Source organism: Alosa alosa, chromosome 2, assembly GCF_017589495.1.
Source record: "Alosa alosa isolate M-15738 ecotype Scorff River chromosome 2, AALO_Geno_1.1, whole genome shotgun sequence".
NCBI classification, from domain to species: Eukaryota; Metazoa; Chordata; class Actinopteri; order Clupeiformes; family Clupeidae; genus Alosa; species Alosa alosa.
Genome location: NC_063190.1, coordinates 12,442,244 through 12,564,139, shown reverse-complemented (window position 1 = coordinate 12,564,139; position 121,896 = coordinate 12,442,244). Strand labels below are relative to the sequence as shown.

The 121,896-nt window shown below is 40.8% G+C and overlaps 8 protein-coding genes and 1 pseudogene across 11 annotated transcripts; 4 read left to right on the top strand and 5 right to left on the bottom strand.

Moving 5' to 3' along the window:
* Positions 1–269: 269 nt before the first annotated feature.
* Positions 270–10,157, bottom strand: si:ch73-261i21.5 (zona pellucida-like domain-containing protein 1). The gene is made up of 12 exons (XM_048267184.1): positions 9,993–10,157; positions 7,527–7,568; positions 6,968–7,088; positions 5,920–6,146; positions 5,069–5,253; positions 4,596–4,668; positions 4,375–4,472; positions 3,838–3,918; positions 3,538–3,709; positions 3,090–3,201; positions 2,732–2,761; positions 270–983 (listed from the first exon to the last, which is right to left on the bottom strand). The coding sequence occupies exons 1-12, from the start codon at positions 10,155–10,157 to the stop codon at positions 817–819; spliced, it is 1,473 nt and encodes a 490-aa protein (XP_048123141.1). The 3' UTR covers positions 270–816.
* Positions 10,158–12,722: 2,565 nt separating this feature from the next.
* Positions 12,723–13,461, bottom strand: LOC125291128 (histone H2B 3). The gene is given in 1 exon segment (XM_048237698.1): positions 12,723–13,461. A coding segment is annotated over 1 exon segment (387 nt). The 5' UTR covers positions 13,423–13,461; the 3' UTR covers positions 12,723–13,035.
* Positions 13,462–13,642: 181 nt separating this feature from the next.
* Positions 13,643–14,555, top strand: LOC125291127 (histone H2A). Its single transcript, XM_048237697.1, has one exon. It carries the CDS (start codon positions 13,730–13,732, stop codon positions 14,114–14,116), a length of 387 nt encoding a protein of 128 aa, XP_048093654.1. The 5' UTR covers positions 13,643–13,729; the 3' UTR covers positions 14,117–14,555.
* Positions 14,556–15,657: 1,102 nt separating this feature from the next.
* Positions 15,658–20,101, bottom strand: LOC125291152 (annotated as a pseudogene).
* An 11,148-nt stretch (positions 20,102–31,249) lies between these two features.
* Positions 31,250–36,277, top strand: LOC125290917 (cytotoxic and regulatory T-cell molecule). Its single transcript, XM_048237352.1, has 10 exons — positions 31,250–31,294; positions 32,643–32,780; positions 33,109–33,270; positions 33,393–33,509; positions 33,872–34,033; positions 34,519–34,623; positions 35,090–35,260; positions 35,377–35,520; positions 35,620–35,700; positions 35,803–36,277. Exons 2-10 carry the CDS (start codon positions 32,651–32,653, stop codon positions 36,027–36,029), a joined length of 1,299 nt encoding a protein of 432 aa, XP_048093309.1. The 5' UTR covers positions 31,250–31,294; positions 32,643–32,650; the 3' UTR covers positions 36,030–36,277.
* Positions 36,278–42,643: 6,366 nt separating this feature from the next.
* Positions 42,644–46,908, top strand: LOC125290916 (heat shock cognate 70 kDa protein). The gene is made up of 9 exons (XM_048237351.1): positions 42,644–42,781; positions 43,767–43,976; positions 44,066–44,271; positions 44,361–44,513; positions 44,648–45,203; positions 45,427–45,629; positions 45,811–46,009; positions 46,101–46,333; positions 46,487–46,908. The coding sequence occupies exons 2-9, from the start codon at positions 43,772–43,774 to the stop codon at positions 46,682–46,684; spliced, it is 1,953 nt and encodes a 650-aa protein (XP_048093308.1). The 5' UTR covers positions 42,644–42,781; positions 43,767–43,771; the 3' UTR covers positions 46,685–46,908.
* Positions 46,909–48,554: 1,646 nt separating this feature from the next.
* On the top strand, positions 48,555–70,414 carry jhy (junctional cadherin complex regulator). Of its 3 annotated transcripts, none has more exons than XM_048267941.1 (8): positions 48,555–49,075; positions 52,811–53,531; positions 58,540–58,632; positions 59,552–60,180; positions 67,114–67,375; positions 68,629–68,715; positions 69,330–69,473; positions 69,773–70,414. In XM_048267941.1, exons 1-8 carry the CDS (start codon positions 48,843–48,845, stop codon positions 69,992–69,994), a joined length of 2,391 nt encoding a protein of 796 aa, XP_048123898.1. In that variant the 5' UTR covers positions 48,555–48,842; the 3' UTR covers positions 69,995–70,414. The 3 variants fall into 3 exon arrangements, with proteins under 3 accessions (XP_048123898.1, XP_048123890.1, XP_048123907.1); XM_048267933.1 differs by having other exon boundaries at positions 58,534–58,632; positions 69,773–70,412; XM_048267950.1 differs by lacking the exon at positions 68,629–68,715 and having other exon boundaries at positions 58,534–58,632; positions 69,773–70,413.
* Positions 70,415–72,665: 2,251 nt separating this feature from the next.
* bsx (brain-specific homeobox) lies at positions 72,666–74,274 on the bottom strand. The gene is made up of 3 exons (XM_048237672.1): positions 73,867–74,274; positions 73,220–73,410; positions 72,666–73,127 (listed from the first exon to the last, which is right to left on the bottom strand). Exons 1-3 carry the CDS (start codon positions 74,117–74,119, stop codon positions 72,885–72,887), a joined length of 687 nt encoding a protein of 228 aa, XP_048093629.1. The 5' UTR covers positions 74,120–74,274; the 3' UTR covers positions 72,666–72,884.
* A 1,981-nt stretch (positions 74,275–76,255) lies between these two features.
* Positions 76,256–79,240, bottom strand: lim2.1 (lens intrinsic membrane protein 2.1). Of its 2 annotated transcripts, none has more exons than XM_048237523.1 (5): positions 79,091–79,240; positions 77,922–78,103; positions 76,949–77,098; positions 76,635–76,769; positions 76,256–76,518 (listed from the first exon to the last, which is right to left on the bottom strand). In XM_048237523.1, the coding sequence occupies exons 2-5, from the start codon at positions 78,094–78,096 to the stop codon at positions 76,457–76,459; spliced, it is 522 nt and encodes a 173-aa protein (XP_048093480.1). In that variant the 5' UTR covers positions 78,097–78,103; positions 79,091–79,240; the 3' UTR covers positions 76,256–76,456. The 2 variants fall into 2 exon arrangements, with proteins under 2 accessions (XP_048093480.1, XP_048093481.1); XM_048237524.1 differs by having other exon boundaries at positions 77,922–78,112; positions 79,091–79,230.
* Positions 79,241–121,896: the final 42,656 nt, after the last annotated feature.

The window sequence follows — 121,896 nt, the reverse complement described above, 5'->3', positions numbered from 1 at the left end:
CACACACAAACCCTAACTCGTTCATAACTTGTCCTTTTCTTCTGTTTGCATTACATGAGTATACTTCTGTGGAGGGGGAAACCATGTTCTGAATTGTTAATAAAGTTTTTTTTTTTTTTTTTTAAAGAAAAAATTGTTTTCTTGACACTCTCAAACCACTCTCGATTCCCAAGGGATGTAACTATTGTTGAAATAAACTTAATGTGTACCTTAAGCTCTAGAACCGAATCCTTACAGCAAACATGTTTAGAGTCGTAGAATAGCAAAATCAATGATTGATATTGTCTCCAAAAGTGTCTTGTGGCAAACCTGAGGCAATTACCATTATCAATTCAGAATACAAAGAAATTTTGGACAACAAAATGGTTCCCTTTATATTTTAATAAAAATAGAGAAATATGTAGAAAATAGTACTGCATACCCATACCCTCAAGCTTTTCATGTTTTTGCAATACCACATGAGCGAATAATGAATTACTCTGTGATATATGAACATTTAAAAATACTATATGAAGATTATTTCATTCCTTTAACTTGTGATCATAGATAAATAAGACATGCATTTCATACATACAAGCAGTGTATCATCCCAATAAACCTCAAGAGCGGAAGAGAAAGTGTCTATGCAGGAGAATGGCATGCATTGTATTTGATTCAGCACAGATATGCTTGTATATATTTTATTATAAATGATCGGCTAGTGGTTTTGTTCCTTGACCTTTACCAGTGTTTTAACCCATGCAGAACTGGGTCTTTGGCAGCGAGCTGGACGAAAGTTGTCGGCTGTCCAGTCAGAGTCCTGTTGTTTCTGTGGATTCAGCCCCCTATGTTGGCCCTCAGAGGCAGCAGGTCGTCCTTGGTCTTCTTAGTGAGACGGACCCAGTAGAAAACAGCTCCCAACGTGGCCATACTCATGACTGCAATCACCGCTGCTGCTACGGCTACTCCCAGTACTGGGGTCTCTTGATAGGACGGATCAGAATCTGAATATAGACACAAATAGATCACCTGCTTTCACCCATCACTCCTGCTTAGCTCCAAAACATAAATGGGTATACTAAGTGATCCAAAATCCAAAACATATCATCAAATGAGGCCATATACAGTACCCTCCAGAATTATTGGCACCTCTGCTAAAGTTGACTAAAAACCGGTATAAAAAAGAATCTGTTGGTGATTTATTGTCATCTCAGAATGAAAAAAAATAGGAAAAATACAACCTTGAAGAAAAGCAAATTTATTATTTTTTATTATTTTTAGAAAAAGGAAAATCTCATAAAGAAATAAATATTTTTTAACAAAAACACGTTGCTCATAATTATTGGCACCCCTGCTTGTAATACCTTCTTAAGCCTCTCTTTGCCAATGAAACAGCTTGTAATATTCTTCTATGACACCCCATAAAGTTGGAGAATATAAAGCAAGGGATTTAAGACCGTTCGTCTTAACAAAATCTCCCCAGATCGTCCAGATTCCTAGGTCCACACTTATGCATTATCCTCTTTGACTCACCCCACTGTTTTTCTATGGAGTTTAGATCAGGGGACTGAGATGGCAATGTCCGAAGCTTTGATTTTGTGTTCAGCAAACCATATTTGTTTTGATCTGGATGTTTGTTTTGGTTCATTGACCTGATGAATGATCCAATCATGACCAACTTTTAGAGTCTTGACAGAGATTGACAGATTTCCTTTGAAAATGTTGAGGTTTTTCTTGGTGGTTCATGATATTATGCACCTTAATTAGGTTCCCAAAGTCTTTGGGAATAAAAACAGCCCCACAATAGCACAGCCCCTCCACCATAATTCTCATTAGGCATGGGGCTCTTTTCAGTATAGTCATTCTTCTACGTATGCCAAACACACCTAAATTGTTTGTAGCCAAAGAGCGCAATTTTCATTTTATCTGACAATAGACCACACTTCCAGACAAAGTTACTGTACTACTCAGTAAATCCTGCTGTTTACATTGGTAATTAAATGACTGGATAGGCTTTTACCTGGCATGCCCTCTAAATAATCTATTAGAAGTAAGGTCACTTTTGAATACTTTTTTGGGGACTTGGTGACCCCAAGATGTTACCTTTGTCTGTAACTCTCCAACAGTGGTTATTATGGAATTTTCCATACTGTACGTGGGGGCAAGATAACCATGGGTCTTTGTCCAACCTTTTAATCATTGTTTTAACTGTAAATATAGGCATTTTCAACAAAGTACCTAGTTTTCATAGACATTCTCTGACTTACAAATGTTAACACACTTTCTTTTTATTTAAGTTTAGTGTATTATCTTGTCTTTCCGATGTTGAAAAATGACTAGAGGATTTAGCCTTTGTAGCCTAGTGAAAAAGAAAGTCATGAACTACTTCTGAAAGTTAACAGACACTCTGATTAATTCAAATAATTTGAAATTAGATAGGAAAATGCTTCTGTTTTGCTTCGGTTTTGTATATAAGATTTTTCAGAGGTGCCAATAATTGTGAGCAATGTGTTTTTGTTACTTCTTGATGAGATTTTCCTTTTTCTCAAAATAAATTTGCTTCCCTTCAAGGTTGGATTTGTTTTCATTGTGAGATTACAATAAATCACCAACAGATTATTTTTTATACCGGTTTTTAGTCAACTTTAGCAGAGGTGCCAATAATTCTCAAGGGTACTGTATGGCTTTACTGTTTGATGGTTCAATCATACAATCTTTAACTCAATACTTCATAAATGTAAATGATAAATACCTTCAGACACGTGTCCTACAGCCATTTCATCTGAAAGAGAACAAATCAAATGTTATTGTTTGCAAACACAGGTTTAGCGTACTAATGTAGATATTGTATTTATGTAAATGCTTATCAAAGCTTAAAAAGGTGTCATCAATCTGCTGTGTCTCATCTACTGCAATGTCAATACTGTAATTATTTAGGACTCTACGTTATGTAATGGTTTGATGCATGCATTTTCACTGTTAGGTGAAGCAAAATAGATTAACTATGTAACTTTACTGGCTGTTGAGACAGTTTGGTCCATGCAAGTACTATAAAAGTCAGTTCGATACTTGATACTTGATACTTATAGTTGAATAATTACCCATCTTACCAGTGTCGAGTTTAGTGATGATGGGGCCAGAGGTGACTGTGGCCGTGTCGCTCACTGAGGTGCCCTGAGCAGACATGACCTCCCTCTTCCTCCTTGAGTTGCTCGAACAGTTCTGAGAGGCGGGAGGAGACCACAGGTCATGGGCCCTGCCTGTATATCAGGGAGGCTAGGCTTTAAAGCCTTCATCCAAAACCTCAGCTTCCCATTGCTGTGTTCCTTTTATCTTAACTAGATGAGCAGGGTGCTGTATCTCTAAATAGCACAATAATAACCAAATAAAATTACAGGAACTAAATAATGGTGTATGTCCACTCATGATAAACAATTCCGACAAAATTCACAAAGCTGAAACCAATTCTAATGCTACACGTTGGGAAAAATGGGATCTCATTAATAGCAGTAGAGCCACCATATCATAAATCAGGTTCAGGTTCAGGAGTTACCATACCTGTTGCAAAGAGCTGCAGTATGTCTTCTCACAGAGCCTAGTCTCACAGTGCAGGTAGAAGGTCGAGACAGTCTTGTTCTTATGCTCCACAAAACGGAAGGCCTCGAAGGAGAACTGTGCTTTCTGCATATCACCGTTCTGTCTTATCACTGTCTGCCCATCCCGAGTACACCTACAAGCAGAGACTTAGAGACTGTAAAATATGGAATTGGCTCTAGTCACATCTTACGTCTCTCATTTAAGGCCTGCTGTTTTTATCTACAATAAAAGTAAGATTTAGGATTTCACCCAACAACTCACCCAACAAAGAGGTCATAGTAAGTGCTGTTGATTGGATAAGGGCTAGTTGTGGCATAGCATCGATCCAGCAGCACATTAAACCTAAATGAGAAGGAAAGATTGCAGTTGATCCAGTGTCATAACCTCAATGTTCCTATGCTCCAAGCAGTAGTGTGTTCACGCCCACCATCATCTTAATGGAGCAGCTAAATCCACAAGGCCAAAACTGGCATATGGAATTTCACCTTGTGATCCTATCTAAGTTTTTTGGTAGTTATGATATGTTACAATATGATATTGTGTAATTTTCATAGATATTATGGTAAAGAGTGTTATGTAATAATTTCTCAATTTTACTGATATGAAATTTTGTTGATACACAGATCCAGTATCATGTTACATATGTTGGATTCCTTCTGTGACATTTTTATATTTTAGTTGGACAAATTTGGCATCATGAAGAATCCTTCTATTAGAACCTTTGACTTGAAGAAAGTTGTCATATCTAGTAGCTATCTGTAAGATATATATCCTTAACAAAGGTGTCATATCTAGTACCTTTCAGTGAGATTTGTAGCCTGAACTTCCACAAAGATTCGTGTTTTCAGTGACAGGCCGCCGTCTGGAACCTGGAGCTGGGATGAGTATTCAGCATCCTTGGAATCATAAACAGTTAATGTGTGAGTTACTCATAAGTACTCTTCAGTATACACAGTAGGCCTATAGTATAGTATAGTATGAATAGAAGTTTTGTGTATGCATGTGATCTGTGGACCTACCCGAAACAGGCGCATGCTTAGAGTACTGATGAAACTTCCATTGTTGTCCTTGATTACCAGGCTCACGCCCGATCTGTGGTAAAAAAAATAAGCTAAAGCTAAGCTACCTTTGATTGGGCATTATATCCTGACAAGTTTATTCATTAAGTACTGAGGACTCGTGTTCATTCACTGTGATGGAGAATGGTTTTAAAGTTCATCAGTTGTTAGCCTGCTGGATATACATGATCTGAAAAGTTCTGGAAAAAAAAAGAGAACATAAGCATCTCTGCAGTGAAGTGCAAGAGTTGCATCAGTTTTTCCTCCATTTTCTGAACCTTGAGCAGAACTGATATCCACTGGGGCAACAACTGACATTTGTCACAAAAAATGGCATTTTCATTATCAATTAATCCCATACAGTTACAAATGTATTGCTTATTTTTCTTTATTAGTTCCCATAAGAGAGAGAAAATGAAGACTGACAAACTCACACACTCAATTCTGTGTTGTTCACCAGGTACTGCAATGGGTAGCGGCAAGAGAACAGATACATCATCTCTTTACGGTAGGTAATGGTGCCGGCACTGGGGTCCAGGGAGTTGACAATCCCTGAGATGTTGACAAACTGAATGTTGGAGTAATCTGAGAAGACTCCTGAACCCCGTTCTTGAGTAATCTGTGAGATAGAGAACATTTGTCAGGAACATCATCTGTCAAAAAGACATTCATGTTCTGATTTCACTGCATGCCATGCACAGTCCAGAGGAGGTAAGATACTGGGGGAGAGGTATAAGTATAAGTATATATACTCTTTTGATCCCGTGAGGGAAATTGGTCTGCATTTATCCTAATCCGTGAAACACACTCAGCACACAGTGAACACACAGTGAGGTGAAGCACACACTAATCCCGGCGCAGTGAGCTGCCTGCAACAACAGCGACACTTGGGGAGCAGTGAGGGGTTAGGTGCCTTGCTCAAGGGCACTTCAGCCGTGCCTACTGGTCAGGGTTCGAACCGGCAACCTTCCGGTTACAAGTCCGAAGCGCTAACCAGTAGGCCACGGCTGAGAGAGGGTAGAGAGAGAGGGTAGAGAGGGAGAACAAGTCAGAGGGAGGAAGGGATGGAAGGAAGGAGAGAGACAAACAGACAGTTGGAGGATGAGGGTGCGAGAAAGGGAAGGATAGATTAAAAACTAATTGGAGTGTTCCCATATGCACAAAAAAACTGTTCTGAACTCCACTGAAAGGGACCATGTGTGAAAACACTAAAAGATAATGATAATGTACCACTTCTATCCATGTTTTTACCGTGAGTCTGTACCACATCTCTTCGTGTTTTTACCGTGAGTCTGTTAGAGCACTGAGACACAGCCTGCTCGGTGATGGAGAAGTTGAACTTCAGCACAGGAGGGTCTGCATTTAGATCAGGGGTGCCATAGCAGCTGGGGTTGTTGTACTTAGCGTTGAGTGCCATCAGAGACTCGTTGTATCCTCCATAGTACACGGGACAGAGCAGGATCTGGAGTTCCATCCTCTTGGTACCACACACTACAGAGATATCAGAGTTCTCTGCAGAAAACAATAAACAAAAACAGTGGTAAATATAAACAATTCCACTAGTTAATCTCTCTGACTATTGTCAACATATGTCTAAACATTTATATTTACATGCAGTTTATAGCAAATGCATATTTATGAACAGAAATTATTAATAGCAAACACTTTATTCCAAGCAACTTTCAGTATGTAATTAAGACAGTAAAGGAAGATATGCTATTTACATATTTATCAGCATGAAACTTCCTTGGGTGTTATTGATTCCTTATCTCAAAAGTTAGATTGTCAAGAAAAAATGACATTCGTGCAACACATGCCTATAGGTTAACTAGATTTCACATACTAACTGCATACGTGTCAGGCGTTTCTAGGGCACAAGTGATCATTTATGCCCTTAAGGCAGAAACGCAGAAGACCATGGACTCATGTTGCTGGGTGGATCCAGCTGTGCTTTCTCAGGTGTGAGGCAGAAGAAAGGTGAGCTTCCTGCTCGCACTACCCTGGCTAGCGCCACCACTTCTCAATGAGACGTGGTCTGGGAACCAAACGTTCATTTTCTCGTATTTGAAAAAAATGCCCAGATCCGTTTATTGGGTGCCACGGATGTCTATCAAATGCGTCTGTGCATAGCTCATCATCGTCTTGCTTTCCCACCTGTTCTGTGATTGGTTCCCTATCTCAGGCGAAAATTTGCTCCATGGTCTCCAGGCTGCCTTAGCAGCGTGAATCAAATCGCGCGCAAGGCAGCATGGGAACACCCAGGCTATGCTCGCACAGTAGTGGGAAAGGAAAGGCACGACGGTAGTGCTGCGACAGCGAGCTCTTCCACTGACCTGGCTCTCGGAACGTGGCCTTAGAGCTGCATATGTTCTGGGCCTCTCCATGAAGGACAAGCAAGGCAAGCTGATACACAAGCAGGGACAGCCACATTGTCCTCACGCTGCAAGGGAAAACCTGCCACAGACATAATCTCACCTTGACCTCATTTCATGTGGAACTCTTAAGACACTGCTCTCAACATTTTCAAATAAGTTAGAACATGTTATAAGTGAAGTGGTCGTGATAAAGTGTCCATAATAACATGCTATTCAAATGTTCTAAATATTTTAACAACTTCAGGGCTGTTTGATTTACTACAAATAAAACTTCTTAACACATTCCTGAGGCCATAATTTGAAACAAAGCTTGTAACCCAGTAATGAACAAATTCATAAAATTAAAAAAGCGTCGAACATAGAAGTCCAGGATTGAGGTTTAAAAAGTTTCAATTCAAGAACTGTTTGACTTATTCAACTGAGTTAATGCAAATGTACCTAAACAAGTAAAGAAACAAACAAAAAAATCCCATGATATTCCTATTTTAAATTGATATATTTGACAGAAGAATTGTACCTTAGTGTGCCTTCGGCACCTGCTCCTCTTCTCTTTCTTTGCCTGATGTGGTATGAGGACCCCACCTATTTATACCGGCCTCCTTTCTAAGGACATCCGGAAACACAGTGTTACGGGAGGGTGGGGGGCTGTGCGAAGCCAAGAGAGCAACTTGAGTGGATTTATCAGAAATGGTATATGCTGCTGCAGCATCTGATATGTCTGGAAGTGACTGTTTTGCCCTTGGGTTTGGATTTAGTTGGCTGTTTCCTCCCTTCTTTTACCCAGATGTCAATATGACATCAGATCATATTATGGGCAGGCCTATGATGTTACTTTGGTTACTTTGGTAGGAAATCAGATAATTCGTCTTTGTAGATCCAGAGGCTAACAACCCGCTTTATAGAGACGTGCCACTGACATGTACCAATGCCTTAGATGACAAAAGTAAATTCTCACTTCAAATTCTCATTCTCAAGTCATTTACTGAAGTCTGTGTTTACTTGGTTAAAAAACACCTTAGGTATAGCCTACCATATTCCACATGCACACACTTTCATATTGAAAGAGAAACATATTTCAATATAGTCATGGACATTTTTATCTTTTCCCCCTTCATCACTAGACAGATCTTTATGTATCACTGTCTAATTGGTACTTGTAAGGAAACCACATAATAGGCTACTATATAATACTGGTAAAGAATCCATTGAATCTTACCAAGGGCAACTGCATTAGTGACATGAACATGAAATACTATGCCATTTATGTTCAAGCACATGTGTTATAAGCTTATCTCTAGGGCCTAGGTGTAGGATCTTCATCTGGAAAATAGATCTGTCCAACGACACTGCCGTAAGATTCCATAAGAATGGAATCACTTCTGTACCAACAGCTCTCACGTCACCACTCAAACACTGAAGACACCTCACAACATGGGCTTAAACAATAGACTGTGTCATCTCGCAAGCCCCTGCTGTACAGTTCTGTGCGGCTGTATCACACCAGTGATATTCCATCGCTCATAACTGTTCATGGTTCAGGCACGCAAGATATGGCCGTTCAGTGGGACTTGATAGCACCTGAACTTCTCATGGCTCTGTTTTTAATTTTCTTCATTAAAGGGAGAAAGAAGACTGGACTTACATGAATAAACAAATATTCATGCTGCCTTCTTGTTATCCAGATTTGATGGATAGTTAGGGCCTATTGACATAAAACAAAAAAAAATGCCCCCTGCCAGATATCAGTTTCTTGCCTCAAGGCAACAATGTGCCACAATGGTAGTAAAACGCCTAGCTTTTCTATATATGGCTGTGTTGTGAAACTGATAAAAAAAAACACAGATTAATGCAAAATTTATGGAAAAAGTTCATTTATTCATTCAGTTTATTCAGCTTTCACTAAAACAAGTGAATTCTAACTTTTATCATGTCACAGAAAACAACGACCAACTGATTGTAAGTGTGTTTGCACAAACAAGTGTGTGTATCATTTGTGGATGAGCAATATTATGCCTATTCTTATTTTTGTATGTATGTACAGGTATGATTTGTTTCAACATCTCTTTTTGAAATGCTGATATCTATTCAGTGTGGAACCGCAGAAAGCAGTTGCTTGATGCTGTGAAGCAGAGATGGACATTACATTTCTGGCACTTTACTTTCGGAGTACCGCTGCATCCTGGGATGTTTCATCGGCCTTTCTTCTCCGTCATCACCATCCAGTGGGCTGTGGCATCCAGACGTACATTGACAACAGGGATGGGTGCAGTTGGGCCTCTTTTCTTTTCTGCTTCATATTCTGCAGCAACAGAGGAACTGGCAGTTACCATTGCCATGTCCAAGAAGTGGAACATGAGGCGATGATCCCATTTCTTGGAACGGACTTTTGTTCTGTAGAGAGCTATGAGTGAATCAAGGAGGTCCACTCCACCCATGTTCTTATTGTATTCACTCACAACAGCAGGACAGGGAACTTTTTCTTGCGATCCCATCTCTGAACCTCAGTCAACGGGGATGCTCCGATGTAATTGCTCAACAGTGTAACTGAGCGGTGATCAAACCACCGCACAACATTCAGGGTGGTTTCACCAACAGCTGACTTCTGGTCACAAGACCCATGTCCTGTTTCCTTTAGTTCAGAATCCGACTCAGGTTTGCCCCAGGTAGCCTGTTGCCACAAACAGTTCCAGTGCAGGGGATTCCCTGCTCAGCGAGTGTCAGAACAAGGGGTACGCTGGTGAACCAATTGTCAAAGAAGAGCTTATAATTCTGGTGCACAGGCACAGGTTGGGCCAGGCGGAGGACCACATTCCCACTTGCTCCAATATCCCTCAGTGTAAGGGGCTGTATAACTTTCCCAGTGTACACCTCAAAGTTGTGAGGGAGACCATCAGAACCAGCTAAAACAAAAATTTTGTAGCCCCACTTCTTTGTTTTTTTTTGGCAGGTATTGCTTTAATTTACTGTTCCCTTTGAATGGCACCATCTGCTCATCCACCGCCAGCTTCTCAACCATGGGAATGGACATCAGCTTTGAGGTCAGGTGATCCACCAGTGGCCGCACCTTGTAGAGTGGGTCTTCATTTTGCCTGTTATTGTTGCTGAAATGGAGGAACTTTTTGATGATCTCCCATCTATTCAATGACATAGTGTCGACTACTTGGGACACTCTGCTCGACTTGCTCCAATACATGCGGGTGCCTGGCAATCCAAACAAGGACATATACAACACAGTGCCTAGGAACTGCTCAAGTTCAGAGGTTTTAAGGTTCAGGGGCTTATTTGGATCACATTGCATAGCGTAAAGATTGGACTGATCGACAATCACATCAAGGATGTCCTCAGAAAAGAAGACCTCAAGAGGTGACATGAGGTCATTTGGCCTTGGCAGGTTGCCTTGCCATTTTGGGTAAGCAATGGGATTGGGATTGTAGAGAGTTCTCCAATGGGGTAAGATTGGACCATCATCTTCAACAACTTCATCAGGTTGCTCTTCCTCAACCGGTGCAGGCTTAGGATCAAGGCCATCTCCTTAAATCAACAGGAAAAAGTGTCAAACCTAACTTCACTACCGACACCGCTTCAAAGCAATGAACACATATAATCCCTTTTAAATACTTACACACTCACAGATGCATGTGCAGTCGCGCACACAAACACCACATAACTCACTGACCCTTGACTGACCCCTGATCTGCTAACTGTTTCAAACCTGTTTCTGGAGTCCATTCTTCCTCACTGTCATTCTCCTAAATTTCACTGTCCTCAGGAATGACCCTAACTGCACAAGGCAGCCTTTCTCCCATAAAAAGTGTTTTGCATCCATTTCCTGTAAGTTAATTCAAGTTTCTGGTAATACATGAACAATAACAATCTTGGCTAAATTCAGAAATAGATCTATGTAAATATCTATCTGCTATATCTATCTATCTATCTGTCTGTCTATTTATTTATTTATTTATTTATTGTTGCATCTGTATATGTGAGGATATCTAAAACATGAGTTATAAAGACTAGAATTAAGAAGCACCATTTATCTTCATTTGTCTGAAAATCTATTCCCTGGCTGCATATTGTTGCCCTCAGGCAACGAAGGAAAAATAGCTGATTTAATACATTAATTTTATAAATATATGTTTTCAGACAACAAAAAATGCGTTTATACACATGCAAATATTTTTTTAATTGAAGATATTTCATATTAAACATGTTTAAATATGTTTTATATCTTACCTCTTGTCAGTGCTGCATACCATGCGGCTGCACTTCCTGGAAAGACTGTCCCACCCCCTGGTCAAGGGTCAAACCCCCTTTTCCCCATAATTTTATTGGATAGGAACATGTCTTGTGTTGATGTAATGAAAGAAATGTAAAAAAAAAATTAAAGGGCCAATGCATTCACTCAAAAAGTGGTTTGTTGCTGAGGGCAACACCATGCCATAGAGGGTTAAAACAGAGCACTGTGACATCCGTGTCTAATTTATTAAACTTTGGAACCACGACTCCATCCATAAACTTCAACCACGACTCCATTGTGAGTTTTGACAGTGATTGACAGGTGATGGCGGGTGGCATGTGACAGGTTGGGTCGAACCATCCTGGGGGGGACTCTGGGTTTTAAGGATAATGAAATTGAAAGGCCTACTGAAATATAATTTTTATCAACTTATATTTTCCTGAAATATTTATTAAATAATTGTAATTAATATTTTTGCAAAGAATTCTACTTTTTAAATCTATGTATATTTTAACCATAAGCTGTTTTTAGGGCATTTCCACTACCGTTATTCATAAGGATTTATTCTGGTCATTGAACGGTTGCGGAGCAATGTAACAGAAAAGAAAGGGTGTGTTTTTGACGCACTTTGCGTCAATCGGGTTCTAAGGGTTAAAATCTCAAAAACCCCTGGAGTGCCTTGACGTACCCCCAGGGGTACACGTACCCCCATTTGAGAACCACTGGGCTGTAGCATCAAACATTTTTACATTTTCATTTTTTTGAGGCTTAGGACCTTTCTGTAATGATATGTTGACATGAAGATAAAACTTTTGAACAAATAGAAGTGGAAGTTGGATAACTTTCCATAATTACCTCTGATTGAATATCCTATCTTTTCTCCAGATTTTCAGGTCAGATTGAATGCTGAAATGGCGCACACAATGTGAAACTTTGATACTGTTTCTGCATCCCATTGGAATGTTCCATTCGGTTTTGTTTTCATCTCCTGAGGGTAGGGAGTACTTTAATAATCTGCTTAGACATGATTAAGCCTTGTCCTGTATTGTATCTTTTAGTAACACTATCTCAAGGGCGCGGGAAGGGGGAAGGGGGATCGTCGGACATCCATTATTTTTGTTATTCAGCACCCCTTGTCAAAAATAGGTTCCCGCGCGCCTGCACTACCTTCTTTAAAAATCACAGGGAACAAGTTCTTTTTGTTAAGTACAATCGCCCTGATTTCAAAGACATCCGAGTGTAGAAACATATCCACAATCAGATCACAGGTAGCCTTTCTTTGACTCTGTATGCAGTCGACTGTAAGCCTACTAAAGAAGCAGGAAAATGCATGCGTGTTGAAGTAATGTGCATGTGTCCGCCTCATAATCGAGCTAAAAGGAAAAGGATGTAGATATGCAGATTATTCAAACGCCCACTCGGGTTGTACACAACATGATTTTTTTAATACGAATTGTTCCGATACAGTGGACGGAATATTCTGTTGCCAAGCACTCTACTGGCAGATGACACCTGTCACATTTTGCATCAAGGTAACACTGGGTTACTCTTTGAAGTGGGAGCGGCTCCTCCCAAGCGGGGCACTACAAATGATGAGACACGTACACTTCCTTTTCCCAGTGGTGTATTGGCTGAATATGATTTAACACATGCAACAGAAGCTACTGCAATTATATAACGCCTTTTGTCCATTTGTCAGGAACAGAGTAAGGCAGGTAACACCATAAATCACAAACAGCTCAAATCTTCCTGCAGAAAATAAATCTTGCGCTCCTTGTCTTTGGCCGTTTCACTTGGAGCTTGTGTACTTCGTCACGGCTTTGGTACCTTCGGAAACGGTGTGCCTGGCCAACTCCCCGGGCAGAAGCAAGCGCACAGGAGTCTGAATTTCTCTGGATGTGATTGTCGAGCGCTTGTTGTAGTGGGCAAGACGTGACGCTTCGCCAGCAATTCGCTCGAAGATGTCATTAACAAAATAATTCATTATGCCCATTGCTTTGGAGGAGATGTGTTATCCGGTATCTGGATGGACCTGCTTTAACACTTTATACACATATATTGCATAGCTCTCTTTCCTTGTTTTGCGGCGCTTCTTATCTCCCTTCTTCTGTGTCTTGGTAACGGCCTTTTTGGATCCCTTTTTGGGGGCAGGTGCGGACTTTGCTGGATCTGGCATAGCTTAACTTTGTCGTATTCAACACAAACTGAAGCTCAGTCTCTGTACATGCCACACTAAATATTTATAGCGCTATCATGTAAATGTAGCTAAACAAAACATGCTTTGCCATTGGTCATTGGTTTAACGTCATATGCGTAACATTCTATCATTGGTGAAAACTGTGCAATGCAAAATGACCAATCAGAGAAATCCTAGCGGTATATATACCAATCCCAGTTTACATCATTGTTGAATGGCTGTGGAGAGTCTGGGTGAGAATATACACTGTATGATCAAAAAATAACCGTAGATTAAAGTAACCGCAATGTCCGGGAGAGGCAAAACAGGAGGGAAAGCGCGCGCTAAGGCTAAATCACGGTCGTCAAGAGCTGGTTTACAGTTCCCTGTAGGACGAGTTCACAGACTTCTTCGCAAGGGTAACTACGCCGAACGCGTTGGCGCTGGAGCTCCAGTATATCTGGCAGCTGTACTGGAATATCTGACAGCTGAGATCCTGGAATTGGCAGGCAACGCCGCCAGAGACAACAAGAAAACAAGAATCATTCCGCGCCACCTGCAACTAGCTGTGCGCAACGACGAAGAACTTAACAAACTCCTTGGTGGTGTGACCATTGCTCAAGGAGGAGTACTGCCAAATATCCAGGCCGTGCTTTTGCCTAAGAAAACGGAGAAGCCAGCAAAAAGCAAATGATCACAAGTACCGTGGGCATGAAAGCCCAGCGCCTCTGAGAGAAGACACTAGTCATCAGTCTCTCATAAAGAACATTTCCTACAACGCTGTTATGGGTTGAAAAACGTTTTGTGTGATTTGAAAATTGTGTAAGTTCATTTTCGTTAGCTCAAACTCAGAAGTGAAATGGTAGCAGTTCTGCGGGCCCATTTGACGCACTCCATGAACAGGACCAAAGAGGTATGGAGCACAACACGACGACGAACAGCCATTTTGGACCTCTGTGGATTGTAAAATGGGATTCTTGCCCTTAACTTGTCACTACCCAGTCAGTGACCGACAGTTTGGACACAGCGTATGGCTATAAGCAGATGTCAGATAGATTTTATTTTTGCTTTATTCGTCGTGCTGAACTGTGGGGAATTGTGTTTTCAATAAATGTTTTGTTAAGGTGTTTTAAGCCCTGGCGTCTTACTGCGCTCACAAAGTAACAGCACACGATCATTTAAAACTTTTCCGCATAGACAGACAAGAAACGTCAACATAATATAGGCTACCAATGAAATGCTATGGGAATAGTCTGACACTCAGAGGACAGTTTTTGACATTGCAGGTCTGTGGAGATATGGCTGTCCGTCTCCAATATATAATAACGAGGTGACAATTTAAATAGATACGCACCAGTGTTTCCCATACATTGACTTATTTGTGGCGGCCCACCACAATATCAACATTGACCACCACACAATGATTTTCCAGGTTGTACTAAATTGTGCTTAAATCTGGTTAGCATCATAGCACGCTGCGCTAATTTGTTAAAAACTGTTGCATTCACATTAATTCTGTTAAACTGCCACCACAAATAGAATTCAATTATGTGGGAAACACTGCGCATATATTTAAACCTATACGTAGGCCTACTGTTTCAAGTTGCTATTTTCTCTCCTAGGATTAATCATATTCTGCATGTAGTTATCATAATATGGTTCGTGTAGAACTCGAGATGCAGGATATATTGGGTAAGGTTGAGACATATCAGTCAAAGGCTAGACGGTTTTAACCATTATAAGGCAATGGAAATTCATCAATCATAAAAGTTGTGACTAATCAGTAAAATCTACAGTGACTTTTCATTAATAATGAGGCAGAGCTATGACAACAATAAAAAGTTCAGTGGGCCAAAAAGACCAAAGGGAACTGGTGTGGTGTCCCTTATTGCATTACATGCACACCATAGTGTGTACCACACCAATTAATGTGCAATTGCAATATGATACATTGTGAAGTAACAGAATCTTAGCCCCATATTTTTTTAATGTCACACTATCAGTGGGTTATTACTTATCTGTTACTAATTTATTCATCTGCATTTAGTACAGATTATGTTAGCAAGGACAATGTAGAAAAAAGTGGTTGCTGTGTAAACATCTGTGGTTCTAACTGAGGCTGTTTAGAGAATAAATCTATATATTATAAAAGTATTTTGCCCAATCTAAAACAGACCTGAATGAATATCCACACTACACTTTTGTTTTGAAAAAGACAAAACAGACTCAAATCAGTGTTGTTGGGGCAGATTTTTAATTGTCTAGGACTCAGTTAGGCCCAGTGTGTGTGTACAGTATTAGTCACTTCCAACATGGCATGACCAAGTATTTATCTGACATCGGATATACTCTTAAAGTGTTTTGGGATACAGAGTATTGGCCTTTTCTGTTTAGTCAACCTCCTCAATGGTTGGTCCAGAGGATGCACCACCGCCTGGCGCAGCACCGGCTCCAGGGAAGCCACCTGGCATTCCACCGGGCATCCCTCCTGGCATCCCACCGGCACTCTGGTACAGCTTGGTGATGATGGGGTTGCACACCTTCTCCAGCTCCTGTTGTTGATGTTCGTACTCATCCCTCTCAGCAGTCTGGAAGGGTTTAAAGGTTAAAGATTAAAGTGTGCTACTTACTCTAAGCTGGATAATTGAAAACATTGAAAAAGATGACATGATAACTGTATTGCTTACCTGGTTCTTGTCAAGCCAGCTGATGACCTCATTGCACTTTTCAAGAATCTTCTGCTTGTCCTCGTCGCTGATCTTGCCCTGCAGCTTCTCATCCTCCACGGTGGACTTCATGTTGAAGGCGTACGACTCCAGGGAGTTCTTAGAGGACACCTTGTCACGCTGGACATCATCCTCAGCCTTGTATTTTTCAGCTTCCTGGACCATGCGCTCGATGTCCTCCTTGCTGAGACGACCTGATCAGATGTTGACATAGTAGGTTAATAGGAAGCCGAGGAATGGAGGTAAGGTAATTTCATGATGTAAAGAAGCACCTCAGCATTGCAGTGTGTAGTACAGCATGAAGAAAATAAAAAATCACCTTTGTCATTGGTGATGGTAATCTTGTTTTCCTTGCCAGTGCTCTTGTCAACAGCAGAGACATTCATGATGCCGTTGGCATCAATGTCAAATGTCACCTCAATCTGGGGAACACCACGGGGAGCTGGAGGGATGCCGGTCAGCTCGAACTTGCCCAGCAGGTTGTTGTCCTTGGTCATGGCACGCTCACCTTCGTATACCTGTGAAGATGACAAAGATTATTCATAAGTAGCTGACATCTTACAGTCTGACAGCTAGGTTAGCGTAATGGGTGCCAGCTGGCATTGCTCTGCATGTGGAAGGTTAGTAAACCTCACCACAGCCTCTGGTATGAATCATTGACATTAAAGAATGGCAGAACATATAACTATATTCAGCAGCCACTATTTCCACTGACCTGAATGAGCACACCAGGCTGGTTGTCGGAGTAAGTGGTGAAGGTCTGGGTCTGCTTGGTCGGAATGGTGGTGTTGCGCTTGATCAGCACAGTCATGACGCCACCAGCGGTCTCGATACCCAGAGACAGTGGAGTGACGTCCAGAAGTAGCAAGTCCTGGACATTTTCTGATTTGTCACCCGAGAGGATGGCAGCCTGGACAGCTGAAAAGGAGAGAAAGAAAATTGTTTTATCAATCTAGCCCACCACTAATGTATTAAGACAGAGCAGCAGATTCTTGCTCAGACATCCAAGGAAGGTGCTTGTGCTATCTTTGGTTTTTCAACCTCTGGTGGAAACTGCGAATGGCTGGACATCAACTTCATCACAGCGTTACTGCTACTAAACTATGCCTAATATATATAACACACTTACCAGCACCGTAAGCAACAGCCTCGTCAGGGTTGATGCTCTTGTTGAGTTCCTTGCCGTTGAAGAAATCTTGCAGAAGTTTCTGGATCTTGGGGATACGGGTGGAACCACCGACGAGGACGATGTCGTGGATTGCGGACTTGTCCATTTTGGCGTCACGGAGGGACTTTTCAACAGGGTCCAAAGTGCCACGGAAGAGGTCAGCGTTGAGCTCCTCAAAACGAGCTCTGGTGATGGAGGTGTAGAAGTCGATGCCCTCGTACAGGGAGTCGATTTCAATGCTGGCCTGAGTGCTTGATGACAGGGTGCGCTTAGCTCTCTCACAGGCGGTCTTGGAGGCGGGCGGGGCCGGCTCTCTTTGTTGTCGCTGATGTCTTTCTTGTATTTACGCTTAAACTCGGCAATGAAGTGGTTGACCATGCGGTTGTCGAAGTCCTCGCCGCCCAAGTGAGTGTCTCCAGCTGTAGATTTGACTTCAAAGATTCCGTCCTCAATGGTCAGGATGGACACGTCAAAAGTGCCACCACCAAGATCGAAGATGAGGACGTTCCTTTCAGCACCAACCTGATGCAAATTAAGAACATTTTGATCACATTATCTTCTAAAGCAATCACCTAAAAGAAACAGCTGACTAAAATAAGTGAAGATACTATAAGCCGGCATCCACTGTAGGCAATCTGCATTTCAATCAATGTAGGCATCCTCTTTTCTCTTCAATGTGTACTGCTGACACAAAGTAATTACCACAGAGGGCTGCCAGTTTCTTAGGAAATCTAATGGCTAATCTAATCAAAGTAGTTAATCCACACTGACATACAAATTATGCTTATGCAAGAGTATTTATATTCACGATAGCTATCACAATGTAATGATGGCTAACAAAGGCATTTTTCCAGTATCTCAAATTTAATTATCAGAATTGTGACAAATAAGAATTGGCAGAAATGTCACCTTCTTGTCGAGTCCATACGCAATAGCTGCAGCTGTGGGTTCATTGATGATACGGAGCACGTTGAGGCCTGAGATGGTTCCGGCATCCTTGGTAGCCTGACGCTGCGAGTCATTGAAGTAGGCTGGGACCGTAATGACAGCATTGGACACTGACTGCAAAGCAAACAAGTTTGGACAATCAGAAAAAAGACCAGGTTTGAGTGGTAGGACAGAAATACTGGTATATGTAATACAGTTGTGATGTGGTCACCTACGACTCACTTTTCCCAGGTAAGCTTCAGCAATCTCCTTCATCTTGACCAAGACCATGGAGGAGATCTCCTCAGGGTAGAAACTCTTCGTCTCACCCTTGTACTCCACCTGAACCTTGGGACGGCTGCTGTCACTGATGACGGTGAAGGGCCAGTGCTTCATGTCAGACTGGACAACTGTATCTTCAAACCTCCTGCCAATTAAACGTTTGGCATCTGAGAGAGAAAATGGACATGCAGAGAAAGAAATTAATTCATGTGAAATAGTAAGTCAATAAAAGCTTTCTTGTAGTAAGTAGAAAAAATCCTGTGACTAATGGACAATATAAAGTATAACATCACTCTTACCAAAGACTGTGTTTGTGGGGTTCATGGCCACCTGGTTCTTGGCAGCATCTCCAATGAGACGCTCCGAATCAGTGAAGGCAACATAACTGGGGGTGGTCCTGTTGCCCTGGTCGTTGGCAATGATTTCAACTTTGCCATGTTGGAAAACCCCCACACAGGAGTATGTGGTCCCAAGATCAATGCCTACTGCAGTTCCCTTGGACATGGTTTCTGTTCCAAGTAAAAAGGGAAGTCATAGGAAAGTTATAGTAATTGATAGGAATTAGACGTACATATGTAGACACTGTTTAACATATCTGTCACAACGGAAACGGACATTATAATCACATAGCATGTTTATTTTTTCTTCAACTGTCTTGTTGCAGGTCATAGCAACTTTATCCAAGCACAGCAGAAAACATACTGTCAAGTGTCCAATATTGATGTGCACACAGTTCTATTTGCTCGAGAGTGTAGCTTGCTGTTGTTTTATCAGTTTCAAATATCCTTAATTACCTTAAACTAGGTCAGTTAGCATGAAATATTAACCGAGGAATAACCAGACCTGGATAGTGCTTATTTAAGGTAATAATATATGTATCACACTGAAGCTCAAGGGGCGGTGTTAAGAGGGACAAAATATTCCTTATGCATCATTTTTTATATTTATCTCGCAGATACAGTTTAGCCTATATATTGCCCATTGGAATATAGCAATCAACACCATGGCATCAGATGTAGGTTATCGCGTGTGTTTCGAGCGATAATGCGATTTGTCAGGGATGTTCCCATGCCATCTGGAAATGAACGTCTGTACCCTCCCCCAACTGCGCTTCTGAAGGACAAAAACGCTCACTGCAGTATGGCTTGCGCTCTGCCTACATCTGAACGTCATCGGCTACCGGCACCGGCCATTTGGTTGTAGCCGACTGACTGCAGTGCTACACAGCATCTTGATAGCTTGACAGACATAACATGTCTCGGCCATTTCAAAGCCGACCCATTGCACAAATAAATTACATTCGATATCTGGTTCCAGCAAGCTATTTTCCAACGGATTCACTTAACCAAAACAAAGTAGTAAACTGTGATAATGACCCTACAAAATGACCCGACTTGTAAACTCTTCAGGGAATAATTACAGAGGCAACCTATTACTATTAGTATGCAATTATATAAAGAAAGGGCAATATGATGGTCACAAAAATGTTTTACCTGTATTTGGGATGCTGCCTCTGCTAAGAGAACCGTTCGCTGTCTCCGACACTGCAGTAGAGCGAGCGGTCGTTGAAATAGTCTCTTCCGGATCTCCGCACTCTGCTGTAAACCAATCAAATTCCTCGCTGTAAAGAAGACTCCTCTCTGCACCTGTCAGAACAAATGTACAAGCATTCGAGCATTTTCCAACGGGGTCTTTAAAATCCCACTGCACAACTAACATATATTTCGTGGTCTAATGGCAGTGAGCCCATTATGGTACGCTCTATTCTACAAATAATAATAATTTTTTAAGGGTTGGATAAAGAGGTCATGCAGAGATTACACCAAAATAGCCCAAGAATATTCTAGAAATGTCTTCCATTTAATTCCAGTTTACGCTGGGTCTTTGATCTACATAACCAGTGTGGAATAGAAAGATATTCTTGTATGTGTGACTAACTCATCAAATAGCGTTGTAGGCTTTCAATATGTTTTTCAATAATTATTGATGGCAGTAAGAATAATGACGATGATGGAAATTATTTGTGTCCAGTCGTGACAATAGGCCAATAGCAGAAGTGACACGGGATATACTCTTAAAGTGTTTTGGGATACAGAGTATTGGCCTTTTCTGTTTAGTCAACCTCCTCAATGGTTGGTCCAGAGGATGCACCACCGCCTGGCGCGGCACCGGCTCCAGGGAAGTCGCCTGGCATTCCACCGGGCATCCCTCCTGGCATTCCACCGGCACTCTGGTACAGCTTGGTGATGATGGGGTTGCACACCTTCTCCAGCTCCTGTTGTTGATGCTCGTACTCATCTTACTGTAAGTCTTACTTGTCAATGACAGTTACATCTTGGGAGGAATGAATACAATTATTTTATATTTAGTCTTTTCACAGTTTTGCTCTGATACCAGAAACATGAGAAAGAAATTGAACAGACATAAAAAAACTGCTCATTTTGAGAACTATATTTTGCATTTTGTTGTCCAGTGTGTAATGATTGATTAAAATCACACATTGATTTGACAGGATGTGTTGTCTGAAGGCAAAATTTGCTTTTGCTGCATATTTTAAGTCTTTTGAGAGAGTTACAACCTTTTGCAAGCAAAATTGTAATTTTGGCCAGAGTGCTTTTGTTCAGACATGGGTGTTAACTGTTTTGAAAACGTGATGTCAGAGCATCAAAGCGATCGAGAAAAACTGTAGTAGCAGCCTCAATATGATCGCTTTACTGGTCACCACAAGGTGGCATTATGTAGCCTGTCCTTCATGTGCGATGTGCTTACAGTTGGTCTCGATCGCTTAGTTTTTCTCGATTGCTTTGACCTGCTTAAGGAAACTGGGATCCACCTGGTCTTCATGGACACTTTCTGTGCACAGCAGAAGTCATCTCTTGCGAATGTGTTCACACATTTTCATTGGGTTCACACATTTTTCACACCCCTTTGCAAAACAGTTAACCCATTTAAGCCCAAATTTTCCCCAGACATGCAAATATGCAAATCATGTGTTATTATCAACCCTTTGAAATAATCAAGAATTATTATTTTTTTTTAAGTAGAAAATTAGCCTAGATGGAAAAAGTGGTCACAATTATGACTGGTGGGATAATATGATATTCTAAATTGAAGGTTGCTCAAATTGTTTTTTTGTTGTTGTTAAAATAAGGGTATTCTGACAGGACTTTCCACACTGATATGAACACTGAGACCAATGGCAAAATGTCAAAATATGTTAACATTGTTTATTTACCAATAGTTTCAGCTTGTTAAAATAGAACCCTGAGTGTGTATGTCTGTGTGTGCGAGTGTGTGTCTGCATGTACTGTAGGTGTGACAGTGTATATGGTGTGTGTGTGTGTATCTGCATGAGGTGTGAGAGTTAGTGTGCATATACTGTGTGCGTGTATGTATGTATGTGTGTGAGTGTGAGAGAGTGAGAGAGTATATATAACTGTGTGTGTGTGTGTGTGAGTGTGTATATCTGTGTGAGCGTGTGTGTGTGTGTCTGTTGTTTATTTACCAGAAGTTTCGGCTCGTTAAAATAGAACCCCGAGTGTGTATGTCTGTGCGTGCGAGGGTGTCTCTGCATGTAGGTGTGAGAGCTAGTGTATATGTGTGTGCATGTATGTGTGTGTATATTTATATGTGTGTGTGTGTTTTATGACCTAGGGGTAAGGCCACAACAAAAGAGGGAGTCGAGAGGTTGGATCTTTAACTAAAATATAGATTTATTAACCAAACTAACCAAATAACAAACAAACAGTGTGAGGTGGGTCAAAGTCAGTCATCAGTAATGCATGGATGTTGTGTGTTTGCAATGTGTCTGAGTGAAGTGTTGCATGTCCAAAACCCAAAGTAAGAATGGCCCCTCCTAAGGGGAGATGCAGCAGCCTTTCAACTGGAAACACCTGCCTTCAGGTGCAGCTCATCAGCTCGTTAGCTCTTGAAGCACCTGAAGACAAGCAGAGAAAACGAGTATAGGGCCTAGTGGCCCATCACACCCTCCCCCATAAAACAGAAACCATAGGTTTCTGAATCCCAATCAGGCCAAAACACATCCAATATGGAAAACATTCAATTACAATATTTAATGATTGAATTCTGACCTTAGGAATTTTCAATCATGTGCCATTGCTCAAAATACAAAGTCAGAATGAACTAGTTGCAAATCAAAAGAATGGCAGTGTTTACAACTTCAACCATCATGAGGCAAAACTAACCCCAAAAGTTTTCCCACTAATTATGTTGCCCCAAAGCTAGCTAAACTCACCAGGTCTTCATGTGGATTTGCGGCGGGTTGTTGTGCACCTTAAACCAGCGGGTTTGCAAAGAGACCTGCAATAGGCAACCCCACAAATTCCCACGGACGTGCTCCCGAGACAAATCACCCAAAGATGATGGACACGAACCGCATTGCCACAACACTACAACCCCCCTTGACGCAACCCAAAGGGGAAACGCCACTAAAGCCTAACAGGGAAAACTGAGCACTGGACATTAAAGTGGCAAACAATGTTTTTAAGCAATGGCACAAGACAAAACTACAAAGGCTAGGACCAACATAAGCCAAAAGGCCATTTACCTCTGACAAATTCAGCCAATAACAGCAAAATAAATCCAAATTATCTAACCAACCTCTCTCACCCCTCTTCAAAGAAGTGCAACGCACTCACCAAACACAGGAGATGAATCCTATTGCAGAGACAAATGTCAGCAAAACTTTGTTAATACGGTTCCAATGACCATAGACCAGCCTGTGGCAAGTCACGGAAAAACATATGTCGCACATTCTCTTAACCTCACAAACATTAACAAAGCCGACAAAATAGTAATCAAACCAATGCAACCAAATCACAAACCTCGCATTTTCAAAAATGGTACTCAAACCTTACTATGCGAGAACCTAAGACCCAAAACTCGCACTAGACTACGGCACTACACTGAACGACTAGGCGAGCAGCAGTTAAACCAAATCACACCTGCTGGCCTGCACCGAAGCAGACACCAATCAAGTGCTACGACTGCTAACCAAATTATTGCACCTACCGGCACCAAAGGACAAACTGGGATTTCTGGCGCTAGCCTACCTGATGCTCTGCACCTGAGCAGACACATCCAGGTGATCCCAACATACTATACTCCCACACAAAAAGGAACACATGCCAATTGTCCAATGAATGTGCTACATGCACCAAATGCCAGACTCTCTGGACTTCAAATTCACTCTACCCTCCTGCACCTGAGCAAGGCAAGGCAAGTGACAACCAAAGACAATTGCATGTGAACCTAAAGGGAGCAAACACAGAACAATCAAATACAAAAACGAATGTGCGACTTAAATGTAAACTAACAGAAAAAAGGTTTGTTTAGACGAGCCCCCATGTTATGACCTAGGGGTAAGGCCACAACAAAAGAGGGAGTCGAGAGGTTGGATCTTTAACTAAAATATAGATTTATTAACCAAATAACAAACAAACAGTGTGAGGTGGGTCAAAGTCAGTCATCAGTAATGCATGGATGTTGTGTGTTTGCAATGTGTCTGAGTGAAGTGTTGCATGTCCAAAACCCAAAGTAAGAATGGCCCCTCCTAAGGGGAGATGCAGCAGCCTTTTAACTGGAAACACCTGCCCTCAGGTGCAGCTCATCAGCTCGTTAGCTCTTGAAGCACCTGAAGACAAGCAGAGAAAACGAGTATAGGGCCTAGTGGCCCGTCACAGTGTGTGTACAGTATGTCTGTGTGTGTATGTGTGTGTGTGAGTGTGTGTGTGTGTGTGTGTGTGTATGTATATATATGTGTGTGTGTGTGTGTGAGAGAGAGAGAGAGAGAGTGTATATATCTGTGTGTGTGTGTGTGTGTGTGTGTGTGTGTGTGTGTGTGTGTGTGTGTGTGTGTGCGCGAGTGTGTGTATATCTGTGTGTGAGCGTGTGTGTCTGTGTGTGTGTGTGTGTATGTGTTGTTTATTTACCAGAAGTTTCAGCTCGTTAAAATAGAACCCTGAGTGTGTATGTCTGTGCGTGCGAGTGTGTCTCTGCATGTGTGTGCATGTATGTGTGTGTGTATAGTTATATGTGTGTGTGTGTGTGTACAGTATGTCTGTGTGTGTGTGAGTGTGGATATTTGTGTGTGAGCGTGTGTGTGTGTGTGTGTGTGTGTGTATATCTGTGTGTATGTGTGTGAGTGTATCCGTGTGTGAGTGTGTGTGTGTGTGAGAGAGAGTGTATATATCTGTGTGTATGTGTGTCTCTGTGTGTGTGTGTGTGTGAGAGAGAGAGAGGGGTGTGTGTATAAGTGTGAGTATGTGTATGTGTGTGTGTATATCTGTGTGTATGTAGGTGTGTTTGTGTGTGTATATCTGTGTGTAAGTGTGTGAACAACATTCTATCCCACTGGTCACTATTGTGACCGTTAACGTGTTTACTCATTCTGCAAACAGACCAAATACATTTGAATAATTACAAATGTATATATCATAACTAGACATCTTATAGACCATGTGTACAAAAAATCTTTTCCCTATGTTTATTTTAACATACTTTAAAAACCTTTTACTTGGGAGCTGTGAGGCAGTAATTCTCTTCTCAAGGTGCAACCAGGAAGTAAACAGCTCTAATCATGTGAAAATTTACTCAAAACATTTGACACTGCACACATTTCATTGAAACACTCTATTATTTCAATATTTACTGAAAGAGTATTGGGAAATTTCCCAGTACAGTTTTAGAGGCTTCTATATATATTTTTTTCGGTCACAATTGTGACCAATGGGTTGACATGGGTTAACACAGATGTCATTCAAAAACCCCAAACTGTATTGGTTTTCCCGTGCTAAACAAAAGGAAAACATCTTTTCACAGGTGATATAGATTCCTTGCATAAGTCTGAATATCTGATACACCTGTGTGCAGTTCTTCAATTAGCAGTCATTCATTATGCATAATGAGATACCATGTCTGTTCTGTGTTGCTATTTGCAAGCATGGATCTAATGCACATTTAGACAAAGTACTGTATTGCCTATTTGGTGAAGAAAACAGTACAAAAGGTGTTTACTGTAAGTCTATTTCGATGAAAAATGACAAATTGTAGTTCAATGAAATTTGTTTTGCCTAGGTGATTACTGTAGGTCTTACATGTCAATGACAGTTACATCTTGGGAGGAATGAATACATTATTTTTTATTCCGTACATTTTGTCTTTTCACAGTTTTTTCAGATACCATGCTCATTTTAGGAACTAGATTTGGCATTTTGTTGTCCAGTGTGTAATGATTGAAATCACTCAGTGATTTAATGACAGGATGTGTTGTTTGAAGGCAAGATTTTGCTGTATGTTTTAAGTGTTTGCTGCATGTTTTAAGTGAGAGTAACAAGCAAAATGTGTCATTTTGGCCAGAGTGCTTTTGTTCAGACACAGGTGTTAACTGTTTTGAGAATGTGATGTCAGAGTTGACACAAGCATCAAAATGATCGAGAAAAACTGTAATGCTTGTGACAAGTCTGACACTCTGACAAACAGTTACAGTAACACACAGGTGTAAACAGAATCACTCTGGCCAAAATGACATTTTGCTTGCAAAATACTCACTCTTAATACATTTAAAACACAGCAAAAGCAAAATTTGCCTTTAAACAACACAACTTGTAGTGAAATGTTCGCTTTGTTATCTCTTATGGATAATGAATGATTGCTGATTGAAGAATTGTGCAAAGGAGATTCACACATTGACATTACAAGTTCATAAGTTTGCAAGCAATATCTATTAGCTTTGGATAAATGTTTTCCATTTGTTACACACAGTTAATCCAATGGAGTTTGGAGTCTTTGTGAACTGTATTACAGTAAATGTTTTGAAAAATGATGTGAAACATGAGTTAAACCAATGAAAATGTGTTAAATCATTTGCAAGAGATGACTTCTGCTGTGCTAAGAAGGTGAAGCTCAAGATCAAGTGGATCAGATAACTAAATAAAACCAGATAACTGAATCATGAGTAGATTAGGCTATTTATTGTTTATTATTACACAGCTCTTCATAATGCTCCATTCACTTGAATAGGCCTTCCCAACATTCGGTGGTCTGATATTTCTCGATAACAGACCGTTGCTAAGTATAACAGACAGCTGTCAAGGAAAATGGGTTTTCTGCTTTTAATTCACATCTTTCATATCACTCCGCCAATTAGTCAGGTCCATATATAGTCACTTCTTGCATTGGAACTTCATTCAAAAGTGAAAGCAGACGGTGGATCAGCTGTGTTTGGGGTACTGTTCATCCTGTTGGGACATATTTTCTGATAATGACCGGCATTCTATATTATCCCTTACATGATGTACACTAAAGATCTAATTATGTGGTGAATGTCAGGTGATTGTTTAATTTAATTTCAATTTCACAATCATCATGGAGGATAGCCTGGTTAACACCAGACCACTTCTCAAATTTCAATTAACAGGTTTGTCTGGGTTCTCTCAGGCTATGAAGGATGTTCTGATGAAAAATCATGTCACAATTCAGCCAAGTGCAAATTGGACTATTTCAAAAAAATTATCTTCAAGATGGTCTATCGCATTATTACATTCAAAGAATCAAATGTGGTTAAAAGTAACAAGTACTTCATGCTCATATTTCAAATGTAGTGGAGTCAAAAGTACAGCATTTGCCTTTCAAATGTATGTAGTGGAGTAAATGTCACAAGTTTTCAAAAATGTTAATACTCAAGTACAGATACTAATAAAAAAAAACATTAAAGAGCAGTATTTTCAAATCTGCTATCTAAAAATAGTCATAAGCAGCTTTCAGACCTAGGTGTAAGTCCACATATTCTGTGAATGTCAAGCGGTTCGGCCGTATATCTGAACATAACCGGCTAGTTGGAATTCCGAAGTTAGCCGGCTCTTCTTAGTATTTCCGACAGACATTATGTAAATGAACTTGTGTCTGAACCAAGGAAAAAACATGCAGTGATTCTGTTCATATGAGTGTTCAACCACGTTCAACCCGTCCAACCGTGCAGAGATTCTGTTCATGAGCGTCAGTGTCGGTCACACATAGGACCGCATAATGTCAGTATGTTAGCATCATATCTGAATCACCCAAAGGGTCGGACCTCCGTTTGACAAAGCTCTGCATATACTGTGGAGGACATGTCTGAAAGCAGCTAGGTAATCACATTCTAAATCTCAAATATATGTTACCAGATTGATAAAGCATAAAAAACAGTATTTTTAACAAATTTACACTAACATTGCAAAACAAATGGTTAACTGTACCCACCGGATAAATGAAACACTCACAGGGCAAACTAAACCTGTTAGTGAGTGTTTCATTTATCAGGTGGGTACAGTTAACCATTTGTTTTGCAATGTTAGTGTAAATTTGTTGTGAGACAAAGCTTAGTGTTCATTTGCGTAAAAACTATTTATAGTGTTCCAACAGACACATAACAGATAGGCCTAGTCATGCATGGTTTCCACATCAGTTTCAGTTGCGAACATTCTTCCTATACTCATCATATGGTACAGCAAAGCTATGACCACAGATCATGATGTTCACAACACTACAGAAAGGTATGAACTGTCCAGGTTTGCAGTGTAAAGGTGAGCTTCAACAGCAAAACATACAATACAGACAAGAGCTGTCAGGTGATGGTAGTCCTTCACCCCTAACTGATCAGTAAAGGACGGAGAGAAAAAGAATCATCCATCCGGGTGCTGTTTCAGATGGAGAACATCAGGACTGACATGGTGACCCCCTACTTTTGGGCGGGAATCACATCAGCCAGCAGCAAGCGGCAGGTTTCCTATTGTTTGGCAGCGGAACGGTGGCAACGCTGGCATAACGCTAAAAAGTTTGTGTTGCTTAGGAACGAGATAAAACTTATTATGGTCTGAGCGTTGAGTTACGTTTGCGCTGCTGCTTGCCGCTGGCTGATGTGATCCCCGCCTAATAAGTTTTATCTCGTTCAACACAAACAGTTTGTCAATTGAATACGCTCGCGTTGCGCTTTGAAAGTTGAACCAAGTTCAACAATCAGCTTTTTCAACGCCAACGTTACGCCAGTGTTGCCACCGTTCCGCTGCCGAACCATAGAGAACCATAGGAAATCTGCCGCTTGCTGCTGGCTAATGTGATCCCCGCCTTGGCGGATTCCTCAAGGGAACAATGGATGGCCAGGCGGACCCAATGCATGATGGGGTCAGTTTTGTTATTGTGTTGTATTTGAAAGATATAAAATCTTTCACCTCAGAAAAATAGCATATTTAATAGTGCCTATAGTGAATATCCTTTAGCATGGCCATGAGAACATAATTTATAACTCTAGCAACTACAGCGAGGGAAACTAGATGTATCGCAAAGCGGTACAAAATATGACCGCCACTCAGTCCTACACATTCTCTCCACAAAAATAAATCACGCTTGTCAATTTGTCTCCATCTCCTACTCCATCCTACCCTGGAAATACAGAGTTCTCGCGAGAGCACAATGGAATTGTCTCTGCGAGACACTCTGGCAATGAGCAATGATGCACGTTACTTTTACCCCAACATTCCGGGGAACCAGCTAAACTGATGAAGACAGCGCTGCAACGTTGGAGGACAGTACACATTGGTCGTAGTGTTATCCGATTGCGTTGAAGTCCGAAATCATTCAGAGTAAACATGGTCTAGTGTTATCAATTGCGTGCAGTGAGATTTTTAAATGCATGCTTGTTGCCGCCCCTCGAGTTACATTGTTCGTGGCCAGACCCTTACAGTAGTCTTTCTAGATTATCAGGGTCTGGATTTTCCAGGCTAACTCCATCCCCTACTCTTGCAATTTTTGTGCATGTAAATGAGTGTGTGCACGTACGTTTGCTTTTGTATATGTGTGCTTCTCTCTCTGTGTGTGTGTGTTCGCTTGTGAGTGTGTGTCTGTGTGTGTGTCAGCTTGCCTGCATGTGTGTGTGTTTTTATGTGTGTGTGTGTGTGTGTTCGCTTGTGTGTGTGTGGGGGGATGTGTGTGTGTGTGTGTGTGTGCATGTGTGTGTGTACCTGCATATGTGTGTTTTTATGTGTGTGTGCATGCGTGGGTGTTTGTGTGCATGTGGGTGTGTTTATGTGTGAGTTTGTGCGTGCGTGCGTGTACATTTTGTGGTCATGTGTGCGTGTGCGTGTGCTTGTGTGCGTGCCTGTGCGTGTGCGCACGTGCATGTGAGTGTGTGCGTACGACGTACGTGCCTGTGTTTGTTCATGTGCGTGCGTACATGTGTGCATACATGCATGCATGTCTACTGTGTGTGTATATGAGCAACACACAGTGCGAGTTGTCAACAACAGGTACGAGGGCAGAAATCCTCCAAATGAAGCGCTGGCACAGCGCACAACACTGGACAAGCCTCAGACTACAGGGAAAACTGGCACTTCTACCATTTGCAAATCACTTCCTTTCCCTCACCATATTTTCAAACTCCACTCTTGGCGAGGATATTCTCACATTTACCACCTAAGCATGCTTTCAAGTCTTCCCAACAAGATCAAACCTGGCTACATGGTACCCATCTAACCACAAAACAGACTACATTTCTCACTCCACTAACCATGATAACGAGACCACCGCACATGTCCTGAATGGATGCAGTTTTAACAAAGGACTTTACATAGCAAGGCATGAGACTGGTGGACTAAGTGTCACGAAGCATCAAAGACGTGCAGGAGGGAACGTCAAAAATATACAAACATCACACTGTACATATGGACTGGTTCAATGATGAAAACACCAACAATATCACTTTCTGTAATATTCCAAGTACCCCAGTTACCATTATAGATGAAAATACTAAGAATGTGACTAAGAGTTGTAATGAAATGGGATGTTCTTTTGATTTGGACATGGACACTTGTTTTAACTCCAAGCTGTTGAAATATCAGCCACTTGCTGACAATATCACAAATATGGGGTTTCAATGATCAATCTTGTGTTTGGGAGTCTTGGGCATGTGCACAAACTTGTTTTACGTGGATAGCAACTGTATCATTGGAAATATGCTTACTGAAAAAAATGTTGACGCGTTCAATACTTGTTTCCCCCAGTGTACGACGCAGGCGATAAAAGTTATGTTAAAATAAGAGGAAATTGAAAACCGCTTCCTCTAATCTGAAGAAAGAGAAGGGGGCTAAGTTATACAGATCTATTGTGAACATTGTAAACAATATACTAATAATGGACTGAATAGAGGATTGTGGTAAACGTGAGTATTTAAACATTGCTTGAATATACCAAGGTTATCATCTATATATATATATATATATTATCTATCTATATTATTGGGTCAAAGGCAGATGTCCTCATAGGGCCTACTCTAAATACGATACAGATAAAGCAACCTGCAGCCCTATTTAGACCTAGACAAGCTTTAAGGGAAACAAACATAAAACAACAAAAGCGCAAACAAAAATGAACCTTGAAAAAGACACTGGATCTTTCATCACTTTGAGTGTGATAAGTGTGTAAGCCACTGTAAGGGACAACACAAAATCAGCTAAATCATCCATATTTTAAATGATTCCATTGGCAATTGGTAAAAACATGGCAGAAAAAGAAGTAAGAGTCTGTGAAGGATTCCCCACATTAAACTATATATTTAAGTGAGTGGAAAACCCTGAAGTTTTGTTGAAGTGATGTCATGGGTGTCTAGTGCAGAGCGCTACAAAAAGCCTCAGCAAGAGAGGAAGTACTCAGATCAAGGCTAACAGTATGAAGATGACACATGCAACAGATTTAAGCTTTCTTGTTTTGATACTTTGTGGTGAGTAAAATCTCTTTTCAGTAGGAATGCTTTTATGAGATCTTAAACTAGTGTGTTCTCCAATGGGCAATGATGTATATTTGAGGTAAAGAATACAACGGATGTTTTTATCCTGTTAGGGGGGGGTATTTTATTCTGTTTATGTTTGCCTTCATGCCTTTATTATCAGTTACATATTTACAAAGTTACTTCTAAATTCCTTCATCAGTCATCAATACCAAGGTACATTGAATTCATAAAAAAAAAATCTTCTGCCTCCGGTGTTCGCTGTCAGATGACTGATCTGAAAGGCATGGCAATATATTTTTCACTATTTAAATGTGTTGACTAGTTCAAAGATGACTGAAACTATTAAATAAAATCATCACAGGCCAATTAGAAAGATGACACATGTATGAAATGTCATACATGTACATTTTTAATGTCAATTATAGCTGCTTCATTTACATTATATTTAATCAGATACTTTTGTCCAACGTGATGAGTAGCATACAGACACATTTTGACCTGCATGTGTAGTGTGTGCACTCCTATGAGAATCAAACTCATGAACGTGTTAGTTCCTTATACTCTATGTTGTTCTACAAGCAAGGCCACAATAACAATGCAAGGGTATCAACAACATTATCAACAGATAACAGTACTAAATGTTTATGTCTAGTCTTTGCTATATGGTGTTCTAGCTGTCATCTCAGTTTAATGTATGCCATATAAGGCATGCTATGGGTTTATTTAACCTTTGATAGTATGCTAAATTTAAATAGCGAACATGCTCATAGTTTGAGGAGGAGTGTGAATGCAGAGGACGTGACTGCTTGAGTATGCCACCACTAGCTTTCACTTCAGGCGCTCTTTCTCACCACCACACTTCCTGTAGCAGAGACCCTGTAGTTGACTCTATTGTACAGTCTGCCTTTTTTGGTGCCGGAGGTGTTTACTGCATCGGCCAGTGGAGACTCACCTCAGAGCAACCCTCCATTTCCTGTCCCACCCCCAGTGGTGGAAATGTTGCTTGTTGAGTCAGAGATGTGAGAAGAGTGGTCGTCTCTTCCGCCATTGGTTCTTTCCAGTGCCCCCTCCTTTACCTCCCCTGACCTCAGAGTTGAAGTGAATAACTCTTCACTTGTGTTGGCCCACGTTATATCTGTGGGACCCCAGACTTTTGATGTGTGCATCTATGTCTGCCTGTATGGTTGTAAAGACTGATATCAGGATGTGCACTGTGAAGCATTTACGACCCATTTCGGCCTTTATCAAGCAAATATCATCACTGTCAAATCAACTGATGTCCTAGCATGCAGTACGTGTATCATATGTCATATTCCTCTATTTTATCCCTGTATAACAGGCATTGGAATGTCATCGGCTGTAACACATGTCACAGTGATGGAGGGCGAGAGATTAACTCTGAAATGCAGGAAGTCACCGGGCCATATGGACTGGAAAAATAAAAGAGATGAAGTTCTATTTTTCAACAATATAAAAGGTGAAATTCAAGACAAAATGTTATGTTCAATAAGAAAGACTTTACAACGTTGAATCCATAATGCTGTTGTTGCTGTTGAAGCCATGGCATGCTGTTGCGATAGCTCTTCATCTTATTTGTAGTCCTACTGCTTAACATGGTTAAAGAGACTATAGCTTAATAATGCTATCCTGAATTAAAATAGTCACAACGAAGAGAATGACTATCAGTGTGTAATTTGTAATGTTTTAATGAATTATACTGTGCCCCTCATGTCCATTCTATGTGTATAAATGTAACAGCAGTATAGGCATTGCATTTACATTGCTTCTTTTATCTGAATTTACAGCTTGCCTGGACAGCAGATATAGCATCCTCAGCTTTTCTGGTTCAGACTACACTTTAGCAGTATCACCTGTGACTTTCAAAGATGAGGGCATGTATTCATGCTACCATTACAGCAACAACTCACCAAAAGTCACAGTAAGGCGATACAATGTGACCGTTTTAGGTAAGTTATTTTGTTCAGTTAAAGCACAAAAAGTCAAGATGCCATCTTTTGTTTGTTTTATGCATGTTTTACTTTGCATTATTATGGGTTATCTGATGTTGTCTTTGTTATGAACCTATTAGGTGCGCCCAAAATAACATACACCAAGCATGGAGACAGAACTCTTGTAAAATGTTCAGCAAAAGGAAATACACCTCCTGTAGTGTCCTGGCAGATTGGCAGTGGAATTGACCTTGAAGGTGAGAGTAAATCCAGTAGTGTTCTCATTTCTGATGTTGTCTTAGCATCCATCCAATAGCCTCCATGTCTGAATACTGAAATAAGGGGTGGTAACATTTAATGAAAAGCAGTTCATTAAGGTTCACTAAAGGCTATTAATTATTAGGTAATTTTATTTTGAGCTATTTGAGCTAGCTGAAGTGAAATTGGCTGACAAAGGTCAGGGAAGGACAGTGACCAAACTCATGGTTAGCACATTGTTTTTCTTGATGGCGCCACTGAAACAGATGAGACTTCACACATGTGACTCAAGTGGGGGTGTTGTGTCAGGCATGTCATCAAAACAACTTATTTTCCCTTTTCTTATTACCCTTTCACTTAGCTCGACCACAGTACAAGAAACAAGACAAAACAGGCAAATGGACCACAGAAGATATTATAAGTATCAAAGTCCTTACGAGGGAGGAGACATTGAAATGTGTACTTCTTGACCCCACTTTGCGTAGTCCTCTTGGAGTCCGATTTGTGACCCTAGAAAACAAAGGTAAGCATTTTATTATTTTTCACACCAGTGACTTCAAACATAATACTGTCAAAAGCAACAGAACCAATATGATAAATAAAAAAGAGACAGAAACCAGAAAGGTGCTTTGACTTCTGGACAGTCACATGTCTATGAAGCTTTTGAGGATGCAATACTCCCATGGCGCCAAGCCAATTAAACATGACCAAGTCCCTCCTCTTTTTCTGTGACATGAGAAACTCATGACAGGCCTTCTCTATTTTTGGCCAGTGGGTATTTTTGTAAAAAAAAAAAAAAAAAACAGGATATGATATATGTGTGTTCTGTAATCAGAAGGCACAACATTTAATGTGGACCTTTAGGGACTTTTCCATTTGTTGACCAGAAATAGGGGGAAATAGCAATTCCCAGAAATGTATAAGCTATCCATTCTCCTCACCTCACAGACAATGTAGGCATATAACATTTTCAGAAACTATGATTTAATGACTCTTTCTCATCCACAGAATTCAAACAATATACAACACAAACAAGCACAGCCCAGACGTCAACATCAGCAACATCTCACACCACAGATTCACCACATGTATCAACATATTTCAGTATCACAGGTACAACAATTAAACATTAATTTACATTACATCATATCACTCTGTAAGTGACTACATAAATTATTAGTTCCTCAGTGGATTCATAACACAAAGCAAAGAATGTGAATGCTCTCTTGTAACTCATCAGAGAAGAAGTTATATTGTGTGGGTTGATTAGAAAGTGGGCTATGGGAATTTAGCATTTGAATGGTTTGGTTTGACCTTGTGGTTTCCAAACTGCCCGCAGAATAAATGAGGGACAGTAATGGTAGCAGGAAACTTACTGAAAGTCACATGGTCTACAACCCACACCCACCAAGACAAAGAAGTAGGCTAGTCAATACTTCATTTGTTAGAGCTCCCTCTGGTGGTGTAATTGTTACTGTTAAGAAAATGTCACTTAGCTTGAAACTGTGATGGTTTCTTTCGGTTCACCTTGAATATTTGTTGTATTTATATTTGGCCTGATGTATCTTTATTTGTTCAGGAGGGACGGACCACATGAACACCACTAGCATGGAAACAAGTCAGCACACAGATACAAACATCAATACAACTTCCACACTAGAGGGCTCCAGTTCAACACCAGTCAATACCAGCTCCACATTAGACAGCTCCACTTCTGTTACAGAAAATGTCACCAGGAATTTCACAGAAGGTACAATAAAAACCTATGAAATATTTCTGTCCATATACCACTCTCATTGAATTGCACACAAGAGATTGTAGGCCTACTGTGATAACATGTTTTTCACTCTCGCCCCTTTATCCCAGAGGTAAATGAGAAACAAGAACGACGAGAGGGAGGGAGCGCATCACTCTTCATCACTGCTGTGACAGCCCTAATTATCTGCCTGCTGATAGTTGTCACATTCTTTGTTGTCAAGTTGAGAAGAGCACACAAGAAGTGGAAATTAGGTAGGTGTCAACAATGCATCATTTAAGCATCAACACATAAAGTTGTTATATGAGAGACCTTAATTAAACCAAGTATCCTTCTGATTTCTTCCCATATAGAAAAAGAAGACTCAGATCAGTCTGTGGAGAGTGGCAAATCAAAATCAAGTGGGGAAGAGGGGAAGCCTAAAGTATCCCTTGGTAGGTTATAGTGCTATTCAAACTTCCATGTCCCATTGAAGTCTATTTTCTTTCTATTGTTCTTTAAATTGCATTTGATTAAGCCTATATCCTACTCTCTAGGTTTCCTGAAGAGCAATTTCAGAAAATATAGGTCTAGGGAGGGTGCCTTTGGTACACAAACTTCGGCTTCAACTTCAGCATCCACTCTTGCATCGAACCCAGCATCAGCTGCAGCATCCCATTCAGCATCACACACAGTAGAGGTCACTGTGGAAAATCATGCCATCAATGGCATCAAGCCAACTCAAAACCATGGAGCTGCACCAGTGAAAGAGACTGAACTGTGATGTTAAACTTATAAGCATAATAGCATTTTTTGTTGCCATTTTGTTTTGTTGTTGTCATTGGTGCTAAACCTCAGGATGTCTGTTTTTGATGGATTGTGATCATGGGTTATGTCAGTCTTGAAATATTAGCCTAAATATTTTCCCTGAAATTATGTAAATTATTATTATATGAACTGAATGCTGTGTATTCATCATATACTCCAAAGTAGCTAGTCTATATATATGCTGAATGAAAGTGTTGTCAATAAAGAGAGTTTTTTTTTCAAATAAAGTATTTTATTAATCCAGTTTCAGCACTATGATTCAATTCTAACGGTCATCACCCTTTAGAGGAGGAGGTCTATGGGTTTAAGAGATAGGATAAACTTCAACAATATAGCCAAGTGTGCTACATGGCTGAAGCCCCCCATCCAATTAGAGCAGTGGTCCCCAAACTTTTTCTTCCGAGGGCCAGCTCACTATGCCTGGCTCTAAGAGAGGGCCAGAGACTCGGAGTAGGGATCGACCGATATAGATTTTTTAGTGCAGATACCGATTTTTTTTACAGGCTGCCGATTTTCTTGAGCCGATATTTGGAGCCGATACTGCTTTTATTTTGCTCCCTCAATTTACATCATACAAATGACACATAATTACACAAATGATAACAAATGTTATAAGTCTCAATTTAAAAAAGGAACATTGAACGTATGGATGGGTGCACTGAATATGGTTAACTGTGCAAAATGCTTTCATCAACATCTTACAAGACCTTGATGATGCATTGCTTGCTGACATATTATAAGACATAATTCAGGTCATCACAAAATGTCCTTTGTCAACACATTTAAATAATTTAAGAAAACAATAAGCCTGAAAATTAGCTATTGAAATAAAGTGCTTGATTTGTAATTTAAGACTGCATGGTTTCAATTTTTCTATGTCTATATTTTTCTAAAAAAAGCGGCCAGATTTGTCAACCACAGAACATAAATCAGCAGAGGAAAATAACGTGGTGTCAAATGTTTCTGTTCTAAACGGCATCAACGTCAAAAGGTATAAAAACATATCTCTCAGTTTTAAAATCTCTCCTTCAGGTAGCGCAGCACTCTCGCTGTGATGCGTGTGTCCCACTCCCACTGAGTGAGACACACCAGACGCACACACAAACTTCTGTTTGGTAGCTGACGAACCACAATTGAACTGGATTGATAATGATAACGTTAGCAAACGGCTCTAAACAAGTAAGGCATACACGGTCTGGTACATGATAAACGTTAACACGAATTAATATTCAACTACATATAACATGTCTCTCATTATTAAAGCTCTGATATCACTGCGATGGCAACTCCACCCGCTCGAAGGGAGACGCACACACCACACGCGTCCAAAACTCAGCCAGGTGGTCGCTGAATAAAACTCCCACAAATATCTCGGAACAACGTCGACATTACTTAATCATATGATTGACCAGTGTTCGTAACAGCTACCGCTACCCCATGCATAGCCTACAACTTAGCTATTTGCAGCTCCCTACATACAATGGCACAGACCCGGCGGCAGACACAAATTCACGGACGGGCATTACACCTTTCCAGGGGGGGCACTGGAACTTAAATTGATCACGGTATAAGCTTACACTTGACAAAACATTCCAATATGAAAATGTAGATGCAATTGTAAAATGGTGCAGCTCCTTTAAGAGAGCCCTGTGCGCAGGGATGAAGAGAGAGAAAGCGAGAGGGGATATGTGTGTTAGAACTGAGATGCGTGTGGAAAAAGACGTGCTGTTCACTGGAGCTAGTCATATTCAAAATAATGCAAAAATAAATCCGCAGATAAAACCAAAATCCTCGTTCATTTGCTAACCACTTTCAGATAGAGTGTTAGGGTTAGCCCACACGAAGTGGTAGGCCTACACCGCCAGTAAACCCTACTAGGTCAGAAGAAAAAAAAAAACCGTATAACTTCTACTCAAAGGCCCTGACAGGGGTTCAGATGTTGGGCCAAGCTCCCTGTTCTCCACAGACTAGGTCAGAAAAAAGAAAAAAAAAATAAGAGGGCACTGTAAGAGGTTACATTGTGCATAGACTATCAAACAAACCCAGAAAATACTGTTTGACCCAAAATAAAGAAAGTGGCTAGCTAGGCATACTTCTACTAACTTCTACCAATGATATGAGATATAGCCTACCTGGTGTATGAAGAGTGAGCCAATAAGCTATATTTGTCATCGATGACGGTGGGGGTTAGTGCAGGGAAGTGAAGTAGGCCTACACTTCCTGTTGTATTCAGTGCAGCTTCCCCCACGCTAAACCCTCTCCATTTAGGTGATGGGCACCTGCTTACCTAATGTTCCTGATTGATTGCACCCCCCAGGAATTTGGGCTGCTCGCTCTCTCCACCACAGCTACAGGGAATTCTCGGAAGTCAACAACATTTTACCAGTTTTGTCCCTGCACCACGGGTCATTTGCTAACCTTGCTAGGTGATGAGACCCACCAGAGTTGTGACAAAACCCCTCACTATGTGCGGTTGCAGTGCAAGGCACACTTTAATAAGTGTTCAAAATCAATCTATGGGGCCTTGGGGTTGGTTGGTCAAGCAATGTAGTTGTTACCAAGATTGATTAGCTCGTACAGATTTTACCAGTTTTATTTGCTACTTCTCCTTGCTAGATTGACAAACGTATAGGCACATTTAATGATGACTTCCAGCACAGATGACTTCCAGGACGGGCCTGGCCCCCCAAAGCCCCCCCATGCCGCCGGGACTGCAATGGCAAGCAGTTTTATAGAAGAGGGGCATTCAGGGAGGGAGACACAGACACACACCACACGCGTCCAACACTCAGCCAGGTGGTCGCTGAATAAAACTCCCACAAATACCACGGAACAACGTTGGCATTACTTAATCATATGATCAGTGTTTGTAACAGCTAGCTACCGCTTGCATATGGATAGCCTAGCCTACAACTTTTTTTGCAGCTACTTAAATACAATGGCAAGCAGTTTTATAAAAGAGGCATTAAGCATTAAATAAAGTAGGCTACCTATATCATCCGCATTTTCCATTTGGACCCACAAACTTGCTTCCACCTTCAAAGTGTATGGCAATATTTCAGCTAAGTCAAACAGTTAAAAGATGCTTTGAAATGCTTTTACTGTTGTCTCGAAGAGCAGGCTTTCAGCTCTCTGCTCGTGGGGGAGGGGCAGTCTGCACGTGAATTGCAGCGTCTCCAGCAACACAGAGCTGCCTGTGGACGCCGGTATGTAAATAATGCGGGGAAAAAACTATCGGCGAACGCAGCTGCTTATCGGCAGATGCCGATACACGTAAAAAACGCAAATATCGGCTGATATATCGGCCGATCCTAACTCGGAGTATATCAGTTGTGAACAAGCAATATCTTACAAATAATTTAAAGTTCTCAAACTATGAGAGTTTTATGAAGTGCTGGCAAAAACATCTGAAACTAGATGTACCGCAGAGCGGTACAAAATATGACCAAATTTCCGTCAAGGATTCCCGGGACACTGAAAGACCGGGGTACACAAAACTTGGTGGGCATGTAACCCCACATGGATAGCATGGAACCATCGTTTTTCGTTTTGATCTATAGCCCCCCCGCTGGACTTGACCCCCCGAAAGGAGGGTAGGGCAGACACAGTTTTCTGTGAATATCTCAAGAACCGTAGGGCTTAGGAGGACCACCTTTTTTTTTGTATGTTGATCTTAAGGGGCCATGTCAACCCATTCCATAACCACTCATTTCATGTATAGCGCCACCTAGTTAAACACAAAAAAGTACAAATGAGGTGTTGTAATTGCAGGTATCTGTGACCTAACATAGTCAAAACTGCATGAAATTGGAAGTGTAGGATCATTATGACACCCTCTGAATGCACACCAAGTTTCGTGGAATTCCGTTGATGGGGGGCCACACAATAAATTCATTTATGTTACTGTACACCAACTGGCCTGTAGGTGGCCGGAGACAGTTTTCTGTGAATATCTCGTGAACCTTAAGGCCTAGGAGGACCACCTTTTTTTGGTCTTAAGGGGCCATGTCAACCCCTCCCATTACCACTTATTTCATAGCACCACCTAGTTAAAAATTAAAAAGCAAGGATTAGGTGTTTTAATCACAATATCTCTGGCTGACATGGTCAAAACTGCACGACATTGAAAGTGTAGGATCATTATGACACCCTCTGAATGCATGCCAAGTTTTGTGAACTTTCGTTCATGGGGGGCTTTCCAATAAAAGTATTTTGTACCGCTCTGCGGTACATCTAGTTTCCTAATTGCCTACCCTGCTACATCGTCGCTGACTCAAACTTCGAGACAATCATGGTGATATTTATTCATTTTGACAGATTTCGCTAATGAGCGTTGTAGGAGATATTGACGGCACAATAACTTTTACAAAAGACCAGAAAACAATGTTAAGGCATTTGTGGAGAAGAAGGATGGTTTGTGTGTTCTTCCTACACCTCACGGTAAGCTATTTTGTTGCTCTGATTGGTTAGGTCTATCCAATTGAGTGCAGAGGCATTCCCCTGTATCGGTTGAAACACGCCCCAGTATCAGGAGCAGTATCAGACTCATATTCTGACTAGAATTGATAGAATTGATTGATAGAATTGAATGGCTACGTCAGGCTACCTGAAGAGGGCATAATAGTATGCCCCCCCCCCCACACACACACATTACTACACTTAAGTGGCATTTCTTGTAGCCCTGGTCCCAGAGTTTAAGAAAAGTCATGTTAACAAAGATAAGATAAGAAATTAACTCATTCCCACTGGGCGGGAATGGTGGAAAAATATTTTAATAGACATGATATGAGATATGAGAGATGAAATTGTTGCCCATTGCTCATCCAAAAAGTGGTCAATATTGAGCAAGTTGGGTATCACACAAAGTATTTGACATGTTATATCATAATCTAAAGTTCAATTATGTGCAATATTATTATAGTAGGCTATTGAAATATTCATAGTCAGGGTTCTAAATTAACTTTTTTTGATCACCAGCCAATGTGGCTGGTAACTTTCTAAAGTTACTAGCCAATCAGAATTTCTCGCCAATTTTTTCCCGGTGAAAATAAGAGAATCATGAGATGAGTGTCACTGAATGCATTTGATCTTTATTAACATTGTTGGCATGGATACTATCTATATCTATTTCTCTGTCGATATCCTCATCCCCTGCTCCATTCCTCTTCTCGCCTCCATAAGTCTGTCCCAACCACCGCTGCATTTAGTTTAATTAAATGCAGTAGCATAGGGCCTACGTTCAAGTTGGATCTTTATAGAGAGGACCCGAAAAGTATCACCTTTATGTAACATGCTGTTGGTGCATGTTTACATTGTATACTTTATCTAACAAGAGTAAAAAACAGTTTGCAGTCCAGCTATAGGCTACCTACTATTTATTGGCTAAATTCCCTCCTCTGTCTCTACGCACAGTGCGTGATGCGTGTGGTGGTGGTGATCACTGATCAGGCAACTTTTTAAAACTGATCATTTTCGCCTATAGGCCTACAAGCTTCTAACGTTCCTCTCCCTCTTCAGCTATAGACAATATAATAAATGATCTAGCTGCTTCAGGTTTTGCGGCCTCCGAAATAGGCTAGGTAAACACAATGCGTTAATTGCGTTAATATTTCGTAACGTGTTATGTATTTGTGTTATGTACTTTATTTTTTACTTTACTGGCTAACTCCCTCCTCGTTCAGTCTATGCTCCCTGATCTGGCTCCGTTCGTTCTTCTAATTCCTTAAGTTTTCTGGTAGACGCTCCGTTCGTTTCAGTCTCTAGCGCTGGTTTTTACTCCAAACTGCGCGCAGTCAATTGGCGTATGAAACGTCATCACGTAACATTACGGCACAGTGGTCATGGGAAATGTACGAAGTACTGCCAGGGGGATATATGCATAGACAGTAAAAGAAAGGATATATGACAGAGAGCACGTAATGCCATCACCACCAGCCAAACTGGCTAGTAAATTTTTATTAACACCCGCCAAAATGAATTTTAACCCGCATTTGGCGGGTTGGCAGGGTGTTAATTTAGAACCCTGGTCATAGTGTATTCCATAGTCAATGGGCTATAGGGGTCAACCTGTACCACCCCAGTACTGAACTTAATGTTATTTTCTTGAAACCCTGGTCCCAAAGTTTGAGAAAAATCATGTTAACAAGAAATAAACTCATTCCCACTCTAATTGGTACTTTCTAACCTGTACCGAATTTAATAAAAAAAAAAACCTCTTAACTCTAGTAGTTTCAAATGCAAATGAGGTGGTATTTCTTGTAAGTTTTATACTTTGTAAACAAACAGTAGCCAGCCACCAGACAGTAAATGTTTCAATTAGGCCTATAATATTCTTCACATTATAAAATCTTAAACATTCAGCACATTTCGTCTTTTTTTGAACACCATTTAACATCATGTTTTTGACGATACTCGAATGTTTATTATTACTATTATAATTAGTAAAACTGGATGCACCAACAAACAGCTCCTGGAGGCAGGCACAAAAACAACGCCTATGCGTAAAGACATTGGACACTGTTCCGCTTGGTTCTCCTGGGTTGGACCAGAGGGCACACTCACTTGACTGGTCTAATGTGATTGGTCGAATGTCTTCTTATAAAACGTTTCCTCACCGGCATTCTTCCTCTCTCTCTCCAGGCGGGGCAGTGAAGTTTGGCAGTGACGAGGCTCCAGGATTAATTACTCAAACATCCCGTTGAAAAGAAGGTATGCTTTTTCGACGTTTCTATGTGGATTTAGCCATATGGTTGTGTTGAAGTTAGTATTAAAAAGGTTTAAGTGAAGACATTACAAAGACTCGGGAAGCCGACGTTAGATTGCTAACGTTAGCATAGTCCGATTAGCGCTAACCTTAGCCACAATAGCCAGCTAACGCTTCCTAGTCATTGTTGTGTCAATGTCGATTGCAACGTTACCCAACAGATTCATGTTTGTACATGTATTTCTGTCTGAGTCTTGTGTAATTCACAATCGTCTTGAGTTTAGAATCGGGATGGCTCTTTAGTTTGTGTCAATCGTTGAATGGTTTAACGCTAATCTCGGGATAACCTCAATTAACGTCACGATAATGGTAAAAGATGCCGGCTGCCCAGTTTAGCAGAGCGACGTTGTGACGCGCCGAATAGCCTTTTCATTCTAAGCAGGTGTTTGCTCTTATTTGCTTGGCGACAATAATGTGATTCCCTTTTGTGTGAAGTATGACTGTTTAAGTGCGTGTAACTTAAATCTTATTGTACCATTGGGTCTAATTGTATTCCTTGGTAGCGAGCCAGCTGGGTCAAGGACCACGAGGATAAAATGGCTATGGCTAACAAGCTAGCAAACGCTTTCCACGAACTAGGGGTTGGATCATTAACATTGCAGATCAATCTTATGAAACCCTAGTCGTTGTAGGGTTTTCTCTAAAGAGATGTGTTGTATATTTTAAGGCAAGGGCTGAATTTATGCACCACTCGTGATTCTTAATAGGATTCTGTTCCGAGTTCGGCATGTGCCTGTACTAAGAAAATAAGAGCGGAAGTGATTCTTAAAGGATAGAAGGTTCTCGAAACATGACGTAGGCAGGATATGTGTCACGCACGTATGTTGGGTCACCATGAATTACTTGTAGCCATTTCCTGTTATTGGTGTCATCACTTGGCCTAATTAATGCTTAAATTGTTAGATATTAAATGTCTGTCTTCTTCTGTAGGAACCATGTCTAAAGGACCAGCTGTAGGCATTGATCTTGGGACCACATACTCCTGTGTGGGGGTTTTCCAACATGGCAAAGTTGAAATCATTGCCAACGACCAGGGCAACAGGACCACCCCCAGTTATGTTGCCTTCACTGATTCGGAGCGTCTCATTGGAGATGCTGCCAAGAACCAGGTGGCCATGAACCCCACAAACACAGTCTTTGGTATGTACTTAAGATTTTCAACCTTTCACTGTGTATAAACAGCTTTTTAAAAGGATTTCTTTCCTGAACATTCTCATTTTGTGCTCTAGATGCCAAAAGACTCATTGGACGCAGATTTGATGATGGAGTTGTCCAGTCTGATATGAAACACTGGCCATTTACCGTCATCGATGATTCCACGCGCCCTAAAGTCCAGGTTGATTACAAGGGTGAAACAAAGAGCTTCTACCCAGAAGAGATCTCTTCCATGGTTCTAGTGAAAATGAAGGAAATTGCCGAAGCTTATCTTGGAAAGGTAGCGTGATTCTTGATCAGTGGATTATGGTTTTCAAAATAAACAATTTGAGTTACAAAGTTTTAACTTCTGTGTTTTTGTCATTGCAGACTGTTAGCAATGCAGTAGTCACCGTGCCTGCCTACTTCAATGACTCCCAGCGCCAAGCCACTAAGGATGCTGGCACCATCTCTGGCTTGAATGTGCTGCGTATCATCAATGAGCCAACAGCTGCTGCCATTGCCTACGGGCTTGACAAGAAGGTATTTTACTAGTAAATGTGCCTTTTTTTTTTGTGCCATTAGATATAATGGGAACCATGCAGTTGCCCTTGAGTTGGCTTCTTTTGTAAGGGTGCTCCTCCTGTATTTGGTCATCATGGATTTTACTTTTGTAGGTTGGTGCTGAAAGGAACGTCCTCATCTTCGATCTTGGTGGTGGCACTTTTGACGTGTCCATCCTGACCATTGAGGACGGAATCTTTGAAGTCAAATCTACAGCTGGAGACACTCACTTGGGCGGCGAGGACTTTGACAACCGCATGGTCAACCACTTTATTGCCGAGTTCAAGCGTAAATTCAAGAAAGACATCAGCGACAACAAGAGAGCCGTCCGCCGTCTCCGCACCGCCTGTGAGAGAGCTAAGCGCACCCTGTCATCAAGCACTCAGGCCAGCATTGAAATCGACTCCCTGTACGAGGGCGTCGACTTCTACACCTCCATCACCAGAGCTCGTTTTGAGGAGCTCAATGCTGACCTCTTCCGTGGCACTTTGGACCCAGTTGAGAAGTCCCTCCGTGATGCCAAAATGGACAAGTCCGCGGTCCACGACATCGTCCTCGTCGGTGGTTCCACCCGTATCCCTAAGATCCAGAAACTTCTGCAAGATTTCTTTAACGGCAAGGAACTCAACAAGAGCATCAACCCTGACGAGGCTGTTGCTTACGGTGCTGGTAAGTTGTTTCATTCCTCATGGTAATGGTAGCTGCTATACATTTGACCGCTGTGATGAAGTTTATTCCCTGCCATTCGTAGTTTCCACCAGAGGTTGAAAAACCAAAGATGGCACAAGCACCTTCCTTGGATGTCTGAGCGAGAATCTGCTGCTCTGTCCTAATACCTTAGTGGTGGGCTAGGTTAATGAAACAAAACAATTTTTCTTTCTCTCCTTTTCAGCTGTCCAGGCTGCCATCCTCTCTGGTGACAAATCAGAGAATGTCCAGGACTTGCTGCTTCTGGACGTCACTCCACTGTCTCTGGGTATCGAGACCGCTGGTGGCGTCATGACTGTGCTGATCAAGCGCAACACCACCATTCCGACCAAGCAGACCCAGACCTTCACCACTTACTCCGACAACCAGCCTGGTGTGCTCATTCAGGTCAGTAGAATTGGGTCACATTGAACTCAAGTGAACAGGGTGTAAATGCTGCTTGTACATGTTCCTCTAGTCTACAGTTGGTTTTATGAAGCTGCATTCTATTTGAGAATACATTTTAAAATGTCAGGCTGTAATTATTCCAGGTATTTGTAATGAAGTATCTCACTGATCATCTTCATAGGTGTACGAAGGTGAGCGTGCCATGACCAAGGACAACAACTTGCTGGGCAAGTTCGAGCTGACTGGCATTCCTCCAGCTCCCCGTGGTGTTCCCCAGATTGAGGTGACCTTTGACATTGACGCCAACGGCATCCTCAACGTCTCTGCTGTTGACAAGAGCACTGGCAAGGAAAACAAGATTACAATCACCAATGACAAAGGTTGGTACACTCAAAATTCTACCATCAGTATTGATATTTGTGTAGATGCAGTATCTTGCGCAGTGCTTCATTGCTTTCTTGATTGTTTCAGGTCGCCTCTCCAAGGAGGACATTGAACGCATGGTCCAGGAAGCTGAGCAGTACAAGGCTGAGGATGACGTCCAGCGTGACAAGGTTTCTTCCAAGAACGCTCTGGAGTCGTACGCCTTCAACATGAAGTCCACCGTGGAGGATGAGAAGCTGCAGGGCAAGATCAGCGACGAGGACAAGCAGAAGATTCTTGAAAAGTGCAATGAGGTCATCAGCTGGCTTGACAAGAACCAGGTATGTTTGTATCAATATCTTACAATATCTTTACAAATGTTTTATGTTAAGCAAAGAGAATGTAATTCAGTTGATGCCATGTCAAACATTCCTGCCTTCTCCTTTGTGTCTGATAATTGCTTTTGTAAAACAAATGTTCTTTCCATAACTTAGACTGCTGAGAAGGAAGAGTATGAGCACCACCAGAAGGAGCTGGAGAAGGTGTGCAACCCAATCATCACCAAGCTGTACCAGAGTGCCGGTGGGATGCCAGGAGGGATGCCCGGTGGAATGCCAGGTGGCTTCCCTGGAGCTGGTGCTGCGCCAGGCGGTGGTGGATCCTCCGGACCAACCATTGAGGAGGTTGACTAAACTGTCCTGTGCTTTCAATTACCTCTCCAACAGTAATGTTTACAGAGAACTCTGTGAAGAAGGCAAATGTTTTTTCCCCAACCTCATGGCTGTTAGGGATCACTTGAATTTCTCAACTGGTTTTGTGGCTGTTGCACAAAGATGTAAGTCAGGATTCTTTGACTATATGCCTTTTTATACCTCTAAACCATTTTGAATAAAGTCTACAGTCCTTCAGCCTCTTATGTTTTAAGTGGTTGTCTATTTGTTCCTTCCATTTTCTTTGGTCACAATCAGGTGTGATTTTAAGTGTATTTAGTTTCTAATGTAAGTCACCTTAACATAACAGGCTGAAAAAAAATAATAAAAAAAATAGCCACACTTTCGTTTATGTTCAATATTACTAATGTGCTTAATGTAGGTTCTCACACTTCAAACTATTTTAATGTGTTCATAAACTGACAGTTGCTTGGGACCAGAGTGTCTGCAGAATACTTGCACCATGCTGCATACCTTGCTATACTGTGCACACAAATCGCAGTGTAATGCCTAAACCGAGAATCGGGCCATCCATATTCATGAGCACATTTGAGTAGCATTTTCTTGGGGGTAAATGATAAAGGTTTTTCACCAGTGGGCTGCGGCCCCTACTCTTGCAAACACTGCCTTGGGCAATTCCCTATATTCAGCTCTGAAGTTGACCTTAACAGGGATTTGTCCATAAAAACAAGTAAAAATAGCAGGACATGTAAACCCACTTTTTCCCTTGCAGTAGTATGCTACATTGTGACTAACATAAGTGTTAAATTCTACCGCTCTCTTTTACCATCCCCCTTGGACATGTCTGAAGTAATGTCAATGGAACCAGAATGGTCAACTTTATCACCCTTCTGTAGGAAAACATGGGGTCTAAACCCAATGGTTTTGTTTATGGTGTAATATGTAATGTAAAGAGCTTATAGCTTTTGAATAAGAAAAACAATCTCAACGTTTTCAGGATCTACCTTCCCTTATGTAGTATACTTCTGCAAGGTTTTGAGATTTTAAGTGGTCCACGTTCAAAATTGAACAAAAATGCTTTTCCAGTTGCAGTAAAAAGACCTCAATGGTGAGATTAGAAATTTTCAAATTACTAATCCAGAGTGTAAAGTTTTGGCAAAAAATATGGTTTTGTTGAGCGGGGAGAGGAATATTTTAAAAAGCAGTACAAATAAAATACTGGCATTTGGTGCGGTTTTCTATGCAGTATCAATCCATTACTGAAAAGGCATATCTTGGCAACAAAATAACATGCCAGGCTGGGCTTTTCCTATTATAGTCATAAGACATGGGGGACTGGACGAAAAATGTTTCCAAAAATCTTAAGACTAAGCTGTCGAATCCATTTTTTGTGTGTTGACTAGATTTGAAAAAAAAAAAAACATGAAAAACGAAAATTCATTAATTTGAGAAGTATTTTTTTTCCACATTTGATGTATATACACAGTAGGATATATATATATATATATATATATGTCAAACAGGTAACTTGATGCGTTTGATATCAGTTTGAAATTAGCTTCTAAGAGTCCTTATTTCCTGTTTCCATGATTGGTTGATTTGGGCCCATAGGGCAATAAGGTTGTTATGAGATATCACCGGGCACCCTCCTTAATCTTAAAAAGCTACCCCAAGTCTACAAGATAAAGCAGGAAAAAAACCCTAACTTACAAAACCAGGTTTAACCCGGACTGTACCGCATGGTCAAAGATTGTATTTATCAAAGATTATCAAGCGTCTCTGGCAAGGTCGTCCCCATCAAAGATTCTAGAACTCCGCTCTAGAATCTTTGGTTCCCATAGTTCCCAGTAGACAGTACGCGTCCATGTATCCATGGAAACAGTTTGAAACAGTTTGTGCAGCGTTCAGAGGGGAACTAGCTCTAGCCTACTAGCTCATAATTCTCTGTGCATTTGATCTCTAATACGATCGTAATGTGAAAGATTTAAATCCAGTTGAGTTAGTGATTGTATTATGAACTAGTAGTTCTCCATAAAGGTTTCTATACGACCATGTTAACACCAGCTAATGTTATGTTGATGGTTAACAACACTCATGATGTGAATCATTGCGACGTGTGCCTGCATTTGGCGATTTTGACATGAAACGTCAACAACGTTAACGTTAGCATAATGCAAAGATGCCCTTCAGTTTGTTGGACTCTCTTGATTCGGACACAGACAGCTTGGTCCAGGAAAAGGCCTATCAGTTGGAGCTTCAGACGCGTATTGGCAGTAACGTAAACATTCAAATCGAGGAAAATGGTTCAGATATCAATTTGAAGCGAAATCATTTCATTTACGACAGTCTGGAGGTGACACCTGCTACACCCGTGGACAACCGAACTACAAGGACTGACGAGGAAGCGACAAGGTAAATGAATGCAGACGATGCATTAGGCTGCTGTTTTATAGCATATTTTCGTAGGCTATCCTTCAGTCAGCCTGGTTACTTAATTCAGTCATACATTCGAATGGTTTTACCATAACACATTTGCCAAACTTTCAATGGCCAACGACGATGATATGCAACCCATGCGGTTAACTTAGACCCACCGACTAGCCTACTTTGTTCAGTTGAGAAATATCACTGATCAGGGCTAACTGTTTGTTTACCACTTGAATAGTTAATATAAAGAGGCCTAATTGTGTGCTTCACATTATCTGCTTTGATGCCTAGGCTTGTTTCTTGTAAGGTGAACTAACTATTCGTGTGTAGGCCTAACTTGTATTTTGAACCACGAAGGCTGTTTAATAGAAAAGTGTTGGCTCTGAGTCTGCCCAATTCTATCTTTCATTATTTAACAGTAACCAAAACAAAGGTGTGTGAATGTATCCGTAGTTACAGGAGCTACCTTTGGGAGTCATGTAGTTCTTGACTTGCACATGAGGTGGCATAAAGACTGGCTATAAAACATGAAACCAAGTTACAGGCAACATTTACAATAGCAGTCCTGAACCATTACAGGCGCTGGTCATGTAATTGGAATATCATGAAAAAGTTGATTTATTTCAGTAATTCCATTCAAAAAGTGAAACTTGTATAATCATTCCACACAGACTGATATATTTCAAGTGTTTATTTATTTTAATTTTGATGATTATAACTGACAACTAATGAAAACCCCAAATTCAGTATCTCAGAAAATTAAAATATTGTGAAAAGGATCAATATTAAAGACACCTGGTGCCACACTCTAATCAGCTAATTAACTCAGCTAAAATCAGCTAAAAAACACCTGCAAAGGCCTTTAAATGGTCTCTTAGTCTAGTTCTGTAGGCTACACAATCATGGGGAAAACTGCTGACTTGACAGTTGTCAAAAAGACGGCCATTGACACCTTGCACAAGGAGGGCAAGACACAAAAGGTCATTGCTAAAGAGGCTGGCTGTTCACAGAGCTCTGTGTCCAAGCACATTAATAGAGAGGCGAAGGGAAGGAAAAGATGTGGTAGAAAAAAGTGTACAAGCAATAGGGATAACCGCACCCTGGAGAGGATTGTGAAACAAAACCCCATTCACAAAGAGTGGACTGCAGCTGGAGTCAGTGCTTCAAGAACCACCACACACAGACTTATGCAAGACATGGGTTTCAGCTGTCACATTCCTTGTGTCAAGCCACTGTTGAACAAGAGACAGTGTTAGAAGCGTCTCGCCTGGGATAAAGACAAAAAGGACTGGACTGCTGCTGAGTGGTCCAAAGTTATGTTCTCTGATGAAAGTAAATTTTGCATTTCCTTTGGAAATCAAGGTCCCAGAGTCTGGAGGAAGAGAGGAGAGGCACAGAATCCACGTTGCTTGAAGTCCAGTGTAAAGTTTCCAGTCAGTGATGGTTTGGGGTGCCATGTCATCTGCTGGTGTTGGTCCACTGTGTTTTCTGAGGTCCAGGATCAACAACAGCCGTCTACCAGGAAGTTTTAGAGCACTTCATGCTTCCTGCTGCTGACGTACTTTATGGAGATGCAGATTTTATTTTCCAACAGGACTTGGCACCTGCAAAGTGCCAAAGCTACCTGGTTTAAGGACCATGGTATCCCTGTTCTTAATTGGCCAGCAAACTCGCCTGAGAAAATCTATGGCGTATTGTGTAGAGGAAGATGCGATACGCCAGACCCAACAACACAGAAGAGCTGAAGGCCACTATCAGAGCAACCTGGGCTCTCATAACCCCTGAGCAGTGCCACAGACACGCCACATTGCTGCAGTAATTCAGGCAAAAGGAGCCCCAACTAAGTATTGAGTGATGTACATGCTCATACTTTTCATGTTCATACTTTTCAGTTGGCCAACATTTCTAAAAAAACTTTTTTTGTATTGGTCTTAAGTAATATTCAAATTTTCAGAGATACTGAATTTGGGATTTTCATTAGTTGTCAGTTATAATCAACAGAATTAAAAGAAATAAACATTTGAAATATATCAGTATGTGTGTAATGAATGAATATAATATACAAGTTTCACTTTTTGAATGGAATTACTGACATAAATCAACTTTTTGATGATATTCTAATTATATGACCAGCACCTGTATAGCCAGCCTCTGTTCAACAAATGTATAGCCAAGGCTTTGAAAAGGTTGGTCTTTGCATTAGCTTAGTAGAGACCTTTGTAACTGGCCCAAGCCTATTTTCAATATGCAACAGACATAGACAAGCTTTTATGGCAAATTACACATTTGAGCACTTATACATTTAAATCCCTTTGAGTCCATTTTTTTATTTGTTTTATTGAATGGATCCTAATGGTAGATAAAGGTAATAATAAGCTCTGCTTTTATTCAATTCACTAAAAATGGATAATGAAAGCCTTCAGAATGAGACATGCTCATGTCTAATTGGCCTAAAGACCCTAATTTCATCACTTTCCATGTAACTGCCCTCATTTGAGTGAAATTAGATTTCTGTTTTGTTTGAGGTCATTGCAACGAGGACCCATTGTGAACACTATTTAAAAAGCAGTTGCTTTGTTGTCATCAAATGGACGACCCTTTATCCTCCTCCAACGCAGATGTAGGAATCTGGAGTCTGAATGCCCACATCTGTTCTGGCGCTATCCCGTTACCACCACAACTGTTGCCCGTTGGCCCCAATAAATGTGGTTTGCCCGTTTAAAGAGAGAGACATTCTCTTTGGTCATTGATGAGCATGCTGTGAAGTGGTACTTCACCCATATATTGTTGCAGTGCAATGACTGTGGCAAGTCTCCACAAAAGGTTCATGTGTGAATGCAGAGACAAAATAGATGACGGTCCTCGGCTCATCGTATTCTATCCATTTACAATGAATGACATCCTGATGAGCGCTGTCTGTTGGTGATGCACTTACACAGTCTATGGTGGTGATGCATTGAGAAGAACTTATTTTCCACATACACACAGTAATTCCCTCATTGCACAAGGAATCATAAAACAGTAAGGTTTGTTAGGGTTGTCATTAACAAGCTCTCTCTCTCAGCTTAACTTTAGCAGTTGTGTGTGAACCACATTGCTATCAAGTTTGTCTTTGTTCATAACCTGGCCTAATTATCTCCACCTTTTCTCTCAGTGGTGTGAAGTGCGGGGTTTGTAGCCTACAGATAGCACTGCATACGGCACAATGGCATTAGTAATGCATCTCATAGCATTGAGAATCCCATAATGACATCCTCCAGGTTATTCTAACAAGGTCTTTTCATTTATGGGACAAAGACCCTGTAGTGATTTAAAGCTGTTTAATTTGTATCCTGGGTTTTCAACTGGGGAAAACCTGTTACTATTAAGTTGTATTCAGATGCTCTCAAGGGGTGTATAAGTAGCCTAGATATTCAGCATTTTTCACATTATGCTAGATAAACTGTGTTAACCTCATTAAGGATTATGGAGTAGAGACTTGAAGTTGATAATACAATGATAATAGGATGTGATTTTGAAGCAAAATATAACTTTTGTTTAATCTATTCTCTAATAATTTATTGAATATGCTTTCCTAATTTGGAAGAAATGTCACTATTTAAGCCTGGCCTTTGTACATTTTATTTTGCATGATAATTATTTGTCTTCATCATCTTGCATGTCTTCATTCTCACTATGTCAATGTTTATTAACTGTTTTATACATTTTATTAAAACTTAGTGATGACAGTGACGAGTATGCAGACCTACGCTACAACCCTGACTGGAGGAGGAATTTTGAGGAGGCACGTCTGTTCCACAAGCTGCGGACACGGCTCACCTTGGATAAGGATGTCTATGATGCCACTGCAGGCTCAGATGAAAGCCTTGGGCAACTCCAGAGCTTGACCAAGAGGAGAAGTTGCGATAATGTCAACGGTATCGGTCACAGGGTTGTACGATCCGGTGGATCCACGGAGGCCCACGTCAAAGTAGAGAAGCTTTGCGGAATCCAGGCTGATCTCCCCGCATCCTCCTTCCACCTGCATCCACCAGAACATCAGGTAGCAGTCAACTCCTCCTCAGCGACATACAGTCAGACACAGTCCCCACCTGCATCAGGGGCAACAGCCGGAGGAGGTCATTCAAATCGCACCTTGAAGCCCCGTATACCCAAGCCACGAAGGCACCAGCATCACAGAACAACCCTCGAGGGACATGACCTAACAGGTGAACCCCCAGAGCAAGGGGAGGTAGGCACTGGCCGAGTCAAAGACCATCAGGGGGCCTTTCCCCTCAGTCAGAAGAGTTGCTCACACAGACGGTCAAACGCAAGGGCAGCCAAACCAAGGACGGACAAGGTAGAACTGAACAAGGCGACACTGGGTGTGAACCGATCCAAGCAGGGGTCATACCTGAGGAGGCATGGGAAGAGGACTGACCAGCCGGAGCCAACAGATGAGGTTTGTGTCGGACCGTCTCTTACTTAGGCATGGATAAGTTTAGGTGTAGAGGTGAGATCATCTTATAAGATTAGAGAAAAAATCTGATAAGATAGGAAATCACCATTTTATTAGCTGCAGAGATGGTCAAAGAGTATACAGTGGTTCCTGAACAAATGAAGTTTGATTGTTATTGCAGGGGTCTGTACAGGTTTTACTGTCTTATCATTACGGTCATGGCAGATGTTTTATTGTGTTGTTAATGTAATGAAATGTAATACATTTCTGAATGGCCAAGGAGGCGATCTCAAACAGTAAGATGACTTTTGATTAATTTTAAGAATCATTTCATTGAATTGAATAACCTGTCTGAATGTATAACCAAATCTGAGAAATTATGTGGACATCAGTTAGTCATTCACTCATTGGGACTGCATTTACCAAAAGATCCACAAGGGGTCACACTAGCATTGCAGGAATCAGAGCTGTTCTGGTGCTGTCAGGAATGCAGAGTCCTTCATGTCCAAATGGTTGCTGTCACCTTGTGAAATGAAAAGCCCCAATAACATAACTATAAGAGAATAAGGGTAAGGAATAAGTTGGTCCTGCTTGCCAAAAAAAAGAGTATTTCAGTCTATTTCCAAAATCCAGTTTATTTGTGTATCTCCAAGACATTTGTGGTCTGCCTTAGCTATTTATTTAGTGTAAACCCAGAAGGTTAAGATTATTAAAGCTCTTCTGACCTTATGTATACCATATTTGACCTTTGTGATATTTTTAAATGTGTGTTGACAGAATTTGCCAGAAGTATGTGATATTACATGTTTTGAAGTTTGGTACTCATTAGGCTAGTTTTGGGCTCTTCAGTGCTTGAATAGATAACATTGAAGATTGGCTTCCTGTTTGATATTTTATTACCAGCATATCATCAGGGCCTGTTTTTTGGCTTCCTCTCGCAATAGACTCCAGCTAATAAAGAGCTCAATTTTTGTAAATGCAGGTTTAATTTCTTGAATCCAGTCTTCAATTGCAATGTACTCCAAAAAGTAAAAAAAAAAAAAAAAAAAAAAAAAAAAAATGGAAAAAAAAAAAAAAATATGCCGAGAGCATGTCTGCCTATGTAGAGCCTATTATGGTCTGATCTGTGCTACAGCACCCATTAAGGACATCAGAGAGAGGCACTGTTAGCAATAGCCTCTTAGATAGCAGTGCACCTGGCCCAGGGGTTATAATTGGCTTTGGCGACCTTGGCGCACACTCCTGCATATGGCTGTCTGCTATATTTCTAAACTTTCCCTATCCATCTGAGCCCTAGTTCCCCCTTAATGTCTCACATCAGGCACATTTGCATAGTGAAGAGTCGTTACCATTGTGAGATTGTAAACAGAGCCCTTACCTCCCCCCCCCTCTCTTCCACATGAAGCTGTGTGTGCCTGTGTGTTATGGATCCTATGATTGGGCTGGATAGTTTTCTATTACGAGTTCCTTACGGTGTTTTTTCAGATTGGGTGGTGTATAGGGGAGTAGGAGGGGATAGAAGCTGAAGTAATCTTTGAATTGAATTTATTAAAAAGGGTGGTATTTTGAGTTTATTAAAAAGGGTGGTATTTTGAGTTTATTTTAAGAGGGTGGTATTTTGAGTTTGCGTTTGTACGTACCTCATATTGGGCACTTTTGAGACTTGTGAGATACATTCAAATGAAAATGAATAGCTTGTAGACTGTAATTAGCCACATATTATTCAAAATGGGTCCGATTAGACTTGTGGGCAGACAGTAAAAGTCGAAAACGTCCGATATATTGTCTGTGAATATACTCTGTTGCTCCATTCTCAAAGTTAAAACTCTACCACACAAAGAAGAAACCGTATTTAGACATGATCGAAAATGCCACCTTATCTAGACTGAGATTAAGTGGAAAACTGTGGTTACACGAATCACAATTTGTAATTATTTTTGGAAAACATGGACTCCTGCATCCTCTGGGCTAAAGAGCCATCCAACTTGTTATTAGTTCAAAAGCCAGCATCTGTGATGGTATTAAGGATGTGCGTCTTTTCAGTTCCCAAACATTTACAACCTGTTGTGAAAATAAGGGATAAAGCAATAGCGTGGTAAACACATCCCTTTCCCAACTTTCTTGAGACATGTTGCTGGCATCAAATTCAAAATGAACACATATTTTCCGAAACAAACAATGACGTTTCTCTATTTCAGCAATTATTTAGTTATAATTTGTTTATTATTTTACAATTTCAGCACTATTCTCTATTAAATATAGGGTTTACATTATTTGCAAATCATAGCATTTGGTGTTTATATGTTACACAGCGTCCCAACTTTTTTGGAAACCGGTTTGTAAATTGCTCTCAAAGTGCGAAAGGATTTTATATTAGCTACATGCCTATTGTCTTCATATGACTTGGTCAGCCCTTTAACTTTTACATGTATGTTCTTATAGGTCAAGGTTTGTAAGAAACGCCCTCACCTCAGTAATATAATACCCTATATGTTTTACCCTCAATCTAATGTCATACCTACTCTATTTGTATTGCATGTCTGTTTTTTTTTTTTTTTGTGTAAATCAAATCACTTGGGTAATAGGCAGGCTATCAGTATTTTCCAAACGTGCTGTTTCGCCATTGACAGGATCCTAAATCCCGATAATTAGCGATGTTATTAAGCGTACACAATCTCGTAATGCGCCAACTTTTTTTCTCTTTTTGGCTGGGGGAATGGCAGATGGATGATCCAGCAGAGGTCCCTTTGATAAAGACAGAAGTAGCCGAGCAATCTTCCACCATTGCACTCAGCCGGAGTCTCTCGTTCTCCCCCGGGCCCTTACTTCAAAGCCAGGAACATAATGTACAATCTCTTAATAGCTCTAGACCATGGCTCCGGGCCTCTCGGCCACTGTATACTCTACCTCAGTGTAAACACCTAATCAAGATTGCCTGGGCGGCCACAATAGCAACCAAATGCAATTCAAGATCCGTGCACCCTTTGAAGTCTTCATCGGGAAAGCTGTGTATCCTAGTCTCGAGGAAAATGGCAAGGTCCGATTGTCTGACTTTGTTGTGGCTTGTGCTGTAGAGAGGCAATTACGTGGGCCAATTTAACAGAATAGGTATTACGGAGCTTACGGTGCTCCAAATGCTATTTTGGTTGATCATTCTCCCGTCGTGATTGAGATTATTAAAATAGTTGACAAAAGGCAGTGGCAGAGGGACAGGCTCAGGTTGTGGCCCTGTATCGCCACAAAGGACATAAGGAGCCGATATGTGTTGTCCGCAGCTGAATCATAGGCACCTGTTCCCGGCCACAATGGCTGCTTCAATCAGGCTGCTATCCGAGGCCTGCGTGATGAGTAGCAGAGCCACACCTGCATCCCAGTGTGTGCCAAGTTGCCAAAGAGAAGTCCCTCCTATAGGCCAGTAGGCCTGCCTCAGACGATTTAAGACAAAAAAAAAAAAACATTAAAAAGAAAGTGAATGGCATATCATAGAGACCCTCTTGTTTTATTTTAGTATGAAAGGTCAGTCTGTAATTCTACACAAGTATTCTATTTCCCAAATTAAGCTATTTGTTCCTCATGGCCTAGCTGTGCATTTTGTGTGCTCAGCCCTATAACTTAATTAAGACATACACAGCCAATCACATTATTTCATGGAAGCACGGAAGGTGGATGTGTACCGGTAATTTGATTTGCTGTTGAGCTCAAATATTAACAACCCTTCACCAGAATTGCCCACTGGACCTTTTAGTGAGTAATCATTTTGTATTATGTTACATGATCCTCCATGTAACATTCATGCTGGAAGAAACCCTAACCCCAAGGGTAAAGTACTGGTATGCTGCTATTCTTCACTCGTAGTGTAGGCATTGCTATGCTGTAAGAGAGACATGTCACCTAGGCTCGTGCTTGTTTTGATTTGTTGAATCCTATTGTTTTTGTTGACTGTAGCCCTACAGTCATGCTTTGCTTCAAAACTCTGTGGCTCGCATGGAAAAAAGCCCCATGCTGTTTCAAGAGCAGCGTTTTGTTAAACAGAACAGACCTTTGTTTCTTTTGATCCAGCCGGACAATAGACAGGACGGGTGTCAGTGATGTCGGGCAACATTTCACTATCAATGGTAGCTCTCACTTTTAGCCACCCTTCTAAACTACTCCAGAGCCCCCTCTTTCCATGCCTCCAAACCCCCTCTTTTCTGCATGTACTGTAACAATCATCTGCCAGTGACCGCTCTGATGCCAACAGTGGGAGTCAGACCGTGCAATTACCTCCGCGGTTACCTGGCCTTTGGCTAAATAGATAGACCAGCGTGACGGCGTGTTTATTGATGGATATATTACAACCCGAGCCACTCACGGCAGCTTGGTTGGTCATGACCTTCGCCTATTCACGCTTTTCAGAATTAGTTGCATTCATTGAGGGGCTCTTCAAGCCATCAATACCATTGATCAGGCTCAGATTGTCCCCAGTTGTGAAAGGCTGCCTGAAGTTAACTAAATGATTTTCATTACAGCATTAGCAGTGGGTTCTCTCCTTGAGCTAGTGCATTAAGAGGTATTGAAAGAGTGCATTGGATACAACGTGAGCTTATATAGACACTTATTTTGACATGGGTATGAATTGATTCATGTGTGTAGGATCGATTAGGCCTTAAATCTGTAGCCAGAGTTCAGCATCTGTGCATTGCACTGTGATAAAAAATGCTACATGTCTCCGTGTGACTTGCCCAATCTTTTGTGACATATCCTTAGCTAATCAATGACTAGAATTCTGTGCATATTTGTAGGACACACTGTGTTAATTCCTCTGCATTTTCTAGGATTTACTCTGCTCTTGCAACATGTGTGAATTACATGAGATGGAGCTTCTGCATGTAGGTGTCTGTGTTTTTTTACTTACTACACTGACGTGTTTGATGGTCTCATAGTGTCTAAAGGTAAATCAGTAACATGTGTGTAAAGGTAGCTGAGTGTATGTGCTTCTTTGTTTTGTTTTTTTTTTTGTCTGAAGGTACAGGAGTCCGGGGAAGATTCCAGCACAGACAGACAGGAGGACGAGAGGAGTTTGGATTCTGAGCACCTGTGGCTTCAGAGGACCCAGAGGCTGAAGGTGAAACCCCTCCACCGACGCGTGGCTTACTGATCGCCTTCATTTCCCCCCCTGCGCTGCACACCTTAGAGGCTGTGCTCGACCCAAATGTGTAAAGTGTTACCAAAGGGCTCTCTCTCTCTCCACATGAAAAAGACAACAACACATCTAAACGTCTGCACAACGGTGTTCCCAGCCCTGCGGGATTTCATTTTGTCCTGCACGGCAGATACAATCTCTCATCGAAATCTTACTGCGACAATGGAGCTTGGGAGATGTCGTTCAGTAGAGTCCAGATCTAAAAAAGAGGCACACACACAAACACACACACACACACTGAGACACACACGGAGGCATCATTATTTGGAGCACTTGAGTGTCCTCCCTAATGCTGGGAGGTAGAGCAGTGTAAATATTTTCCCATTAGAATGGTGAAAGCTGGTGTTTGCTAGATCAGGTGCATTAGATGCACAGACACAGCTGCAGTCCTTACTGCATAATACCTCTCTCTCCTTTTCCTTTTCTTTGTGTGTCTGTGCTCTGTCTTCTTTGTATGGTGCCTCTTGAGCACAAAAACATGTAGAAATGTCAACTGGATCTGGATGTAGCTTCAATGGATGTTATACAGGGAATGTTTTAAAGGGAAATAGATAATCTATTATAAATGTCTGAAATATTTATGCTATTGACCAAATCTGACCAAAACAAATTAAAAGACAAGAACACTTTTAAATTCATAGTCATGATGATTCGATTTTATTATGTCTGTCATTTGACCATAATTATTTGGCTTTCATATGAAATGTCAGGAATTTTTGTTTCATTTTTAAAAAGATTACCCCAGTAGAATATATCTGGTGTTCAGTGTGTCAAGCACTCTGGTGTATGATATCCCAGAATACTTCAGGACATGTGAAACCTTGTTCTAATTGAACTGCAGGTCACTCAGGGCCATGGAGAGAGGAAACCTCAACCGAAGGGGGGAAATGGCAAACCTCCCCTGCAGAACCGGCCCAACAGGAGTCACGCAGCTCGGACCAGATGCCGGTTGAGTGCGCTCCCCGCCAGGCCTTCGGCTGCAGGGGATACCCACACTCTGGCCGAGATTATGGTCATCGACGAGGCCCGCTCCTCCAGCGACGCCTCGGACACCCCAACACCACCACCACGTCCAGCAGCAGCAGTACAGCAGCCCAGACGATCCCGTCTCCCGGCCTCTCTTCCTTCCTCAGACGGGACCCCCATGGTCCACCTGAACATAAACCTGAGCACCTCCAAAGGCAGGGACCTCTCCCCCCACACCAGCAAAGAGCAGCAGCAGGCCGGCCTCCTAACGTTGGTCTCTCCCAGGGCCCCTCAGTGGGTGCTGCAGCCTCAGGTCTACCCCGCGCTTTTCACAGGCTCGGACAGCAGTCCAGGCCACTTCCCGCTCCCTCCCCACGTGGCTGGCATGGGGCAGTGGGCCCTGCTGATGGCCTCCCCCAGCGCTGCTCCAGAGGCTGGACAGCAGGGCCTAGACATGCTAATGCCCCCTGGTGGTGCTCATTTATGGGGCCTGAACAGTGAAAGGTCAGTGAAGTTGTTGTTGTTGTTGCTGTTGCTGTTGCTGCTATTGTGGCAAAGTACTCTAGATATGGCTTAATACAACCCCGTTTCCAAAATAGTTGGGACACTGTGTGAAATGTAAATAAGGACAGAATGCTATGATTTGCAAATCAAATGACTCAATATTTTATTGAGAATAGTGCAAAGACAACATATCAGTTATTGCTACATGTTTATTTGACAACATATCCAAAATTGCGGGACAGGGGCACGTTTACCACTGTTTTGCTTCACCTGTTCTTTTAATAATAGTCTGAAAATGTTTGGGAACTGAGGAGACCAGTTGCTGGAGTTTTGAGAATGAAATGTTGTCCCATTCTTGCCCAGTATAGGATTTCAGAGGGGTATTTCACAAAACCTAGATAAGGGATTAAGCTGGAATTTTTTGGTTATCCTGGATGCATTTAGCCTTGACTTGGTGTCACAAAAGATGGCACATAAGTTGCCATGGGGATTTATTCTTTGCACTTAGCCTGGTCCCGACCATGCTAACAGCCAAGCTAAGTTAATTCTAATGTAATTATGTTGTCTTATTGGTTCAGCTAGCTGTCATTCAAATCAGAGCTCTGTGTAAGGAGCTTTATTCCATTTACATACTATTTGCTGAATGTATTTGCTCACAAAACAGATTGTCTGCCTGTACCATATGGTTATTATTATTATAGTTGAGATAGCCTTATAATTATTAACATAGGCCTAGGTACTCGTTGTTTGCTTCTTTTGTTGATAGACGTTTGATCCTACTGTAGTTGATTGGAAGTAGAGGGGCAAGTTTTCAAAGGTGTTTTCATCTATAATATAAAGGTAGGCTATTTCATACTATGTGCATCTTTGCAGTGGCAAGCGCTTTCTTAATGACGTTGCGTGCCGAGACAAGGAAGCACTCACACGTGGGTGCATACGTAAATTTGCATTCAGTTGGCCTACCACGCCTACTCTTTTACAGAAATAGCTATGATTCCCCATTACAAAAAGGACAACTTTTTTTCATTATTAGTCTATATCAAAACGGTTGTTCACTTTGTGCGAATGACGCTATTTTCCGCATCTTTTTTTATTCCAACCGTGAATTCTTTAGGGCAGAAACGAGAACGCGCACACATCCTGAATTACTTATACCTGGCTTGACATAGTTGCTCCTACTCATCTTGGATTGGCGTTAGTGAAACGAGTTTAGCTAGAATGACCAGACAATGTCAAACCTCGCTTTATCACTTATCTTGGATGTCTTAAAGCTGCAGTTGGCAAGTATGACAGATTGAGGGGATTTAGCCAAAATGTTGAATGTTTACAACTCTCATACCCCTCCCCCACTACCACCGAGCACCCTCTCATCGAATTTGTGCTCGTCAGTGTGCACCAGACTGCACCAGACTGATTGACAGTATCTCACACAGCCCTGCTCTGATTGGACCAGAAGAACCGGGAGCTGTGGATTTTTGCAAAACAAATGACAAATAGAAGTGCAGGTTTTTTTCTAAAACCGGCTGATTTATGTTGTTCTGTTGGAGCATAGTGTCGGTTTCAGTGAATATGATCAAAAAAATTTTGCCAACTGCAGCTTTAATTTTGCCTTTGTGAAATACCCCTCAGGAATTCAACGGTCTGAGGTCTTAATCATGGGACAGTTTGATTAGGGTTGGGTATGCTTTGGGTTTAATGGATACAGGTGCTAAATCAATAGGCTACTTTTAAAATGGTGCTGTGCCAAAACGGTGCCTGAATTGGTACTTTGTTTTTAAAATAAAATGCCCAAACCAATGGTCGAAAGCTTGAGTTGCTTGAGTTGACAAATTTGAACATGAAATGGAACTATATTTAGTTTATTATTAATGTGTGTTGTTTCATTGCTTCTAGGCATAATTCTAATTGCAGGTGGCTTGCCATAACTTTAAATGTTAAAAAGGCGGTGTTAAATGTTAACGGTAACATGGTGGTAACATCATTTAAACCAATGATGTCATTCCCTTTAACAGCAGTACAACTTCAAAGAATGCATCTGTATTTTAAGTCAGCAGCGCATATGAAGGAATCTGCTTGTGAGACCGTATGGAACAGTTATTCCACTAAACAATGCTTTACTAAAGCCTAGCATAGTATAGCCTACACGCATTTGCACTCGTCTATTATTTGAACTCATTGGCAAAGTGAAACTAACTTCATCGTGGTGTCAGTCAACAACAAAACAGTTATACACAGTTAATTATGACCGCCGCTAGCTAAGCGGTCATATAGGGATTGTCAAAGTTTTTTTTAATTTGTTTTATTTTTTTTATTTATTTTTTCCCCCGTCATCTACTTCCTGAATTTTTGGTCAACTATACCCGGGACACCGAAACACCGGGGCACATGAAATTTGGTGGGTATGTAGCCCCCCTAGACCCTGTGGTCTCCCCCGGTAAAAAATGCAATATCATTCTGCTTTAATCGCCCCTCTCTTCAGTTAATGTGTTCAGAACTGCACCAAATTTTATGTGTATGGTTAACATGACATTCTCTGGGGGTATGCCAAGTTTTGTAGAATTTCATCCATTGGGGGGTCTAAAAAAAATTATGTTATGTGTACATTTAGTGACTCTACATTCATTGGCCTGTAGATGGTGGTGTTGAGCGAAGGGTTGCTTGAAGAGGATATTGTCTCACAGGCACTCTTTTTCGCAAACACACATGCATACATCAACACACACGCACATACACATGCACACACACACACACATCCACAGGCACACACACACACACACACACACACACGTATGCACGCACACATACACACATCCACAGGCACACACACACACACACACACACACATATGCACGCACACATATACACACGCATACACACAGCCACGCACATACTATCGGTATCGGCAATTAGAACGGCCGATACATAATTACAAATTCAGTAGGATTAAAGGAAAACCAAATATTCATCATCATTTGGCTGCATTTCCAGAATTGGCGTTACGTAGTAGTTTGTCCACCAGATGGCGCATGCTTGGTTTTTTACTGCAGGTACGTTAATCTTATACAAGTTATATCATAGCCTAGGACCTAGGTAAAATAATGTTAGGCCTACCGTTAGCATTGGTTGAGTGATTGAGGCCAATTTGATTGGCTGTCATCTCATTCTTTTCTGACCATAGCCTACTAACAGGAGGTAAGTTAATGGAAAATACACTTGAAAGATAACCTGTCTATGAAGCATCCTAAACAGGCTGGGACATTTCTGCTTGCTAAATAGGTTTTTCTGCTGTTGATTCGCTCACAGTTCTTGGTGGCCCTGTCAGGGCTTTGTAAAATGTTGCATTAAGACCACATAAATTCTCAAAAAGCATCTGAGCTCATGTTCAACACCGCTACTTCAATCCTCTATTTTCAAAGGTGTTTCAAGTAAGTAAGAGCATGGCTCAAAGTAAAGTAGCCTGCAAAACTGCATTTCGTTTTAGACTATTGGTATTTAATTTGTGCATTGACAATAAAGTTGAATATCATATGAACTAAAGATGACTAAAATCTTGCATATGTAGACGAAGAAACATTCACAAAAATCCATGGCATGACCTCTTCTTGGAAATGAGAGGGATTGTTTGTTTGTTTGTTTATAAATAAATAAATAAAAGTAAAACTGATACCTTCTGCTTTCCCCAAATACAATGTAGACTACAGGTGTACATTACCTTTCATCAGTCCAGTTGCAATGGATGAACTGTGATGAACTGCCCTACTTGTGATTGTTTAGAGATTTTAAAGGTTTTATAACAATGCTACAATTTTTTTGGCTAGTGCTACAAATCTAAACCTTCGCAGCGCCAGTAGGCTACTTTCTGTGCAGCCCGCACACACACACAGGCATGCCAAACAAGCATACACAAAAGTTTCAAGAGTGGGGGATGAAGTAGAAGATGGAAAAAAATTGATTACTGTGATTTATGTTCGCTGAACGGATGTACAGGACTGAGCGGCGGTCATATTTTGTACCGCTATGCGGTACATCTAGTTACTTTCACTATTGACTGACAATGGGTTACCATCAAAAACATATCCTGGAAAAAGCAGCACTTACCCCAGTAATGTTTGAATGACTGAATAAAAAAACATTTATCCTGCAGAGGAGTTGCTTACATCTCGTGACGGTGCCTCTTCAGCTGTGCTTCATATTTGCCTCTCCGTCATTACCAATTTGAAAATGATGGTGATTGGTGTATAACTACTCATTGTGAGATGTATTTCGTAATATCTTCATTCTAATTGTGTTTCCCATTGTAATCGTGTAATTTGTAATGTTTTGCATGGATGTGCATTGGTGCGCATTCATGGATAATAGAAGGATGGTGGGTTGTGCACCCGCCCATATCACTGTTGATAATGCGCTCTTAAAATAACATATGAACAACTCGTCATGGACTTCTGACCAGGTTTCTCTTGGTCAGTGGCGTAATGCATTTTAGGTAGTGTACATAGCGATTTTTAGACACGCCAGACTATTCCTTAGGTTGTTAATTGCCACACCCCTTGGCGCATTGCTTAAAAAAGAGACATGCATAGTAAGAAAATAAAATTTGCGCTGGGAAAAAAACGAGTTTTCCGCCATGCACCAGTGCGAAAAAAGGGCCATAGGTGTGCACCCCGATAACATTCCAATGAATGTTAAAAATGCATCATTCATCCAAGCACACCGGCAAAGTCTTTGAATTGTGTTTCCAGGGACTTGTTGCTAAGGTCTCAGGCTGTTAGATTCCTGACACCCTCAAAATAACTGAATGAATGCCCATTCAACTTTAGACCACGTTTCTTGGTCAGTGGTGTTCTCATTTTCAGTGGCGTCAAAATAGCAATTTGTGATCACATGCCTGACCACACTTGTTTTTTTCATCGATACACCTGTGGGTGTGCAAGGATCACACAGCATGGGTGTCTGGCGGAATAATGATAAAATGTGCTCACCTCAAACTAGGAAAACAATTGTGTTGTGCCTGGTTCCTTGATGCACTCGGTGTAAGATAGGGCCCTCGGTCTTCCTAACTAATACTTCTACATATCGGATATGCAGTTGAACAATGATTTCTTTCTCTTTCCTTTCTTAAATGTTCTTGGTACTTTACTGGGTCATCCCTCAATCTTTGTCTATATTTTCTCAGTCTTTCTGCTCCACTTTTTCATTCATGTTTAGGCATGTTGGCAATTTGTCTATCTATAGCGCTACAACGGAACCATAGAAAGTAAACTAAGGCTGTAGGCCTAGTCTTAAATATTCTTAAATGCATTTAATTTGTATAAATGTGCAATTGGAAATATCGCTGATTTTCCAAAATATAGGACGTAGTGTTAGTCACAAAAAGCATAAATGCTTTTTAAATAAATGTTTAGGGTCTGGGACAGCAATTTGCACGAATTCGGTAGAATGGCCCATTTATGTTTTTACAAGCAAACTTTTAGCATGAGCTTCAAATTCATTGTGATGCTATATGGGTCTCATGCATATGAAAGATTAATATCAGTATGTAGTTCGGAAGTTATCAGAACATACGTGAAACAAAGTTTTCACATTACAACTTTGCTGATAACATTTCAAATAGATGCCAGTTAGCATATTAGCAAGTTTTTGTGTAAACTAGGCTGTTGGTGTTGTAGCCTTTTCCTTGTGTGTAGTTATTATTTGCTAAATTTCAACAAGAGCTTGTGATATTACTTTAAAGTAGGCTACTTGGTAAATGGCATGGGCTCATGCGAGCTGTCAAACATGGTCCACTTGCTTATGTGGTGCACCCCTCTGCTTTAAGCTTATATCTTGAAGTGTTCAAATATTAGTTATCTGTATAGAATGTGGTGCTATCAAAGCAAGATGTTACAGATGGCGCACAACGTGCAGTGATGTCTCGTTTAAAAATAAATAAATAAAAAATTAGACATGGGTCTAGAATGATCCATCAAAGCAGGATCAAAATCCCTTATCTTTAGAAGGAATGTGACTACTACTAATTTCCCAAATGAAGGGGACAGATCCAGCCCCATGAACGAGCCTGGTTGTCCCAGTTGACTGCCAAAGGGCTGAGGGTGAACAGCTGGGCCTGGCCTCTGGTCAGCAGGTGGGCAGAGAGTGGCCGGAGCAGATGGGTGCTGCTGATCAGTTTGGTCACAGAGTTTAAAGTTAACGGACTGGAAGAGAAGATGGAGGCACTCAGAATCTGATTTGTTTTTTTAAACAACAGGAAGTGATTCTGAACATAGCTTAAGGGGTGAGTTATAGGGCTTTAGACCGTCAGGTGCCCTCTTTTAGTATTATTTTATTTTAATTGGCTTGGGTTATCTATACCATCAATTGTGCCATGACCTCCAGGAAATTGCTGCATAGCTCAGACAGTACTTTGGATGTCAATGTCAGAAGATTAAATGACCCCTTTAGGTAAGCCTTTAGATATTTAAGTTGAATTCTTTTGTTAGCACTAATCAAGCAGGAATGTAAGCTTCAAGAGAGGACTTTAGGAAAGAGCGTCCTTTTTTATTTCACTGATGCATTAAATATTCAATGGTATTACATATACAAGGATATGGTGCTAAACCATAGTGAAGGATGGTGTAGAAAGCTGCATTAAAAAAAGGTTCTGGATTTGCCTTCGGCTACATGCTAATGAGATGCATTCCTTCCCTACTGTAAGCTATACTGAGTAAAAGTGCAAATACCACAAACTTCATTGAGGCACACGCACTTCGTTGTAACAAGGTACTTAGTTCAGGTGTGGTGAAAAACAGGTGGAAATACAGCAAATACAGGTAGATTATGGGTAAAATAAGTCATCGTCAGGACAACTGTTGCTTATTTCACTTATTTATTCAACTTTGTGTGTTTACAGAGTTGTGGTGGCTAACCTGCTGGACTGTGTATTGATGTGTTTTCCAGAGTGACCATGTGGCAGCCTAATGCAGACTGGAGCCAGGAGCCTGCTGTGCAGACGCGCGATCCCTCGCTCAAATCCAGCCATTCCACAGAGAGCGTGGGACCCTATGCTGTGCTGCCCCCTATTGGCAGGACTGTGACAGAGGAGCGCATGGCTGGCGGGGCTCTGGGCGGCACGGGGACACTCGGCCCCAGGAGCTGCTCTGATGGGTACCTGGCTCAGCTGGAGAGGCAGAGGCACACAAAGGCACAGGCGGGGTATAAGGTGTGTGTGTGTGTGGGGGGGGGGTGTGTGTCTGTGTAAGTGTGTGGGGGTGTGTGAGAGAGAGAGAAAGAAAGGGAGAGTGCAAGAGAACATGAAAAACACAATGCATAAGGATGAATAATTTGTGTGTGTGTGTGTGTGGGGGGGGGGGGGGGGACTGGAAAGACAGCATCTTACAGGTGTTCCAAGTGTGGGGCCTAATTGTGCAGATACAACCATCAGGTTAATTGTATAAGTAATTGAGAATGTGCTTAATTGCTATGAGATGATGACATAAGACAGGGCCACAAAAGACATCTTGAAAGGTATCAGGAGCTAAGGTGATTAAGTGAAAGCCTTGTGTGCAAGACGGCCGGCCGATAAGGTGGCCATTTGCATTTAATGACGATGCCTTTTTTCTTTGGCTGTCAGCTTTAGTCTCACAGGTGCGACCCTCTAAAGGCGAACCTACCACCATGCTAGTGAATCTGCTGGCAAAGGACATTAGAGACATTAACAAACACATATGGTAGTCGAGTGTGTGTGAACAAAAAAGCTACCCTCACTATAAACAGAATTAGCTCGGAGATTATGAAGATTACAAGTTTCTCTCTCTCTCTTACACACACACACACACACACACACACACACACAGACAGACACAAACTACACACACACACACACACAAGGACACACACCTACGCATCACATCACATCACATCCACAAGGACAGACCCTTAGTTCAGTCTGGCCGTCTCCAGGACAAGACTCAGCGGATTAGTGTGGCGAGTTTGTAAAACACCCCAAGCGAGGTACCCAGGGGAAACGGATCAGAGCCCAGAGAAAGAAGCCTGGGCCTGTCCTGCAGTGTCCATGACCAATGGCTAATTCACGAGTGGCCCTGGAGCCCTTAAGAGTCCCGTCTGATCTAAAATGATTAGTCCCCCTTTTGTCCAAGGGCCGGCTTGTGGATTGCTGCTCGGCGTTCTATGGTGGATTAACTGCTTACTCCCTGGGCCATGGGAGTCTGGTGGCTCCTGGCCCCCCAGTGCACATGTTTATACGAAAGGAGAAACCAATGATTTTTGTATTTTGTACACACTTGGCAGCCTTTCACAGGTGTATTTGTATTTGTTTGTTTGTTTGTTCATGTGTCTTTCTTTGTGTGTTTGTTCATGTGTCTTTCTTTGTGTGTGTGTGTGTGTGTGTGTGTGTGTGTGTGTGTGTGTGTGTGTGTGTGTGTGTGGCGTGTGTGCGCGTGTATATATTTACAGGTGTACACACTCAAGGATTATAAAAGTATTAAGCACAATGTGAAGCTTGGAGGTCTTGGACCAAGTAATGCTGTAACAGAAACAACTGTAAGCAATTTGCAATGATGCATTGCCAGTGTACTTGTTGTGGTATCTTGAAGCTCCATGTACACACAATTGGATGTCTTAATATTTTAATTACATAATAATAGATTGCTTAAATGGAAATGCAATGAGAATACACATATCACATTATGAAAGTACACCTCTCCCAAAGAAATCACATCATCACATGTATTAATCTTTAGCTGTAATTTTCCGTTGTCTCTTTGTGTTGTCAAGCACTTCTTTATTGTGTCCATTTAGCAATCAGGTGTTAATTGGTCAAAGAGATTCAGATCAAATCAATGGACAGTTAGTGTGGGAAGTGGAAGTCTAATAGTTATTAAGCGTGAATGCTACTTCTCAATCCCTGCATGTGAAATGGCTGCCTACTGCAAAGCATGTTTTTGTGCACAGTAGCCAGTCAGTTACCAGTGTAAAAATAGCCATTTCAGAGAAAATTATTTGTTCTGTTTTCCCCCTTGTAATATTGTCTTTTATTGTTTTGTTGGTCAGACAAGGTCCAGAGTGCTTTATAACAAAGAGGCTATAAATGGTCCAGTTAATTAAACCCCTCTTTTGTAATCTGTCCCCTCTCTCTCTCCTTTCAACGCTCCCAGGCAGAGAAAATGAGACGCCAGAAGCTGTATTCAGATGTGATCCGGCAGCAGAACAAGAACATAAGTAGGATTCCCTTTCTACCGGCTCGGGCAAAGACACAGGCCCCGGAGAGGACTGACAAGGACACGACTCCCAGGTGGAAGGTACTGGACATCCACCCCACCACAGCCCTTTAAAGCAGGCTGGCTCGGGCTGTCCACATTTGTATCGAGCATCAGCACAGACGTTGGGTGATGATAAGCAACTCGCATGCTCTTTACCCTTTAAATACCTTGGGTGTCCAGCGCTCTCTATTGATCTTCATTCGCTAATGTATCATCAACCTCATTAAAGTGTTAGAAGCAATACAAGCTAGGATATTGTATGCTGTTGATATTAGTTATCATGAAATGAAGAAAATGCTAAAATATAAAATGCTTTTATATGTTTTGTTTTGGCCCAGGCTTTGGAATATGCCAGAACTATTGCAAAGCTGAAAGTGTCACCGAGGCCGAAGAAGGAGTCCCAGACGCAGACGCAGGCCGCAGGTGCCCAGGCCCAGGCGCAGTCGAGCTATTTGAGTGAGGTGGACATTGGCCGGCTGACCCTGCTGGAGAGCCTGCGCCAGCGGCACGAGCAAGAGAAGCAGGCCGTGGCTCAGCTCAGCGCTGTTCATGCTATTTAACCCGCCATGGCGCAGGTTTGACTAGATGTAGGGCTTTATAAGGAAATCTCTGAGCACTTTCTTATCTTGTGGAGTATATTCTTTTACGCAGTCAAATGAAATGGCATTTAAACGTCTTGGCAGTGCAATCTGCCATATTGGAGGGTCTCCATCAGAACTCAGTTCCTCCAAACACATGTTGACTGAATTTTCAATGAGTTGTCAAGAAGGAACGATGGATGTTAAAATCTTGTTAAAATGTCCGTTCATGACCTCAAAATGCATTTGTTGTATAATATGTTTTATTAATAAATATTTTAAATAAAAAGCAGTTTGTCCGTGGGTTAACCCATGCGACAGAGAAGATTGAACTCTTACAAATTCAGCATCTATTTGTAATGGTGTAGCACTTCAGACAAGATAAAAACAGACTGTATCTGCTTAAAAATCTACTAATTAAGCATTTTTCTGTATAAGTTGTATATTATGAGTGTACTAATATATGTTGTATTGTATTTTTTTCAGTCTCTATCAAATACCTCGCATTTCATAAGATCCGTCTAGAGACGAAATTTGATTGGAAGATCTTTTTTGTAGTTTATTTCTGAGCTATGTCTATCTCCATCTTCCCCCTCCACCTCAGTCCAGCTAAAAAAAAAGGGTCAAACAAAAATTGCACTTTGAAGCTACCCTGATCAGAACCTCAAAACTTGTTCTCTGTATTTTAAAGTGATAATTTTCTCCCGCAAAACAACCTCAAGCACCTATTTCTTTAATGGAGCCTTTAGATCATTATCAAAGAGCTATTTACTGTCATGTAATATTTTAATTAGATTATAGTCTCTATTTAACCCATCATTGCCTCTTTGATGCTCTGTGGTTTTGGTATTAAGCCTCAGATGCAGGGGTAATAAATAGTGGACCTTTTTGAATTAATGAGAAATACTGCCTTTCCAGACCTGCCCCTTTATACCTCCAACCCCCCCTCCCCTCTTTGCGCCCATAGAAATCAGTTAATTGAAGGAGTCTCTCTCAACCACACATAAAGGGGCTGAATTAGCATCCCTTTCTACAAATTGGAAAGCCCAGGCAGACACTCTGGCTTTGATCTGAGCACCACGCTGAAGTAGTCGACAGGCCTCTGAAAATGAGCTGATGGGCTCGCTATTAGGCCCAAATGCAGATGCGTCCATGTGTTACAAAACGCTTAATCTTTTAATTGATCACCTTCCACACTGCCTATTCTCTCCTCGCTTTTTTATTTTCTCAGTAAATCTGAATCACGTTTTGAAAACGACATGAATTGCTTTTCAAAGCAGGGGAAGAGTGGCACATATCCTGTTATAATAAAAAGCATCCAAATTAACATAACCCCTCTAAATGGACATGCGTTAGTTACCCTTAGATAGGTCACGCATTGGTTGTACTGAACAAACTGAAACAGTGGAGGTGAATGGAGAGTGCCGGTGACACACATTAGAAGTAACGAGTTGGTGTAGAAAGAAAATGTAGTATTTAACAAATTGCGGATGTATGATGTGTGCAAGATTAGTTTTTCAAAGCAATACGTTGCCTTTGATCGGATTAAACTCCCATCCCAAAATATATATGTTGCTTGACTTTCAACTATCCGCCTACAGTAATAATATGAATTCACAGTGTGCGTAAAAATAGGCATAACGCACACACAATTCCATTGATTCATCTTTGCAAACATCAGTGAAAAAACAGCGAGAGAAAAGGCTTGCGCCTTAGAATAACGCTCTTATGAAATCAGTCAATATTATACGCTTTCAGAGAGGTGATATTTTTCAACAAAAATATGCTTGGAAATGGGCAGCACAAATTAAGCAGCAGCACAAATAGCTAGACTGCAGATCTCCTGATGGCACAAACTCGCAGCGTGTCTCTTAAATTAAAAGATTCGTGGAACTATCGGATGAATAGAACATAGGATAACTCCTGCTGCGTCCATGCAACTTCCATCTAGTAGGCTACAACGTGATCCTGCGACTTACAAGTGGCTAAGCCGCCCGCTACATTTTGTTAAAGTAAACGGGCACAGTACCAAACCCTCCGGAAGACACGAATAGACAAATGTGGCAGACCGACTTCGCTACCCTACACAAACAAAGCAAGTGGAATGAAATGGGGGAAAAATATCATGCCAAAACCTGAAAGACTTGGTGCTATATTAGGAAATGAAACATAATTGAAAAGGGGATTTCTACAAGGAAAAAACTATCTAAACGTAGACGTCATGATCATGGTCGTCATAAATGTTAACTTCCTAGGCGGCCGCATTAATGTGAACAGGTGCCCCAAAAGAAAAGGAAAGAAAACAGGCAACAATGAAATGACAAGGCTCCAGAGAGCGGAAATAGCAAATTTGTTAATAACAGGAACCATTTACCATTTAATTTGTAAAATTGCATACACATGTATTCAGCAATGGATATTATCAAAGCAAAGTACATGCACTTACGGGGAACATGATGGGGAGGATATAAACAAAAGGGAAAATAATTTACAATAGACATATTTGAAGCATTAGTCCAGTAACAATTTATATTTTACTGTTTGCATTTACATTGTTTATGCTAATACATTATTATTATTATTATTATTATTATTATTATTATTATTATTATTATTATTAAGCTATTATTATTATTATTATTATTATTATTATTATTATTATTAAAGGCTAGGCCTAATTCTTCATAAGCAATGTATTGCCCCTGTCTTTTTTCAACACAACTTCACGTATACTTTTTACAACCACTCCAATAAATATTGACATTTTGAAGCAATAATAACCCATTATAAAAAAGTATATAATTTTCTCTAAAAGACATGAACTATGTACATTGCGGTTAGTTTTATTGTCTCAAAAATCACTTGCATTAGGCTATAGTAGATGTTCAGGTGAACACACGTCATCTTCAATATCAACGTCGTCCTCGTTTTCGTCCAGTATGTATGTGTCCGGACTCAGCCCATGTTTAATATCATCAGGGCACTTTTCGTTAATTTCGCTTTCACAAGAGTTTTCCACAGATCTGTCTAATTCGCTTGGGTTTTTCTGGTCGTCTTGGGTTTTCCTCAGTTGTTTTTTATGCTTCATTCTTCTGTTTTGAAACCACGTTTTTACCTGTGTGATAAAAGATAACCTTTTTATAAACAAATTCATTCACATAATTTAACGCGCAGTATTATTTATAAACTGGCCTTTTTTTTCCTCACCTGCGTCTCCGAGAGACTTAGCGCTGTGGCTAACTCTACGCGTTCGGGCGTGGATAGGTACCGCTGTATCTCAAACCTTTTCTCCAGTCCAGATAACTGGGAATCAGAGAAGACGGTTCGGGCTTTCCTGCGTCTGCAGTGTTTTCCTGGTAACTCTGGATGGTGCTGAAAGAGGGCAGGCATTTGCATACCTGCACAATTAAAAGTTTTCGTTTTTAAGACGGTGTACGAAAAAAAGCTGATTTGACATGGTATTCTTTAGGATTAGCCTATAAAAGAGAAGACCGATAAAAAAAAAACTAAAATAGTTTTATCATAGGCTACAAAACATATGTCTTTGTATTTTTTGTAACAAGAATAACAACAATTGGATAATAATAATAATAATAATAATAATATTTTTGCACGAATCAGGATGCAAGTGAGGGCATTACTGTAGGCCAATATAGGTCTGTCCCCAATGCATTATTATTTCTTAGGCTGCTCAATCAGGTGAAAAGAATGACTGACCTAAATGCAAAAGCCATTGCCAGATTTCTTGTAATGACATTTTTTATAGTCTTTGAGCACAGGTCTGGCTTTGCCATTCGTAATGCTGGAGTTAGGCTACCTATCATCTAAGCAGATTCTTTTGGTAGGCTACTCACCTGATGTGAAAAAGTATGGATGATTCTCAGGCTTGTGAAGGGGGTGATGTGGATGGGGCGCCAAAATTGGTGTCGGCATCAGAGGATATCCATAATCCAGAAGAGGCATCCGAGACGTGAAAGTGCTGGGAAAGGACGAGTGAAAAACCTCGCGGAGAGGCTTTGGTTTATGCAACAAAATATCTTCAATAAAGAACGACGTAGACCGTTGTGTTGGCATTTGTGGGACAGGTGACGTGTAGTTGAGATTCATCTTAAATTGTCTGGAAAGGGCAACCAAAACGAGTCCTGAGGGTCCGGGAACTGCCTTGAAGTAACTCTCAGCCTAAATATCCACACAATCTGACAGGTCTTCCGTTTCCGAGAAAGTTGAAACACTAAGGGTAATCTTTGTGACAAAAAGGTATGTAGCCCTCTGACAGATAGATTACTATTTATTGAGGCAGAATGACAGCAACAAACTCCAGCCTGCATTTGAGCTCAGCCAATGGCGCGACTGCTGGGCGGGGGATTGAATTAGTTCTTTATGGATTAATTAGACGGACGCGACAAGAGGGAGGGTCGCTCACCATGGTGCTGAAACAGCCTTCCGACCGACCGAAAGCCTGCATTTTGGCGACGGCTGTTATGGATTAGGCTATGCCCGTTATAGGGTTTTAAAGGAAACTTTCACCAGTGCAAAATAAAACTAAATAATCTATTTTTTTTTGTCAGCCCAGTGGAGCTGCGACAATTGTAGGTGTTGCAGGACTGCAGAAATGAATGCGACAACTGTCTCCCTTTTAAATTAAAACTAACCAAACGTTGGAGTGGGAGTTATTTAACTCTGTGCATATTGATTTACAAATTGTATAGGCCTATGCAAGAGTAGGCTACAAAATGTAGGCTATAAAATGCCCTAATATATCAGCATGTCAAACTATCAAATTATCAATGCTTTGTGTTTCAGTGGCGGCAGAGTAAAGGTAATGTTTGTTTTAATGAGGATTTTATCTAAACAATAGAATCTAAAATAGTGAGAAAAACTATATTATTTTACGTTTATAATAACATAGGTCACGCGTAAGAAGTCCTTGCATAAATGGCATAAAAATGTAGCGATCGTGTCTCAGTAGTAACTGCTCTTAAACAGTACTGTCCTTTCACGTTTGGGATAAGCAGTGGCACACAAGAGGGGGCTCCTCTTCCGTCTCCTCTGTGGCCGCAGTAATTTGTTGTTATCATGTTGTCGTCACATTTCCAATCATGGCGCTTAATGTTAAAAGTGTCTTAATATACCCAGAATTCTTGCAGCAATGCTATTAGATAATTAGAGGGGATGTTTAAACGGAAGTAATAATCCTTCCGCGGAGGAGAGGATTTTGGTTTGATCAGGTGGACGCAAATTAAGTGCCGTGTTCAATTAGTCATGAAAATATATTACTCTAGCAAATACAAGACACGCACTCCATATGCATGAGCTTGTAGCCTAACAGCCTGATGAATTGGGACATTATTCATTCCAAACTGACAATATAGCCAAACTTTAATCATTACCGAAATAAGACTTCAAATGACTTTTCTTGTTTCAGTCTCAGCCATGTCTCAACAAAAAAAAAAAGTCTCAACAAATTGGCCTAGGCTTGATACACTGAGCTACACAATGGCGCAAGACACAAGCTACATGGCTTTAGACTGTTGTTGTCGCAACTAGGCCTACATGGCAAAATACATTTTATTTTATAGTGTTTACCTGAGACTTCCCTGATGATAAGACCCACCTGCGTCCTATGCCTGATTACTTGAACAGCACGGTAACTACTTGCTTTTAGAGGAAAATGAGAAAGTAAATGAATTAATGGTGATGAAATCGTCTTTAGGTGTGTAGTCAATAGAATCCGTTCGAAGGGGGAGTTAAGCGGCTTTTAACAACCATTTCATCAAGTGAAATTCAGAGCCGGCTGAGGAGGCAACATTGGCTCGCTTTAAAGTGGTGCATCTCTAAGAGGCTTGCATCAGTACACCTGGAATGTGGGATCTGTTCATCTTAAAAGTATATCCATGGTGTAGTTTTCTGTTATTTCATAAAACGTTTTATTGTCCATGACACACACCACTCTCTCTCTCTCTCTCTCTCTCTGTCTGTCTAATTTTCACATGCTGATTTTGAACATCTACCCATTGAAAAAACATCTGTTATCTGTTTTATCCACTATGAGCATTTATGTAGTTATATCATACACTGCTTCATAAGTTGAAAATTGCCGTTTTCTTTTGTCCATAAAAATGTAAATAATGCCAGTTTATGATCATTTTAATGATCATTTTAACCATGGAATATTCCAGAATGTCAGCAAAAATGGACACAATTTCTTTTATGAAAGTGATTGTTAGATACATAACACATGAGTTTCACTAGAATGAGGATACCTGAGTAATGTTTAATTTGCAAACATTGAGTACAAAATAAAGAAGAATGTTTTCTTCTCCATCCTTTATTTAAATAGCCTAGTGTCCAGTGTCCTAGTGCTCGACAATGCCATGCTCCACAGTCGATGCTTTACGATGCTGGGGTTGAGTCCTTGAAGCAAACTAGGGTGATTTCAGTCCTCTAATGTGTGTTGGAACTTCTTGGGCACTCATGCATCCGATAAGCACACATGTAGAATATACCTAGAAATCAATACAAATCAATGAGTACTTTACATAGTCCAATAACAATGGGCAACAAAACATAATGCACAACAATCAGAAACAGACAGCTATGTTGATTATTGCTGCTTATGTACCTGAAAAGAATGTGAGTACCACTGCCACCCAGCCAATGATGTAGGACCAAGAGAATCGCCAGTTTCCATAGCGTTTGCCATAGTAATTTACTGTCACGCCAGTGTACACCGCCATTGCCAGAAATACAAAAAAGCCTACAGAGAAGTGAAATATATACATATTTCGTTGTAAGTTTCACACTATTTACCTCTCAAGTAGGTCACCATTTAGAAATCTGGTTAGAAATGCCTTGAAATTCTCTAGGAAATTTTTGTTTTAATCGATGGCAAACTCCTAGTTCATAGTTGTGTAGATGACAATGGAAACGACTTACATGAGATGAAGAATAAAACGCCTGCAGCAAAGGTCTTATCAAATCTGTCGAAGGAGGAGTAGTGGATGAAGGCCATGATGCCGATGATGATGCCTATGAAACAGGCCAGCAGGGATAGGATCATGCATGCTCGAGTGGCATCCCAATAAGCTGCGGGGGAATGAATGAGTGAATGATAAGTGGAAAAACATATTTGCATGCATGTATACAAATCAGTGTATTGTAGACATTTACAACTGGATGAAAAATGAACAAATGAATCATTGAGTGAATGAATGCATGCATGCATGAGAGAGACATTTCCATAGTGCTTCTGTTGATACCCAAAGCTCACTCCATAAATTATAGGGGGGCCAATCTTAGCACTACCTCCAAAGCGCCCTCACCATCCACTGCGTGGTGCCTGCAGAGGGTGGCTGCTGACTCTAACATGACTGGTGTTGATCAAAGGCCAGCAGAGTTAGTTAGTGTTGTGATGTGTAACAGTGTTGTGGCTACTTCAGTGTGATCAAATGAGCATAACCACATGTAGTACACTTGGTTAATAGTGGTCAAATTTAATTGTCTTTGATAATACTTTCAAATAGTGTGATCCCCATAAAGTTATTTGGACAGATTAGTTTCCGGTTGAATTTCAAAATGATTCAATTCAGTTGGTCTTCTTATCTATGATAATGTATTGCTATCTATTATGGTTTTGGTATGAATGACATTCCTGTTTTAATTTTTTAAGTGTGCATGTTTATGGTATTGTAAAACACTTGGTGTAAAATACAGTCCTTTAAAAATTAACATATTGTTGTGAACGTTAGAAAATTAATGTCATTAAGTCATAATGTATCTTAATTTTCCATCATGTTCATGAACCGGATTATGTTTATTTACATATATGAAATGGTAAAATGGAACAGACCATATTGCTGATGACCATAACAAAGTAATTGTGAAAAGCAGCACAAAGCAGGACTCTCACCAATGCTGTCAGTGTGTGTAAAGCATTTGGAAGGCGTGCAGTAGCGCCAGAGGCCCTGGTGCATGTAGTTGTTTGAGTGTCGGTACTGCATCCAATAATCTGTTGCTGTGGAAACAATGAGGAGTATATTCCCTACGCCAGCACAGAACAGCCCGCCTCCCATGAAGCTGTACATCCTGCACCTGCAGAGGCTCAACAAACACACACACACACACACACACACACACACACACACACACACACACACACACACACGCACACAGAGAGAGAGAGAGAGAGAGAGAGAGAGAGAGGCACACACGGAAATACACACACACACACACACACAGACACGCCGTTAGAGAGAGAGGGGGGGGGGGGAGCGAGAGCCGTTCAGAGCATCAAGGGCCAGCAGCTCTCCTCTCATCCGAGCAGCACTTCAGTGGGAGAGGTGTAAGTGTCCGTAATTGCATTGTAATGAAGACATTATTTCCACCAGATTGAACTGGGGGGTCAGGGGCATGAATTCACAGACATGCTCCGCTCTACTACAAGATCAGTCAGCGCGTGTTGGCAAAGCACAGCTATGAGGAGATGTGTTGACTTTTCAAAGGCTATTATGGAAAGATAGTCTGCGAGCATAATGGCATAAAAATCATTTGTGATACTGGACACACACATAGTGGTAATGCTCAAAACCCTAATGACAGAAAACACAGTATCAACACAGTTGAACCACGTCAACATCAGAAGCACTGGTAAATAAACAGTTGCATATATTTTCTCTATTTTTAAGCATATGAAGAAATATTTTTAGAAACTGTGTTTTCTTGTTATTGATATACTTTGAGATTGTAATGGAGAATTGTTTGAAAGACATTGAACATATTTATAGCAAGTTATTTTTCATTTTGTGTGAATATCTTTATCTCCACTACCTATTTCTACTGGCTAACAATTAAATATCTGATCAAAAGTGTCCACAACATATTAAGAGAAGTTAAGTACATGGACTTAACTTCATTGTAAAAATTACTTTAAGGATTCCTGCATTAAAGATGTAGTGGTCTTATAGATCTATCCGGCTGCCACATATTGATTGAACCCTGACCCCACAATCAATATGAAGTGACACCAGATGAACCATCATGTCTCCCTTTATCTCACATGAATAAATATCTCTCACTTACCTCAATTCACCACGTTGATGAAGACTGAATGACTCGGTTAAACCTCGGCAGGATAAAGCAAGGCCCTACAAGGGTAGGACAGGCTGGTGCAAATAGCGCTTTAACACGCGTGGCCACTGGTGAATAGGGGAAACGTTGGAAAGAGCAAAAGAAGCGACCGGACACAAAAGGCCAGAGGCAAAGTGGTAGCCAATCAGAAAAGGACTAGTTTTTTGTGGTTTGGGAATCTGCTGAAAAAACAAAACTATGCGGGAGCCGGCAGGTTTGAAGTGATACTGATGACTGGATGCTTTCCATTGAAAGCCACGGGCTGACCGCTCTATAGAGGAGAGGAGGCCAAGCGTGAAGAGATCGCAGCGCTCGCTATAGAGCCCAGAACTATGATATTTATTTTTTCAAAACAAAGACCGATATTTTAATACAGCTACACAACTATATCAATGACCCACACTTCCAAATCATGGCTGGAAAAAAAAAGCATCGCTGAATTTTGATCAGAGGAAGAGAGATCTCCACGCACGGCCATATCACTAGTTATCACCAGGCAAAATGATGAAGGGAAACGGTGCATTACTACCTGTGCGCTCTGGGCCCCAGCACAAGAGGGAAGAGTAATGGGGCCAAAGTGGTGGGCTCTCAGAGGCCAGTCAGATGTGCTACTGCCAGCATCCTGTTGGAGATAGCGCTCCATGAAAGAGCGCACTGCTCTGAAGCCTCACAGACTTTTTTTCCCCTCCACCACCACTGTGGTACCATGTGGGCACTGAATGGGTGTTGAATGGCTGGCTCACATCATGCCAAATCACATGCCATATCAGTCCTGCTTGGGCCCCTGCACCTAAACACAGCCTTGGCCCCGGCCTAGAGCATTATAGAAATCAGCACAACTCCACCATCATCATCATCATCACCATCCTCATCCTCATCGTTCTTTGTCAGCCTGTTGCTGTCCATACCATGTTATTTGCACATTTCAACACAACCCTTACCATCACCATCATCACCATCGTTATTATGATATATTAATCCTCCATGCCATGTTACTTATGAATGTCAACACCACCCCAGCATCATCATAAAAATATTGTTATGATTTAGAATTCTTCTTTAGTCTGTTGCTGCCCATACAATGCATTAAAAAAATGTTACGTGGGCAAAAGTTAACACTGTTCTTGTAAAAAATTAAGGTTGAATTTTTTACTTGCCCTTATGTCCGTTATGGATTATTTTCCTCTCCAGGGAGACATTCTCTTGCCAAGAACATAGCAACCTGAAGATGAAAGGATGAGAGTGAGTCCATTACATGCATTAGAGCTCAGGCCAATTGATGACTACAAACTACAGTGGGAGAGGACTTTTTTTCCAAGGATGTGAGTGCTGTACTTACTTCTAACTTCATTTTTATAGACTACCGCCTATTCTCTTCCATTTCAGTCACTGCCTCAGGAGGGCATTTGATATCGTCCTCTGCTATCAAAGTGGACAACATTTCCCGGCAATGGAGGAGCAATTCCTCTGCAAATACATCTGGCTTTTCAAAGATGAATTTTGTTGTGGAAAGTACACATTTATGCGTTTGCTAGAGAGAACTATATACAAACTGGTAATAAAGAGGCCTTTTGTAATTGGTTGTTTTGATAATGTTAATGAAAGATTAAGTGTAACATTGCAGCCTTGTAGTATTTCCTTTCAATGCTGCAATTGTAAACGTTATTTTGATTTGTATTTTACTTCTATTAATTACACAACACAGTTTAGAAATGTATTTGAACATCATTCTCAACATTACAGGAAATTGTATCAGTTGTGACAATATCCTGTTTGGGTCTAAACAGTACAGATGTTGAAGTCATGTACTTGGTTAGAGGTGTCATCATTAGAAAGCTCACTAAACCGAGAAGATGACGAAGAAGAAGTCTGACTGCCATGTACACAACTACAGTAAAATCGGTCTAAATGTTGAGTCTGATATATACAGGATTAACTTGATGCTCACATTCTACAAGACTGAGGAGGATGCAAATGCAGGATGTTGTCGAGGGTAACACAATTAAACAGATATACAGACAAAAAAGAGGTCAGACATCATTGGACAACATTACTCATTTATTTAAAAGGAAACTGCTCTTTCAGACATCTATTTGGGATGTGTCTATTCGAGACTTCAGAGGTTAAGCTTTACATTAAAGACACATGTGTTTTTATTTGGTTAAGATCATTTTTAGTGTATTTTAAGAGCATTTTCTTTCTCTTTATGGAATGGTGCCCCTCACACATCCTACTTCAGTCGTGACCTCTCAAATTTATTAACTGCAGCCTGGAAAAATGTCTTTGAATCCTTTGAGTTGCCAGGCACATTTCCCCTAAATGCCTAAATCAACTCTTTAGGAGTTCGTTTCGGTGCCTGCGGATGCCTAATTTGCGGACTAAGTGCTTCCAGCGTTTTCTCCGCATTTAGTCAGTACCCCTTAATCAAAAGAGCAGGCAGACGGCACTTCCGCCCGCTCCAGCCAGACATTGCCACGAATGTGGCATAAAACCCATCCACTTAACCACTTAAATGAATATATCAAGAAACTAATTTGCCATTGTAATTGCACGATTTATCAAGACGCGCGCTTACTTTGCCTGTTCCATTTTGGTTGATTTCCAATGTGAGCAAACATTAGATTGATCTATGAAAGCCCACAGAATCACAACACTTAAGTCCTTTCATTTTCTCCTGTAATTAAATAATTGAAATTCCTGTCACTGTCTGCTCTTAAGTGATACACAAACACTACACACACACCAGGGACTAAAGGATTGTTTTTTTCTCTCTCCCCAGTACCCTTTCTTCTCTTGTTATCGTCCTTTCTCCTCCTCCAGTTCCAAGATTCGTTCCATTTGGCAAACCTGAAAATAGGTCAGTGCATGTCCATTTTGTGGAGATTTACTGGTGCCATTAAGTGATTGCTTGTAGAAATGACAGGGGGGACATTTCTCCTGATACATTTCCTGAAACACTGCTGCCGCACATTAAGGACACATTATTGGGTCCTATTTTCTCCCAGCTGCAAGGATATCCATTAGAGAGCCTCTGAGCTCCTAAATTTTTCCATTTTCTCTCTCACCAAACTTGACTTCACATATTACTCTCGGCTCTGTTTTGTAATTTTGAGCAACAAATTATATCAGGGAAAAGCTATCTCTCTCCAAATGTTCCTTCTCGCCATGCTTATTTGTTGTGACTGATTCTGAAGTGTCAAAATGGACATATCATTACCTCTAATGGTGATTGATGGATAGTGTCCCTCAAAGTTTTTGTGAGTCTGAAAACAAAGTCTGGCCGCAGTTGTCATTTCAGGGTTAGGCTCATAAAGATAATTATGTATACTGTGTGGGATTTTATATTTCTAAAGTGTTCTTTGAAGTGAAATATTTATTACTGATATTTGGATTTTCTGTGTTATAACATAAAAAGGATTTACCGGTAGTCAGGTTGCTCTTCAAGGTGTTATACAGGCAGATATATGCAGTAAGTAATTCATTCATTCTTCCATTTCTTCCATTGTCAGACAAACACCAACTGCAAACAAAAGGAAAGACAATATTCAAATAAACATAAATTATAATGTAAAACGTAAATAACAAAATTAAAAAAACAAACATTTTTTTCAAAAGAACAGGCAATTTGTTTAGAAACAGTCCATTGTAACTGGTATAAAACTCTGCAATCAATCAGATAAATTAAAAGCAAATGTTCACACACACACAGAAAGCCAAGTGAAAATCTCTGAAGAACACAATTGCCTGGGCAACAGAGGTCAGGCGGCACGAGCCCCCCACGTCTCTGACATTCTCATCGCGCCTCGGCCGTTAATTCAGTCATTGTTGCTTGTGCGGTCTCCTGGGGTCCTATCAAGGACTCAATATCCACTGCTTAACCAGTGGCCCCTGTCAATTCACACACTGCCCAGTCCCACTGCCTCCGGTGCTCACAGTCTTGAAGCTGGGATGGAGGAGGAGGAAGTGGTGGTGATGGCGGCGGAGGAGGCGGTGAAGGAACCTCTCCCACCACACACCCTGTCAAAGAGGGCATTATTACCCTGTAATTGTGGAAGTCAAACCCAATTAGGCAAATACGGGGGCAGATGCCTGCCTCTCTCCCCTCAACCCTCCCTCCCTCCTGCCCTCCTCCCAGGCACTCTGCATCACAAGGCCTCAGCAGTGCGAAAGCAACGAACCCCGTCAGGGGAGACATGTTGGTAATTGAGTTCTCACTGATCATTTGATCCTCCTAGTGAGCAAGAAGAAAAAACGACAAGGTGCCCAGGCAGGTCTCATCTGTAGCTACTCTGTGTGTGTGTGTTGGGGGGTGGGGGTGGAGTTTCTGGAGTTTCCCAGACTCCAGGGAGAGTCAGCAGCACTTAATCCATAAGGATGAGGATGACAGGATGAAACAGAAAAGGACTAAAATGAAACACGGAGACCCATGGCTTAGTCACTCAAAACACTCAAAAACCTCACCCACCCACCCACTGGTTTCCACCCAGGCACCACGCGAAGATGGATGACCTTTGCATGTGTTCGTTCCACACGACTGCTCACTCGCTACTGTGTAAGCACCGAGGGTGGGGTGGGGGGTGGGGGGGTCTCCACTGACATGTCCTTCATTCATTCTATTAATTGTTTCACCCAAAATGAATAGAATGAATGAAGGACATGTTAGTGAAGACCTTATAGAAAATCAACCTCAGCGGAACCATCTTTGGGGGAGCTATGAGATGGTGTTTAAAATGACCACTGCTAAGACACTGTTAAGTTGAAAATGAGAACAGAAACATTACTGGCCAGACTGTGGTTGGTGTAGTGCTCAACACCAGCACTGCAAATGCACATTCCCTTAATTAGCCATGTCAGACCAGGGAGGGGAGAACACTTGCTCTGTTGGTTTGAGGGTGTGCCAGCTAATGTCTCTATTTGTGTTGTCCACAGAAAGGAAAGGTCTTCACGGGTCAGTGGAGGTCCCGCTAGTCTGAATGGAGGTGGTGCCATGTATGCCTCTGCCTGTGTGTGAGTGTGTGTTGGAGGTGTGTGTGTGTGTGTGTGTATGGGGGCTGCTTTTGTTTGTGCATGTGTATTCCTATGTGTGTGCATTTGTGTGAGTGTGAGAGAGTGTGAGAGAGAGAGAAAGAAAGAAAGAAAGAAAGAAAGAAAGAAAGAAAGAAAGAAAAAGAAAGAAAGAAAGAAAGAAAGAAAGAAAGACATATTCCTGTGTGCAGTGAATGCTGCTGTTTTCTGTGCCCCTATATTCCTGCCTGGAACCACCCCACCCCACCCAACCCCCCCTTTCCCCCCGTCTCCCCAGGATGTATACAGAAGCAGAGTCAGACAAAACCCAGCTCCCCCCAGCCAGCCCTCCTCATTCAGCAGCCAGGCTAGGGAGACCTCGGCCCCTCGTGGGGAGGATTACGTGGCCAGTGAGGGGACAGGCAGAGGGATCAGTGGGCCAGTGTCCCTCCTTCCTGTCTCCCAGCAGTCCCCCGCTTCCCTTAAACCCCCCAGTTTCAATCAGTTGGGGATCTTGAGCAGGTGACTGGCCGCCTTATAGTGATGGAAATGTGTTGGACCTGTGGAGGTTTTTAAAAAAAAAATTATTAAGCATTTGAGTTCACAGACCTTTGGTTCACAGACCTTGTCCAGGCTTATGTTTGTTGCTGTTTGAAAAAGTGTTATCTAACAATCATTTGTGGCAAAATGTTAATACAGAATGATCACAAAGAATATGCTGTTTTGATTGGATCTCTTATTTTATTTGTGCTTCTGTAATTTGACATTTTATTGCTTTCTCATATTTTCTCAATTGTGCCCGTTTAAAGTGCTGGTCTCTACATCTGTTTTGGTTTACCATTGCTAAGTGACCTCTAAACAGCCAATTAATTATTGTCTCCATTAACAGCCGACATGTTTTCTATTTATCTAGCTGTGGAGGCAAGGTTTAATGGGTTGTGCAGCTCTAGAAGCTTCTCCCTAGATACCAGTCTGAACCTTGAGAGGAACCGGAATGAATGTGATACTGATCTGGAGTGGAACCTCCCTAGTTCTATCTATGTGTCAATCGCAAAATTATGTCTGATAGAAAACATATTTCTGTCTGTCGTTAGCCTGTTCAGGTGGGGCAATTTCTTTAATTAGGCCCTCTACTGCAAACCACACAGTCCGCACTTCCTGATTACATGCTTATTGACTCTGAATTGAATGACGTGTTTTTTTTTGTGTGTGTGTGTCTCTCTCTCTCTCTCTCTCTCTCTCTCTCTCTCTCTCTGTGGTGTATGCACGCTTGTGCTTTTGCCTTTTGCCACAACCTTCTAATGGATCCTGCAAAAGGAGTCATTTACAAATGTGGGGCTGGTTTATGAAGCTGAAGTGCTTGTGGGCACATTTAAATGCTGCAAGGAGAGCCATTTGAAGTTCTCATTTAGGCTGTTGGGTGGAGGTCATCTGCTCTTAGCATCATTAGCCACACTTCCTCAGTCCTTCAAGGCACCTGCATGCAGCACTTTGTTGTCGTAACCTATTTTCTTTAAATATCAACAATAAAAACAAAAGCAATATTTTAATCATCTACTACTACTTCTACATATATTGTAATATAACGACAATAATCATATTATTTATACATATAATTATATTCATCATCATAAATAGCATTTATTAGCAACAGCAAGTAAAATATTACCTCTGGTATGGTTTTGATTTTGCTTCCAAAAAAATTGTAATAATGAATATTTGATTTAATAATGAATCTGCCTTAATACTTAAGATAATTAATCATTTTAATACCATTTTCAAACCAAACCAATGGCCCATGGTTAGACCAGGGTTATTTGACCTATGTTCAACCCTTCTTTATTAATTCAAACCAAGCCAGTTAACACAGGTATCAACTACAACCCCAAATCAGAATAAGTTGGGATACGTAAATAAAAACAGCATGTAAATAAAAATGTGATAATCTGCAAATCTCGTAAACTCATATTTAGCTGCAAAAAGGACGCAGGCAACATATCAAATGTTGAAAATTACAGTTGTGCTCATAAATTTGCACAAAAATGCTAAAGTTGACTAAATAGAGGAATAAAAATCTTTTGGAAATTGGTCTTAGTGCCTTAATTTAAAAAATTAAGAAAATCCAACCTTTAAGTACACAAATTTCCTAGAGATTGGCAAGGCTTTATTTCAGTTAGCCTAATAGCTAGTTTGATTTGCATTAAGTGATGATCTTATGGAAAGTACCCAATGTCAATCCCTAGGTATGGTGAAGGGTATGTGGGGCTATTTTAATTCCAAAGGAAGTATCCTGGATCCATGAAATAACTGGCCTTTAAAGCATCTATGGGAATTTAACTGTCACAGACACAGGCTCAGACAGCAGAGATTGGTGTACAAGGGACTGGTTTATTCTCAAACAAGGCAGAAATATACAGTTAAGAACAAACATATTCATATCCCAAATTTCAAATGTTGATTTTCTATTTATCAATATGTTTGTTCTGACTGAAAATGATACTGTCACATGTCAAAAGTTTGTAAGACAATGTGGGAGAAACATGGAATTAAAAAAAAGAGTGTTTTCATCTTTTTTAGTCCAAAATTATTCATACCATTTTAAAATAATCAATGGAAACATCTTTATTTGCATTCACAACTCTCAAAATGGTTCTTATAATATCTACCAAGCCTCTCCATGTCTCCACAATGATTCTAGACCACACCTTTTTGACAGCAATCTGGGTTATTTGCCATCACTCTGGCCTTTGTGCTCACTTTTTTGACGGATTGAGGTTAGGACTCTGGCTCTGCCACTCTAAAATGTTGATATTGTTCTCAGTTAACCATTTCTTGCCTTGTTTGGCTGTATGTTTTTTTAGACATTGCATGTAGATTGGTAACAAAGTTCACTCTGAGGTGTGACCGTACGGGCAGAGGTAGAAGTTTTCCTGCAGGCAGATGTAGTGGGGTCCAGAGCCGGGTGTAGAATGTGCCGTGGTGAGGAGATGCGTGCAGAGGGTCTTGGGAATGTATGAACGACCACCCCGGGTATCTGGAGGTGCCGGGTCTGTCTCTTGCAGCTATTTGCTCCTCCAGGGCCCACTGAATGGGGCTTACCACAACACCAGCAGGCAGGATGGGTTCAGGTTGATCACCGCTTTCCTCGGGATTGAAGACACAGGAAAGGGCATCAACTCTACAATTACTAGAGCCCAGTCTGTACTTTATGGTAAAATGGAAACAAGTGAAAAACAGTGCCCTCCTGGCCTGTTGAGGGTTGAGTCTCCTTGCTTCACAGAGGTACTGCAGGTTCTTATTATCTGTGAACTGGATGGAGGACTGGTGAAAGCTGCATTTCTCTGCCTTCAGGTAGAGGTGGAACTGGCACAGCTTCTCTAGAACCAGGGGCACATGCTGTACTGTATATGGCCAAGGAGGTCAGTGGAAAATACATTGATGATGTCCTCATATATTCGTTATTCGCACCTAATCCTAAACCTAACCCCAACCCTAACCTTAACCCTTACCCTAGTGCCTTCCAGGCAGCGCTGCCTCGAAGACAACGTTGGGGGCATAAAACACCAAGAAACGAATATATGAGGACATCATCTATGTACAGTACACTATAACAAAATGATGGAAGTACTCACAGAGGATCTCATTCATGAAGCCCTGGAAGTCAGAAGGAGCGTTCGATAACCCATATGGCCTAACAAGGTATTCGTAGTGCCCAATGGGTGTATGCGGCGTATGCGGACTAAGTTGTAGGCGCTGCGCAGGTCTAACTTAGAGAAGATGGTGGCTCCTCGGAGTTGTTCCAGGGCTGCAGGAACAAGTGGAAGGGGATACCGGAACTTCACTGTGATCCGGTTGAGGGCACAGTAATCAATACAGGGACACAGGCCACTGTCTTTCTTGGCCACAAAGAAGAACGGCGAGGCTGCTGGAGATGTTGAAGGCCGCAAGTATCCCTGCTTTAGAGCTGTAGAGTGGGCGGTGACCGCTGTTGAGCACCGGTCCCTCAGGAGCTGGAGCTGTCAGCAGAGTTGGCTGGAGATGAATCACCAGTGCAGGCGTCTGGGTCACCAGAGTTATGGTGATCCAGGATATGGATCAACAGGGCTATGTTGACCAGCCGGATGTACAGGTTGCACAGGAGGATGCACGGGCTGCACAGGAGGATGCACGGACTGCACAGGAGGACTGCACAGGAGGATGCACGGGCTGCACAGGAGGATGCACGGGCGGAGGCACGGGCTGCACAGGAGGATGCACGGGCTGCACAGGAGGAGGCACGGGCTGCACGGGAAGATGTACAGGCCGCATGGGAGGATGCCGCATCCCAGCAACTAAATACTGGAAGTGGTCGCCGGAAAGTTGGTTTGTGGGCTCCATTGCACGGTCTGGTCTTCTGTCACAGACACAGGCTCAGACAGCAGAGATTAGTGTACAAGGGACAGGATATAGTAATTCCTAGGGCAGGCATGCACAGGAGAACACAAAGATGAATGACACTACTGAGACACTGGAGTTCCAAAGCACCAGAGGTGGCAAACGACAGAGTCCAAACACTGAAAAGAAAATTGGTGTCCTTAAAGGTTGGATTTTTAAATAAGACATTAAGATCAATTTCTAAAAGATGATTTTGTATTCCTCTTTTTAGTCTTAGACTTTAGCATTGGTGTGTAAACGTAAGAGCACAACTGTACATGACTATTTCATGGAAAATATATGTTCATTCAAAAAAGTTGGGACAGTGGGATGTTACACTGCTGCTTCACCTCTTCATTTAACAACATTCTGTAAATGTTTAGGAACTGAGACCAGTTGCTAGAGTTTTGAGAATGAAATGTTCCATTTCATCCAGTATTAGAGTGTACTGTTACGACTAGGAATGTAACGATATGAAAATTTAACCTCACAGTTATAGTGACCAAAATTATCACGGTTTTCGGTATTATGGCGATATTTTTAAAAGTGTGTTCAGTATGTTCAGAAAGGATTAATAGGCTGAAATAGTTTGTGTGACAGCATTTACTATTACAAAATATAGGCAAAACCTTATCAAAAGTGCAACATTTAACCAGGGACGATGGAACTCATTTTCATCTGGGGGTGCTCATAGAGGGGGTGCTGTGGGAGGGTAAAAAATTGTTACTGAGTAGATGTGATTCTTTTATTTTGGTGCATTTTAAGGTGGCCTATTGCTACTAGAGAAGGGCATATTTTCATTCACATTCATACCTACATCCTGACTGCACAAACAAACCTGGCTAAGCTGAGCATTCTTAATTCATAGCATAACGTTACCGTGACATTGTGTGTTGTCCCAATGACTTTGTACCACAATTAAATCCATAGAGAGTAGATAACAGTATCAGTAGGGTACCAGTTTTGTTTCATTGTACCAGGCCTACTGTATGTCAAAAGCAAGCTTGGATGAAGCTGGGAAGGATTAAACACACGGTTTCCACACCGTGGTAATCATCCATGATAATCATGATATTTGAAATGAAAACGATAATTGTTATTGTCAACATTTTTATCGCGGTTTACCATTATACCGGTAATCGTTACATCCCTAGTTACGACCCCCTGTGCCCCCTTCAGGCCTGGCATGGCCAGTGCACGGGAAATGCCGGCCTAGCTGGTCTAATTGGCTAATCACGCACAGCTGGTGAAGGTGTGTGGGCATTTAAGGGGTTTTTCTCTTTCTTGATTTGGGCACTTTTCTGTTAGGCACATTCTGTTGCAGGCACCTCTGGGTTATCTCTCTCCCACTGGCACTTTCTTTCTATCTTGGAACATCATAGTGACTTTGGCATACACACACCCACATGAACACACTTGCATGATTTTACTTTCCCCTAGACATCTTTTGGCAATGGTTATTTATTGCTTTTGGTTACTTTATTGGTTAAAGTTATCTCTGTTCTACCGACTCCCTCTTTATGTTGCGGCTTAGAGCCGGGTCGTAACATAAATTGGGGTTTCTCGTCCGCGAAACCTTTTTGGTAGAGTGATCGAAAACGGGATCATAGACTCATTGCATACAGGTGAGCACGTCTTTTGGTTGCGCAGCTAATTAACTTCAGTCTCTGGTAAGGAAGTGTGTTTCAGCTAGGCCAGATAGCTCGTTTTGGTGTTATTTAGAGTTCCAGAGGACTGTTTTTCATCAGTGACGAAAAGGCTAAGGCTAGCTTTACACGACAACGATCTGAACACAATCCGCAAAAGTGACGCTATGCTCCCCACTTTTATTTCGCTTTTACGAAAGGCGTTGGGTGGAAATCTGCATGCACACGGTGACACAAAAGTGTGTGAAATTTGATGTAGTATGCATGCCAGGTGGCTAGGTGGTACTGTGAAGCACTGCCATACAACAACACCAAGAGCGCGCACATGCGTTGAAACTTCCTTCTACTTCTCTCCGTAGTAGCGTGAAATAGCCCACAGTCGAAAACCTAAGCTAAGGCACTACTGCACATGGATATGACGTCAACGCGTGCATATGCGAGGATAGCCAGCGTGAGCAGCTCAGAGCACACTTTTGCGTTTTCAACCCTTTAGACGGGAACGCGACAGTGGAGCGTCTTTAAGATTTCCACTCTGGAGGGTGGGTTCATTTGTTTGCGTTTTTAAGCCCCAAAAACGCTGTCGGCGTCTAAACGAAAGGCACATCTGATAAAATATTTTGTTGGTTTCACCTGGGAGCGTTGTCATGTAAAGCCAGCCTAATTACATTATTAGGTGCACCCATATTGGGTGGGGCAATAAAAGGGGTTCTCTCTTCTCGGTAGGCACCTCCTTTTTTTGCAGGCACTTTGATAGTCCTCTACACTGGCACGTTATTATTTCTCTGCTCTTTATTTCTACTTTCCCCCTTTGCCTTTCACTTATTCATCTTACATGCTGATACTACCATTTCCATTCACACATACACGCACTCTTCAACATTCATCTCCCTAGACACTTTAGTTTGTTAATGTTGTTATCAATATTAATAAATGGTTAACTTTGAAACTCTTGTTGTCTCCCTTTATCTTGCGGTCTGTTCACGAGCTGGCCGTAACAATCCACACTGACCACATTGTGGACACATTATCGCACACATCTAAGTTAGGGACACTGGTCTGGGCAGTACATAATTTTCCTAGACTTGTTTCGAGCTTGTTGCCAGGCTATGACTTCCACTGACAAACTAATGATAACTAAGGTATCACGCTATGACAGTGACTCATTGTTGGTCATATGAAATTATAATTCTTTAATTACATTTCAATTGTTCTTATTTTAGAGATTTTCTTGAACTATCAACATACAGTGGGGGAAATAAATATTGAACATGTCAACATTTTTTTCAGTAAGTATACTTCCAATGAGGCTATGTGCATGACATTTTCACCAGAGATTAGTATTAACTTAGGTCAGTTTTTCTCAAACTTTTTCAGACCAAGGACCACTTAACCAAAACAGAAACCTCACAGACCACCTCAGTGCTTTGACCACCACAAAAAAAGACCTTACTTCAACAGTATATTACACAATATTAGGCCTACTCATGGAACCACCTTGCTTATTGTGTCAGGGGATTCATGTGATTTAAACTAGCATAGCTTAGGCAGTGTTGCAGAACTGTTTGGATTTACATACAAGTTGGTTCAACATTGCAAAACAACTTATCTATATTATATTTTACCATGTCTGCTCACGGACCACTTGGGAACACCAGTGAACACGCTAAGAAAAAGCAGTAGGCCTACACAAAGGCAGGGAACGAGCTGGAATCTATAAGTAGTTAGAGAGTAGCTAGATGTACCGCAGAGCGGTACAAAATATGACCGCCGCCCAGTCCAGCACATTTTTTCCACAAAAATAAGTCACGCTTGTCAAATTGTGTTCATTTCCTACTTTGTTCCTGCTTAGCTTCAGTAATACAGCAAAGTCAGGGTATCTGCTGGTCTGGCTGCTGGCTAAAAACAAAAGGTGAAAGGCATATGATTCTAACTGTCTCACTGAATTTCATTATGCACACTCAATTCTCACTGGTATCTGCTAGACAACAAGTACCAAAACATGATTAGTACCATAGATTTCACATGTAAAATACATTTTATACAACCCCACCCCCATCTTGCCTGTTCATAATTCTGAGAAATTGTTGAATTGTGTGCGTGTACGTGTTTATATGTGTGTGTGTGTGTGTGTGTGTGTGTGTTTGCGTGCAGTGTAGTTCGAACTCTCAATCGCAAACAAGGACGCAAAGTTTGGTCGTTTGAACTACTGCAGTGGCACTTGTGTCGCTCCTTGGTAGTTCCTGTTGGTGTCCGGAGCGCCTAACCAAAAATCACAACCGCCTAACCAAAAATTGCGAAGTGGATGTTTATTTTGTGACTCAATGATTGATCTATCCTGTAGCTTAATTTTGATTAAGACACTGACTCCCCTACTTGGCTCATTCTTGCTATTTATGTTAATTCAAGTATTGCCTTGCTTTTAGTATTATAATCTTCACAGACCCTTACAACAGCAGTGATAAATGGTGTAGTGGCTAAAGCAGATGACTTATTATCCCAACGTTGTAGGTTCGATTGTCTTATGATGTGAAATTGTCCTCTTGCTTCTCGCTACCTGCAGGTGAACTAGTGTGACACGTAGATTCAATTGTTTTTGACTGATGTCTTGTAGGCTACCCATGGTCTCTCGATGTAGAGTAACTATATACATACAGTGATGGCCAAAAGTATTGGCACCCATGCCAAAGTTGACTGAAAAGAGGAATATAAAATCATCTTTAGGAAATATCTAACCTTTAAGGACACCAATTTTCTTAGTGAATGAATAATGTATCATAAATAAATAAATGTTCTTCCTTAAACTACAGGGGTCATAAGTATTCCCACCCCTATGTTAAATTCCCATAGAGACAGGCAGATTTTTATTTTTAAAGGCCAGTTATTTCATGGATCCAGAATACTGTGCATCCTGATAAAGTTACCTTGGCCTTTGGAATTAAAATAGCCCCACATCATCACATACCCTTCACCATACCTAGAGATTGGCATGGGTGTTATTTCAGTTAGCCTATTAGCTGGTTTGATGCTCATTGAGCTCAATGCAAATCAAACCAGCTAATAGGCTAACTGAAATAACACCCATGCCAATCTCCACTGTTTCCACCAATGATGTCTATCGCTGCATCATCAACAACGTTGTTGGAACTACAGTGTTCGAACGTCGGAGGTAGCGAATTGCGACACAGGTACAATGCTTTCTGGAAACAGGTGTAACAATGTCGTTGTTTGGTCGCAAGTTGCGTCGTACCATGGTGGTTGAGCAATGTTGTTGCTAACTTTTCTAGAAATGACCCCCAGGACGTCAGAAGGATAGTCAGAAGAGTAGCCCAAGAGTCAAGGACCACTCGGAGAAAACTCCAGAAAGACTTAGGCAGCAGGTACAATTGTTACAGAGAAAATCATAGGTAATGCATTCCACCGCCATGGCCTCTATGCACGCTCACCCCGCATGACTCTATTACGAAAGAAAAACATGTCGAAGCTTGTTGAAAGTTTGCTACACATTTGGACAAGCTTATGAAATTACTGAGAGAATATATTCTGGTCAGGCGAGAGCAAAATGTTACTTTTTGGATGTCATATTACACACCATATTTGGAGGAGAAATGGCACTGTGCATCACCCTAAAAATACCATACCAACAGTGAGGTTTGGAGGTAGCCTGGGTGCTAGCTAAACTTAGCCCCGCCCACAACATTTGAGGTCGGGAAGTTCGATCATTGCTCCGTTGTGGAGCAACTATGCTCGAACCACAGCTGTTCGGACCAATCAAATTGGGCTTTACGATGATAGACAGGTGAGCAACAGCGCTTCATCTGAGCACGCTTAGGTTGATTTTGTTTGCAACAAAAATGCTGTGGCTAGAAGGAGACAGATGGCTTCTAAGACCCCATATGGAAAAATGCATATTATTATGACCGCCGCGCAGCGAAGCATATAGGTTTAGTCAGATTTTTTTTCTTTTCTTTTTCACATGGCCAAATTTCCGTCAATGATTCCCGGGACACTGAAAGACCGGGGTACACGAAACTTGGTGGGCATGTAACCCCACATGGATAGCATGGAACCATCGTTTTTCGTTTTGATCTGTAGCCCCCCCCACTGGACTGGACCCCCGAAAGGAGGGTAGGGCAGACACAGTTTTCTGTGAATATCTCAAAAACCGTAGGGTTTAGGAGGACCACCTTTTTTTGTATGTTGATCTCAAGGGGCCATGTAAATCCCATTCCATAACCAATTTCATGTATAGCACCACCTAGTTAAACACAAAAAAGTAAAAATTAGGTGTTGTAATCGCAGGTATCTGTGACCTAACAAAGTCAAAACTGCACGAAATTGGAAGTGTAGGATCATTATGACACCCTCTGAATGCACGCCAAGTTTCGTGGAATTCCATTCATGGGGGGCCACACAATAAATTAATTTATGTTACTATACATCAACTGGCCTGTAGGTGGCCAGAGACAGTTTTCTGTGAATATCTCGAGAACCGTAGGGCCTAGGAGGACTAGCTTTATTTTTTATGTTGGTCTTAAGGGGCCATGTCAACCCATCCCATTACCACTTTTTTCATGTATAGCGCCACCTAGTTAAAAATTAAAAAGCAAAAAATTAGGTGTTTTCATCACAATATCTCTGGCTGACATGGTCAAAACTGCACGAAATTGAAAGTGTAGGATCATTATGACACCCTCCGAATGCATGGCAAGTTTAGTGAACTTTCGTTCATGGGGGGCCTTACAATAAAATAATTTATGTGTACATTTAGTGACCGTACACCAACAGAATTTTCTGTGAATATCTTGAGAACCGTAGGGCCTAGGATGACCAATTTTTTCGTATGTTTGCCTCCAGGGGTCATGTTAACCCATTCCATATGCACACATGTGCATAAACAGATACACATGCACACACATACATTCACAGTAATCATATGTATGACTATACTCACACAGTAGACATATGTATGCATGCATGCACATGCACACACACAGGCACACACACACACACCCACACACATAAACATAAACATGTACACGCAGACATGCACACAATTCAAGAATTTCTCAGAATTACGAATAGGCAAGATGGGGGTGGGGTTGTATAAAATGTATATTACATGTGAAATCTATGAACTAATCATGTTTTGGTACTTGTTGTCTAGCAGATACCAGTGAGAATTGAGTGTGCATAATGCAATTTAGTGAGACAGTTAGAATCATATATGCCTTTCAGCGTGATTTATTTTTGTGGAAAAAATGTGCTGGACTGGACGGTGGTCATATTTTGTACCGCTCTGCGTACATCTAGTTTCAATGAGGTTTTATCACTGAAATTTATTATTTCTGAAAACTTTGGCCAAAGTAGAGATGTGGGAAAACTCATGGTTTCACTTTCATCAAGGGCAAACAGCGTGTTGCATTGTGACATGTTGTTCCCTCGTTCGTTTGAAATCTCTGATTGACCACCTGTTCGAGGGATTTGTGACAGCCTTCTCCATGTTTATAACATGTTTGTAGCATATTGGTGTTCAACAGGATTATTTTTAAAAACAGAGGGGAAATATCAGTTTTTCCTAATAGCCTACCCTGCAACGTATCTCTTTCACTAACGAGTGTTGTTGGAGATATTGATGGCACAATAGCTTTTACAAAAGACCAGAAAACAAGTGGAGAAGAAGGATGGTTTGTGTGTTCTTCCTACATCTCACGGCAAGCTATTTCGTTACTCTGATTGGTTAGTTCTATCCAATTGAGTGCAGAGCCATTCCCCCCCTGTATCAGTTGAAACATGCCCCATAATTACGTCCCAATGGAGCAATATCAGACTCATATTCTGACTAGAATTTGAGTATGACAACGTCAGGCTAGTTTGGAGGTGTTGGCATCATGGTGCAGGGCTGTTTTTCATGTCATGGTTCTGGCAGACTTCATACAGTTGAAGGAATGATGAATGGAGTCATTTTGTTCCAGGAGAATCTTGCTAGACATTCCAGCTGGACAATGATCCAAAGCATTGTTTCCTGTGGAACAAAAGTACCATCCCCATTGCCCCATAAATAATTCATTTGATCATTTGAGATGAAATACAGTATATTCCACAGTCTCTTCGGGTATGACAAGTGCAAATGCAAGTGCTTCACATATGCATCATCTTAAAACAGAAAGTTAAATTACCTTCCAATTTAGAAATGACTCACATGGATTTAATTCCTATTCCTCAGACGGTACTAAGGGCCTGGTACCGGAACATGAGTTATACCACCGATACTTCACAACTCTTCACATGTGATAACTGTATGATGGCAAATGCAAACAAAGAGACGGATGAGCGATAAGAGGCACTGAAGAGGGACTAAGTCACTGAACCTCAATAGAAGGGCCTCCAACCATCTAAATGATAAGTGATGAGGTTTTTACATATCACTAATTAGGGTATGACTTACAATAATTGCTGTAGCCTACATCATTACTATGACTATTATTCCAGGTAGCATCTGTCTTCAATCATTTCAGGCAGATGTCAGAAGCCTAAAAGGAGAGAATTCAGTCAGTATTTCATCACCTGTTTATGTTTATGCTGGTTCTTACAATTATGGTTCTTACGATTTTGTCCAAAGGGACTTACAATGGCACCAGTAAACATTACATTAAATCAAATAGTTTAAAGTAAACTCATGTATCCTCAATAAAATAGAAATTAACGAAATATTAACAATAACCAAAAACATACAAACCACAACTCTGTTAGCATTAATTAATTAGCTACAAGGTAAACAGATTAGTCTTTATATGCTGAGACACTTTTTGAAGATCCCAAAACTATCAAATGAAGATCAACGAGCAGTAGGTAAATCATTCCACCAATGAGGAGTCACAGAAGAAAAGACTCTTCACTGTGACCTCTTAATGTTGTTGGAAGGCCAACTTAGCTTTTAACTTTATGGGCATGTTCAAAAAAAAATCACAAAGTGGACTTAATTGTGCCCAGCCAGCAGACATGCACGCTAACATCTTACTGCTGCAAAACTATGGAAACTCTAAGATGCCATCGGGTTACATTTATTTTCTGACAATATAATTATTCCCTTCCCTAATTGGAACAATTAAAACAGCATTTCAAGTAAGGCTAGGCCTAAGTCAATTTCATTTTATTTTTTTAATTTTCAGTCTGTAGGCCTATATCTTGTCTTTGGCATCTACTTATTGAATTTGAAGACATTATAAAGTTTCACAATGATTGTTTAAAAGAAAATGAAAGTACAAGTGCTGAGATATTGCAAATAAAATGTTGGTAGCTCCCCCTTGAATTCATCTTGAACTTGACTTGTGTTGCTAAACTCATATAGCATAGGTGATAACTCAAGACAACAGCAGTTTGCATTACACAGGATGTAGCCAGGCCAAGTCATTTAGTACCAATACAATATTCATAGTTGACTGGAAAATATTGCTAAAGGGGACTTTTATTTTGAAGACACATAGTATCTCACAGTAATGTAAGACAGTGCCTGAACATTGCTTTACCATTCCTGATTATATTATGAAACATTTATGTACGATTTTATGAATGTGCTATCAGTGCCATAAGTGTTACCAATTACAAACTTCCGTTAATAGGCTATAAATTACAGTGCCCCTATTACAAACAATTGGTATTACAAATGTTAATGCAATAACTAATTAATTAGGTAACAACTCAAATGTGCGTGTGTGTTTCTCTTGTGAAGCAGTTGTTAACCCTGTTGCCTCTGCCTATCAACTTATTATGGACTGTGATGAGACATTTTATGCTCTTAACTCACAATGCCATGTTAGTCACATGGGTACAACTCACGTTACTCAAGTAAAAGACCCCTGATTGTTTGGTTGATGTGAATTCTATTGTCTGTTACCAAAATCCTGATGAACTCCCCTCATGTTTTTGGAAGAAACATCCTCATATCCCAGCACCTGTATTACCCTGTCAGATGTTTCAGTGGTCTGAGCCAATATGCGTTGGCATGTAGGGAATTGGAATTAAATCTCCAAATGGTGCTCGGGAAGCAGATCCAGCCTAAGGTAACTGAGCCATGTCTGGAGTGGACAAATGCAGGAGGTCATTCTGCACTGATAAATGCTATACCTTTTTCATGCCTAGTCACATAATTGCTGTCATGTCCGATCCATGACCACCTGCTTAAAGAAGGTCAGGATTACCTACTGGTTCACTCACTGTTTGTCACTCATTGAGTCACTCCAGTCTGCAAAATGCCACACTCACCGTAGCCTGTTGCTCCTCGGGATGGGTGAATCTCACTGATAGACAAGTGGCATGTCTGTCCATCTGTCCTCAGTCCCTGACTCTGGTGAAATTATGGTGAATTCAGGTGGTTTGGTGGCACATGGTGTACTGTATATGTCATAATTGACCTGTCGCTAAGCTCCGCCCCCCATTGTTACCGTGTGAAAACTCGGACAAACAAACCAGACTTGATTAGAAATACATTGTGGACATGGCAGCTGACAGTATATGAAAGCAGGCTTTGAGGACGGTTTGGTCGATAAAGGATTTACTTTCCTCCAGAAGCTATCAAAAGAGACTTAATTATGCTATGGAGGGGTGTATTCAAAACTTTAGAATACATACAAGGTGACAAGCAGTTGTGGCGAGTAGCCGTGCAAATCACCGTGCAAAAACCACTGATGTTAATGCTAGCTAGCTAGCTAGTGGAAGATTGATACTAAGATATGTTAGGTTACGTTAATATTTGATGTAGTAAGAATATAGTAGTTGGTTAATGAGCATTTTTATCTTGGGATTTAACAGGGAACCTGTGCCCACGTTGCTGGCTTAGTAGCCTACATTACGTCGAGCTGTTGCAAACGCGAGAGACGTCCTGTAGGCTACTGTTGATGGAAATATACCCCGTTTTCTAGCCTCTCGGGGTACCGGCTATCAGTATTACACGTCCCCCATGCAAAACGTTTGACAATGGTTATCCGTTGGGTTTTTTAGTTAATAAACTCCATAAATAACCATTAATTTGTCATTTTATGCCTCCTCCCTGTTGTTTCCTATGGAGTTGTCCGAGCTGATATCCGAGTCCCGCTGAGGCTGAACTGTCATTGGCTCATCAGCGTTCTAAGGGTGGCGCTTATTGGGTACGAATTGTCATGAAATAATGGTCCCGTAGGATTTTTTTGCTAAAATTGATTTTTTTGTTTTATCTGCTTTATTTGGGGTCCTACTGTTGAAAAATGATGGGGTGCAAATTTTCTGACCCCGTTTTGCCCCTCCTCTGGGGGGTGCTTTCTCACCTTGGCCAGGATAATGACTGCACACATATATCTACTAATAATGATCATATTTTCACAATCTTGGTGTCAATTTAGGGGTTATTGAGGATGCTGAGTCCATTTATGACAGTTTCATTGTGATCAGAAGTTGTTATGTCTCATTTTTTGGTAGTGGTTTAGGCTTTTCTAGGGTATTTTATCATATTTTTTGGTCAAATTGGTTATATACACTCTAAGTTATGTGCACTCAAGAAGTTAATACACAGTATAAACTTGAAGAGTAATTGATATAATAATAATAATAATAATAATAATAATAATAATAATAATAGTAATAATAATAATAATAATAACTTTGCTAGATATAGCGTCTTTAGAAAGAGTTAGAGACTAAAGGCCTCAGTGAGCAGATATTTGTTTAGATACTTTTTTTTTTAACAATCTGGTGAACAATCTGATATTTTCCTTTACAATAGCTAATAAAGCAATCAATCATTTAACATCTTTGAAATAAAACTAATACAAAATGTACTGTAGCTCTACTGCAATGGCAGTGTACATTAACTAAGTACTGAACTAATTGATGAACTAATTGATAAATGAACTAATTATTAATGTAAAGTTGCATTAACATGAACAGGAAATAAAACACCTTAGAAATACACTTCTACATAATTCATCATTCATCAGCATCATCCTCATTTGTAGTATGCTTAGTCGCATTTTCACAGTCACCAGCAAAGCATTTGCAAAAAGGAGTACAGGGAATTCCATGTCTGTGACAAGTGCACCTGAGTGTTTTGCACTGGGTTTTGCACATTTTGTCAACTCTATCACAGCTCTAGGGGCAGGGAGTGTAAGACATGCCACAGGAACATAAACTCCTTCTTGGAAAGTCCAACCATTTTCTTTAATCTGAGGAAGAACTGGACAGTTTGAAATGTAGGATTTATCACGCATGGCAATGTAATTGGCACGAAGGATATGAGGCAACAAGGCAGCTCGTGACGGAGGTAGCATTTCTCCCTCCAAGTTCCTGGTCCGAAATAGCTCCCACCTCAGGGGAGCTGAGTTGTGTGACCAGTTGACCTATAGACACTGCAGACAAACTGCTCTAGACCTCTGACTTGTTGGGGAAGTTCACCATTGATGAGATTAGATGGCAATGGACCTTCACCAAGCTTCTTAAAGCAACTGATGACAGGATCATCATCATCATCAAGTTTTTATGTAGGCATCAACCCAGGTCTTTTTGCTGACGCCCACAAATTTACCACCCCAGTCAGCACCAGAGAAATTGTGGAGACCGATAAGGCCTTGACATTTTTGATGTCCTATAATCTGCACTCTTTCTACCACATCAATTTCTCTATATTTTGTGCCTTTACCAGTAAGAAACTTGAGATGAGTGTGAGGTCCAAGCTGCTTACCAGCAACAAGATCAAGCAGAAGGATTAGGACATCAGTATCTGGTGACCAAACTCTAACTTCACTCCAGCCAGTCTCAGCTGAACACACCATTGCTTGATGAGCAATAAGTGTATCTGCCTCTTCAAAAGTTCCTTTAGAGACATTGTGAGTTTCATCTCCAGATGAATTTCAAACTCCCTTGATGTTGCTGCTCTCTTCTTGCGTGTTTTGTCCTTTAAAGACTGGTCCAAGTAATAATAATTTTGTCTTCTTGTATCTTCTGTCTATATCTTAGCAATGTGATTCTCAGCTTTGTGTCATTAGACAGAATTAAAACACATATATCTTCTGTTGAAATAGTTATCTTTGACAAAAATTTGCAAGCAGCAATGAGGGGGCCAAATAAAGTTGTGACTGCTGATGATTTACTTTCTCTTTAAGGAAAATCCAAAATGGCCAATTGTTTTTAATGAGTGGGGAAAATTTGCAATGATCATCAATATGAGTATGAAGAGCATGACTTAGCCATTGGATTTTTTTTGCTAACCCTACGTCATCATGATATACTGTAACCCCTAAACGCAGGATCGCTAATTATAACGCCCCCAGTGGCCGAATTACACCAAATTTGTTGTGTACCCTTGGGGGGGGGTCAGTTGTCATGTGACCAAGTTTCGTAAAATACATCAAAGTGTTCCCAAAATATGAGCTCACTTACTGTTTGGCGACTTTGCCCCATTGGATTTGCCTTTATTACTGCAAAAAAGGAGTCATAACAACTTCTGATCACAATGAAACTGCCATAAATGGACTCAGCATCCTCAATAACCCCTAAATTCACACCAAGATTGTGAAAATGTGATCATTATTAGTAGATGTCGTGTGTGGTCAGTATCCTGGCCAAGGTGACAAACGGGGGGCAAAACGGGGTCAGAAAATTTGCAGCCCGTAATTTTTCAACAGTAGGACCCCAAATAAAGCAAATAAAACAAAAATATAAATTTTAGCAAAACAAATCCTACGGAAATACAATTTGTACCCCACTATTAGCGTTGTTAACCCATCCACTCTTGATAAAAAGATAGCTATCTGTACTTTTGTAGGCTTTCATTTTTTGTGCGGTGTAAGGTGACAGATTCTCTATAAGATATGTAAATATCTCCAAACTCCAAGTCTGGTAGAGACTTTGCCAGCTTCAAAGCAATGAAAACATCAGCGGGTGCTGTGTAACGTTATGGATCACACTTTCCGAGTATGTTAATCTTTTCTTGATATCTATTTGAACATTTGGTGACATATGGTCTAAATAGTTAATTGATTGTAGTATTGAAAATCTGCAATTCCACTGGCTGGCCACTGTTCGTCGCCATTTTGTTAGCGTTCTTGCCTGCCAGGTATCCATGGTAATCACGTGACTGCAAAGTATGAATTGTTTATTGTGAATTTATTGTGGTTATGGAACCACGCCAGATCAGCTAGTGGATCAACAGCACAAGATAATCCTTCTACGTCTGTCAATTCGTTCTATCAGGTACAGAACCTTTTATATCTATTAAAGTAACTTCTCCCAAAAAGCCATGGTTTTGTGTAGACTGCTAGGATTCAATGGGTTTTAAGTCAAGTCAAGTCGATTCAAGTCATCTCAAGTTGAGTCAAGTCAAGTCAAGTCGATTCAAGTCATCTCAGCCATACACAGTCTAGCCTACGTAGCGGTTGTGTACCCACTTGCTTTGTGCAATCAACTCATGCAGTTATCACTCCTTTTGGCACCAAGCAGTTAATTCAGATAACAGAATTTGTATGTTTCACAGCTCGGATAGTTGCCAAAGTAAAACATAGAACAGGCTACTAGAAAATGCTCGTAATGTCTGCAGTAGCACCAGTAGAGGGCGCTCATACATCATATTAGACAAAATAAATCCGTTTTTTATAGACCATTTCAACTCGTACTACATCTATTTGTAATCTAGCTTCGTCTTTGCAGAAAGTCACCACGTTTCCGCCTCGTTGCTTCACTAGACGCCATGTTTAAAAACCTGCAAGCTTACGAGGGGGGTTGTGGGAGATTCAGGTAGGGTTTCAACTTTTTGGACTCGCCCACTCTGTCAAAGAGACGTGAATCATGTTTTGGCCTACAAACCTTTTAAAATATCGAAAACGGATCATTGATCAGGGAAAAAAAATATCATGGATCAGGAAAAAATAATTTTCCTCGGCCCTCCCCCCATGGCAAAAAAATTCTCCTGGGCCTTACCCTAAGGCTTAAACCCCCCCGGTAAATATCGTACAGTCCCTTAGGACAAAAGGGGAACATTTAAGAACTTTTTTTTTTTTTTAATTGTAGGCTGATAGTTTTGATAGTATCTAAAAGAATAAACACATAAACAAATCTGATGCTGATATTAAATCTGCATCTTGATTATAGGAGGAATCTTCTACATTATATAAATCTCCAACATTATATTTGATCAGGCTCTCTGTTTACTGTATATTGGCAACCCTTTTGTTAATAGATTGAAATGCTCACATTTGAATATCTAAATTGGCATTTAAATAACATTTTAAATAGTTGCACCCCATCCACTACCAACAATGCACAACAATGCTCATTATTGCATTGTTAATCACTAACAAATTGTGACATCTAAGATCACACCACTTCCATGGGATGTGGTTGCCAAAGTGAAAGTCAGTCAAAGAGTTATTCAATTATTTCCCATATTTAATTACAGTATACACTATTGAAGTACAGCAGTCATTCACATTGACCACCATGATCTAAATATAACTTAAAGTTCCCAACTGGCATAGGTTGTAGAGTTAAGATGTACACAAGTGAAAGTGTACAATTCTAACAGCTGATCATAGAGGATCAGTAATACAAAGAGAACAAATGTCCAAAGCTGTTTGGGTCGATGATGACTGTGATGTGAGTTGTTGTGCAGATGTAAAAATGCTCAACTATCATGTCAAGGAATTATTTGACAAGTTCACTGTAGCAGGATCAATTCTGATTAAAGTCTGATTTAACATTGTAAATGCATACACTTAAAAGTGTACAAGATAGAATGGGACCTTTCAAACTGTCATATGAATAAATACACATTCTGAATCCTTAATCACTCCTGCAAATGGTAATTTTCTACATGCATGGATGTCCAACACTGTACCCCTGCAGAATGGGTATGGGTGGATGATGTGGGAATATATTTTCCTAAAACATTGCTGACTCCTGCACTGTTATAATATACATACCACCAGGAAGACTGTACCTTTAAAATAAGCTTTGTGGTTACATCCTTACATTGACTGGATTGGGAATAGCAGAACAAAAAGCTTGATTAAAAACATATTGCCTCGGCCCCAGCCGTGGCGCAACTGGCTGGGGCACCTGCACCGTATGCCGGTCGACCCGAGTTCGATTCCTGCCCCGTGGTCCTTTCCGGATCCCACCCCGACTCTCTCTCCCACTTACTTACTGTCACTCTACACGATCCTGTCGCATTAAAGCAACACCAAAGAACTTTCCCTCTGTCACACGCACGCTATTTGTTTATCCAGCACCGGCTTTGCAAATAACAATGTCCACAGACAAGGTAGAATATGTTGCATGATTTATGAAAGTACGATGTATTACGACATCAAACGCAAGTCAAATTTGTAGTTTCTTATGTCTCATTCCATCAAACTACAGATCCGCTACCCGATCTGGCAAACTTACAGTGCGGTTATAGCCGATAGAGGGCTGCGAAGCGAATGCAGAAGTGCCGTTCACCCTGTTACAAGTTGATGAACCACTGAAACGATTTTGGAAACATTATTTTAAGGTACAAAAAACTCTTTGGTGTTGCTTTAAAGGCATAAAAGCCCCCAAAAAAAAAAAAAAACAAACAAAAAACATATTGCCTCAAGGTGTGTGCATACAAATGGTAATGACAGGATACTGGAAATAGTGCAAGGTATAAGCAAGATACATGAAACTCAATTCCTCAAAATGCACATAGTTTTACAAAATAGGAGTCTATGCCATGAAGATATTGTATTTGTCAGAGATCAGTAATATCTGAAACTATTAAACTAAAAATGTAAGTTTATTGGCAGTTCGCAGAGACAATAGATTTACTGTCAACAGATACTTATTGTGCAATGTTTTCTCTGAAACAAGCTTCCCTGTGGATACCACACAAATGTACAAATTGTCCTAACGTTTCAACAGGGTTGGGTAGTAATGGATTACATGTAGGTAATCTGGATTACGTAATCAGATTACAAAAATCAAGTAACTATAATCAGCCCAGATTACAAGACAATCGGTTTTCTTCACATGAATTTACAACGCTAATTTGCATATTCAATCTAATAAAACATAGCGGAGGTGTCACAGAACATTCTTGCATCATATAAAAGGATAATATCTTCAGTAAAATAAGAAATACACAGTTTTAAAGCATTTGAACTTCGCAGGATTTACAAAGCCAGTTTACCCCTTTCCAGACTTCCAAAACGTGAGAAAGTCTGCAGGTGTGTAACACCAATTATTGCCCCATCGGAAACAATAGCAAAACCATTAACGGGACCATTAAAAGATTAACATATATTAGACTACAAAAGAGATTTGGGGAAGTTCACTAAAGAGACAAAACTTTATTTACACTTAATTATGCCTTTGCTACACTATGGTGGTTGCTTCTAGAGGTGGCTTAGGGTCATTAAGATGGTTGTTAGGGTGTTGCTAAGATAATAAGAAATGTGCAAGTTGTGTTAAAAATAATCCCAAAGTAATCCGATTACGTTACATGTTTTGGGTAATCCTATTGATTACGTTACTGATTACAAAAATGGCCATGTAGGCTAATCTGTAGTCAGTAATAGATTACATTTCAAAGTGATCTGATCCAACCCTGTGTGTGAAATATGATTATATCTATGGTGCTAAAGCATCTGCAAGTGCTTACATACACACTACATGTAGGCCTACTGACAGAATTACTCTACTGTTAACTCTGAAGCAGAATTAGAAGCAGAATTAAACCACAGTCTATTAATTTCTTACCCAGGTCCTAGCCGAATGTGCAAATCCTTAAGAGCCGAAGCCCTCAATAATTAAAACAGGTATTAGTGTAAGGAGAGGAGAATGGAGCCCATGTTAAGTGTCCACCCACCAGTGTCTCCTCAGACCGCATTGAGTTGCCCAGCAGGACGCTCGATGCAAATAATAAAGAAATGGCAAATGGAGCCCAAATTGACCCTTTCACAGCGTGTTAGGTCTGTTTGTATGGGTACCCACAGAGCCTATCCCACTTCCCATCAATAAAATAATTTAAGAACACATTATACTCCTTCAAAAGGACCCATTTGTCCAACCAGGTGATTTATGAAAGACTCTTTGGATTAAAGACACCCTGCTTCAGGTGCTTTTAAATCAATACAACTTACAAGTGCATGGTTGAATATTAAAGAGTAGTTATTTTGCTTTTAACACATTTATTGAAGTAACTGTTTTCTATTCAGTTAATATGTGGATAGGAATGTGCTTGAAGTGTATGACTGCTGATTTTTACTGAAAGAATAGGCCTACTGTAACCACCTGGAACATTCTTGCTTCTACGAAATCTTTAACCTTAATCTTGACAACTGTGAGATAGTTCCTTGACTGTCCCTGTTGAATACAAGGAATGTATTGCCAGCTATTTTTTTTACCTATAATAGTATTTGTTATTAATTATGAAAAACCTCTTTGCTATCTGCTCACCTAGCTGCTGCTGTTGCAAATGTAATTTAGTGTATTTGATGTCAAGGGTACATTTTCAATGAGCTTATGCAACTTGTGGTTGTGCTTGACTCCGGATATAAGCGTTAAGAAAAAAATAATGTTGAATGAAGAATCGTACAGGGCCACAAATATCAATAGTTTATCTGAAATTCAAGGTGGTGTGTACACAAACACACAAGTACACAACAGGAATCAGGGAGCATGCACAGTCTTTTTTCCCCTTTCCAGGGCTCAGCTCTGGATGCCAAAATGAAGCAGTGATTTGGCATGTTAGCGAGTGTGTTGAAGCTAATCAGACAGAGGGCCAACAGTAATGGACAGAATATGGGCAGAATCACAGATAGTCAGCCTGCAGCCGGAGCAAGTAATACAACTAATTTCTCTTCTGTCTCTGCTACCGCGCCGACGAAAATGGGGTCAAGGGAGGTGGAGGCAGCACCAAATGAACAGCTGTTGCCTTCTCTCAGCGAGCGGCGGAGGAATAGGATCATACCGCTACACAGTCACTGTCGCCGGCGTCGCCAATAAATGCAAAAGTATGTATGTTCAAATGAGGGGCAAGACCTCTCTATATTTCTTTCATACTTCGTTTAATCATTTCTAAAGTCTTGTCATAAACAGCGTGCCAGGAACCACTCAATATAGGAAAGCAATGAAATGTATGCATGGCCTTTGCGGATAGCCTTTTCCAATCCAATGTTTGTTTGTGGTGATGTATACGCAATCGTGCATTAGAAAGGTGCCACTTGTAGGCAAATAAGGGACTAGTAGGCCTACGTTTACGGAAATTACTCGAAGGTTTATGATAAACATGTCCTGACAATCATAAATATACATACAGGTGAGGTTTAATATTGTAATGAAAGTGACTGTTGGAGATGTACACTGTCACACACAGGAAGTTATTACATGGTGGCGCATGGTGTGATGCATTGCTTTGTATTTTAGAAAATGATTGCATTTTAATGTAGTGAGGTACAGACACATCTGGGTAGGAAATAGACTGAGAACACTGAAGGAAAATAAATCCATATTTGCCATGGATATGAATTGACATTGCATTTTGACATGGCCTTGTCTAGAAATTCGTCAAAAACAGCCTTTAGAAGCTATCAGATTCTATCCGTAGGTTTGAACCATCTATTTCATTCCATGTGTGAGACCAGACTAGCTCGGCAGAAATCATTTAAGACCAATCAGTCATAGATAGCAGACGTCCTATAGCAGCAACAGGTTTAATTGAGGAGAGGAGGGATGGAAGAGCCCAGACTCGATGCAAATGCCATAGAAGATGGAGATGCATTAAGCCCTCCCCGTCAGGAACAATAATGGATTAAAGGCCACAGTTGCTCCACAGTTTGCCAGTCAATGTTCTTTATTTTCAGCATCACCCCAATTTCATCTCCTTCCCGTTCTGTCGGAAAGAGTCGATTTGCCGTCGATTGCCTTCTCAGGCAGCGGCATTAATGCGCGCCCACAAAAGGATGGCACACCATATTATCACTTCGCTAGCTTTCAAATTAGAGAGGACCGCTGCCTCCGCGCAGCTTGTGACTTGTTAACACTATCAGCTATTTGTTGTGATTGGCCCTAATTCGCAGTGTCTAAAGATTTCATCAGGCATTTGATGACAGAAATAAACCACTGCCCACAGGGAAATGGCGCTGATTAATAGAATTAGGCGTTGGAGGGGAATCAATAAGGGAAGCCAGTCACGTGGGGATCAGCGAGGCTTGCCAGTCATCCTGAGGACTATTTAGTCGCCCCGAAGAAGCATGGCGCACCGGTGTTGTGTGCCTTCTGGTTTTTTCACCTACTGGCTTCCTTGCGCGTGCTCGCGTGCGGAGCTGCAGGAGTTGTCAGACATTCACAAACAAGTTGTTTTAGAAGGATTTGAGGTCGCATTTCAAAACTGCTACACATTAATCACGTAAGCAGCGCCTTGGCAAAACAAAAAAATATATATATATTTACATGTCTTTTGTCCAAGTGGCTGTAATGTAGTGCACGTGGCGTATATATGAAAAGCGACTTCAAATCAGTCTAAAACTTGTTTGTGAATGTCTGACAACTCCTGTTGCTGTAGACTAGGCTATGAGCACAGTACGTGCACGAGCAAGGAAACCAGTAGGTGAAGAAACCAGAGAGGGCACACAACACCGGCGCATGGCACATTCCCGTTAATGGGGTCTGGGCTCTGTATGTGACTTAAAAAGCCAAGGATTAGTGCGCGCAGCCTCAGCTTGCAGTGGCAATCTGTTCAGTAAATGGCCGAACCATATGGGTCCTGTTGGATGCGTATTATTTCAATACAATGCAACCCATATCTGAAAAATGTCGTGTAAAGCTTTCAAAGTCGGGAACAACAGCAAGGCCCACAGGCCTGATACTCGTCTTTGTGCGTTGTACCTTTTCTCCGGACGGCGGGCTCGGCCTTCTCTCTGCATTTTTAGCCAGTTAAGTGCTCTTAGCCTGGGCCCCTCCGGTTAATGCACCTCTGTCCTCTGCCCCAACCCAAAGGCCTCACAACCTCTCCTTTCTATTTGGCTTTTGTGTACCCCTCCAGTCTATTGCATTAACGGCTGCTTGCCAGTAAGCGACCTGAAATGCAGGCAGGATTAAGATGAATTGGGCTGAACTGTTAGGCCGGGAGGCCTTAGCCGAAAGTTAGACGGGAATGGGATGAGAGGAGAGGTAGCGGGGGCGGGAGATAAACTTCCTCTGTTGTCCAATTAGGTGACTCAAGCTATTAAGGGGCCATTTCACGACCCGAACAGCGTTCATCTGAAGAGAAGGCTGTGGTTATTCAATTTCATTTTCAATTCAGTATTCATACTTGAGTAGACATATCAAGGTAGGCTATTTCTAAAATTATATCACAACAGTGACCCAACGAGTTTGCACACTTGTTAGGCCTACATGATTGGTGGGGTTTACGAACATTTCTATGACTGCCGCTTCAAAAATGCTTAAAAATACTCTTTCAGATGGGAAACTATTTTCAACCTATAGAACCACATAGTAGGCTACTTTTGGAAAAGAAAAACGCCTAAACTCTTTTGTTTTAACATCATTAAACAAAACAAACACCGACATTTTTGTTCAAATTACACATACGTGTATGTTGTGTAGGCTATTACAAAAACTGTTATACATTACAATAGGTCACTGCAAACACACCTCTTATTCTGCATCATGGCACACACCAGGAATGATGACTTAAGAATGTAGTTTGGTTGCCCTCTGGTGGAAGAGAGCAGTTTGGGCTACTTTATTTACAGGCCCATCATGTACATTTGCTCTATGCCTAGAAACAGTTTCAGTAGATATTTATCAGTTAGGCTATATATCTTATTTTACAGTCTGTTTACAGTGTCTTAAATACCGTTTAGTCTGCACAGGTCACACATATACCAACTCATGATCTCTCATCAAAGATACATGAGTATACTGCCACCTGGTGGTATAGTAGACATTTAATTGGAACGTTTGTAATTATTTTGTGAGAAGTTTTATAAGTTCTAAATGTTTTGATATATTGTATGCTGTTGTACTTATATATACTTGCAGGGAGTATGGAAAGCCAGGATTTATGGTTAGCCTTGTATAGGCCTGAAAATCATTGTAAATCCTTGATTTGTTTTGCCTAAAAGACCTTTTAATTCTGTCATGACAATGAGCCCCCTTTGCACATTGCACAGAAGAATGAAGGCCTCGATGGTCCCCCCACAACACCAGCAACTGTAAGAACATTTCAAAGCTATTACATTTTGTATCCAAATTTTAAAGACTCCTAAGTGAGGGCAAACCCAATCTGGAATTAATCTCTCTGTCTCTCTCTCTCTTTCTCTCTGTCTCTGTCTCTTTCCCTCTCTCTCTTTGTGTGTTTGTATGCGTGTGTGTGAGAACACACATAGGTAGGGAGTGAGCTGTGTGTGTGTGTGTGTGTGTTTGTAGGGGGGCATGGGAATGGATAGCCTTGTGGGAGAGTTGCTAGCAGGTGCTTTGAAATGACTGCAGGGAACAAGAGAGGGACTACGAGATAATCACCACAGATTTGTTCCTCTACTTTTATCTTTGAGGCGGATCAGAGCCATACAGTCTAATTGTGCCTACCCCACAAATTCACATAAGTAGGACAGAGGGCTGCCTGAAAGGAATGACACGAAGAGACTTAACATTTGGCTTGGGTTATTTGACCTGATTTAGATGGAAACACCAAGAATATTACATAGAGAAAGCAACAGCAGCTAACATCAATGATTGTATTAAATAAGTGATTGCAGCACAGCCATGGAAAGCTTACATGAATGTCATGTCAATGTTTTATGAAAAAAAAAAAGTCATGTAAAATATGTATCTTACACTAATGGGGTTGTTTGTATGTGTGTTTGCCAGAGCATTACAGTGCTAACATACAAACAAACTGATACAATGTTAACAGCACTTCTCAGCACTTCACATTTCGATATTCAACAATGCCTTTATTTGATGGAGAAACTCAAGTCACCAGATAGCAGTAGGAAATGTATCAATGTGAATATTAATAATCACCAAGCACTGCACATGTACAGGTAATGTGAGGTTTGTATAGTTGAGCCCAACATACCTGATTACCTGATTGAGCTTTTCAGAAAGCTCAGTGAACCTGTACGTAGACCTCAGTATCAAATAAAATCAAATGTTAATAAGAGTGTCAATGGGTTGCTGCTTTGCATCTATTATTGTTAATATGGGTCATTTCCTGGGAGAGAAAGTGGTCACTATGGTGAAATTATACACTAAAGGAATTGTTTTATGATGATGGAAAAAATCATGTCATCAAGAAAACCCATTTTTATTAGTTCCATTATACTGAAGAGCAAAGATTAACACATACCCCTACACACAAATAAGATGGTACTAGGTTTTCAAAGAGAATAGACAGTGCGTGAACATTTGTGGTGTTCTGAGAAGTAAACCCATTAGAGGAACTGACCACTAGGTTGTACTCTAGACCAAAGTGTTCCCTGAAACATTGTTTGAAGTGTGCTGTTGGCTGAATGCTTCTCTGCTCGTTTCCCTGCAACTCAAGAATAAATGATGTAGGTTTAACAACGCCGCACAAAGAGGGCATTGTTTAAAGGAATGAAGTCATCTCCTTGTGTTTAGTTTGCCTGAAGGACATTAATCTGGTCTATAAGAAGAAAAAGAGCTTGCTTTTATTGTTTAACTCAGTGGTAGAGCTCAGGGCTAGCAGTGCAATGCATGGAATCTTGATAGGCCAACACACACACACACACACACACACACACACACTGTACTCCATGGCCATTCTTTTGTGCCTGAAGTTTCTTTTTTTTCTCTGTTTGTTACAGTAAGTCAGTAATTAAGTATGCCCATTTTATTTATAAATAACATTTTCTTTCATTTCTAAATAATGCTGTAGAGTCGCCTATAGTCGGGAGCTTAATCATTTAGTTGTAATTAAGACTAATCAAAGGTTTACTGTAGGCGGTTGGTTGCCCTTGGGGAGGGCCAAGAAACTGCTGTGATGTAGGGTTTGGGCACTCACCGTTCGCAGTGCTCAGTCCGAGGGGCGGGATAATCAGTTGTCTTTCAAATTCCCTCTGCACGCAGTAGGACAGCGGCAGTGCTATGAGTCCCATGCGTTTCCCACTAGCGGAGCTAGTTGGCTAGTTCAAACTTTTGCCAACTTCATAAAACCTTAACTCGTGTCACACTGTTCGCCAACATCAACATCCATCTTATTTGTTTTCAAGTAGCAGGGAATTCAAGCCAAACCGTTGCAACTCTGCCATCAATCATTATGTGAATTTTTAATAGTTTTTTAACAAAGTTTCCAGCGAGAGTTGCAACACATGGAATTAAGAGGAAAGAATAGAAAAGATTTATTTTCAACCAAAGGATATCTACTAAGACCTGAACAAAATCTCTTTCCACTTTAGGAAATTACACAAACTCAGCCAGCTGCTAGCTAGCTAGCCAGCTAACTAAAATGTTTAAATTATTAAAATTTCCCTCGGGATGACAAAAGCATCTATCTATATATCCATCTATCTGTCTGTCTGCCTACCTGCCTGTCTCTCTGTCTGCCTGCCTGCCTGCCTGCACACACCTTGGAAACTAGATGGTAATGATGATGATACTGCCTGCCTGCCTGCACACACCTTGGAAACTAGATGGTAATGATGATGGTAGTTGTCAATAGAAGATGGTAATGATGATGGTAGTTGTAACACAAATAAACAGAGTTTTATGGCTCAACTCTACCACCCAACACTGGGAAAGTTGAGCCAGATATGTGATCCCGTTAGGCACACTGCTAAAGTTTCATTGACTGGCACACAAAACTTGTCTTGTAGGCTGAATTGGTGTCCCTATGGTGTTTTGTATATTAAATTAGATTAGATTCAACTTTATTGTCATTTAGCAGAGGACAGTACAGAGCCAATGGAATGCAGTTGACATCCAACTAAATAAACATATATATTATATACAGTTATACAATATATATATTATATACAGTTAAGAACAAAATTATTCATACCCCTGGCAAATATTGATGTAATGTTGATTTTCTCTTGACATATGTTTTTTTCTGAATGACACTGCCACATGCCAAAAGGTTGTAAGACAACGTGGTAGAAACATGGAATCAAATAAATAATAATTTTGATCTTTTTTAAAATTTTTACGGAAATGGCATGTCCAAAATTATTCATACCCTTTTTAAATAATCAATGGAAATAGTGTTAATTTCGTCAGAAGAGATGAGAGGAAATATGTTCGTCAAAGACCTTTTTTTTCATGACTAAGACGACGATGACGAGACGGCAGTAATGTCCTGAAACACTGACTAAGACTATCTTAAGATGCATTGTTGTTGACGAAAAAAGACGAGACTAAAATGTTTTGCATGAAATAAAAACTAAGATAAAAATCTCCTTTCATGTTCGTCTACAAAATGAGAAGACAGAATATCTAGCTGTTATGTTTTCAAAATATTCCGAATGAGTTCATACGCAACAGCTTTCCTGTGGGCTAGTCTATGTGCTGCTGCTGCAACCCTGTGGCTGCAACACGAAACTATATGGAACAAGAACACTGGAGATTTCTGCCAGAGTTAGCAAGCTAACTACCTAAGCTTTATGCCACAATGCTACATACCCAGAAGTTGAAGCTTCTCTCATACAAATTAACATCCCCCAGAATGTCCATACGAAAATGTTCAGCATGTAATTAACTAACTATTCATCTAGTTAGACTGATGATGCAACGGTTGCTAGCAAGTAAGCTAATATGGAAAGTTCGCTAGCAAGTTAGCTATGGCTAAGATGGAGAGTCTGTTTGGGGAATGTGTTGTGTTTAAAGATATAATCTAGCTTAGGCGGAGTCAAACATTAATAGTTTGTCCTACGACAGTGTTTCTCAAACTTTTTCAGTTTCAGGACCACTTAACTAACCCTAGCTAAAAAAAAAAAAAAAAAGATTAGACCTACTTCAACAGTAGCCTATAATTAGTCTACACAATAGGCCTACTCACTGAACCACCTTGCTTATTGTCTTTGCACTTTGCTTATTGTGTCAGAGGATTCATACTGTATGATTTAAACTGGCATATCTTACATACTGTAGACAGTGTTGCAGAACTGTTTGGATTTACATACAAGTTATATTGCAAACAACTCATCTATATTATATTTTACCACGTCTGCTCGCGGACCACTTGGGATAGCTTGCAGACCACCAGTGATCCCCGGACCACACTTTGAGAAACACTGGTCTACGAATATGACAGTGGTCCAGTCAAATCTTTTACTGTCTATGGTCAAATCCCAGCCGAGCTATAAATGTAGCTCGACTTACCTGTGCATGTAAACATACTGACTGACAAAAAATCAGAATGAGTAATTATAACAGACAGAGTAGCCCTGTGGACACACAATATTGTTGGAAAATTGGGATGTGTGAAACACTATTTGACTCAAATGGTAATCAGAAATAATTTGTTAAAAAAAAAACTAAAATGTGTTGACTAAAACTGACTAAGACTAAGATACCTTTAGTTTTCTTTTGACTAAAACTAGACTAAAATGATGAGACTTTTAGTTGACTAAAACTTGACTAACAAAAATGATAAAAGACTTAACTAAATATGACAAAGACTAAAAAGGACATTTCACTTAGTCACAAGACTAAGACTAAGACTAAATTAAAAAAAGGTGACAAAATTAACACTAAATGGAAACATCTTTATTTGCTATCAAAGCTCTTGAAATGGTTCTTATAATAACTACCAAGCCTCTCCATGTCTCCACAATGATTGTAGACCGCACCTTTTTAGCAGCCATCTGGGTTTTGAGGCAGGAACGATTATTTGCCATCACTTTGGCCTTGTGCTAACTTTTTTGACTGATTGAGGTCTGGAGTCTGGCTGGGCCACTCTAAAATGTTGATATTGTTTTCTGTTAACCATTTCTTGCCTTGTTTGGCTGTATGTTTTGGATCATTGTATGGTTTAATGGCCCAATGATGCCTATTGGGGCAGGTCTCTTGGCACACTGCCTGATCTTTTCCTCCAGAATTTAAGTGTAGCCTCTTGCTTTAGTGTTACCATTTACTTTGAGAAGGTCACCAGGTCCCCCTGGTTGAAAAACATCCCAAAAAATACTTTTCTCACCCCCACAATTGAAATGGACATGGTGTCATTGGAATGTAATGCTTCTTTTTTATTCCAATCTCAGGCCATGTCCCTGGGTCAAAAAAGAAATCCAGTGAAACCTAAATTATTTGTCCAGGTGTGCCCTTATAAAGGTTTAGCTGAGTTGTGCATGTTTGGAGAAGAGTGATCCATGATCAGCATCCAAGATGACCAAGTGATCCATTTTGAGATGGAGTGAAAATGTCAACCATCAAAACACCACCCACAATGTGGAGAATAGCTATAGACAATGGGACCTGGTGAACTTCTCAAACAGTAACACTAAAACAAGGGGCTACATTGAGATTTTTGCTGGACAAGATACAAACAATGATCACACAATGGGATCACACAACATACAGCCAAACAAGGCAAGAAATGGTTAACTGAGAACAATATCAACATTTTAGAGTGGCAGAGCCAGAGTCCAGACCTCAATCCGTCAGAGTGCAAATAATCGTTCCTGACTGACTGTTTTTCATAAGGGTTATATAGGTTTTCAGAACAGACAAGTCACATACAATCCACTTGGCTTTTCATAATTAGAGCTGCAGCAGATGTCACGCAGCTCAGAATTGATCATTACAAACTGTGTTCATAGACATACACTGTTTGCTTTTGTTTTACTAATGATTAAAACATAATATAAAAAAGTCAGTTTGGGTTTTCGAAACACATATTTGAAAGGTAGGCTATGGATACATTACTTGGGCTCAGGAAGCAAAAATAAATTAAACCCTACAGCAAGTAGCCTGCCTTGTATATTAGTTAAATAGAAGGGCATAGATGAAACAGTGTAGGAGTAAATGTAAACAGGTAAACAGTGCAATGCAGTCAATGTAAACAGTACAGTAGTAAAAAGTAAACAGGTAAACTAGTAACAGCTAAAGTGCAAATGCTATAAGTAAGTATATATAAGTATATATACTCTTTGATCCCGTGAGGAAAATTTGGTCTCTGCATTTATCCCATTCCGTGAATTAGTGAAACACACTCAGCACACAGTGAGGTGAAGCACACACTAATCCCGGCGCAGTGAGCTGCCTGCAACAACAGCGGCGCTCGGGGTTCAAACCGGCAACCCTCCGGTTACAAGTCCGAGGTGGTAACCAGTAGGCCACGGCTGCCCCTCGACAGGAGGTGTAGTTTTGTTCAGCAGTGTTACAGCCTTTGGAAAGAAGCTGTACCTGAGCCTGCTGGTGCGGGAGTGCAGGCTCCTGTATCGCCTGCCAGATGGAAGTCCATGGTCTGGGTGACTGGCATCCTTGACAATGGATTTGACTTTGTTTGTACAGCGTTTATGATATGTGTTGTGGATGGAGGGGAGTTGGGAGCCAATAGTCCTTTTGGCAGATTTCACTACTGTTTGTAGTGCCTTGCGATCAGCAGTGTTGCAGCTGCCGTATCATACAGAGATGCAGTTAGTTAGTATGCTCTCAGTGGTACAACGGTAGAAGTCTGTTAGAATCCTAGGACATAGGTGTGCTTTCTTCAGGGTTCGTAGAAAGTGAAGGCACTGATGGCCTTCTTCACCAGACTGGAGGAGTTGAGAGACCAAGAAAGATTTTCAGTGATGTGTACCCCAAGGAACTTAAAACTAGACACACGTTCCACCTCAGGGCTGTTGATGTGGAGGGGGATGTGTGCCCTGCTCTTGTCTCCTGAAGTCCACAATGATCTCCTTGGTCTTCTGGGTATTGAGTGCCAGGTTATTGTTTTTGCACCACATAGCTAGGTACTGAACCTCATCTCTATATGCTGTTTCATCCTCCTCTCTGATCAGACCCACCACTGTGGTGTCATCTGCTAACTTGATTATGGCATTAGAGCCATAAATAGGAGCGCAGTCGTGGGTAAAGAGGGAGTAGAGCAGAGGGCTCAGTATATGTATGGTGTTTTGTGTGTATAGTGTTTTCTATATGTGGTGTTTTTTATGTATAGTGTTTTGTATGTGTGGTGTAGGGCTGCACGATTTGAGGAAAATATCTAATTGCGATCTTTCTGACAGATATCGCGATTGTGATTTGTGAGATGATTTTTGAATGTCAGTGAATCGATTCAGTTCAATATTCCAAATGTCTCTTTAATTTGTGGCACTCCTGATTGGTGAGCATGTCTGGTGCACAAGAAGCACAGCACCCCCGACCGACTATGAAGTTCACCAATTAGAATTTCTATGCCCCTCACACACTACGCAGAACAGTGTGTGCTTATATAACTATATTGAATAGCAAAGTACATGTCATAAATATAAAGTTTGACAAGTGTGCATCTAGGCCTATTCTTACACAGCAGCAGGGACATTATTACTTGAAATTGTTTAGTAGCCTACAGATAACAAAAGAAATAGGCTACATAATTTGTGAAAGTAAAAATGTGTTTTTTTTATTACATTGTATTGCATTTTGTAGAAATAGTGTAAGCCATGCATTGCTTGGAAATATTGAGATCTAGTAAATCAATATAACAGACATGTACATGAAGTGGCAGCTTCAGCCATTAGTAGCCATGAAAAGTTTGGCGGCTGCAGCAGCCATTTAGGTTTTGGCTGAGCTGGCTAACCAGCCAATAACTTCATCAGCCAACCATTATCCTCAAAACAAATGGCTTCAGGGTCTATTGTGCAGCCCTAGTGTGGTGTTTTGTATGTGTGTGGTGTTTTGTGGTGTTTTGTATGTGTGTGGTGTTTTGTGGTGTTTTGTACGTGTGTGGTGTTTTGTATGTGTGTGGTGTTTTGTGGTGTTTTGTATGTGTGTGTTTTGTATGTGTGTGGTGTTTGGTGTTTTTGTATGTGTGTGGTGTTTTGGTGTTTTGTGTGTGTGGTGTTTGGTGTTTTGTATGTGTGTGGTGTTTTGTATAGTGTGGTGTTTTGTATGTGTGTGGTGTTTTGTATGTGTGTGGTGTTTTGTACGTGTGTGGTGTTTTGTATGTGTGTGGTGTTTTGTGGTGTTTTGTATGTGTGTGGTGTTTTGTATGTGTGTGGTGTTTTGTGTTTTGGTGTTTGTGTTTTGTATGTGTGTAGTGTTTTGTATGTGTATGGTGTTTTGTATGTGTACTGCTTGGAAATATTGAGATCTAGTAAATCAATATAACAGACATGTACATGAAGTGGCAGCTTCAGCCATTAGTAGCCATGAAAAGTTTGGTGGCTGCAGCTGCCATTTAGGTTTTGGCTGAGCTGGCTAGCCAGCCAATAACTTCATCAGCCAGCCATTATCCTCAAAACAAATGGCTTCAGGGTCTATTGTGCAGCCCTAGTGTGGTGTTTTGTATGTGTGTGGTGTTTTGTGGTGTTTTGTATGTGTATGGTGTTTTGAATGTGTGTGGTGTTTTGTATGTGTATGGTGTTTTGTATGTGTACTGCTTGGAAATATTGAGATCTAGTAAATCAATATAACAGACATGTGTTTCAGCCATTAGTAGCCATGAAAAGTTTGGTGGTGTTTTGTATGTGTGTGGTGTTTTGTATGTGTGTGGTGTTTTGTATGGTGTTTTGTATGTGGTGTTTTGTATGTGTATGGTGTTTTGAATGTGTGTGGTGTTTTGTATGTGTGTGGTGTTTTGTGGTGTTTTGTATGTGTGTGGTGTTTGGTGTTTTGTATGTGTGTGGTGTTTTGTGTGTTTTTGTACGTGTGTGGTGTTTTGTATGTGTGTGGTGTTCTGTATGAGTGTGGTGTTTGGTGTTTTGTATGTGTGGTGTTTTGTATGTATGGTGTTCTAGGGTATTCTGCATGATTGCACACAGTTATGGCCTTGGCATCCAAACTTGTTTAGGTCATTAGTGGGGCCTGTTAATATGCCACGGTGTACAGTACATACTGTCAGGGATTTCAGCTCAGCGTCTGTCTCAAAACAGATTTCGTTGTAAACATTTGGACTTCTTCTCTGTGTCAAAAAGATACAAATGAGCCGCAAATCAAACAGCACAATGAAGAAAAATAAAATGAGCAATAATAATTGTTTATTGGGATGTTAAAACAAGTAATTTTACTGAAGAACAGCAGCTGCGGAACCCAATAATCTTTTCACAAGAGGCTCCTTATATCAACACTGAATCACTGGAATTGCAATGTATGTAATATATGCACATACTGAATAGAAATCTGGCATCAGTTTTTCATAGACAAAGTCAGCTATCAGAATTTAGTGTGTTCTTTGAGAGCTTCCCCGGGCGCATCATCAAAATACCTAGACCTTATAACAGTTCATGTTCTTTATGGCAGTGTTTCCATTTTGTTAGATTACACAGTGAAACAATTGCTAAACATACCTTTAAGCCACAGGGGTGCACTTGAAGTAGTGTGTGAAGTGTGTGTGTGAGTTTGTACACACATGCGTACAAACTCACACTCCCCCCAAAACTCCCCTTTGTTGGATTCAATTCTCCAAATTGCTGTGAATGTGGACCACCCCAGGGGCTTCTCTGGGCAGCGCCCAGCGTCACACATATTTTCTCTCCAGTGTGTAGAGCTGTACATTCGGGCATTCTACAAAGAGGACTTGATTTCCATACCCAGACACAGATTTGAATATGACTGTCCTTCAGGGAGAAAGAAATGCATGGGCAGAGCTGCCCCCAACTCAGTCGAGACTGTTACTGCCTTTATTGCTTCCTCAGCATCTGGTCGGTGAGGCACAAGCAGACTAAAAATGTAAAATAGATGTAGGTTAAACGATTAGCGTAAGTTACTGGTATGTTGCGTCAGCACAACATGGCTAGGTATAGATATGCAGAGTTTGTTCAATTCATATCTTATTATTATAGGTTAACAGGATGTAGGATTTGCTTTTTATCATTACAGACAGCCTAAACAAACTGGTTCAAAGATGTAAAATAGACATAGATTTGCCTACACGATTACTGTGAATCCCTGGTATGTTGCGTCAACAAAGTGTGACTACCGGTATCTGTATGTAGAGTTGTGCAGTTTATTAATTTCACATCCAATTGTTCTTAGTGAATATGATGGACGATTTATTGTTTTTTTTCTTTAGCTTTTTTCAAAAAGCGTATTTCATTATTCCAAGGAAACTCATTATAAGATGAAAAACAAGTCCTACTCCAACACTGCTTCTTCAGAGTGATTAGGCGCACTCTTAAGTCTTAAACTCTAAAAAGGGAAATGTTTGAAGACCATCTCATTATTTAAAAACAAACAAAACAGAAACTGCAGCTCATTTCAGTTTATATGTGCAGTGCTATCTTACCCTGCCCCATTTTCCATCTTCATCTCTCCGGAATACTCCGTCACCCAAGGTGTCAGAAAACTTTTCCAGAGAATGGTGAAAAGTCCTGTAAGTAGAGTAATGGAGAAATGGTGCCAAGGCTGTCCTGTCTGCACAAAATAGAAAACAAGTACTGGAGATGATTTAAATGTACCACTTGTTTATAGTGTGACGAATAGCCCTGAGTTAAACATTGCTGCTCCATCACTTCCCTGGCCAGTGGAGTGGAGCGTGTGCTTATTAAAATGACTAGAGGCCCAGATTCATTTTCTGTTGGGGAATACTGTCTTCAGGTTTTGCTCAGAGTACCATATTTGTTCATTTATAAGTCTGAGAGTTTCTGTTTTCAGTCATTACAATCAAATCAATAACACTAGTTTTTAGGTTGTTGATATTATGGCTGAAGGTATGCTTATAAGACCATAAACTTATGAGAATCTACAGTTAACTTTAGAATAATTCTGATTAATAACCAATATATGTAGTCCAATCCAGCCAAAAATCCACATCATAGTGATTCTGGCCAGACATATCTCAGCCATTTGTTTTATCTGTGTCACTTTTCATTCTACTTCCAGTAGTATGAGCTGAACAGGGGCTAGTTCTTGGCTGAATACACAAAGCCATTCTGCATCCTTAGGGGCAAATGGCCATGAAGGTTTGATCTGACATAGACAAAGTCTGTTGAATTATAAAGGCTAAATTCAGTGGGAGGATGTCTTTTTTATTATTTACTTATTTATTTCATTCCAGTGAGCGTTGAGATTTCAAAATATGGAATTCAGTTTTAAATTCTCATGGAGGCTGATTTATTTATGTGTGGTTGCATTGGCAATGCTCATTGTTTCAAGGCAGGCAGCTTGATGCCTCAACTTCCCCCAACCCACTCCCTCCATACACCTACCACCTCCATCAACTCGCCAGTTAAAACACACGGTGACAGTAGTGATGAAGAATAAAAAAAACAGTAAAAACCCTGTTTTAACCTTTTCTCTTTCTTTTCTGGCCTTCCAGTATTCCTCTTCTGTTGCATGGTTCCCTACAGCCCTCCTTGTCACGTTCATCACTGTCTGCACTGTGTTCAAAGACTTTTGTTTACATAGCCATGTGTGTTTGTTTACTTCTGGGTTGCTCATGTGGGTTTGTTTCGGCACCTGTTTTGTGTTATCTCATTTGTTAGCCTGCTTTTTGACTGCACTATTTTCACGGTGTCTCCTGTTTAGTTCATCCAGTGTTTATTTCCCCTGGGGAGTTGCCTTGTGTTTTTTTAGGCCCTACTTCTTTAGTTCCCAGTCTGACATTGG

Excerpts from the sequence above, each read along its gene's own strand:
- si:ch73-261i21.5 (XM_048267184.1), bottom strand. The coding sequence starts at position 10,157 with ATGTCATTGAATAGATGGGAGATCATCAAAAAGTTCCTCCATTTCAGC. Across the intron at positions 3,919-4,374 it reads GCTACAAATCTCACTGAAAG|GTTTAATGTGCTGCTGGATC; the intron begins GTACTAGATATG and ends CTTCTCATTTAG. Across the intron at positions 2,762-3,089 it reads CATCACTAAACTCGACACTG|ATGAAATGGCTGTAGGACAC; the intron begins GTAAGATGGGTA and ends GTTCTCTTTCAG.
- LOC125291127 (XM_048237697.1), top strand. The coding sequence starts at position 13,730 with ATGTCCGGGAGAGGCAAAACAGGAGGGAAAGCGCGCGCTAAGGCTAAA.
- LOC125290917 (XM_048237352.1), top strand. The coding sequence starts at position 32,651 with ATGTCATCGGCTGTAACACATGTCACAGTGATGGAGGGCGAGAGATTA. Across the intron at positions 32,781-33,108 it reads ATTTTTCAACAATATAAAAG|CTTGCCTGGACAGCAGATAT; the intron begins GTGAAATTCAAG and ends CTGAATTTACAG. Across the intron at positions 35,521-35,619 it reads ACACAAGAAGTGGAAATTAG|AAAAAGAAGACTCAGATCAG; the intron begins GTAGGTGTCAAC and ends CTTCCCATATAG.
- LOC125290916 (XM_048237351.1), top strand. The coding sequence starts at position 43,772 with ATGTCTAAAGGACCAGCTGTAGGCATTGATCTTGGGACCACATACTCC. Across the intron at positions 44,272-44,360 it reads CCGAAGCTTATCTTGGAAAG|ACTGTTAGCAATGCAGTAGT; the intron begins GTAGCGTGATTC and ends TTGTCATTGCAG. Across the intron at positions 45,204-45,426 it reads GGCTGTTGCTTACGGTGCTG|CTGTCCAGGCTGCCATCCTC; the intron begins GTAAGTTGTTTC and ends TCTCCTTTTCAG.
- jhy (XM_048267933.1), top strand. The coding sequence starts at position 48,843 with ATGCCCTTCAGTTTGTTGGACTCTCTTGATTCGGACACAGACAGCTTG. Across the intron at positions 60,181-67,113 it reads TGGGGCCTGAACAGTGAAAG|AGTGACCATGTGGCAGCCTA; the intron begins GTCAGTGAAGTT and ends TGTGTTTTCCAG. Across the intron at positions 68,716-69,329 it reads ATGCTGTAACAGAAACAACT|GCAGAGAAAATGAGACGCCA; the intron begins GTAAGCAATTTG and ends CAACGCTCCCAG.
- bsx (XM_048237672.1), bottom strand. The coding sequence starts at position 74,119 with ATGAATCTCAACTACACGTCACCTGTCCCACAAATGCCAACACAACGG. Across the intron at positions 73,411-73,866 it reads TCCATACTTTTTCACATCAG|GTATGCAAATGCCTGCCCTC; the intron begins GTGAGTAGCCTA and ends TTAATTGTGCAG. Across the intron at positions 73,128-73,219 it reads TAAGTCTCTCGGAGACGCAG|GTAAAAACGTGGTTTCAAAA; the intron begins GTGAGGAAAAAA and ends TTTATCACACAG.
- lim2.1 (XM_048237523.1), bottom strand. The coding sequence starts at position 78,096 with ATGTACAGCTTCATGGGAGGCGGGCTGTTCTGTGCTGGCGTAGGGAAT. Across the intron at positions 77,099-77,921 it reads TACACACACTGACAGCATTG|CTTATTGGGATGCCACTCGA; the intron begins GTGAGAGTCCTG and ends ATTCCCCCGCAG. Across the intron at positions 76,519-76,634 it reads GGTACTCACATTCTTTTCAG|GTATATTCTACATGTGTGCT; the intron begins GTACATAAGCAG and ends ATTGATTTCTAG.